Below are 144179 nucleotides of genomic sequence, written 5' to 3' on the forward strand. Positions count from 1 at the left end.
GGCTAGCAGAGTGGCAGGTAGGCCACCACAAGACGATTTTCCAGAAGAGATAGTTGATTGGTCTGTCAAGCCACTAAGGCTATCAAAAGCAATGGGGCCTAAAGGTTTTGGAGATTCATTGAAATAATTCAATGAATGGAGTGTGGATAGTGGTAGAGCGTCCATCTCATTGAACGAAAATGTCATTTTGCACAACTTTCTCCCTATTCTAACAGGCACGGATAATTCTCTACAAATTTAGTTAATAGTTGCAAGTAATTCTTTGTGTATAGGTACCATTTGGGAGACTACAAAAAATCCAAAGTTCAATGTGAGTAAAAACTCCCAAGTTTCAAACTACTCAAAGACGGTTGACTGGTTTGCAGCCCATGTTTGTGTCTCCTCGCCAAGCTAAGGTTGATGAAAGTGTCATTCTGTGTGAAGCAAGGCCAAGAAGCGTAGGCAGGACACCAAGGCCAAGAAGCGTAGGCAGGACACACTAATGTACGACCATGCCAATATGAATGGACGTGAGAGAATGTGGGAGCATGTTCAAGCAAAGATGAAGCAAGAATGCCATTTTCCTTGCGATGCAAGAACAGTCGATAGTTTGGAAGACCATATTACTGGTCCAGGATATCCCACATAGTCTGCAAATAAACAGTGGATGAATTCTGACACTGCACAAACAATTGTGCATATGAATGGATACAAATTAGAGGACAAGGTGATGGCTAGCAGAGTGGCAGGTAGGCCACCACAAGACGATTTTCCAGAAGAGATAGTTGATTGGTCTGTCAAGCCACTAAGGCTATCAAAAGCAATGGGGCCTAAAGGTTTTGGAGATTCATTGAAATAATTCAATGAATGGAGTGTGGATAGTGGTAGAGCGTCCATCTCATTGAACGAAAATGTCATTTTGCACAACTTTCTCCCTATTCTAACAGTCACGGATAATTCTCTACAAATTTAGTTAATAGTTGCAAGTAATTCTTTGTGTATAGGTACCATTTGGGAGACTACAAAAAATCCAAAGTTCAATGTGAGTAAAAACTCCCAAGTTTCAAACTACTCAAAGACGGTTGACTGGTTTGCAGCCCATGTTTGTGTCTCCTCGCCAAGCTAAGGTTGATGAAAGTGTCATTCTGTGTGAAGCAAAACATAGAGGTGAGCATCTATACAATGTCAATTTGAGAAAAAATGAATTAAGGATGTAGAGAATAGAGGAGAACTTTATCGATAGGACCAAATCAGATGATTTTGGTAATTATATTTTTGAGAATGATAAAATAAATATTGGTACTTGTGCCAAGGCTAGTTATATAGAAGCTTCCAACAAGGTACGGGGGATACAACAAAATAGTACTATTTTTATTATAATTTCCAAGTGCAAATTAGAAATAAGGAATGTTGAGAGTTCTTTTGTGAATAGAGGAATGTATTTTGAATATGCAGAATATGTTAATTTTTATAATGGATTAATAAATGAGTTTGTCATGTAGAAATTGGAAGAGAATATGTTCTTGATTCAGATCTGATTTGGAGTAGACTCATTCGGGGTGTGCTGGAACAGAGTCTAGCATTCTTGAGTTGAGATTGTCTCAAGGCATCATTCTTCTCTGAGATTTGAAATAGAAATGTAGGGAATGCCAATGCATGATTGGTCAGTTGGCCTTTAGGGAGGAGATTGTTGGAAATGTGAAGCCCAATGGTCGTGCGATTATTTGTATTCCCCTCTCTTCCTTGATAGTTTTATATGGGTCTATAAATAGATGTGCAATCCATGCACTGAATAAAAATTGGATATTGTTTAATATAAAGAATTCCCTGTTGGAGTGTGGATGTAGCCACAAGTTGTGGTGAACCACGATAAATACCTATGAATTGTGTTTCATCTTCTTTGTTCTTTGTTTTGTTTCATTTCTTTGCTTGTTTAAATATTTAGAGTAATTGGCTATTCCAATTTTTTGTAATTTGTCCTCTTCTTCTTTCCATTAACATTGTCGTTGACCTCTATGTATAGTGTTGGTTAGAGGCCTTAGACAATGGTTGTAAATTTGGGTTTATATAGTTATATTTGTATTTTGATGATATTATTTTCAGTTTAATATCTTAAATTTAAATATGGATTATAATATTATTGGTTAACATATTTTCTTCATAATCTTTCACTTTAACATGGATTAATATATTTATTATTTTTTTTTTTTGGCAAAAGTGGCAAGCCACTGATATATTAATAAATAACTCTTGTTCAAGGTTCATGAGGGAAAGAACCAGCAAGAAAACCCTCAATCCTTACCGAATACAAAAATTACATAGTTTAAAGATCATAGATGATCTTCCATAGAGTGGGAAGCAAGAGAGAGGAACAATAAGTATATCTAGAATACCCTTTTAGTATGAGCTACAATCATTGTCGCTAAACTCTTGTTGCCAATCTATCCAGTAGTCAAACAAAAGATGGCTTGTAATAAGTACTCAACAAAGCACCTAAGTTAAACTTATGGTACTATGCGAGCATGTCAAAGCGCACCTAAAGAGGTACACAGGGGCATTGAGACTCAATCAATTATAAAAATTAACATATTCTGCATATTCAAAATGCAAACCATGCCATGAACCTGATACAAAACCCACAACCAATAATCTCAAAACTGAATCGGTTGGCATAGTCAGACCTAGAGAGGTGTGAAGTCGAGTACCAGACAGATAACAAAGGGGAAGGAGAAAGTCACTAGAATCCACAGCAGGGAACCAAAAAGTAATACAATACAGCCAAACGTCCAATCAGACAACCCTGACATAGAGTGAACAAGTCGAAACATTCTTCAACAGCAAGACAGGGATTGTACTGGCATCACGACACGAAAACTACAAGATAAGTGCAAGAAACCTGTCGTTACAAACAAAAATCTTGCCAAGGCTAGTCTATTCTTCCATTGGAACCAGATGGCACCCATCCACAACCTCAACAATTTTCAGGTTGGAGAGAGTTGCAGTTAATTCATAAACAATATGTTGGTGGGAAGTCATCCTACCAACAAAGCCACCAGACTGGTGGGCCATCACAAAAGGGACAATTGTCGCACAAGGATGAGAGGAGCCATTGTCAGGAGCACAAGATTCAGGTGAATGGCCAGAGATGAATTTCATGACCAAGGATGATCAAAATGGTGTGGAGCTTGGAGAAACATGCCAAATGCATTTCAAAGGATAGAACCTGACCCACATTATGTAACGTGTACTGAAATGGATGGGTATGACAAGTTCAAATAGACCTTTTCAAGTTGTCCATGATAAGTTTGAACTCCCATTTAGTTTTCAGAGGGTCCCATGGAAAAATGGAAGCAACCAATTCACTTCCACACCAAAGATCATAGTGTTCATTAAGCTCTAACAAAGCTATGGAGGTCCTAATCTGAGGACACATTATGGTATTGATGATGAAATCAAGATCCTCCCAACATTGAACGAAGTCCATGATATGAGAGAAAGATTTAAGCCAGTTGAGTTGGGAAAATGAACTTTTTCTTTGACGGAGCAAGCTCTTCCTCCCAAATAATGCATTTTATAGCGCTGAATCAGAACGGCCACGAGCAGATAAACACCTGGGTCAGCTAGAAATCCGAGATGGCATCCTCGAATGGCCTTTCACACTCAACAAATTGTAGGTGTATTCTAAAATTCCTTAGACAGTATTCAATATTTGGGGCGAGGAAAAAGACACATGAGGATGGATAATACCCAGCAGGGATGGCTATAAATAGAAACTCACGGAAAGACTCTGGGAAATGTAGTGTGATGTGTCAAGAATGTACTTCAACGAGCAAGGTGCCATGTAGAGGTGAAAATCCATTACCCACATGCCAATACTCAACCATCTTCGAAAAATTACAGAGATATATTTGCTTAATGTGTACTTTGCATCTATGAGCAGGTTCGCATTAATGAAGGCCAAGCAAATAAAGTGATTTGAACCGAGCAACTCCACAAAAATCCCAATGTACATGTTGTAAGATATATAATAAATGTGTCATATGCAAGAAAATAATTAAGCTCATTAAATGCCCAAAGGTACGGAGACGGGATCATTCAATCTCCCACAAGTTGTCGATGGGGACTTCACTTGTAGAAAGTTTGGAGGCATCCATAGCCAGGTTATGGTGATAATGACCACCAGAGGCAGATAAGTGAAAACAACCAAACAACTAGCAGCAAAACAAAATAGCCAGTCACTGTTTCTAAAAGTGAAGCCAACCGGTTACAAAACCATAGTGAAATTAAACCAGTACCAAATCAAGAGGAACCCACACCGACCAAGCAAATAGCCACTTGATATCGAACTTGAGGCACGATCGATTGCAATGCACAATAGCTAGTCCCAAATCATAAAATGAAGTTAACCACTTATAGAACCAAAATGGGAGCAAACTGGTACCAGGCCAAGCGAGTCTCGCTCTGTCCAAGTTAATAGCAGCTTGAAGATGAGGATAGTTAAAACCAGTAGCACTTGAAGTTTTCGAATCTAGTGAAATTTTGTCGCATCCAAGTTTTGCAAGGGCATCCGCTAGAGTATTACCTTCGCAGAATGTATGAGAGAAAGACACTGTGATGAAAGAGTCAGTAAGAGCCCAAGCACGGTGAAGAATGGAGGCATTCTTGCAGCTACCAATTGACCTATTAATGCAAGCATTCAAAACTACATGTCAGTTGCCTTTAATGTGGAGATTCTCAATCTTAAATATCTTCGCCATAGATAAGCCCTGGAGCAGAGCCTGGGCTTCAGCCATGTTGTTTGTACCTGGTGGAATTGGTTGCGCCAAGACTGCAATTACCTCCCCTTATGATCCCTTAAAAACACCACGATTCCAGATATGCCAAGGTTACCATGAGAGCATCCATCAAAGTTTAGTTTAATGACATTTTCAACTAGCGGTGACCATTTTACACCCTTTCTATGCTTGACTGACTGTTAGATAGGCCTGTTGAGAAGGTTTGAAGGAGAAGGGAGACCTTCCCACCTATTGGCAAGATTAATTTCCCAAGTGGAGATAACAAGGTGCCTTGAAGTGTTTCTAGCATGGGAGGCAAAAACATCAGCAATTGAAGACTATACTTTGCAGGACCACTCCTAGTGGGGAAGAGACTTTCCTAAAAATTTGTTTATTTCTTTCCCACCGGATAGCCCAGACAACAGCAACGGGAGTTCATATTGAAATGCAAGGGTAGAAAGAACGGGGAAATGTCAGCCAACTATGGAATAAGTCCCATAATGTTGAAGGTAAAGGCATGCAAGTATTGAGTTTCTGAAGAATATGAAAACAACATTGTTGTCCAAATTCGCACTACAGGAGAAGACAATCTGAAGTTTCCAAAATTGAGTTGCAAAGAACACATTGAAAAGGTTGCACTATGTCCAATTTGGAGAGTTTGTCACTTGTTAGAATTCTTTTCTTTGGTGCTAACCAAGCAAAGCATTCATCTTTTGGCAGGACAAAAGCATTCCAGCAAAATTTGCATGCTCTGCGCTAGGGCCTAACATCTTTCCATTTCATGGCAGCCTTGTATCCCATCTTGATTGAGTGCCTTCCATCTTTCCTTGGAGCCCAAATAATAGAGTCATGTTGATTTGATAAGAAAACAATCCTATCTTTGACTAAGGATCGGGAAAAAGCTTTGCAGTCTTCAAATAGTGGAAGAGGTAAGTATCTCTCCAAACTACCTTCCCTGTATAGACGTCCACATGATCAATGTATTCTGCTAAAAAAAATCCCCAATAGGATCGAAAGATCTTGATGCACTCAATGTCCAGGAGGGAGGACGAAGAGATTGGAGGGAGACCAATCCAAGAGTCATCCCAGAACAATATTTTTCACCATCGTTAACTTGCCATGTGATGTATTTTGTAACTATTCCTCTTTAGGCAATCATGAAGTTCCATATAGCTGAACACCTTGGAGTATCCAAGGCAGTAAAGATCCTTGCAGGATCCAGTGAGTCAATATATTTTTGTTGGATAATTTGACACCATATTATAATTGGATTATCTATTTATTATAGTGTTTTATATATCGTATTATTATATTGATAAGATATTATAAATAACTCATATTAATAATATATCATATTGGTTCATTAATTTATTATATTTATCATTCAATTCTAGTCTAGATAGAGGATATCATGTCTCATTACTGAATAAGTGCAGGAAGGAAGGAAAGTAGGGCAATCATGACTTCCGCCATCTACTATAGGACAATGACAACCTGAAATTAAAATCAATGCATGATTAGATACATTTATTCCTTAAGGCACACACGAAATTGCAGATAGCTATCTCAAATATCAATGCAAGTCCACACAATTACGAAATAAAATATAAAGCATGAAGGCAATCTAGTACAGATTAACAAAACTGCTGGAAGTAACTTACATTGTTCCAGCTTCATGTTTCAGGTCTTAATTATAAACAAATTCTCTCCAAGTTGAAACAAATATTGCTAGCAATACCTCAGTTTTGTTTTAAGAATTAAACAAGATCATATGTTTAATTAGTAGAAATCAACTAAGACTTCAAACAATTGTACATTCTGATACACAACTAAAATTCTGCTAAACATTTCAATGTTCTGAAGGAAGACTAAGCAGTACAGATCATTCGTCACAGCACTCAAGATGCCCAACTGAAACATCTCATTCTTTTTGGTTGATGTCAAAAAGGAAGCAGCTCTAATACGTGGACATTTCCTTGGACAGAAAGTAGAACTTTCAACTTAACAGATGAATTTAAATCACTTAGAATCCTTCAAAGATAGCATTGCTCTAAGAACTTGTGGACTTATTACACCAGACAAACCACCTTTCTCTGAAAGTGATAAATTTTTATCCTTCACGTAGCTTTGTAATTTTTTCACATCAAAGTCCAATTTCTCCTGATCTGCATCCACCAACCATGAAAAAGATATGATAGAACCTCTTGTGTTTCACTTGCAAGCAATAATACTAATTTCAATAGATACAGTTGAATACAAAACAGAAAGTGTTTTTGTAGCTAGATCATGAACTCTAGTAATATTTAAACATTCAAATTGAACAGTTCTAAGTTTCCCACATCAGATTCACAAGCATACTTTACTTTTTCTAAGCATTTATGAAGAGACGTTGTGGGGATATGTTAGCCAAGGGATGATCAGTGTTTTGGGGGTCCTAACATGAACCTTGGGAAAGAAACAATGGTAGCTTTCTATTGGTCATTAGAGTGTGTGACAGTAGACTTCTTAATAACCATCAACAATAGGACCAGGACAGTTGACCGCCCTAAGGTTGTTGTCAATAGAAGAATTGTTGGGGTGAGCTTGTGAATGAATACAATAGACTTATAGGGCAATGGAGAGGAAAAATTAAGACACAAGAATAAAATCTGTAGATTCATTATATATATATATATTGAAAGATAGAAAGGTTGTGCCATACTAAATACAAAGAATTTCTTTATAAGTATAATCAGACATGGAAGTTTCTTTATAAGTATTTCAAAGGATTGTGAAATTGATTCGGAGGTGTAACTATCTATTTATGCTTCTAATTTCTTTACGTTTTCACCATTCAGGGATTGCTACAACATTATTTAATATTAGGACATAATCACAAAGATTTGAAAAGTTCTCGTCAACATCATAGTAATACAATGGACTTATAGGCGAGGGAGAAGAAAAATTAAAACACAAGAATAAAATCTGTAGATTCATTATATATATATATATATATATATTGAAAGATAGAAAGGTTGTGCCATACTAAATACAAAGAATTTCCATGTAGCTATGAGTAAAATCAGACATGGAAGTTTCTTTATAAATATTTCAAAGGATTGCGAAATTGATTTGGAAGTGTAACTATCTATTTATGCTTCTGATTTCTTTAAGTTTTCACCATTCAGGAATTGCTGCAACGTTATTTAATATTAGGACATAATCACAAAGATTTGAAAATTTCTCATCAACATCATAGTAACATTTACATGTAACTCTTATTTTCTTAAAGCTATTGATTTTCAAACAAGTGTGAAAGCTTCTATTCTGATTTATTATTAAATCATTAATAATCTTCTTTTTCTGATTTATAATTAGATTATTAAATTATTAATTTATTAAAACTTATTTCTTGTAAATTATTTTTTTTCATATTCGTAATCATTGTTCATTTGACTCTTATGATCTTATTAAATTTTGAGATTTTATTTGCCAACATGCTTGTTCTTTTACTGCAGACCTATTGTATAAATCATTATGTGTTAATAAAGATTCTTCTAGCCTTGGAGACATATCTTGTTAGCATGAATGCTGATGGTATTCTTTTGGGGGAGTATCCTAAGCATTGGAGGGACTGTTTATGATTGACATGTCGCATTCATGACTACATTGATGTCAACATAGTATTGTTTCTGTGAAGACTGACAAAGTAGCAGACAAAGAACAAAGTCGTACGGACTGAGTATTGATGATCAGGTCAAGCGCAGTTAAGAATGTGTTCTACACTATATCCTAATAAAGTGGTTACCTACGCAAGGAGAAAGTCGAAGACATGCATAAGTTATTCAAGATTTACAAAAGATAGTAAGCAAATAGAGTATCTGATAAGTGGTTTCTAATGATTGATTTGTATCTCTTAACTGAGCTAGAGTTGTGATGAGTGCAATTAGACAGTGACAATAGACAACCTAATGATGACATCAGCGAGTGTGCAAGGTCTGAGATCACACGTGTCAAAAGTTGCAATGAGTGTGAGCCGACAGTGACTTGTAATTGTGAAAAGATATAAAGTTTTGTAATATCTTAATGAGGTCCTATTAATATTTAATTGGGCAAGCCTCAAGGCTGACTCAAGGAATCATTTTGAAGATATAGTATAAAGGATGTAAGAATTTTGCCTTAGGGCAAAATCACCCAAAATCAAAGAACTCAAGCACAAGCACAACAATAGACCAACAAGGTATGATCAAAATAAAAATATCCAAAATTGATTTATTGTCATTCAATGTTCAATACATACACACTGGGAGTGCCTGAATATAAAGGCCTCTGGAATGCTTCTAGAATGCCTAGGAGTCAACACACTGATAAGTCTTACAACCAAGCACATGTCCACCAAGAGTAGATTATCCTCCATTAAGCACAAGAGTAAGTGCGATAATGAGAGGATAAGCCTACAAAGGTGTAGCACGTAAAATTATGTTGTAGACATCATGTGCTTACTTAAGAGTGCAAATAATTGTGTTGTCAACATGACAAGTAAGTTAATTAAGCAAACTCCAACGTTGTAGACACCATGTGTTGAATTAAAGTTGCTTACTCCTGTGTTGTCAACAAGACAACTCATAAGAGTACGCAAACTCCTAAGTGTCAAACTAATAAATAATAAAATAATGTATTGACCTAAGTAAACTTAAGTAAAGTGTAATAAGTAAATACTTCTTTACACCAACACCCCCCCTTAAGTGCAACTTAGGGGAATGCACTTAAGCTTACGAAAGCTAGGATGAAATGCATAATGGGTCCCAGCTACTAGGGCATGTTACGTAACCATGTACAAAATGCAATGCAATCTCCCATAAAGTGGAGAAAAAGCGAAAACCTCATGGGAAAAACCCTCCCCCAAAAAGAGAGATGAAAAAGCAAGATGCATAGATGGATGGAGTAATCAAGACCCCCCATTACGACATACATCAAGTATATACAAAAGAGAAGTATGAGAAGGACAAAACCCAATGAGAGGAAAAAGTCCCCCCATAAAAGAGGAGACAAGGTAGTCCCCCCCCCCCCAAATGTAGAGTGTCAATCAATGATAGCTGCTCCAATGTAGAAGTTGATCCATGACTACTGAATAATGTTCCTCCCCTTTGGAAGAAACAATGGCAGAGATACAGGTGAGATGCTTCCCCTAGGTGTAGAAAGAATCTCGACGATGAATGGCACCTCTGAAACTTGCTCAACTCTCCCTGTGTCGATACTGGCTGTCGCCCCTTCCAACATTGCTAAAAAGAACATGTGCAGATCTAGCAAGGATGGATGTAGAACCTGTCCCAAAGAACCATGTGTCTCCTCAAATGATAAAGAGACATCCTGCAACTATTGTACATAAGGATCCACAATCATATCAAACTGTGAAGACTGATCATGTAGAGAATGGACAAGAGGGTCAGAGTGAGCCCTCGCAACAACTGGAGAAGGATCTTCTTCAGCAAAGAGAAGATATATATCATCAATGTTTGTCTCCCAAATCTACTATGTGTGACTCCACGAACAAAACTGAAATATCTATCAAGAAGTCAGTGGCTGGAACTAGAAGACAAGGTCTACCCTGTTGTGCTAAAGTACATGAACCTATCACTGTGGCAATGGATGAAATAGTCGCCCCAACAAAGAGAAGGCGAATGCCATCGATGATGTCTCCCACATCTTCAATGTGAGACTCCATGAACAACTCTGCAATGTCTAGGAGGAAGTCGTCTCATGAAGCTGAAGTAGGAAGACATGGTGGTTCCTGTTGCACCGAATCATAAGCATCTGTGGCTAGAATTGGATCAGTAGCAGCAACAGGAGTATCAGGAGGTGTAATCTCATTTGGAGAGGATGTAGCTACAACTAGAGATAAAAGATCTTTTGGGAATGGAGGAATGTGTGGATCTCCATACATCTCCCGAAGATAGATCCAAATATCATACAAATCAATTGACTTCATGTCATCAAGTGAATTTATAACCTCCATATCCATACGTAGAAAGAGTACATGACAAATGATTGAAACTGTGTCACCACTGTATGAAAGTCCTTTGACATATGGCAATGCATTATGCTCACTAAGTTAAGTGAGAACCAATTCACTCCATTGCTTATAGTTTTGTGTTGTCAAGGTAATTAAATCTTCCTCATCCATGATGTACTAATCAATGTACCCCCAAAATGCAAAAAAATGAATCACCCCCACTAATGAATGATTTGGGCACTTCATAAGTAGTGCGTGTACAATAGGCCACTTGTCAAAATGTACAAAGTAGACTTCTGATTTTGCTGTTTACACTACCTTTTGATAGTCAAATCTATCACTAAGCAGTAGTACTATAGCTCAGATGTACAACAATTTTGAAAAATAATCAAAGCAATATAATGCAGAAAAGGCAAGTTTGAAAGTGATATTTTTGTCCACACAACCCTATAATCTAATTGCAGATCTGGAAAGTAGACAAAAAATTAAGCACTTTCAAAAAAAAGGAACCTGAAAATGTGTCCAGATGAGCCCATACGGAGCATTTCAAGTTGTAAAATGTAGGATTAGACAGGTACAGTTGCCAAAAGACGCAATTTCTAACAAATTCGTGCACCAAAACCAAAAAAAAATAGCACTACTGAAAAGTTCAAGAAATTCTACCTAAAATCAAAAAAATTGCACCTAATTTGGAGTCCAGATGACTAAGTCATGGCCTCCCAAAGTCGGACTCTCAAATCAAAACTGAATCTAGAGAGGGGTTTGGGCAGCAAAACACTGGGTTAAATTTGATGGTCAAACGATCGTCGCAATAGTTCTATTTTGCCTAGAAATGACGGTCAGATGGCCGTCAAATTTAGCATAGTGACCCGTTGACATCAAAAAAAAAGACCCTGGGGTGACGTCAACGTGACGTGGCAGTATGGAAATGTAAGGATTTTGCCAAGTGTCACCATATGGATTATGCGTCAGTGCTGATATGGACACCTACGGAATGTTGATGTGGTTATCTGAGTTGGCAGTCCGGACTGGCTGTGTGCTTCACACGTGGACCAAGTCGAAAAACACGTGGACGCAATGTGATTGGGTTCGGTTGCCGAAGGGTGTTGCCAGAGATTGAGCAGCAACGGCTGAAATGACAAAAATGGTGTCGTATCATCAGAAAACTGCCTTGCCAGGGGCTAATGCTTGCCGGAATATTCGTTGTCAGTGGTTGTGAGCGAAGCCGGAAGATGCTTATGCGGTAGCTGGGAATCGTTGAATAACATCGTTGAACGGAAAATGCTATAAAGGTCGTCGACGGGGGCCAGAGGTTGTGATCTAATTGCCGGCAATGGAGGATATTAGTCCCACATCGATGGGATTCGAAAATACTACGATGTATAAACACAAAGCCCAACGGTGTGTTGGTAGTTGCTAGGTTCCAGCCTCGGTGTCCATCGAAAATTTGAAAGTGATCAGCCGGATGGCTATGAAGACCGGTGCCGAATTGATGGCCGATGCCGAAAAATTTGGAATTAAATTGCCTGTGATTAATGAGAATGGAATATGCCAAAAATTGAAGAATATTCCATCTGCGAGGGTCGGGGTTTCACTGCACGGTTCCTACAAAAAAAAATTCTCCGCAGGCCTAGTGGCCAAAAAAAAATTCGAAAATTTGCAGAGAAAAAATAAAATACCAATCTGAATTAAAATAAATTGCAAATCTAATAGATCATACCGTAATTGCAAATCAGGCCTTCGGGTGTCAATTTGCAAAAAATAATTGCCTCATATTCGACTATGGCCTAGAGTAGGTGAATTTATAGTCAAATTTCACCGATTCGACGTTCCGAACGCAATGGCGAGGTCCGCTTTGGCTCTAGATGCTCCCAATGACTGCAATACTCTCAATGTAGGTCGAGTTCCTTCAAGAGGTGAGGCAACAAGATGGTCTCAAATGGCTATGTGAAGAGAATCTCCCTCAGCTCTAATACGATGTAAGAGTTTGCCTTAGGAAAAAATCACCCAAGATCAAAGAACTCAAGCACAAGCACAACAGTAGACCAACAACGTATGATCAGAATAACAATATCCAAAATTGATTTATTGATTTTCAGTGTTCAGTTGATAGACACTAGGAGTGCCTAAATATAAAGGCCTCTGGAATGCTTCTAGAATGTCTAAGAGTCAACACACTGATAAGTCTTACAACCAAGCACATGTCCACCAGGAGTGGATTATCCTCCATTAAGCACAGGAGTAAGTGAGATGATGAGAGGATAAGCCTACAAAGGTGTAACAGGTAAAATTATGTTGTAGACATCATGTGCTTAATTAAGAGTGCAAATAACTGTGTTGACAACATGACAACTCAGTTAATTAAGCAAACTCCAGTGTTGTGGACACCATGTGCTGAATTAGAGTTGCTTACTCCTGTGTTGTCAACAAGACAACTCATAAAAGTACGCAAACTCCTAGGTGTCAAACTAATAAATAATAAAATAATACATTGACCTAAGTAAACTTAAGTGTAATAAGTAAATACTTATTTACACCAACAAAGGAAGGTGATTTTCCTTGTGATTAAAAGTCTGGTCGATGTATGAAATGCAAATTGTGCAAGTAATATGCAAAGTTTGTAAATGCGTGTAAGCAATCCAAGGGATTATTTGGATGCAAGATTTGTGATCTGGTATTGAGATCAGAAGAGGAAAAGTTTGGTCAAGAGGACATAGGAGCTGAAGTTATTTCATTTCTATTATTCTGCAAGGAATAATACAGAGACTAGTTGGACAATGAATTTGGTGGTCCTGCCCCTAAAGCTGTTTGGACAATGGGTCCATTTCCCTCTATAACTCCTAACACGATTGGCACAACTCCTAATAGGGACTCAAAGTCTCCTAACAGAGACAAATATGTACTAAATGTATTTCATTGGCTCCTAGCAAAGTTCATCCTCTAACAAGGAACTTTTATATTAGTACATTATTTTGTAGGCACCATCCCCACCGAGGTTTTCCCTCTGATCAAGGGTTTCCCTAGTTAACATATCTGGTGTTATTGTGTATGTATATCTTCTCATGGTTGATGATTATATTGTTCACATGCTTAAGGAGTAATAAGGTTGATATGTGTTTTAATAGTTGGATAACTCATTCACCCCTCCCCCCCTCAGTTATCTTGGTGTACTTTACTTTCTAACAATTCGTATCAGAGCATCAGGTCCTTGAAGAAAAAGATTAACAATTTGGGAGATCAATGGTGGATTAGTTCAGAAAAGGAAGTCCTAAATTTGATGGAGTTAGCCATGACAGTTGGAAGGAGAAGATGAAGACTCATTTGTTATGTATGAGTCCAGGGTATTGGTTAATGACAAAGATAACGAAGAAGTTTGTAGAAGAAAGTAAACTTGAGGAATGCAGTGAAGCTAAAAGAGATCTGTTTATGTGTAATATGCTTGCCAAAGAAGTGTTATTGTCAGCTCTTCCTGAGAATGAATACAGTAAGGTAAAACCATTAGAGACATCTCATGAAATTTGGATAGCCTTAGAATCTACTTTTGAAAGTGATAAGCATGCTAAAAAAGTCGGACTATAGAATTGAATATGTTTGTTTCAAGATGCTAAAATGATAGAAGATGAATCTGTGAGAAGCTATATTGGTACAATATCAGAAATTGTTGCAGAAATCAAGTTGTGTCAAGGATCCAAAGAAGAAGATGAGATTATATGGAAGATTTTGAAAACTTTGACACCACCGTTCAAACAAACAGCACAGATGGTTGAGCAAGTGATACCTTGTACTGAGAAGTTTAGCAGAGAAACTTTACTTGGAAGATTAGAAGCAACAAAAGTGAGCTTAAAGCAATCTGTAGAATTATCCAGAATGGAAACAACTTTTAGTGCATTGAGTGTTCGTTCTTCTTTATCAAGAAGTGCAAGCACCAGTAGAGACTATGCTAGTAGCAGCAGATCCAGATCTGAGGGGGATAGAAGAATTGAGCAAGGAATTTCCCTGCTTGTAAGAAGAGAACCAAATGGTAACAAAAATTGTAAGTGTTGGACTTGTAATGAATTTGGTCATTACACTTCTAAGTGTCCTAAAAGACAGAAAAAGTATAAAAACAATTTCATGTCTAGAAGACCTAGAGAATGTTTGTATGCAAATGAAGATGATGAGCCCAAGGAAAGAGTTCGGAGTGAAAGTGATAATGAATTAGCGATTTGTGGCTATAAAAGAAGAAAATTCCCAAAAAGAAATTAGAGAAGAAAAAGCCTTAGTTTCACAAGTTGAGAAGAAATTTGATTGGATCATAGACAATGGATGTTCACACCATATGATTGGAGATATGAATAAGTTTGTTAAATTTAGAAATCAAGATGGAGGAAATGTTAGAGTTGGTAACAATGCAGCGTGTCATATCACAGGAATAGGATCTATCACACTTGATGGAAAGAGTAACACTAGTGATATTTATTTTGTTGATGGAATAAAGCATATCCTGTTAAGTGTTGGACAGTTGGTTGATCAAGATTATCAGTTGCAATTCATAGAGACATGCATTATCAAAGATAAAGATGGTGAGTTGATTGGAACTGGTACAAGATCTAGAGGTAATGTGTTTCAATTGAACCCTACGGAGATGACTTGTTTGGTTGCAAAAATGGATAACACTTGGCTATGGCATAAAAGATTGTCATATAAATTTTGATAACATTGTGAAGGCTAGTGGTACATTTGTTGTCAGAGATTACCTAGAATCATGAAGCCTACTAATATTGTTTGCAAGGAATGTATTATGGCTAAGCAAAAGAAAGTTTCTTTTCCTAGCAAGAAGTTCAATACCACAGCAAAATTGGAGATTGTTCATATAGATTTGAGTGGTCCTACCAAAGAAAGAGGATTCTATGGTGAAAGGTACTTTATGATTTTTGTTGATGATTTCACTAGAATGATGTGGGTAGCATTTCTTAAAGAAAAGTCTAAAGCATTTGAAAAGTTCAAGTTGTTCAAGAATGGAGTTGAGAATAAATATGGTGTGAAGATAAGATGTTTGAGATAAGATAGAGGTGGAGAGTTTACTTCTAGAGAATTTAATATCTTTGTGAATAAAATGGTATTAAGAGATAGCTATCAGCACCTAAGACGCCTAAGCAAAATGGGATTGCTAAAAGAATAAATAGGTTTGTAACTAGAGCGGCAAGAGCAATGTTGTATCCAAGACATTTTGGTGAGAAGCGGTCAACACAGCATTATAAATCATGAGCAGAGTACAAATCAGAAAAAGGTACTAACAAGACTCCCTATGAATTATGGTTTGGACATGCACCTTCAGTAAAATATTTCAGAATTTTTTTGGAAATAAGTGTTACATAAATAGAGATGACGATATTGGTAAGTTTGATGCAAGAAGCGATGAAGGTATGTTCCTTGGTTATTCATTAAAAAGAAAAGTTTATAGATGTTTTATTCAAAGAACTAAGACAATTGTTGAGTGTGCAAATGTGAAAGTGGATGAAAAAATTGGAGTTAAAAGAAGGAATGTTGGATTATATTTTTGATAAAGAAGAAGATAATATTAAACTTGTTAGAGAAAATATTGAAGTTTTCTTTGAGACTAACAATGACTTGCAGAATGATGTTCGAATTGTTCAACATAGAGAAAAACAAAGATTTGAACCAAGAGAAGAAGTAAGAGTTGAAATAGCAACTCCCACATCGAACAAAAATTTGACAAAGAAGCTCCCTGAGAATCAAATTATTGGAAGCAAAGACAAAAGAGTTATGACAAGAAATAGAGTTCATGAGGAATTATGTTTGATTTCTCAAGTTGAACCAAAGAATGCAAATGAGGTATGCAAAGATGATCATTGGATTCAAGCAATGAAGGAAGAACCAGATCAGATTGTGAAGAATGAAACATGAGAATTGGTTCTTAGACCTAAAGACAAGAATGTTATAGGAACTAAATGGGTATTCAAAAATAAGATGAATGAATAAGGTGAAGTTGTGAGGAATAAAGCAAGATTGGTATTCGAAGGATATTCACAGCACGAAGGCATAGATTATGAAGAGACATTTGCCCGTGTTGCCAGACTTGAATCAGTAAGAATGTTCTTGGCTTATGCAGCAAGTAATAAGTTCAAAGTGTAGATAGATGTAAAGTCAGCATTTCTGAATGGAGAACTTGAAGAAGTCTACATTGAGCAACCTGAAGGATTTCCATCGACAGATTAAATAGATATGATATGCAGGTTAAAGAAAGCATTGTATGGTCTAAAGCAAGCACCTAGAACCTCGTATGCAAGATTGGACAAATATTTGGCAAAATTGGGATTTGCTAAAGGTACAATAGATAGTAACTTGAAAGAAATTGAAAATGGATTGTTGATCATTGTACTATTTGTTGATGACATAATATTTGGAGATAATGATGAAGCAAGTGACAAATGTGCTAATGAAATTAAGAATGAATTTGAGATGAGTATGATTTGTGAGATGAAATTTTTCTCAGGTCTATAGATTGTACAAAACAGTGATGATATTTTCTTATTACAAGCAAAGTATTTAAAAGACTTATTGAAAAGATTTGTCTTAGAAAGTTGCAAGTCTGTTGGTACACCTATAATAACTAGTCAAAAGTTATGTAGCAAAGATGAGACACCTACAGTTGAGCAAAACAAATATAGATCTATAATTGGAGGTTTGCAATATCTGACTCACACCAGATTAGATATAGCAAATGCAATGGGGATAGTAGCAAGATCTAAAGCTAATCCAAAGGAATCACATTATGTAGAAGTAAAAAGAATATTCAAATATTTAAAGGATACACCTGATTTTGGACTATGGTATGACAGATCAAGTGATTTTTGTTACATCCCAAATTTTGCCATAATTTTAAAATTGTTCGTAACTGTTGGATTTAACGAATTATTCTTTCATGATCATGTGAAATAGATATTTATATATGTTGTATTAACTGTTGATGAAATGGTCAATAACCTATAACTGTTATTAGATGATTAGCAGTTGTTTGATTTAAAATAACGATTACTATGTTTTTTTTATGAATTACTATGGAATTATTATTATAGCGAAAGTGTTTTCATGGGTGATTGCAAGAGAAGATGAAGAGAGGGGAAGCATGGCTAAGTGGGATCATCAGAATGGGATGTTCGCTTAGTTCAATCATCAAGATCGACAGGTGTGACCTTAAACTTCCTTGGAAGGGATACGATGACTTGACCACAGGATACATTATGGGACCTGCATGAGCTATTAAGAAAACAATATAGGAAAAACATAAAATAATCTAAATTAAAATATAAGAATACCTTAAGAGATTTTTTAATTAATTTTCATCATATTATTATAATAAATACTTACATACATCACATAAATATAAAAATGAAATGGCACCAATAAATTATAATAACGTAATTTAATGATGTCACTCCATTAATATACTTACGTGAATGTATATAAGAACATATTATAATAATAAATAAAAATTATAATCTTTTCAATTCCTCTTTTCAACTTTTCCTTCTCTTTTCAAATTGAACTAATAATTGGAATTCGAATGGATTCTTTGAAACTGATGGAAGCCAAGAAGCCACGGCTAGTATCTTTTTATATAAGTTGTAATAGAAGTCGGGCAACACAACTCCCAGCCCTACTATCTTTCTGCTATCAATTTCGTATGCATGCTTTATAACCAAGCCGAGTTTTCCAAGATATCACAATATATTACTTGTATCCGCCGTACCCTACAAATGTCGTATCTAGCTTGATCAAATTTGTGTGTTTCTCCTAAGTCGTGATAGGAGTCGGATCTCAGACCCCGGCCTTCCTTTCTACTACGTTTACCAATTAATCTGTCTGCTTAAGCTAAGTTGCATATTGTTTCTTCTTATTTCTGCCAGACCCCTACGAATATCCAAACCAAGCAATAATCGAAATCGGGTGATATAACTAAGCCGAGCAAGAGTTCTAGCTAAAGGAGAGAAGGGTGCCAAGTTCAAGTCAATTTTCATTCGCATACATATCAAGTTACGAATGTCTTCTCCACCAAAATAAATATTTTCATCTTATTTGTATGTAAGTCCGACTACAGTCAGCTAGGCATAGACAACAAATATTAGAACTGAGATCATTATATAATGCTTTGCTGATGGCCTCTTGTGAATTCCATAGAGTTTCCTTTTTTTATCTTTTTTGTATTCAACAACCATCATTAAGAAGTCGAATAGTTGTTGTAGGAGTCTAGGTGATGATTGTATGAACCATCACCATTAATTCAGATATCAATGGCATTAATCATGTTGTCTTATTCCATGTTATAAACAACATAATGCTCATAATTTTCTAACACCTAGGATTCATCAGCAATGAAGTCATGAAATGGTGAAGAGGTGTAAATAAAAAGGTCAGAATGTTCGTAATCTTTTAGGCACCTAGGATTCACCAACAATGAAGCCATGAAATGGTGAGGAGGTGGAATGAACCTGCAAGAAAATAAGAAAAAAATCAGATATGAATATCTTAAATAATGAAATACTTAATAGCTCATGCTTATCCTTGTAATGGAATCCATTGTCAAGTCGAGTGGTGGTGATCGGGTCAATGTACCCACCAAAAATCCTTGGCCAAGGTAGTTCTTAGGCATATGTGTCATCCAATGATCACTTGATTGTCTGTAACATCAATTATATAGGTATAACTGAATGGGCACTCAAAACACCCAATAGCTCAGATGACTAAACTAAAAAACATACCAAGCCCAATCCCGAGGCAGGGAAGGCCATTCTAATATGTTAGGATGTGTGAGGATAAGTATGGTCCGAGGTTGAGAGGTTAAGCCTATGTTAATGCTTCTCCTCTCACCAATGCCAAGGCTTGCACAACCAGATAAAAGATCCTTTGATAATATTTGTATGTTTTCAATCCTCTTGCTTCTTACTTGTTAATCGTTTATCGTGGATTACATATATGTTAGATAGTCATTTTTATTTCAATTAGAATAGTTGATTGTCACTTAAATTGAATAGGAATATGTATATATTCAATTAAGCATGATAACAGTTTAGGTAGATAGTCATTACTCTATTTTCAGCTGAACGTGGTTACAGTTACGAATGGTTAAATTGTTTACATTGAATACATTTATGTTTATTCTCATGATAGGTAGTCGTTATTCTATTATTTTCAGCTGACCATGAAATAACAGTTAGATTAGTTAATAATCAATACTGAATATTAATACAATTACCTTCTGTTATTGTTAAAAGAAGTCATTGTCATGTGAAATGGAATCAGTTACTTTTATGATGGTTGGGGGTTGTTAGTCTTAGATTTAGTTATGAAAATCCTTTTGTTACAATTTTACTTTGTGTTTATACTGATGCGGATTGGGCAGGCAATATGGATGACAGAAAGAGCACTGGCAGTGGAGCATTTTTCCTTGGAGGAAGATTGGTTTCTTGGCTAAGCAAGAAACATGATTGTATTTCGCAGAGTACAACAAAAGCAGAATATGTAGCAACAACAAACAATTGTAATCAAATCATGTGGATGAAGCAGATGTTGAAGGATATTGGGATAGAGTTTTCAGAACCTGTTATCATACATTGTGATAGCACAAGTACAGTAAGTATGTCTAAGAATCCTATGTTGCATTCTAAGACTAAGCATATATCCATTAAGTATCATATTTTGAGAGAGAAAGTTGCAGAGAAAGAGATCAAATTAGAGTATGTAAGTACGAAAGAGAAGATTGCAAATATCTTTACGAAGCCCTTGCCTAAAGATACATTTGATTATTTGCGAGATATGCTTGGGGTTATGCCCCTGCCTACTTCTGAATAGATGATGCAAAGAATGCATCAGTCCAATGGTACCAGAACACTATTGTTTATCGAGACTGAATGATGATGCTTCATGTATGGGGGAGTATCTATGATGAGCAGAATCATCAAGGACTCTTTATAGTTGGTATAGAATAGTGTCTTTGGACACTTGAGCTGATTAAAGACTTGAAACAGATGATTGACATAATGAAGCCTTTTTCATTGATGTCAATGGGGGAGAGATTGCATGAAAAACATCTCTTATGTATGTAAGGGGGAGAAGTGTTATAATGATGGAGAAAGATAGTAACAATGGGGGAGATGCACCAATGAGAGTGATTGATGTCAATGGAGAAAAGTTGTGAACAATTGATTTCAATCCATGTAAGTTGTTTCTATGTGATAGAGTGTGAACAACCAATGTTGGTCCTAAGAATGAGAAAGCACAAGATAGAGAATTGTTTCAATGAGTTTTAGATTTGGTTGATGAAGAGGATTTGAAAAGAATAGAATAGCAGCAGCAGTAGTAAAGCTTGATTTGGTATTCTTGGAACTTCGAAATTCTTCATCTACGTTGCCATCAATGCCAAAGGGGAGATTGTTAGCATGAATGCTGATGGTATTCCTTTGGAGGAGTATCCTAAGTATTGGAGAGATTGTTTATGATTGACATGTTGCACTCATGACTATGTTTGTCATTGATGTCAACATAGTATTGTTTCTGCGAAGATTGGCAGAGTAGCAGATAGAGAACGAGGTTGTACGGACTAAGTGTTAATGATCAAGTCAAGCGCAGTGAAGGATGTGTTCTACACTGTATCCTGATAAAGTGGTTAAGTGCGCATGGAGAAAGTCGAAAACATGGAGAAGTTATTCAAGATTTACAGAAGACAGTAAGCAAATAGAGTATCTAATAAGTGGTTTCTAATGATTGATTTGTATCTCTTAACTGAGATAGAGTCATGATGAGCGCAGTTAGACAGTGATAGTAGACAGCCTAATGATGACACAACGAGTGTGCAAGGTCCGAGATCGCACATGTGAAAAGTTGCAAAGAGTGTGAGCCAACAGTGACTTGTAATTGTGAAAAGATGTAAAGCTATGTAATATCTTAATGAGGTCCTATTATAATTAATTGGGAAAGCCTCAAGGCTGACTCAAGGAATTATTTTAAGGATATGGTATAAAGCGAGATAATTTCCTTGTGATGAAAAGTGTGATTGATGTATGAAGTGTGAATTGTTCAAGTAATATGCGAAGTTTGTAAATGTGTAAGCGATCCAAGCGATTATTTGGATGCAAGATTTGTGATCTAGTATTGAGATCTAAAAAGGATAACTTCGATCAAGAGAACAAAGGAGCTGAAGTTATTTCATTTCTATTATTCTGCAACAAATAATACAGAGACCGGTTGGATAATGAGTTTAGTGGTCTTGAATCGTTGTTCGGACAGTGGGTTCATCTGCCTTCTACAACTCCTAACAAGGTTGGAATCTCCTAACAGGGATTCAAAGTCTCCTAACAGGGACTGATATGTACTGAATGTATTTCATTGGCTCCTAACAAAATCCATCCTCTAACAAAGAACTTTTATATTAGTACATCATTTTGTGGGTACCATCCCCACCAAAGTTTTCCCTTTGATCAAGGGTTTCCTTAGTTAACATATCCGATGTTATTGTGTATGTATATCTTCTTATGGTTGCTGATTATATTGTTCACATGCTTAAGGACTAATAAGGTTGATAAGTGTTTTAATAGTTGGATAACTAATTCACCCCCCACCCCTTCAGTTATCTTGGTGGATTTTACTTTCTAGCATATCTAGCCTTGGAGGCATTTAGAAGACTTTGGATAACATGACAGGGTAGATAATATAAGATAAATATATTAATGTCCAACAAGAGACCAAAAAGAGGATCTAGGGGACTGGAAAGAATACAAGAAGGCAACATCCAACAATGAGAACACCAAATGATGCCTGGGAAAGAACAAGCAAGGATGAAAAAGAACCGAACAAAGAAAGGCTAAATACTCCTCCCCAACAAGTAGACTAGAGCCGAAGGATATGATTTGGAGTGAGGGTGTGCCCTGGACCATCTCACGGAACCATAGGACCTCACGAAGCCTCTGCAAGGCCTCACAAACTTGGTGTATAAAGAGCTAGGAGGGTTGAGAGTTCACTTTGTGCCCTGGGTCAGACAAAAAAACATGAAGGTGATAAGCTAATCCAAAGTCTGTCTTGACGAGAACTAAAGCTGCAATGTGTGATCACAACACCATTTGGTCTCTTGGAGATAAAGTGCAAGGCACTACTAATTGGTGTATCTGAAAAATGAAGGAGACCTACACTCTTCCAACAGATCGTAAAACCTCCCTCGGATCTTGTAATAGATGAGGCCACAAAGTGTCTCTTTTTCTACCTCCCATAAAGGACAAGGGCAGCAGATCCGGTCCTCCTTGTTGGTTTGATAGTCCTTCTATATATGGATTTGGTGGGAGCCCACTTTGCAAGAACCCAAAGAAATGTGGATGACATGAGCTCAAAAACAAGCAAGCTATAGAGGATGCACAATAACCTTATCCTAAATGTCCATAAAGTTTTCAACATAAAAGGCAATCCTTAGAAGAAGCACCCCCGGGGATTTACTCCATGTCGAGATTATATAGTGTCTGTAGATGCCAAGCCTAACATGCTCATTTAGCTTCTGTTCAAAAGAAAGTAGGTGAGCGGGAGCATCTGGAGAGAATTGAAAGGGTGGAAGACAATCCATCTCAATCCCCGTTGAAACCAACAAACCAAAGGCCTGGGCATACCAACAACGAGCTCTGCTAGTGGGGTTGGAACCTGCAATAGGCTAGGTAAGAGTATTTATGACAACCCTCAGTCAAGATAGCAAAGCCCCAAAGTTGATGAAGGAACCAAACAAGATCGAAGATGGCTCCTAGCTTGAAACAATGGACCCCAAACTCAACCAAAATGACCCTGTGAGGAGTAGACAATGACACCTATTGATGCGTCACTGTAGAAGAGTTTGGACTCTCTTGACCGAAACCTAATCAAAGTCTAGGAGAGAAGGCCCCCACATAATAGAGTCATATAGCACAGTCAAACTAAGTAAGGAGCCCAAGAGAGACATATTGCATGAGGTGTCCTGAAAGTGATGCCTAAAGCATTGTCTATCCAAAAAAAGCCAGGGAACCTAGCCCCTTATTAACACGGAGTTGCATGGCAAGCCTCATACTAAAATAAGGTCCAAAGAACTTGACTCCTAGGTCAGTGCAAGAGGATGAAATCTCAATAATAGAAGTGGAGATGGGAGGTCTTCAAGCAGTTTACCCAAGTCTTGCCCAGGTTCATAACCAAATGTTGCAATTCACAAGAGGAAGCCAAACCATCAAGAAGTTGTTGAAGACCCTCCATGGAGGAGACCAAAAGAACCACATTACCGGCAAATAGTAAAATGGAGATCGAGACCTGGTGCATGTAACAACCATCATCTAGGAACGAGAAATCCCAAAGGAAGGCCTCAAGCTCATCTATGTAAATGTCAAATTAAATGGGACTTAAAGGTAGCCCTTCTTCAACCCAATGGTACTCTAAATAGTGTTCGAAATTTGGCTAACGGTAGTTGATATAGGGTTGTCGTTTATGGCAACATATCACTCATATTGACATAGCAAAAGTTTTGGTTAAGTTTGGTAATGGGATACTTAGAAAATTAACTAAGTATACAACAGGAAAACATGCTTCAGAGAACTTATTTTGTTCGGAAAGGTTCACTAGAAGCACATGAAGTTATGCAGGCTTAGAGAAAGGTAATATGAACACCATAGGTCATGTGTGCAAGACCACTAAAAGAATTGATAAGTTTTGGATGAGTTATGAGCAGTTTACCAAAGACAGGCTTGACATGACAGTACAGGGTAAATGACAAAGTAATGGTATTTCGGTTAAGGAATTATTTTGTCTTGCAAAATAGACATCCTAGATGTTAACCCAAAGGTGGCAAAATGTAACTTGAAGATTTGGCAAAGTATCAAGCAGCACAAGGCTAACTGGACTAAAAAATTTTGGTATAAAAGACTTATAACTATGTTTGGTGAAGTGTGGCATTGTATTGTAATGATATAATGTTTATATGCTCACTTTGTATGGATTGTATAGATGTGAATTCAATGTATTGACCAAAGTACAGCAATTACATGATTGTTTCGTGAAGAGGAACTACAAAGACCGATCGCATATTGAAGATATCAGCAAGCAGTCAAAGGTTTTTTTGTATCTACCTCTATTGATGGTTTTGTAAAATTGTATATGCATCTTTGGGCAGTGAGCTCATCTTGCATTTTGTATTGTAATGACAAATCCTAACAGGGTTGAGGCTTCTAACAAGGACTAATACACTATATAGATGCAATATACTCCTAATAGGGTCAATATCTTTCACAAGATATTTTTTATTAGTGGATCATTTTGTGAGTACCATCCCCACTAGAGTTTTCCCTTGGCTAGGGTTTTCCTAATTAACAAATAATAGTGTTATGAGTTTGATTGTGTTATGCTTACATTGTAATGGGCACCCCTGGATGTCCCAAAAACTAAACCAAATTGCTGAAAGGAATTATGTCAAACAGTTTGCATTCAACCTCTTATTTCTCCGTTTAATGTTTTAAACCCCTTATAACTCCAGAAATCAAATGTTTATTTGTTTGTTGTGTTTTGTGCATGGAATTGGTATCATACAACATAAACAAGAAAGAAACTACAATAATATGCAAAGTGGAAATGAACTACAACCAATAAAATGTTATTTTCAGAATTCATAAAATCAAATACATGGCAGATTTACCAACTTACTAATTACTTCAGCATTATTGACATAATACTCCAGCCCATGCTTTTGAACTTGCTACTACAGTACTTTGTCCTTCAATCAGTCCACTACCTTCGTAATATCGTTCCCTCAAAGCGACACAAGCGTCGGACAAGTAGTGAAGATATGAGCAAAATACCAAATCTGCCTGTAGCCGGAAATGCAACTAAACTGCCTGATAATGAAGCCGATAACAAAGAATTCCAAAGGCCAAATCCCAAGGGAATGACATCTAGAATGTTACAAAAGAGGATAAACGTCCTCAAATGCCAAAAACGGAGCTGCAACTCACACACCAATTTCTTCTCATATTCAACCTCTCTAATGAAGCCACAAATGCTTCCTTTTATTCTATTTCCAAGGGTCCGCTCAACTCATATGGGCGATGTGGGATAAAAGATGTGTAATATATAAAACATATATTAAAATACCCCTTATGTCTCCCTTGGGTACACATCACCATAAAATAAATATTAAAGTAACACTTTAATATTTTACAATTAAATTAGACGTTACTTTAATAAAACTTCAGGCATTAAAATGTATTAGCAATTGAACTCCAAATAATGCGAGTAATAGCTCATCGGAAAGCTCTCACCGAGGAGTATCGAATCCAATCACCAAAATTGACCTGCACTGTGTCCTGCCGACTTACTAAAAATAGTAAGTATCCCTGAAACTGAGTACAACTTCGTTTTGGCCCAAACTGGAAATGACTAGGCCAAAACACTCCAAAATCCCATTAAACCCTTCGTTAGCCCTCGGGACCATGTAGAACAAGGCTAACACACACACACTTGGTCAACTGCTAAAATGGGGACATTACAATCCGCCCCCCTTGAAATTGCTTGTCCTCAAGCAATCTCAGTCCAGCCTGCTGAATAACCTGCTCACTCTCCCATGTAGAATCTTCCTCCGGCAGGTCTTTCCATCTGACCAAATACTCCTTCACTATCCTATTTCTAAGCTTCCTCTCTCTGGTGTCCAGAATAGCCTCGGGTACTAACACAAGCTTTCCCTCCTCATCCAAAGGGGGTAAATCTGCAAAAGGCACTACACTCTGACCAATGGCTTTCTTAAGCCTAGACACATGAAACACATTGTGCACTCGATTGCCCTCTGGAAGCTCAAGCTCATAGGCGACTTTGCCCACTTTGTGAATCACCCTGTAGGGACCATAAAATCTAGGTTTCAACTTTTCAGCTCCCCGCTTCTTGAGCGATGACTGTCTATATGGTTGTAGCCTCAAGTAAACCATATCCCCTACCTCGAAGCTACGCTCTATTCGGTGCTGATCAGCATACAATTTCTGTTGATTCTGGGCCTATTGTATATTCTCTTTGAGCACTTTCAGGATGTCCTGACTATCCTGCAATAAGTTTTTGGCTTTGGGCACTCTATTGTCCCCCAAAACTAAATCCATGAAGCTAGGTGCTTCATAGCCATAGAGTGCCATGAAAGGAGTCATCTTGATGGACATATGATAAGTGGTGTTATAACAATACTCTCCCATATGCAACCATCTGATCCAAGCCTTTTGTTGTGCAGTTACATAGTTTCTCAAATATCCTTCCACCCATTTATTCACAATCTCTGTTTGCCCATCTATTTGTGGATGATAACTAGTGCTAGGTGTAAGATCTGTACCACACAACCTAAACAACTCTTGCCAAAAAACACTCATAAACTTACTATCCCGGTCGCTGACAATGAATCTGAGCAGCCCATGTAACCTGAATATCTCTCTAAAGAAAAGATCTACCACCTGTGCTGCTGTGTAAGTGGACGGAATAGCAAAGAAGTGAGCAAACTTCGCCAAGTGGTCCACCACCACATAGATGCAATCTCTTCCTTGCACTCGTGGTAAACCAGTGATGAAGTCCATCGAAATACTTTCCCATTTCCTATCAGGAATGGGCAAGGGTTGTAATAAACCTGCAGGAAATGTGTGCTCTCCCTTATTCTGTTGACAAACCACACACTCCCTGACATACCTCTGAACATCATCCTTGAGCCCTTTCCATGAAAACCGCTCTCGGATCTGCCTGTAGGTCTTGAAGACCCCCGGATGTCCAGCTGTGGGTGCATCATGAAATGCCTTCAGTATCGCCTCTCTCAAATGTGATGACGGAATCAAATAAACCCTGTCCTGAACTCTGATCAATCCATCTATCACCTCATAGTGATCATCCTATATGGTACCTGAAATCAATCTAGAAGCGCAAGCATCTCCGACATACTCTGCTATAATCCGATCTCTCCAATCTCCTGAAATCTCTGCCAGAGCACATAAGTGAGGTCTCCGAGATAAGGCATCAGCCACCACATTTTTCTTACCTTTGACAAACTCTATGTCAAAGTCATAAGCCTGCAATTTAGTCACCCATTTTTGTTGCCGGTCATTAAGATCACGCTGGCTCATGAAGTATTTAATACTGTTGTGATCAGTCTTGATCACAAAACGTCCACCTACCAAATATGATCGAAATTTGGCCAATGCATGCATTATGGCCAACATCTCCCGGTCATAGACAGAATAACTCTTCTCAACTCCCCGGAGCTTCCTACTCTCGAATGCAATGGGATGCTTCTCCTGCATCAATACTGCTCCAATCCCATCACCTGATGCATCACAATGAAACTCAAAAGGCTTCGTGAAATCCGGTAGAGCTAGAACTGGACATGAAGACATTACCTGCTTGAAACACTCAAAACACCTCTGTGCTGCCCCTGTCCACACGAAGGCTCCTTTCCTGGTAAGATTTGTCAAGGGTGTAGCAATCTGTGAGAATCCCTTAACAAACCTCCTATAAAAACCACATAAACCAAAGAATCCCTTAAGTTGTGTAAGGTTTGTGGGAGTAGGCCACTCTACAATAGCTCTAATCTTTTCGAGATCAACCCGAATGCCATCTGCACTAATGATATGCCCAAGGTAAAGGAGCTCAATCATACCAAACTCACATTTAGATTCCTTGGCATACAATGACTCTATCTCCAGAATCGATAACACCTCCTCCAGATGATGTAAGTGCTCCTCCCAAGTCTTACTGAAGACCAAGATGTCATCAAAGAAGATCAAGACAAATCTCCTCAGCTGCTTCCTGAATACCTGGTTCATACAACTTTGAAATGTAGCGAGTGCATTGGTTAGACCAAATGGCATAACCATGAACTCAAAGTGGCCATAGTGACATCGGAAGGCTGTTTTCTCAATGTCCTTTGCTCTCATCCTGATCTAATGGTATCCGGATTGCAAATCAATTTTGGTGAAGAAGCATGCCCCACGCAACTCATCAATCAGCTCATCAATCCTAAGAATGGGATACCTGTTTTTAATTATTTTCTTATTCAGTGCCCTGTAATCGATGCACATGTGCATCGTCCCATCCTTCTTCTTTACCAATACTACTGCTGAAGCAAAAGGGCTCTTACTGGGCCTAATATGCCCCATCTCCAACAAATCCTTAATTGCCTTTTCTATCTCATCCTTGTGTTTCTTGTGATGACGATAGGGAGTAATGATAACTAGTTTGGCTCCCTCCTCGAGCTCAATAACATGTTCAATCCCTCTGTCAGGAGGAACCCCATGAGGAATATCGCTAAATACTTTAGCGTGTCTATCAAGTATCTTCTGGATATCTGGTGGATGACTCTTTTCTTGTGGCTCTGGTGAAGTTGGCATAATGTAGCACTCCGCCGCCCACTCTATGTCATCATGACGAAAAAGTCTCTGCATTCTCCTCAAGGACACTACTCTGCAACCTCCATCTGAAAGTCCTCTAAGTACCACAGTTCTGCCCTCATGCTGGAATCTCATCTCCAATTTCGCTAGGTTGAGTGTGAACTCAACTAGTGAAGCCATCCATGTCATGCCGAGGATGACATCATAATCTCCCATGTCCACAACATAGAACTCATCCCCCAACTCGTAGCCATCTCCAAACCTGATGCGAAGATTAGATATCTTCTGAGTGCATAATAACTTATCACCGTTAGCCACCATGACTCTAAACCCATCATGCTCCTCTGTCTGTAACCCTCTCCTGGCTACCAACTGTGCATCTATGAAGTTATGTGTAGCCCCAGTGTCAATAAGAGATATCACTTTTTGCCCCTGGATAGTACCCCTGATCTTAAATGTGATTGCCTTTTGGGCCCCTGTCAAGCGTGCCAACGATCTATCATCCTTAGGAATGCTGCTCTCCTCTATAGTGTTACCCTCATCTAAATCGGAGTGCTGATCCTCCCCCTCTAACTCTGAATCTTCTTCTGAAAAATACTCCATTTGATTTGCCTTAGCCTTGAGAGAACATTTATGAGATAAGTCCCAAGGCTCTCTAAAATGGAAGCACAGCTTCTTCTTTCGAAGTTCATTCAAGGTTTAATTGTCTAGTCCTTTTGATCCTTCTTTGGGTTTGCTATACTCTTTCTGGAACGGTTTTTTATCTTTGTCCTTGCGGTAGGAAGAATCTGTTGAATGGTTTTTTCCTTTGTATACCGAAGGGGCTAAATCTCGTGCCTTTTTAGTTGCTTCAGCTAAAGTGAGTGGATCATGTCCCTTCACCCAACCTCGTAATGGATCAGCAAGACCATCACAAAATAACACCACCAATCTCCTAGGAGAGATATCAGTAACAAGTACAGACAAGCGCTAAAACTCGGCAATGTAAGCATCCACAGAACCTGACTGTTTTAACTGTGCTAGTTCCTTGAAATGTAACTCGGGATCCCTAGTGTCAAATCTCTCAATCAATGTTTCGGTGAATTCCTCATAGGATGTAATCTGATTATGCCCCAAAGTCACCATGCCATGATGCCACCATTCATGTGCAACGCCATCCAAGTGCATAACCGCATACTTGATAGCCTCCTCCTCAAGCATAGGATTTAGCTGCAAGTATGTATCTACCTTCTGCACCCAAGCTCTTGCAGTCATCTTCCCTGAAGCATCATAATAAGGTAAGGAAAGTTTTCCAACTTTCTTTCTCAGCTCAAAGTTTTGATTCCTCCCTCCTGCTCTAGGCATGTGTCTCATCCTCAAGTCCATATAATCTCTGAGGGAAATATCTGCCTGAAACTCCGGTCCACTAGCCTCCCAGTCCCTCCTGAACTGATCCTATAACTCTGTAATCTGCGGTTCGTTTACTGGTTGAACCGGATCTCTGGGTGGGAAGGTGGGTAGAAGAGGTCTCGAGCTCGTAGTCCGCGCTGGGCGTGCAACGTGTCTGAAGTTATCAGCCTCATTCCCATTATTGTCGTGTCCATTATTACCATTAATGTTATTCTCAGGACCATTGTTGTTGCCTTGGCCTCCATGGTTATTGTTTCCCACATTGTTATTGTTTCCCTCATTGTTATTGTTTCTGTTGTTGGCATCACCTGGATTAATATTGACACCCATCTGTCTAGCCATGAGCTGCAACATCATGTCCATTCGCCTAGTCTGCTCCTGCTGCATACGCTGCCCCTGCTCTAATGTATCCAGTAATTGTCTGAACAGTACCTCCCCCTGATTTGGACCAGCATTTCCGCCTCCGCCTAATCCTGTATTCCTGTCATCTCGATCACCCATATTATTGTCCTGATCAAAGAATATCTCCTCTGTGTCTGTATGGCTGGATTCAATGTCCCCCTGCACGGATGTACTAGGCTGTTTGCTTTGCAAGTCTGAAATCCTATTTTGTCTTGCTCTGGTATCGCGGAAATTATAAGGCCCCTGTCGCATGCTCAAACATAAATGCTTAGCCTATGTTTTTTTTTTTTTCTGATTTTAGTGTTTTGACATTACGTCAAACACTTTCCCTCTATCTGGCTGTTCCAAATTCCCTATAAGACCTCCACAAGATGGCAGGACTTATAGCTCTGATATCACTGTAATGGGCACCCCTGGATGTCCCAAAAACTAAACCAAATTGCTGAAAGGAATTATGTCAAACAGTTTGCATTCAACCTCTTATTTCTCCGTTTAATGTTTTAAACCCCTTATAACTCCAGAAATCAAATGTTTATTTGTTTGTTGTGTTTTGTGCATGGAATTGGTATCATACAACATAAACAAGAAAGAAACTACAATAATATGCAAAGTGGAAATGAACTACAGCCAATAAAATGTTATTTTCAGAATTCATAAAACCAAATACATGGCAGATTTACCAACTCACTAATTACTTCAGCATTATTGACATAATACTCCAGCGCATGCTTTCGAACTTGCTGCTACAGTACTTTGTCCTTCAATCAGTCCACTACCTTCGTAATATCGTTCCCTCAAAGCGGCACAAGCATCAGACAAGTAGTGAAGAAGATATGAGCAAAATACAAAATCTGCCTGTAGCCGGAAATGCAACTAAACTGCCTGATAATGAAGCCGATAACAAAGAATTCCAAAGGCCAAACCCCAAGGGAATGACATCTAGAATGTTACAAAAGAGGATAAACGTCCTCAAATGCCAAGAAGGGAGCTGCAACTCACACACCAATTTCTTCTCATATTCAACCTCTCTAATGAAGCCACAAATGCTTCCTTTTATTCTATTTCCAAGGGTCCGCTCAACTCATATGGGCGATGTGGGATAAAAGATGTGTAATATATAAAACATATATTAAAATACCCCTTATGTCTCCCTTGGGTACACATCACCATAAAATAAATATTAAAGTAACACTTTAATATTTTACAATTAAATTATACATTACTTTAATAAAACTTCAGGCATTAAAATGTATTAGCAATCGAACTCCGAATAATGTGAGTAATAGCTCATCGGAAAGCTCTCACCGAGGAGTATCGAATCCAATCACCAAAATTGACCTGCACTGTGTCCTGCCGACTTACTAAAAATAGTAAGTATGCCTGAAACTGAGTACATCAACTTCGTTTTGGCCCAAACTGGAAATGACTAGGCCAAAACACTCCAAGATCCCATTAAACCCTTCGTTAGCCCTCGGAACCATGTAGAACAAGGCTAACGCACACACACTTGGTCAACTGCTAAAATGGGGACATTACATACATTAACTTTTCAGTTTGATCATCTATGTAAGTTTAAAGATTGTTAATGTTATCCATAAATGGGCAAAAGTTTGTGAAACATTGATTCGCCCCCTCTGGGCCGGCGTCTCAGTATTCCTTATTCCTAACAATTGGTATTAAAGCTTAGTTACTGAGGGAAGGCTTAACAACTTGAGTGAGATCACTATGGATTTGGAACAATTGCAAAAGAATCTTGAAGAAGCTCTTGAGGAACTTGATACAGTTATTGATGAAAGAAATAAACTGAAGATCCATTTAGAAACTAAAAGAACAGATTGAGTACTAAAGATAAAAAGTAGGAGTTGCATGATCAGATCAAGGATTGTGAATCAGCTTCAAGGCTTAAGAAGGGAAATGAGATTTTGAAACATGAATTTGGAATTACAAATTTGAAGATGATTATGATGGAAAATGAGAAGAAAAGTCAATCAGATTTGAGATCTGAGAATGTAGATTTGAAATCTCAACTTACTAAGGTGACATCTGAACTTGAAACTACAAAGTTATAGTTTTTAGAACTTGAGAAGTACAACATTATTGTTAAAGGAGAACTTACACAAACCAAGCAACATCTTGACAAGTTATATTCTAGCACTGGAAACTTGATGAGAAAATCATTACACAAAGACATGTTGGAGACAAAACAGGGATTGGATATATTGAAGGAGAATCATCTGAAGGATCTAAAGGTGGTAAAAAACACAATTTTGTGAACCAAAAACCTAATCATCAAGAAGATCTGAGCAAAGAAGTACCTATTTAACCTGCACAACCTAAAGATACAAGGAGACAATTCAATGGAAGATGTTTTGCATGTAATGAACTTGGACACGTGAATGACTACACAGATAAGTATTCTAAACCATTTTCAGGTTATTGTTACAATTGTTTTATTTATGGTCATAGATCTAATGAATGCAAGAAAACTAGATTCAATAATGGTATGCATGAAAGGATTAACCTTGCAACTTGTAAACCATTGAGAGCAACAAATGTTATAAAAAATGGAGTTATGTGTTATACGTGTAACAATTTTGGACATATTCTAGAGATTGCAGACTACAGACTGATCAGTTTGGTTCTAGATATGGACACAAAGTTATAACATGACAAATTTGCAACAACTTGGGTTATACAACAAGATTTTGCAAATTGAATATGAGAACACCTAATATGAGATCACAAAACATGAGAGCACCAAATCCTAGAAAAAATATGAACAATGCAAGAAGGAATGAAGATATGAAAGGAAAACAAGTAGAAAGTCTCGATAGAACTTTTGTTAAGGAACAGCTAGAAATGCTCAAGTATGGGTTGAAAAGACAAATGATAGATCTGAGAGCAATGTGGGAACAATACCAAGTACTGAACCCTCTGCATCAACTTGAACAATCATTTTACAAGCTTAAAACAGGGGATATTGCACCAGATAATCATTAGACCCCTTGATGGTGGAATTAGTTACGCGCAGTTAGAGATAGCTTGGAAGCGAGGTATTCAGGTTATGATTAAGTTTGCTAAAAATGTTATGGTCATACATGAGATTGCAGAAGAATTGAAGCTTATTGGATTGGATGTCATCTTTTTGAGCATACATACTTGTGCAATTAAAGAAGATCCAATTTTGCAAAGACTTAGCAAAGCTATTCAAAGAATAATTGAAGTGTTTGAAAGTGATTTGGAAGGATTTTTCCATGCAAGCCCTAAATTGTGAGTGGTATTTAATCATTCTGCGAGGTTATTATTTGCTTTGAATTTGGATTTAAATTGTAGCAATGGCAACTCCTGGTGTGTGTGATGTAAGAGAGAGACCTAGGTATAAGTTTAAAAAACATCCTTCATGACTCTTGGAGATGATCCGACAGGAGCATTTTCTCAAATTCCGAATAAGGTTTTGTGTGTAAAGGATGTCTGTGCATATATTCACTGTAAGTTTGAATCAAATGACATACATGAGGACATGAGCAAGGTTTATAACAATGATTTGTCATTCAAGCAAGGGTTTGAACGTTTGAGTCAATTAAACATAACAAAGCATATATTTTATGAATAATTTGATCAACCTGAGTGGACTAGGGTTATTATGAGTAGAATTCATGAGGGAATGTTTTGGATAGATGATATGCCTGTAATAATCACTAATGAATTGATCCATAAGTTGATACGTTTAAGTAATAAGGGTAGTGTACCTATAAATGAAAAGAGAGTCAAGAACTTGGTTGAGATGAACACAAGCAACTTGGGATGGTAGAGGCATGAGAGTAAACCAGATTAAACAGACACATGTAAGATTGATCAGCAAGATAATTAGGTGTAAAATGAACTACAATTCTAGACCTAATTTTGTATCAGCTGGATTTATCCATGTTGCTTACAAGATGACTACTGAGAAGGAGAAAGTTAACATGTGTAAAATTCTGAGACAACAACTAGTAGATAATCTTGAGAGGATATAGAAGGGAAAATACACACCTTTTAGGTTTGAGTCATTGATAATTCACCTATTCTTTCAATTTTTGGGAAGATTCCCTAGTATGCCTAACTTTGAATGGAATTCTGATAAATGCACAATGGAATAGATTACTCACTGTTTTAGAAAGTAACCTACTGAGAGAGTGACAAATGACATAACTAAAATGATAAAATCTTTTAAATTAGAGATGAAAAAGAGATTCAAAATACCTGCTTCAGTTGTGGAGAAATATAAGGACGGAATTTTATTTATGGTTAACATAGATTTTACATGTATGAAGGCAGTACAACCTAAAGTTAAATACATTGATCCTATGGGTTATGAAGTTACAGAACAAATGGATGGAGGATATGCAAAGTCAATTCTTGAGTTAGATAGAGATGAAGAGTGCCCTAGATGGGGAACTTATGAAGAGAAGTATGGTGAGGTAAGAGATCAGCTCTACAACAAGGATATCAAGAAGAAAGTGGACAAGAAAGTAGATCAGATACTTAAGGATGCTGGAATGACGGGAGGAATTTGAGAGGCCAAGCAGACAACATTTCAGATGAGGAACTGTGGGCAATCAGAGATTCTATTTGTTAAGCCACTTGCTATTGATGCTACACCTAGCACCCCTGCAGCACTAGTAACACCCACAGTAATAGCAGAACGGTCACCAACAAAGGAGAAAGAGAAAACAACAAGTGTATAGTTAGCACCATCAACACCTACTAGAAGGTAACGACTTCTACAGAGAAGCCACCAGTGGTATTGAAAACAAAGATAAAGAAATAGAAAGAAGAACATAAAAGATCTAAGAGGGTGAAAGAAATGGTAGTTGGACTTGGACCTAAGAAGAAGCCAAAGATTGAAGTTGTCTATAAAGGAAGGAAGAGTCAGAGTGAGGAGAAAGATGCTTCGGCAGAGATACCAAAAATGAGAGGGCAGATATCCAAGCCCCAAGATCAACCAAAACAAAATCAGCCTGATCCAAGAAGCAGTGGCAAAAAGAAATGGAAACCTAAGGTTGGAAAGATGAATGAGATGATTATGAGAGATGGTAATCTAGAAAAATTGAAGAACGTTTATGACAACTATGATCCTAATCAAAAGAGGAATCTAGATATACCTGTTATAAAATACATGATAAAGTTTAGAAGGACTCTTATCATTCTTCATAGTACTTTACCAGAAGAAATGTATGAAAGATTAAACAACTCAATACTCAGGGCAGTGGAAGAAGTTAAAAAACTCAGTGAGCTAGTCATCCATAAATGTTGTATGATTGAAAGTGATGAACAGTTAGATAGAATTAAACAGAAGTTGCATCCAATCCTAGGAGATAAAATGAGAGCTATCAAGTTCATGGGAGGACTTTATGAAGAAGTTAAAACTGAGACAAAAAAGGCAGTTTACCAAGTGTTGAGTGAACCTGGTATCTTGCAATCCATAACAGCAGAACGGCAAGTAGATGATGATACTACCGTGGTGTCTATAGAGGATAACGCTATTCCTGCAGATCAGACAGATAATACTTCTATGTTTATAGATGGAGTTCAGATTATAGTTGACACTGCTGAAGACCCATTTAAAGATCAGTCAGAATTTATTGTTGGTAATTTGGTCAATGGAGATGCAGAAGATTATTCCAGTGAAGTGGAAGAAGGAAAAGATAAGGAGAAGGAAAGAGTAGGTCATCAGGACCCAAGTATTCAACAGAGTGAGGAGGCTTCAAAGGGACTATTTTTGACTTGCCCATATCCAAGTTTGTCAGTATTTGCACCTAGTATTGCGGGGCAGACACCAGATTGCAAGGACAAGTACAAGAGCTAACTGATTCATCAGTGCAACCAGAGGCACAAATAGAGAAGAAGGATGAGGAAGAAGAAAAAGAAAAACCGAAGGAACAGGAAGAGGAAGATACAATAGATGAGCAGCCATCTCAAACCATCGATGAGCAAAGTCAAGCACCAACACAAAGGACAGAGATTTCAGTAGAATTCAGCAAAGATACACAGATCACAGTGTTGGAGACACCTAAAGAAACTGACAAGAATTTAGGCAGTACTTTAAAATCACCATTTGAAGGGCTAATTTCAAATTTGCCAGAAGATGTTACCAAGATATTTACTGCAAGTATGGACATTCAAAAGTACATTCAATTATCATCTTTTGCTAATGGAAAGATAGCAGAGGAATAAGGTAAAATGAGCAAGAATGCACAGAGATTGCTTGAGTTGACAATTGAGAAATTGCAAAGTTCTTTACCTTTTCTTGTACAATTGACTGAGCAAAATATTGAGAAGAGGGCAAAAAGGTAACAGAAGAATTTGATAACTATTATTCTAATCTTGAAGAGGTAGTGAAGATTAAAGTGTAGGCAGATCATGATGCCAGACTTTTTAATACAATATGTGATAATATTAAGAATGACATGACAGTATTGGACACTTGTATTAAAGAAATGAGAAGATGCATTTCAAAAGGGAAGAATTTGTATGTTGGTTGTGCTTCAGCATATAAGCACACCTTTGCAACCATAAAAGCTATCAAAGATAAAGAGCATGAAATTGAAAAGATGATTCAAGATCTGAAGAATAATGATATGAAATTCATTGAGTTAGATCAGAAGATTGGGAAAGCAAGTGATGAACTCAGAATGTTAGAGCATGATAAGGATAGAGTATTGAAAAAATTCAATCTACTCAAAGATCACCTGACTCCTAAGCTAGAATTGATTCAAAGACAGTTAGATACACTTTTGGAAGATAAATCATCTTATAAGAATGTTGCTCATACTAATCTTGAAGCAGCTGACTAGGCAGCCTATGGATTATGTGGAGTCATCAGCATTGCAGAGACACTGAAAACTTCTTTGGATGAAGAATTCAAGCATCTAAAGACAAACTTTCTGATTGTATAAGTCTTTTGGGGAATAAATCAGCTTGAGGGCAGAAGAAGAAGGCACCAGAAATTTGTCAAATACATAATTTTTGACTCACCTTTGCCATTGAAGTCGAAGGGGGAGTGATGGGTAAGAAAATTTGTTAAGTATATTGTACATATGCATTATATTGTAAGAGGGAGTCATAAGTTAGATAAAATGTAATCTAAGGGGGAGCTTAGATATGAAAGCATGTAAATACGGGAGCAAAGTATATGTCTAAGTGATGCTATAAATTTTAGAAGATCCACAGTTTTGAAAATTTTCATAAGGCCATTAATTTTTTTAATTTTAAAGATTTTGCATACTTAGCCAGTTTTTCATGTTGTCATCAATGCCCAAGGGGGAGATTGTTGACAATTTGGCTAAGGGTAGTTGATAGGGTTGTCATTTATGGCAACATGTCACTCGTATTGACATAATAAGAGTTTCGGTTAAGCTTGGTAAAGGAATAGTTGAAAAATAAAGCAGGAAAATAAACTATAAGAATCTTATTTTGTTCAGTGAGCTTCACTAGAAGCACATGAAGTTATGCGGGCTTAGAGGAGAGTAGTACAAACACCAAAGAGCACGTGTGCAAGACCACTAAAACAATTGATAAATTTTGGATGAGTTATGGGCAGTTTACAAAAGACAGGCTTGACAGGACAGAACAGGGTAAACAACAAAGTAATGGTATTTTGGTTAAGGAATTATTTTGTTTTGAAAAATAATTACTTAACAAGGTTGGGATGACATCCTAGATGTTAACCCACAGGTGGCAAAATGTAACTTGAAGATTTGGCAAAGTATCAAGCAACACAAGGCCGATTGGACTAAAGTTTTTGGTATAAAGGACTTACGATTATGTTTGGTGAAGTGTGGCATTGTATTGTAATGATATAATGTTTATATGCCCACTTTGTATGGATGGTATAGATGCGAATTTGATGTATAGATCAGAATACAGCAGTTACATTGTTTTGTGAAGAGGAACTACAAAGACTGATCAGATATTGAAGATATCAGCAAGCAGTCAAAGATTTTTGAATCTATCTCTATTGATAGTTTTGTACAGTTGTATATTTAGGTTTGGGTAGTGAGCTCAGCTTGCACTTTGTGTTGTAATAACAACTCGTAGCAAGGATGAGGCTTCTAACAAGGACCGATACACTATAGGGATGTAATAGACTCCTAACAGGGTCAATATCTTTCACAAGATATTTTTGATTGGTGGATCCACTGGAGTTTTCCCTTGGCTAGGAAATGGGTTTCCCTGGTTAACAAATAATGGTATTATGAGTTTAATTGTGTTATGCTTACATTTACTTTTCAATTTGATCATCTATGCAAGTTTAAATATTGTTAATGTTATCCATAGTTGGGCAAAAGTTTGTGGAACACTGATTCACCCCCCCTCTCAATATCTCTATTTCTAACAAGTAGTGCCCGAGATACCCTGCAGAGTCCTAGACCTGCCCCACACAAACTCATATAACCTCATAATAGTCATCAGTGGAGTCTTTGAAATCCCAATGTCTCTAAGTCCCTGAAAAAGATGTTGACATTCGAAGATAATTAGGAGATTGTTGGCATTACCTACTGGTGCCAATACTCAAGGAGTTTGAATGAGTAAAGTATTATATGGTTGTCATTGATGGCAATCCATAGCAATTCATATGGCAATCCATGGCATTAATTGGTAATAGCTAAATTAGTTCACCACAACAGGTTAATCGGTAAAGGCAAAGGATAATCAATAAAGGCAGAACACAAGTAATGATCAATGAGCATAAGAGAGGATCATTGACTATAGCAGAAAGGTTGGAAATGTTAAGAGAAATCATAACCAATCATGAAAGAAGTCACATATTGAGATGGGATCACATTAGATAGTGCGTTACTACAGAGTGAAGGATACGAGATGTTTACATTGGTATGAGTTGGATCATTGGATCAGTATAAGGAAAAGGTGCAAGGATACGTCGGGAAAGATAATACATATTGATCAATCCAAGAAGTAGATAGGTAAATCCAGTTGAAGGCCGACAGGATGAAGAAAAAATATGATAAAACTTCGAGATATGTGAGAAGCTTAAAGTGAGTGAGCAGAAAGCTTAAAGTTTGAATGCATGGACAGGATAAGAGGCAAAAGAGAACACATATACACAAATGGTACTGTAATGGAACAAGCATTGTGTGGAAGAAAGTGTGAACAAGCAGTGAAGGAGGCAAAGAAGAAAGGAGATCAAGAGTTCACACAGGGATCTAGGAGTTGTGATCAAGACATTGAGCAAAGAAGTGCATTCTATAGTGGTAGCAGATCATAGAACTAATTGCATCTGACAGACAAAGAGTGACACACCCAGATCAGTGATTTAGTTGTTTCCTAATGTTACAAAAGGTAAATCCCTGAATCGGGTGAACCTTAACAGGTACTAGTTGTAACTACCCTAATAGAGTAAACTCTAAAAAGAGTTTTGTAAATCCTTTGGCAATGTAGATCCCAGCAGATCTGTTTGTACTTCTAACAAGGTACAAAGTCACTACTAATAGGGTGGAGTCCCAGAAAAGAGTAACTGTATGCTCTGAACAGGGCAACTCATTTTCTGCAATACTGAGCTACCTTCTAATAAAGGTTTCTACGATAGCAAAACCACTGTGTAATGTGTGATGAGAGTATGGTGGCTTGATATTGCTATGCTTTACTTACTGGTACTGGTCATATGTTTTACAATTTGGAAGTTGCCAAATGAATTTTCCATATCAGTGGTTAAAGTTTTAAATTACCTGTGTCCATTTAGTCTTATTACTTCGTGTCTTTATTGACTTCAAACGTTCCCTCTTGATTTCCTTCTTGACTTTGTGACATATTCCAAGATACATATCATTATTCCTTTGACATTGATATATTTATAGTTTTGTTCATGCTGATGGATTCCTTTGACATCAATGACTATTTCCATCAACAACAATAGAGCATGATGAACATCCCACTTTGTATGAAAATCTATGTTCTAAATTCCAAATGCATGTGTTTTCTTGGTGCATGTAGATTATACAGAGGATTAAGAAACTTTCAGGCAAATGCTTGTAAACATGCATGCAAAATGCTAAACGCCAGCCATGGTACACAAATTGTTTGACAGAATGTCATCTCAACGAACAAAAATTAATAGTTATAGTTTGCACACCAAGATAGGAGCTTCAAAATGGTTATAAGAACATACAAAGATTTCACCACATATATGCATACAAAACATAGAAGATCAAAGAATGCACCTCAATTATTTGACAAAATGCCTAAAAGAAATGACCCATCACATTGAGTGAAATGAACACAAGAGAGGATTAAATAGATATGTTTGTGGAGAATTTGGAGACTTCTTGGGAAACACATTAACAAAAAAGTTTGCATGCTTGGGAGGGCATGCATAAAAGCTATGGAAGTTTATCAAAGGAGGATTCGTTCTTTTATGTTTTGCAGGAAAAAAAAAAAAATTTGACGAGGCTTTGGAAGCTATCAAGCAAATGCACTTGGCTAGTCTTATGCTGAGATCCTTACCTTTGTTCATTCACAACCTATGGAGGCACATAAAAGGCAATTGTTTCTCAGTGTGTTCAAAATTAATTTGCTCAAAGTTCAAACAAAGAAAATCATTGCATGGATGCCTAAATCCCACATATGTGCTAGAATCCACCAAGCTATGTCAAAATAGAGGCATTGCGATAAGGTATTGACTTCATCAAAGCATAAGCAGGAGATTTTTGACAGATATTATAGCTGAAAATGCTCTGGGAGACGTGCAGAAAAGGAAAAATCATGGACAGAGTTGGAAGTATTCGACAAAATGCCTAAAGAAAATGGTGAATGGATAATGATGGTTGCACGAAATGCACATGACAGAACTGTTGAAAAATCTTTAAATCTTTCACGTAAATGCAAGTGAGAAGAACAAAATCAAATTCCACAATATTTACCAGCATCCTCCTGCTGTGCCTGTGTAAAATGGAGAGTAAAGAAAATGGTTTTGGACATTCATCAAAGCATGTTGCTGGAGATTTCTATTCCATATAAGTTGGAGATGTTCATGGAGAAACTTCAGAATATAAAATTACAGACAGTGCACAATAGTCATTAAACAAAATGTCTCAAAGCAGTGGGCTCATATTTTGTGCCATTAGTGCAGAAAATACAAAGTAGCAAAATGCTTGATAAAATGTGGTCTCACGAGATACCTAATTGTAGGGCACGTAAAAATCTCAAGTGTGATGGTAGAAATTGCATGCAAAATGTGTAATCATAAGAAAAGCACCTGAACTATTTGACTGATTCCTCAAAATAATTGTGGTTTCAGCCAGCGCTATGATTGGCATGCAACAATGCATGTGAATTGTCACACAGAATGTCTAAAAGATATGTTGTCTCATGAAATGTATGATTGTATTATCAACACAGTGTATTCCTTGAGAAGCCAAGAGAAACTTTAATAAAAATGCAACTCAGCGCTGTCAAACCATTGCTCTTCTACTTGCACCAGAATAGCAGTCTTGGGACAGCCTATATACATCACCAAAACAATACAAATGAATGCTCAAGAAGACAGCACTAGCAAGGGAGAAGGCTTTTGAGACAAGAATGAAAGGAGGGCTGATAAGAATCAGTTCAGGTTATAAATAAGTTATTTGTTTAGCTTCCAAGAGATGTCATCTCAGGGAATGAAATGAAAGAATTTCAAAATGTGCACACAAATTGGGGAAACTCAAGAGAATTTTGTAGAAAACTTTTGAGAACTTTAATGTTCACTCTTTGTATCTAAGGGCTTTTGAACTTGTATATTTTCAAAAAAATAATAAGGAATGTATTGTATTTGTATGTTTTGAATTTGTTTTTGATGTTGTTTTTATCAATTTATCGTATGTCAAATAGATATTCTCTTTGTGGACTTGTGTGATCTATTAATCTTTAATTCAACTGATGATGAAACACATTCATACCTTGGCATCTTGGTTTGACGATGTTGAGGTGACTTTTTCTCCGTATGCAGAATTATGTTTCCCTACTTTCATCACCATTACATATCCAAATTTAATCTTGTTCCTAAACCCTTGCTGTAACTGTCATCGGTCATGAAATTGTGTCTGGCACTCATATGCCTGCCAATAAGATTTCCATTACCTAGTCACTTTTAGTGTTATCTTTCTCCTTTTTGTACTTTCAAGTGAAAAGTACACAAAAATACAAATACCCACATTATATGAGGGAGCTGCCCCTGTCGAATGCAGTGGAATATTGAAACCTGGTTGTGATCAGATTGTGATCTGATTGCAATCTCTCCAACTATTGGCACTGTTGTCACTGCTCACAGGGCAAACAAGGTCATTTTCGAAGAAGCACTTGGAGTGACAAATCTGTTTATCGTGGAAGGGTAAAGAGAGCAATTTAATAGAGTCCATACAGCTGGTATAATTTGCACAGGCTGGACATGCAGTGATGATCCTACAAGTTGCATTGACCTTCCTTTGGGTCTTGTCTGTGAAGTTTTCTGCAGTGACCTACATAGACTTTTCTTTGACAGAATGGAGCAGAAAAGACTACTTTGTTGAAATAAAGTATTTTGAGGACTCAATAAGACAAATGGAAGAAGGTATCACTGACCTGGCTACTAAAAACTCTTTGCAAGTAGATTACATCCTTGCTTAAGGATGGAGATAATATGAGTCTATACATGTATAAACATTTGGTAAATTCTTCTTGTTAAGAATCAAAAATTCATTGAGTGCCCTTTCAGTTATGTACCTTTCTCTAAGCTGATATGTACCTTTCTCTAAGCTGACATGAACTGCATGAAACGGTAAGTGTGAAAAACTATCTCCTCCAGCAAACATCATCCATGTATTCTCACTTGAATCATGGTCCCCACAACTTCTGCAAATTTCCTTGACTTTAGCATCATTTCTCCCCATTTGTTTCAGGAGTGATTCATATGGAGAAGGAACACTACTTTTTGAAGTGTGAGCTTGCTTTCGTAATGCTGTTAGAGCCTCTCGGTTGCTATTCCTGGACCTGTCACACTCTACCAGCTGTTTCCAACTTGAGATAGATGATTAAGATGTGATAGAGACACATTTCAAATAACCACATAGAAAAGTTTCATAACATTGAGATTTCAGATGTTTCTTTTTTTGAAATAACTCTACAAAATTTCATTACACTGACATTGAGAGATCTAAAATCTTAAGTATCAATCTTATGAACTTATTTTCCATAGTTACTTAAAATGGATGATTTTCTAGACAGTTATTTCAAAAGAGGGATCTAGAATTATCAATGTTATGAATTTTTTCTACACAGTTATTCAGAAGCCTCACAATTGTACATGATTCAAAACCAAGCAATTTTCAATGGCAAACATATCAGTCACCTGTTGTTTTGCCAAGAGAAGATGCTCAGCCTCAATTTCAACCTCAACAAGTCCTTGTTGCAGGCATTTAACTTCCTCATCCATTTCCACGCTGCAACAAACTATAAATAACATTTCCTAAGTTCTCCAAAATCTGGGTTGTAAGAAAGCATTGTTAAAGGTATTGTTTAAGCTAAGAAATAATATAAGTCAGTTTATCCACAACAAAAGTAACTATGTGGAAAAAAAATTAAAATAATTGCCTGGCTTCATATGGTTGCATTGGTACAACTTTATTTTTTTGAAAGATCAAATATGCTATTAAATAGTAGAAGTGTTATCCGGAAAAAAGCACACTCATATGGGGCCAAATTAAGAATATAAAGTGGTAAAACTCCAAAAAAACATGTTATCCAGAGTATATAAGAAACCTAACAAACAGTGGGGCATTAATAGTTTTCAATATAAGAAACAAACATAATGTTATCACCCTCCTCCTGAGAAGCTGATAGATGCTAGATAGATTAGCAAGAGAGTAACCTTTTAAGCAGCAACAAAAAGAAATAGTGAGGGCAGGGAAGATGGTAGACATTTTCAGTGAGCACTAATGCATTGAAACTTAAAGTACTACAATAATTTAACAAGCAAACAATTGGAAGAATTTTAGTGTCTCTATAACTATGCAGCTCTAATTGAAGATTTTAGATGCCAAATATATCAGATAGTAGCCCCATTGTGATTCAAACCAGGTCTCTCAACCAATTCCATTGACAGTGCGGGACCAGAGCTGTTAGGGTGGTATGTTGGGTCATCCCAATCAATAACTTGGGATAGGGTGGTATTCAAGCTTCAAATAAAGGGATTTTCACACAAGAGAAGAAGATAACTTGAAAATATCATGATATTTCAGATCTCAGATGCCTGGACAATACTTTCTTCAAAATCTTTAAAACATTTTGAAAACGCTGACAGCCATTTTCACTGGTTGCTTGACTGATATTGGCAATATATAGCAATATCAATATCAAGATACTCTCCTAATAAATCATTTTTCCTTCCATAAAGGCTGTAAACTGCAATTTGTTTGCACATTTTCACTTTATTCTCCACTGGCTTTTCCTGCAAGAAGACATACTGGTCTTTAGGGCTTCCCAACCATGGTTTTCAGCATACATTCAAGGATTCCTCTTGGATTTGACTGCACATTAATCAGATCAGCATGTTTGAAGTTGGTACATAAACCCTCAAAATCTAGTTAAGGGTTAACATCATTTTATTGATTCTCTTTTTCCCATATTCATTTTTATAATTAATTAAACATAAAATAATGTTTTATTATATTTTTATTCACAAACCCTATCCCTAAACTCTAAGATTTGTCTTCAGTATTTAGGATTAGCATCATTTTCTCAGTTGCCAGTTTGGGTTCATAACCAGTTTGCCAGTACAGCAAATTTTGAAATTGGGTTTGGGTTCCTTAGTACAAAAACATACATACATACACATATATGTGCGTAGCAGCCTAGAAGCATGTATTAAGATTAGAATGTCGCATAGTATCACGAAAACAACAAAAACACCATGGTCTTGTGATCGGAGCATCATTCCAAAATCAAAATATTAAAATAATAATATTGAGTTCAAGTATCATTTTTTTGACTCTCAACAATTGGAACTTTATACTAAGTTTCAATCATCTAATGTATTATCCTAATCTTCATCTTCTTCCTCTTCTTCATCGAAGGCATTAGTTGATTCCAAAACAGTACCAACGCCAATAGGATCGGCTGCACCAATAACATTCTCCATTTCCATGTCCTCAAGTACTTATTACTTTTTCACTATACATAGATTTTGTTTGTAATTAACATCCTACTTGAAAAATATTAAAAAGTAGCTTGCAATTCCCTTCACCTATTGAAGATATTGTTTAATGTTTTGGATATTATGTATCACTATAGAGAGCTTGTAATTAATCAAACAGGTCATGAAAATTTCACAGGAAGAAATTTTGAGAGATTGTTTAATTTGATGTCATAAATATCTGAACTTCAACAAATTTTGTTTTGTAATGTTAAAGATATTATTCAAATTTTGAAATATTTGTTTTCCACACTAAATTATAGAATGTTTCTCAATGGAAACTTACCCAGTTCGCCATTGGTCTGCCCCAGTTCAACTTGGGTTCGGCCCAGACAAAACAAACTATCTGTATTCGAACACTATCTGAACTAACAGTTGAACCAAACCTCAAACAAGAACTGGATCGAACCCTGGCTGAACCAAGGTCCAAAGTAGGCAAACCAGACTTTATAGGGTATTTTTAAAAGTAAAATGTTGTTTTGTGTTTTTGTGCCTAACAATAACACTAACCACATTTCAAGCTTTAGGATAACAATTAGGCTTGTTTAATAACAATATGCTCTTTGTGGGATTTTCTTTATATCACAATTTTGTCTTTTTTCCAACCCCTTGTTAATGTTTTATAGCATCAATCGGATAAAAGATATAGTGTTAACCTAAAGGACATCTCCTTGATTAAATGTTATCACAGATATAACAATATAGATCTATGAAATATATATTAATATATATAGATTGCATAGATACAAATATTAACTATTGGTTTCATGTTGATAGGTTGTATTTAATGAGATGTGCCCCTTGGTAAAGGTTATGTTCATATCCCCCTTCAAATTTATTTATAGGAGTAAGAACCCGCCTTTGAAACACACATAATATCAAAGTGCTATTATAAAGTGGGGTTCTAAGTGTAAGGTTTTAATTCATACAAAAATCTAAATTTATAAATCTAATCAAACTTTAACACGGTATCAGAGCTGGTCTAAGAGATGATTCAGATTAGATTTATTTAATCAGTGCGCTCAAACATTATTAAACCCTACTTATCAAAATGATAAGCGGAATGAGGATTGAAGATAGACTCAAAGGTGCTTCAAATTTTGAAGCATGGAAATTGTGTATAACGGTGATACTAAGAAAACAAAAGTTAACAATGATTGTGGAAAATCCTCCAAAAAATAAGAAGACTGATGAATGGGAAATTGACAACACCAAAGCAATGGAATTATTAGTAGATGGAGTAAAAGATCATCTACTACCTATTATCACAAAATTAGAATCTGCATATGATATGTTCAAAGCTCTAGAAGACATGTTTGAGATCAACAACACTAGCAGGATTCTCACTTTGAAAAATCAACTCAATAATATAAAAATGAAGAACAGAAAGTCCATCACATCATACTTTATGAGGATAACAGAGTTAAGAAACCAACTATTAACAGTTGATCACAACTATGATAGCAAAGAGTTAATTATGGTATCATTAAATGGGCTGCCTTTTTCATGGGAAAACTTTAGACAAGGAATAGGTGCTCGTCCTGAACCCCCAAAATTCAATCGACTAAAAGCTGATTGCATTCAAGAAGAGTGTAATCGAAAAACTAGAGGAATTGACACAGAGTCCACAAATGAAGACATTCAGGCTCACACCACAAACTTAAAAAGGAAAAAGGGAAAGAATGATAAACAACCATTCAAGAAACAAAAAGATCTTTCTCATGTACAATGTTTTAGATGTGACAAGTATGGTCACACTGCAGTGAGATGTCTAGACAAAATCAAACATCAAGCTTCTCTCGCTGAAATCAGAAATTCAAACTTGGATTCAAAGAATCTTGCATTCTAAAAGAACCTCAAAGATTTTGTAAAATTCTAGATTAAGAGGAAGCTCTTTATTATCTGCACCAAGCCTCTAGCAAAATAAAATTGGATCACTTCCGAAGTAAACTTGGTATGCTGAAATTAATGAGAAGAGTCTCAGGATATTTATTGTACTATTGAATTACTTATTAATAAAAGTTATTTCGTATGGACCCTATGTACATCATGAGGAAGTGAAGACTTCCAAATGATTATCACTTGTATTTGTAGGAGTTATTGAAAGGTGACGATCTTACAATAACTTAATTTTCTATTATGATGGATGTCTTACGATGTCTATGCAGATCATGATAGATTATGGTGAATGTTTATATGGTACACATTATGAGAATGTGTGTGCACATACCTTATAAACATTTTTTACTACTTGGTGAATGTTATGCAAATTGATGTTCAGGAGGCCATTACTCATAGTACTTGGTGAATATCTTGCAAACTTGACGTTCAGAGGTCATTACTCAAAGGCACCTAGTGAATATCAAATGAGTTGACATTTGCCAAATGAGTCGACATTCAAATATCAAATGAGTTGATATTTAAAGTCAAATGAGTTGACTTTAAAATGTCAAATGAGTTGACATTTGCCAAATGAGTCGACATTCAAATATCAAATGAGTTGATATTTAAAGTCAAATGAGTTGACTTTAAAATGTCAAATGAGTTGACTTTAAAATGTCAAATGAGTTGACATTTGCCAAATGAGTTGGCATTCAATAAACTGGGAAGTTAAATGAGTTGACATTCCAGAAACCATTTTAACATTAAGGTCATATGTTATTCATATTGTGTATGAATCGTGTTCATCCTCCATAGCTAAGAGGGAGTGTTAATGTTTTATAGCGTCAATCGGATAAAAGATATAGTGTTAACCTAAAGGACATCTCCTTGATTAAATGTTATCAAAAATATAACAATATAGATCTATGAAATATATATATATATATATATATTGCATAGATACATATATTAACTATTGGTTTCATGTTGATAGGTTGTATTTAATGAGATGTGCCCCTTGGCAAAGGTTATGTTCATATGCCCCTTTAAATATATTTATAGGAGTAAGAACCTGCCTTTGAAATACACATAATATCAAAGGGCTATTACAAAGTGGGGTTCTAAGTGTAAGGTTTTAGTTCATACAAAAATCTAATCAAACTTTAACCCCCCTAAACCCTGATAAATGTGGAATATGAAAGCATCATTATCAATTGCTAATCCTAACTAAATACTATTTTTTTAAGCAATTTAAGATTGGGAACAAAAAAAGTTGTCTTAATATAATATGCCCTAATAGTAACCATAAAACTTATTTTTTTACGATTTATGATTACGGTTTTAAATATTAATATTTAGCATGTTTAGATGTATATTTTCTTGAAAAACAGTAAAATAAAATCATAGGGTTACCAAAATACCAAATTGGAAATTGAACCCCTCTATCATGTACCAAACACGACATTTAATAAAATTACCATCTAGTATCCTAGGAAGTCATTGTAAGTGATAGAAAAGAGCATTAATAAGCTAGGTTTGTGCTTATCATTCATAGGGTTTTCCTAATCGGCTAGTGCCTTTGGAAGTACTCATCTTTGTATAAAGGCCCTCAAACCTTGAATAAACCTAAATGACATAGTTTTGAAACCCTTCGTTTGCATTTGTCTAAAAACTCATTTATATTTGTCCATGCGCTTTTGTTCTAATTTTGAAGTGACTTGCAAGCACCTATAGCATATCACTTAAGTGAAGTTTCCAACATGCAAAAGTTATTGGGCATCAGCTCTTTGTTTTAGCATACTTACCATAGGTAGTTGCATATCTTATTACTCCATACAAAAAAAAGGCATAAGCAAACAAGCACTTTTGATTAAATCATCTTACCTTGGGTTGTTGATCATGTGTTGGTCAACATGTGTCATTCGATTTTTGGTCAAATGAAACAAAGGATAATGGTGGTTCATTCAAGTCAAATCTAACATTTATTTAACATAGTTTTTGATCCCAATAGTGAACATGCGGGCACCCACATAGGCTCACATCTTATGGAATGAATAAGGATAGGCTAAGTGGATCAATGCACCTCTATGGTGGGTCCAAGCTTTCATTTATTAATTTTTTAAGGAAATGTATACTTTCAACTTTTCTTTGTGAAAGAACAATTAGGTTTTGACTAGTTTTAGTCCCTCTATTTTGCAATTGATTTCTCAATCAATGTGTGTTGTTTGATCTTAGGATATTTACAACTACGTGGCATACACCTAGCTTGATGTGTCTCATTTCTACTAAAAAATGTAACGAATATAATTATTTATACAGGTCCATAGCTTCAAGGACAAATAAAATATTGCCACATTTCAAACAAGGGCATGTCATCAATGTAATTCTCTAATGTACCTATGATGATTGGGATAGAGATGACATATCCTAACGCCACTTAATGAATTTTAATTGGCAACATGTCATTTTCTAGGTAAAGAAGCAAAAGGTAAAAGCATGCAACTTTGTTTTCCCTAATTTACCCCACACCTTTGATCATTTTTCAATCAATACATATCCATGTGATCTTTTAATCACATCAAAAGTTTCCAGATCCTTAGGCAATATGACATTTTTAAACATTCTAAACAAAAAGAGAGCTGAAGCATTATTGGAGGTTGCCATTAATAGCAATTACTATGCACATACAAGTGCCAAGTAATAAAAGAAAATACTCTGCCCTAATTCTTCTCATCCTAAAATTGAATTGTTAAAACCAGAAGTGGAGGAAAGATACTCAACTAGACATTGTAACAAGGGCATTCCAAGAGTTAATTTCATTGGGGAATATTTAGAGCTTTCAAACATTGAATAGTTTTACTGAAAAAATAGAGAAATCATTGTTACTAAAGGAACTGAAAGATATGTTGTATAGGGGAAAGTTAGGGCGCATATATTTGAGCTTCAAATTTGTTTGCGCCATGGCTATGGAAGATTTTTAAGATTTAAATAAACTCCAATGGAAATTTTGGAAACATTCGTGTGCCCCAACTTGAAATACCAAGTATATAGTACTCCCTCAACCAATGAATGTACATCTATCTGTATTAAAATTTTCAAAATGGCTCATCAAAGAATTGTGACTCAAAAGACTTTAGAATTCATCCCCAGGGCTGAAAAAAGGTACAATGGGCTCAATAGGGAAAAAACAAAAAGAATGGTATCAAGAAACCTGTAATTCAAATACCAGGAGGATGATTGTTTAAAATCTTCTATGACAAAGGGGCCAAGCCACCTCCTATTACAATCCACGGGCACTTGATTTAGTGAGAGCAATAGCACCCAACCATTTACCAACTCTGAAAAAATTTAGGGACCTACAATTGCTATAATGCGAATTGGAACACCATACCATGTGGGATGCAACTAGGCAAATAACTTTTCATCTCGAGAAGGCTACTATCCAAAAGGCTTTTCAACTAGTCCATGTAGCTAGGAACCATTGGACCCAGAAAGATTAACTTTTTCCTATAAGAAAGATAAAAATGTTTACAAAGAATACATTGATGTGATTTTTGTTCCACTACAACACATAGAATTGCCACATGTGCGAGAGAATTATGTTGCATGGTGCACTACAGTTTGATATAATTATCCTGACCATTGGAACAGGACCTCCTTTCCAATAACTATTAAAGGTCAAGAGTCCATAAATATTAAGCAAAGTTATATACAGTTTAATAATTGAACATAACTAATTTATTCAAATTAAATAAATTAAATATTAGTAATTAGAATTTACCTTGAACAACTCCAATTTGGAGAATGAATCGATTGTGACATGTGATGGATCATCACAAACATTTGTATCTCCTCTCCCATTTGGTAAAATCCTTCACCTAATTTATTTAAGTGCCAATTTGTTGCATGACCTAGTTGAGGGAGTGTACGACACATATTGTCCAAAAAAATATGGTCATATCAGCCCTCAAACAAAGCACTTGCACCCCTACAATTTTTGGCAGTCTGTAACCACCCGGACCACATTTTCACTATCCACCATCTCTATGGCCTCAATGAGAATTTTGGAAATGAATTCTAATCTTTTTACCCTTCACAATTAACTACCTTCAAAAACATTGCCCCTGTGGGTGACACTGCAATCACATTATCAATGGTAAATTTTTCATATCTTTCCATCCATTCGAAACAATAGTAACACTTGAAGTTTTCCATGAATTTCTAATTGATTAAATAGCTTTCTCTACACAAACCTTCTCTTTTTGCAATAGAGTAGTACACACCTTTCATACCTGGGACTTGTGTAATCAGTTGGTGCTTTATTTATGGCTGCCACCATTTCCTTCCAATATGGTGATCTCACCAAGTTGAAAGTAAGACCATTGGCATGGATGCAACGTGCAATATCTTGATCAGCAATCTCTCTTGCCTCCATTTTAAATATGGTGTCCAATGGACCTCTTTTGCGGGCAATAGTTTCTACTTCTTCCTCCTCCACTCCCGATACAAGTACTTGCAAGAATGGATGTTTGGAGCATACAATCGGTTGTGGGTAATTGCAGTGTTTTCTTTTCGGATGGAGGTTGATAAAAACTTGTTTTTATCTTTTACCCAAATTATCAGCAGCTTCTTATTGTTTTAAATATGAAGCTATTTGTACATTACACATCCCTTTCCCATTTGCATCTTTGCACATTGTCACTCCTTGACCAGAAGGGCCCATAAAATGAAGTTTGACCTGGGAATAAGAGCTATTGAATGGTTTGCATTTGTTACTTTGACCAAAAATACACTTCCAAAGATATGAGCCACCTCCGGAAACCTATGAGATTCTTGGGGTATGTCTCCAAAAGAAGATCACACATCAATTTGAAATTATCAGCTCCTTGCTCTCCCACTGAACTTTGACTAACAATGGCAGCCATTCTTGCACAATACAATCTAAAATAAATTTAAATTAGAAAAAAGCTATGAATATCAAGCATACAAATGCAAAAAAGTGATACAAAACTACTCAATTAGATAGCTAAAATTGTTTCTTTTTTTTTAATTAAAAAAAACTTGAAAATTTTATTACAAACGTGAAAAAAAATATCAACATCTCAATAAAAATCATTACAGGACTCAAGAATGGGACAAAATGCTTACCTTAGATGCTTTAAACTCCTTTGTGGAAGCTATCTCTTGCCCTACAAATGATCCTCTTTGAAAATAATTGCCATGCCTTCAAAATGCCAAAATGGAGACCTAATGAGAAGAGAGTCTAGTTGTGAACAAAATGAGATGAAAAATGGTTGAATGGCCTCCTCTTTTAGGGTCATTTTAGGATTTAGAAGGAAAAGAAAGATTAAAAACTCTTATTTGCATGTGCTAATATAAAGTTTAAGTGGCAGAAAGTCCTTAAGAAAAAAAAAAATTGGTCCTAGGCCCATTGAGGCGTCTGGAAGCACTCGGATGTGCCTTGTGAGTGCTAGTCAAAAGCATCCTCCTAACATCATGATGCACATGGATGCTTCTAGGAGGCATCCCTGTGCATGTAGGTGCCTAGGGGGTGCATCCAACAGGCACACGCCTCTGGGATCCACTCCCACATGCATCTGGATCTGTCTCCAGTGCCAGGATGCCTGCATTGGTAGCTAAGAGAGAAATGTTTATAAGCCTTGAAAATGATTTAATGCAAATGGACTTGTTTTGCGATTTGTGTGCAAATTCGTCCAAATTAATAGAGTTGACATAAGAACTGCAGACAAACATTTATAATGTTTATTGGACAAATAATCTTCATAAAATAATTTCTACCGCATGCCAATGATGACATGAATGAAGTTTTTGAATTTGTCAGGTTTCAGATATTTTTCAATAATATGTGTCAGGCTGTTTTGACAGGTGGAAGACCATTTATTTATCAGACAAATGATTGTATATTTGTCTGATGATCTCAAGATAAAGTAGCAATAAAAACAGCAGTGTCTTTGAATTCATTTGCTGAAACTTCTGATGTTGGGTTCTATCATGTCGCCTGCATATGGTTGTTCTTTCTGAGTCAGCTGCTTGCCTTCTTGTCAACCCGATGAGATTTATGTTGAGCAAAAGAATATTATTCTTATGTGACCATCAACACAGCATGAGCAGTTTGGAAGTTGCATGTAGAACATGTGGATGTGGGAAAAAGACAAATATCGAATCCCATTGTACAAGAAGCAGCAGCTATGTAAATGAGTTTGAATAAACTTAAAATAAATCATTGGGGCCATGGTTTGGATAAACAATCATTTCATTGCAAGGTTTAGTTGGTCTTGAACAATTCCAACCACAGTCCACATGGCATAAACAGACAAATCAGTTTGGTGAGATGACCAAAAGCAAATAACAATTAGCGTATATGTTTGACTGATAACAATCAGTAATGAGCAGTGGTTGGAGAATTAGTTTTAACTTATTCAACTCGTCTCAACAGATCAATCCTCTATATGTGTGTGCAAAGATATTGAAAATAATGAGATGTATGGTGACAACTATTTTTAGCAAGATAAAGACAGTGCTCTAAGACGCACATGAAAATAATTGAGAGGGAGGACAGCACTGACGAGTTAAACCATATTTGTGTTGAGAAAGTTCAGCGGTTGATGTAACTCAAGTTTCTGAAAGTACAAATTGACAGATGGAAAATACAGCAACTTTATAAAACAATGTTATGTGCCATGCGTATTTTCCTAGATAAAAGAGATGACCAAAACTAGAATGTGTTAGGTATGAAGGCGGAGGCGACTCACAGTATTAAGAGATGAAGTAAGACTTGTCACAGGTCAGAGATGATATTAACAGACTCTTCTGCATAGAAAGGTAAATAAATTTGTATATCAGAACCAAACACTTGTGTTGCATTATGTAACTTAGATTATGATTAAATTTTATCTGCAGTAAGAACAAATAATAATCCAATCCAGTATGTTTCAGAATCTCTGATATCAGCAAAATGTTTGATAGTTGGGTTACAGATTCTCAGTTTGCAGAGAGATATTGTTTATTATGTAATTGAAATTATATTGCAATACTTATACTAGATTTTAAACATTGTTGTTTAAGAACATAAGTGATTTGGAAGAAAAGAAAATGTTTTGTTGTGTCCGATACAGTTGTTCATATATTCAGTTATCATTTGTAACATCAGAGGTTTTGGTTGACAGTATTGATCATTCCAATTTACAAATTACCTTCCTCAATCTTATATGTATGTTTTACAGATTGAAGGCTTGTATTGAATTTGACAATCATTTCACTGTAGCAATTAACAAATTGAGAAGTTGTATGGGTTGGAGCCCTGAATATTGTAGGGTTGATTCTCATATAAAGTTGTTGAGTAAGTGTTCAGATTGTATAGGTCGGTGCTTATGTTGGGTTTCCGCATCATATTCGTGTTTTGTCTCTTGGACTCATGTTCTTCTCTTATATTCTTCATTTGACATTTGAGTTTTACAATGCAATCGAAAGTAAATACATGAATTTTAAGGTGCTTTCCTTTCTTCTTGGTTCAACAAATCTGCAACCTCCAAGTATTTTCTATATTTCCTTTTCTCCTCCCAAGCAATTGAGTGCAAAGTAGCTACAATTTGATCTTAAAGTGTTCCCCAAGTTGCTCTAGGCTATTGTGATCTAGGAAGAACCATTTTTCACCATTTTCAACTTTGACAAATTCTTGAGAAAACTTCAATCAAGGCCCTCCTTCTAGCACCTATTTCAATTGATGTGAGTATTGTTCCACTACAACATACAGAATCAAACACCTAAAGTCTCAAAATGAAACACTAAATACCTAATCCTCTCTTGAATAAAGTCACATCTTATGCTAAGATTGCAAAGAAAGATCACAAGGTGACTTAAAGATTCCTTCTATTGTGGATACTCGCTCAGCTGAAATGATGTGATTTGTTGGATCACTAAGGGGACTTGCACTGTATATCAATACATATCGACTTGACTCTAAAGATTTGGTTTCACAATTTTCAACTCTTGAACTTCAATTTAAACATACTATCTTCTAATACTTCCACTTCTACTTCTACCTATCGAAGCAAGAAAGTATGAATAAACTTGTACTCTGCTAGATGCAATCTTGTTAGTGACTCCACCCACCTAGTGCATGCTTCTAAGCTATATCGAAATGATTTTCAAATCAATATTTCCTCTCCAATCCCATCAATGGATGCAAACTAAAAATTAAGTATCAACTAACCATGCACGACACACTAACAATTTGATGCAGGAGCATCCTGGGTGTAAGAGCAATCTTGCATCAACCAAAAATATTTCATTTCAATTGTTTGAATAAGGGTTGTCTTAATGCAGAGTTGTTGTTTGTGGAGGCTTGCTACTTAGTAAGTCAATCATATGAGCTCAGAATGTCCTAATTTCAGAGGTGGATGTTTATCTTGGATATATCAACCTACCAATTGAGGCTCAGTGTCATATCATGTGTATTCATGGATTTATTGCGGATTTTTGGTGTGCAATTTTGGTATAAAAACTTCTAGCTCACCATTGAAGGCCTAAATTTGCTCGGATGATGCTCGAAAACTTGACTAATGGGCACTTGCACGGATCCGAGCCAATAGATCAAAAGCTGAGGATTCCAAAAAGTGGTTATAATAGCCAATCGAAGCAACAGTTCGAGAGTTATGGCCTTCCAAAGTTGGGCTCACCAAAACTTCCAAAATAAATGTCAAAAATGTATTTGGCTAACTATATATGTATTGTTAGGGTCTATCGGCCCTAGGTATTAAGTTTGAGTGTCTAGAACCTTCCTGAGCGGCATATAATTGCCTATTTAAGAAATGTCGGAATATTGTCTACAACAGCTTTGGGTGATAGTTCACAGCTTTGTCTTGCAGATTAATGTAATGAAGGTGCCCATGTGGGTTAGCATATTGCAATTCTGGATTCTATAATTCCGCATTTGCGGCGATAATAAGAAACCCATATTTTGTTCTCCCAAATTGTTGTTACTTCTTTGTTCCTGTTATGTGTTTAAGGTATTGAGGGGAGCACCCTTCGTCACAATTAAGCTTGGTCTATGTTCAAGTCAAGCAAGTAAGCATTCACAATTACTCTTACCCAAGCTTGTTACTTAAAGTTTTATCATAACAACTCGAATTCAAATCTATTCCGAGTGAGGAAACATGACAATGAAAACTACGCGAATCAAAGTAAGTGGTGAATAAAATTCGAGGAGCTGGAGCAGACATATATGATGAAACTGTGATAAGCAAGGTATTGAGAACTTTACTTCTTATCTATCCAATTAGAGTATTTGCAATACAAGAACTGAGATGTACACCTGGTAATGATCTGACCTTGGATAGTCTAATTGGTAGACTCACTGCATTTGAATTGTCAAATGTTGATAATTATACACTTTCTACTGTTGAATGTGCTTTCAAATCTCAACTAACCCTTGGTGGACCTAAAAGAAAGAAAAGTTCAAAAAGTAAGCCTGTGGACAATGATACCGAATCAAATGATGATCTTGATGATATAGAAGCATTATTGGCAAGGTGGCTACTAAGAGGAAAAGGCAAATACAAATGTAAACTTCATATAATATGTTTTACATGTAACCAAGTTGGTCATATTGCTGCAAGGTATCCTTACAGACATGAAAAGGAGGAAAGAAAAGACAACAAATACTGAGGAAGAAGAGACAACTGAGGTAATAGAGACTACAACGAAAAAGGTAAGAAATCTTGTTACATTGCTAAAAAAGATGGTTCTGAAAGTGATTCTGATGAATATGCTGAAGAAGTTTATGTTGCAATGAAAGATGAATCTGATGAAGGTGAAAACTTGAGAAAACTACTCTAATCGCACATGTGAGTTAGAATGATAAATGAATAATTGATAGTGGTTGCTCATATCATATGACTGGTGATACAAGTTTGGATCAGATGTGACAATGCATATTAAGTTACTAGACTGAAATATAATTTGTTTAGTGTGGCACAGTTGAATAGTTCAGGCTACCGAGCTGAATTCAAAAACAAGAAGGCAAAGACCTATGATGATACTAGTGAACTGATCGGAAGTGGAGAGCAAACAAGAGGCAACTTGTTCCATCTAGACCTATCTGAAGATGCATGTCTATTTGCACACTTTGAAGATGTTTGGTTATGGCATAAGAGGCTATGTCATGTGAATTTTGATAATTTGGTAAGCATTAGTAAGATGGAAAGAGTAAGTGGATTACCAAGATTGAGAAAACCTGATAAAGTGATGTGCCAAAAATGTCAAATGGGAAAAATAACAAAGTCTAGTTTCAAGAGCAAGGCCTATTCTTCTGATGATATTTTGAGAGTTGTTTCATAATGATTTACGTGGTCTTATTGCAGTGCAAAGCTATTAGGATTAGGGTGACAAGTACTTTATTATATTCGTTAATGATTTCTCTAGAATGATGAGTATGATGTTTCTAAAAGAAAAATTTGATGCTTTTCAAAAGTTTAAGTGGTATTTGGCTAGAGTTGAAAAGGAAACAGGTAAGAGTCTGAAATGCTTGGGATCAGATAGAGGAGGTGAATTTGTATTTGAGGAGTTTGATGCATTCCGCAATGACTAAGAAATCAAAAGACAAATGTCAGCACCAAGAACTCCATTACAAAATGGGATAGTTGAAAGAAGAAATGGATCAATCATGGACTGTGCAAGAACACTGATGATGGAAAAGAATGTTTCACAAAAATATTGGAGAGAAGCTATAAGTACTATTGTCTATAAATTGAACCAAGTTCAAGTCAAGAAAGGTACAAACAAAACCCCTTTTGAATTATGGTATAGTTATGCACCTAATGTCAAATATTTCAAAGTTTTTGGAAGCAAGTATTACTTATTGAAAGATGCAAGGAAAGGAAAACTTGATACAAAAAGTGATGAAGGTATATTCTTAGGGTATTGATGAAGGTATACTCTTAGGATATTCCACTAAAAGCAAGGCATACAAGTGTTTGAATTCTAACACTAACAAAATTGTGGAAGTGCAAATGTTAGAGTTGAAAAATTTGCAGAAAAGAATGAAGAATGCAAGAAGAAACCTAAAGATTACAAAAACTTTGTATACATCTATGAAGGAAAACCAAGTACTTTACCTAAACCAGAGAAATAGATTGTCGAGCATCAACAGACAAGCTTGGTCGAGCGTCAACAAGCTGTCGAACATTAGGTTGTAAGAGTTGAGTCACAGAGTGAGGAGACAAACATCAAACAAAGGAAGCCGAGTTACAGCAGAAGATATCTGGAGAAGATGAGCAAGCTGAACTAAGTGAACAACCACAAGGAGAAAGAAGATTTGAACCTATCTTAGCAAAATATGTGAGAAGACACCATACACTAGATCATATCATTGGAGGCAAAGTTTCAGGAGTCATGACAAGAAACAAGTTGAAGAATGATACATGTTTACTATGTGAGTTCGAGCCAAGAACAGTTAAAGATGCACTTGAGAATGAAGATTGGATAAAAGCAACAGATGGGGAGATTGATCAAATAGAGAAAAACAAAACATGGACATTGGTACTAAGGCTAAAGGACAAGAATGTGATTGGGTATTCAAAAATATGTTGAATGAAAAAGGTGAAATCACAAGGAACAAGATTGGTTTGTAAGGGATATGCACAAGAGCAAGGAATTGACTATGGAGAGACATTTGCCCCAGTTGCAAGGTTGGAAGGAGTAAGAACATTACTTGCTTATGCTGCTTACAAAGGATTCAAGGTATATCAAATGGATGCGAAATTTGCATTTCAAAATGAAATCTTAGAGGAAGAAGTTAGCATTGAACAACCTAAAGGATTTGTTGACCCTAGCAAGAGGAACATAGTATGTAAGTTGCACAAAGCATTGTGTGGTTTGAAACAAGCTCCTGTAGCATGGTATGAAAGGTTATATACTTATTTGATGAAAATTGATTTTGCAAGAACTAATGACGATAGCAATTTGTACTTGAAAAAAGAATCTAAAAGCAAGATATTGCTAGCTGAAATGTTTGTTGATGATATCATATTTGGAGGACATGGTTTATTGTGCAAATCGCTTGCTAATGAGATAAAGAAAGAATTTGAGATGTCAATGTTTGGAGAGATTGAATTCTTTGTTGGTTTGCAAGTCTATCAAATAAAATGAGGTATATACATTACATAATCAAAGTATATCAAGGAGACATTAAAGACCTTTGGAATGGAAGATTCAAGACCAATTGGAACACATATGGCTACTGGACATAAACTTTCAAAGAATGATAATTCTGCTAAAGTAAATCAGACATTGTATAGATCAATGATTGACAAATTGCAATATGTTGTTCATAGCAAACCTAACATTGCATTAGTTGTTAGTATTGTTGCAAGATTTTCTACTAATCCTAAGGAGAATCACATGATGGATGTGAAAAGGATATTGAGAAATTTGAAAGGGACAGAAGACTATGGTTTATGGTATAAGAAGAATGACAAGTTTGAGCTGAAGTTTACGCAAATTTTGACTGGGCTGGAAACATTGATGATAGAAAGAGTACAAGTGGGGGCACTTTCTTTCTAGTCAAGAAATTGATTTCATGGACAAGCAAGAAGCAAAACTATATTTCTCAATCCACAACAGAAGCTGAGTATGTTCTTGCAACAGTTAATTGTTCAAACATTGTGTAGATCAAACAATTGTTGGAACGAATGAAAGAAGAGATTACTAAACATATGGTGATTTATTGTGATAACAAAAGTGCTATAAACATATCCAAGAATCCTGTGATGCACACAAAGACCAAGCATATTTCAATTAAGTATCATTACTTGAGGGAATTAGTGCAAGACAAAGGAGTTAGACTAGAATTTGTGAACACAAAGGAGCCGATAGCTGATATATTCACTAAGGCATTACCTAAGGATGCATTTGTGTATCTAAGAGGTAAGTGATGCAAGAGCATCCTAGGCTTGCTTACAATCCTGCATGGTTGGAAGTATTTTGTCTAAGTGTTGTGGACTCAGTCATCAAACAGTGGTGCTTGGTCGCTGAAGGGTGTAGTTGTGGCCGAGGAGCTCAGTCATTGAAGGAGGCTCGGTCGTTGTTGGAGCTCGGTGTCTTCTGTGTGCTCGGCATGTATTGGCTGCTAGGCATATGTTGGTCTCTCGGCAGATACTGTGCTCAACATGCACTGGTTGTTCGGCATGCACTGGGAGATTGACAATGCTTGGGAGTTTGCCGATGCTCGGTCTGGTCTTGGTTCCTGTAGGTGTCTAGTTGTCTGTGAGCCGACTTTGGGTATTTAACTTGTGTTGTGAGCCGACTTTGGGTATTTAATTTGTGTTGTAGCTGACTTGTGGCTCAACAATATATTTAATGTATGGGTATTAATTTAATTTGTAATGAACTAGGCTGACTTGTGGCTTAGTTGGGTATAAGTAGGGGTTTTGTGGAGTCTTTAGGCATTATGATCATCCAGCTTGGAGAAGAGGAGGCAAACTTTGACGAGCTAGTAGCTGCGGCTTGAAAATTAGGAGATTGTTTGGTGGGCTTGTGAGCACAAGTTAAAATTTCCTTGGTAGTTTTCTTCCAAAGTATAGATTTGGGCTAGCTGGGAGTAGTGTTTGAGTTGGATCCTGTTGGATCTTGCAGAACTGTTTTTGTAATTGCTATTGTATTTGGCCCTTACCCAGAAGGCCTTACAGCCAGGCATATTGCATGTAATCAGTTATACCTATGAATAAAGTCTTGTGATTTAGTATCAAATCTTGCATTGTTGTTGTGTCTCCGCTGTGTGGTTATTTGTTGGGGGCTTAGACATCTCCTTTGAGAATTTTCCTGCCTTGTACTGCATCAGTAAGTGCCCGTTTGGTTGCAGGCATAGGAATTGGGAATTAGAAGGGAAAATTTGAATGGGAATGGAAATGGGGAATGAGAATAGGAAATTACAATCCAATCCCATTTATCTCTTGTTTGGTTGCACAAACTTGAATTGAAGATTGAAGGTTCGAACCCCATCAAATTTTATGAATGAAAAAGAAAAAGCTGTAGTATTGACCGAGCGCAGTGAAGACCGAGCTACATAGTGATGAATGGGTGTCAGCAAAATAATAGTTTGTGAAAGAATCGAGATTTGAGGCCAACACAGCTGAATTTACAAATTGATCAAAACACGTTAAGCGTTAAGGATTGATGAGCTGGCGTATTTAATGCATGAATTGAGTTTGTTAAGTGATCTAAGGTGAGGATTCGAAGAGAAGTTTGCAGAAGTTTCAAGAAAGGACAAAATGATGAACAAATTCAATGAATCTAATCAAATCCTAAGATCTATAGTTATGTTTAAGCAGTAAAAAATCAAAGCTGCCTATTTAAGGAGGCACGAGAGATGTTTTATGGTTGTTGGACTGGCAAATTTGTGGAGAACCTTTGAAGAACAAAGTAGCAGAGGAAAAGTGAGAAGTTGGTGAAGAGTGATTGCTTAAAAAGTTGCCAAGTGGATCAGAGCTGGAGCATGTGATGAGATCAAGTCAATCAACCATGAATGAGCTAAATGGAGATTTGAATTTGCAAAGTGAGTTGTATTTTATCAGATCAAACCTAGATGTTACTTTTTAACCATTGTGGTAGTAAAATCCTCTAATCAAGGTTGACCTAACAGTCATATTGTAAATCATTTAATCAAGGTGACATTCTAATGGAATGATCTAAAGACCTCCAACAAGACCACTCCTAACAGGGTGATTAAATACTTTAACAAGGTCACACCTAACAGTGTGTTTTGTAACCTTTAACAAGGTTTGCTCTTAATTGAGCTCACTTCAGAAGATTGAAAAGTGGTAGCATGTTATTTGGTGGTTTTTCCCAAGTGGGTTTCCACTTTAAATCCTGGTGTTATATTTGTGTGAATGTTGTTTTGATGATGCATGCCGTTTACTGTTATATATTTTCAGTTATGTTCGGTCCACCATGTACAGAGAAAAAAGCCCTAGATAAAACCACAGAACTAACGTCTTCATTTTAATATAACAACAGCATTGCTTCAGAAAGATTTAAACGCAACAAAATATGATCCAGCCGCGTGCAGATTACCAAAAAAGACTCGGTGAAACTAAGGCGAGTTAACACAAGATTCTGCACAAATTGTGTCGCACTGTCAAAGATGTCAATGACAAAAATGCGCAGAGTTTGCATGAATTTTATTACAAAACCTTACCAAAGCACAAATTTGATTAAAAGGAGACGAGCTAAGAACCAATTTACCTGCTTCAATCTATTCTCTGCAAACGCTATGTAGTTTGGATATCAGGAGCTTTTCACAGGCGTCCAACGGTTTTGTCAGCCTCATTTAAAGAGAACACCCGCCGAAGGAACAGGTGGTCACACCCTGTCCTCGTAATTTTCCTTATGCACAAGAAATTTTTGTATGCATATGGAAACATCATTCTCTTCTTTATCGTAGATAGGAAGTGGTTTTTCGTAGATGGGCTGAGATGCCTCGTCTTCCCTGACAGATACCAGCAGCAATAGAAGCTAATGTTGCTCGGGAAGTCCCAAATACGAATACCAGCAGCAACATTTGCGCTCTTCTGTTGCGTTGATACTCAGCAGCGTCTCTTGCGGGTAGAAAATTTCGTATACAGATCAGAGAACATTTTGGGCGGAACGCTGCTGTTGGGGTACACTAGAAGAATATTGGCGTTTGAAATGACGCATGCTGTTTGAAATAACAAGAAACAGCGTGGGCGCTTCTGTAAGAAACAGTGGGACCAAGGCAGCAGACACAATACCAGACAGGGTTCAGATCTTAGGTAGGCCCGTTTCCAAGGGTAAAACGAAGACTGGGGCCAGCCCACAGCAAGATAGTGGCAGGCCTTAAGCCAGGGGTTTCAAGGTGCACTTTTTGGTTTTGTTTTATATATTTGCTCTTGTTAGCTTTTGTTTCGCCCTTCTTTCTTTTGATCAATGGAAAAACAAATTGAGGATACACAAATGAGAAAACAAACGGTGGATATACAAACCATGGAAAAACAAACCATCTCATTGGTAAAAAACGGTCAAGAAATTATGGTACACTTTGAAACTAACCATTTAGGGCAAGTCAAAATGGCATCACTTGGCAAGACAGGAAAATATATCTGGGTCAATGTTAAACAGTTCAAGGGCATTTTAAAACGTAGACTTGCTCGTATGAAAGGGTCACAGGACAAGCAAAAACACGGGCAGAGATTGCATAAACAAGTCAAAATATGCCCTCCTCCACACTTAAGTGGTGACAGTCATCTGTATGGTAGTAATAACTTCGATGAGTCTGTCAGTTACAGCCCTACCTCCACACCTCTCGCTTGGTGCCCAGATCTTTATGTGCAAGAACTTTTGAGGGCCAAGAGGAGGTTGGAGCTCCTAGAGGCTAAGGAGCAAGAAAGTTACCGCAATATACAGGTGCTAATTGCAACAAATAAAACTCTTGCAGATGATAACAACACTTTAAAAGCTCAAATCTCAACGTTGCAAGAAACACTTTTAGCCGGGAAGCTTGAATGGCAGAATATGAAAGATGAATGGAAAAACCTGAATGTGACATTGGAAACAAACAAGGTCACAGCAAATACCGAGTCATCTCATAATAAGGAGAAAACGATTCTTCACACTAGTTTGCTAGGAAAGGCAGATGGTGAAGAGAAGAGAAGGAGTTTTGCAGAAGTCACCAAAACTTGGGACAAAAACAGCAAACACCCTGATATGGCAAGAGAAGAGGCAAAGATTCGTGTGAACACGCAAGACAAAGAGGTCAAGGAAAGGCAGCTTAGGGCATCCAATATAATTATCAAGGGGATAAAAGACTATGGGGAAGGCGAACATACCCTTGACCTAACGAGGGATTTCCTACAAGATGTGCTATTGTGGCAAGGACAAATCTGCCAAGCTTGGAGGGTTGGCAAACCACACGCTGAGAGAAATAGGCCAATCAAGGTAGTCATGCTCAGCATTAGCGACAAACAAAATCTACTTAACAAAAAACAGCTTTTGTGGGGTTCTTGCTTCGTTTTAGAGGAGGATTTAACTATGAGACAGCAAGTAGAAAGAAGGATGGAAATCAAAAAAATCAGAACAGCTAGAAATGAAGGCAAAAGAGCTTGGATGTTCAAGGGAAAAGCAGTTATTGCTCATTTTGGCCACCGCTACAATGAAGGGCAGCAAGAAGGCAACAAAGGTGCAACAGCAAACACCTTAACAAGCAGCGATACAACAAGATCCATAATCACACCTAGCGATAATAACTCAACTTTGAGTCTTTCGCATCAAAATAAATAGCAATCAAGCTTAACCCAGGCGTCCTTAAGTTTAGTTTGTTGGAATTGTAGAGGTTATCCGTGGAGACGTGGGCCTGGGTTAGGGCCTATTGCGGAAGGCAAAGACATTATTTGTCTCATAGAGACACATGAACATGAGGGATGTAAGACCCCATTGTTTGAAGGCTACTGGAAGATGGCAGTGTGGAATGAGGCAGCGGGAAATGGTAAAGGTTATGGAGGTATAATGGTTCTAGTAAAAGAAAAAGAAGGTCGTGTCATTCAGCTGGAAAAGACTGATTCTAATAAACAATTTATATGGCTCAAAATCGTGGAAAATAACACTCTTCTCAGGATTGCAGCTTGTTACTTTGCTCCACAAGTATCTAAAATTTATAAAAAGTGTGGTTTAGATCACAATGACCCTTATGCTACGTTAAAGAAAGATGTTGTTGTTTTTTCACAACGTGGGGATGTCCTTCTCGTTGGAGATTTCAATGCTAGGACAGAAAATTGGCAAGCAAGTATTTTCAGCTCCGAAGTAAATGATAACCCTATTTGGCTCACAGAAGAGAGAAATCATCCATGGGATAGAATATCCGAAGATGCTAAAGGCTGCAATCATTTTGGGGAAGAATTGATCACTTTGTGTGGCACATTTGATCTAATAATCTGTAATGGTTTGGCTAGATGGGCTAAGTCAGGCAATTTCACTTGCAACACATACAACGGGGCAAGTGTGGTAGACTATGTAATTTGTTCGCAGCATTTGTATAACAATATTGAAGAAGTTGAAATTGGAGAGCACATTTGGGATCTCAAATCAGATCATAGACCACTGTACGTAAATTTGTATTGGGCAAAGGATAGACGGATTGGGGCAAAAATCCAAGGCCCTCAACACCCACCTTCTCAGGGCAGAATTTTGTTAACTTCAGAAAATAGTAACACTTTCAGGGCTGCTCTTGAGGAACTTTGTATGGGACACCCTATGTATAAGCATGGTGTTAATAGTCATGATTTATCAAATCTGATTCACAAGGCTCTTTCAAAATGCAAGAGAGCAAAAAATAGAAAATCTGAAACTAATTGTTTTCCAGCCAATGCATGGTTTGATAAGGAATGCAAGAGGGCTAGGAGAAATCTAAGGGAGTCAAATAAAACTAACCTTGACATTAAGACCTACAAACAGATCCTAAAGAAGAAAAAAATCGATTTTATGTCCACAAGGAGAGAGGAGCTAATTTTCTTAGGCAGAAATAACCCCAAACGTTTTTGGAAAGAACTCCAACCAAGGAGGAAGCAAACTGAAAATAATATTACTGCCACCCAATGGTTTGATTATGCTAAGAAACTTTATGAACAAGAGGGTGGAGTGGGACAGCCACCTTTGGTCAATGATACCACAAATATTTTTACTGTGCAAGAGATAGAGACAGGGATTAAGAAGTTGGGTGGAGGCAAAGCAAAAGACCTTGTTGCGCTTCAAGCTGAATATTTGAAGTGGGGTATGAAAACTCTTGCACCGCACATCACTGAAATCTTCAACAAAATCTGCCAGGAAGGGTTTCCGAAAGATTGGACAATCAGCCTTGCAATACCACTTTTTAAGAGTGGTGATGTTAACAATCCCTCCAACTACAGGACTATAATGATCAATCCCCTCTTTGCTAAACTTTTTGGCAGTATGATAGAAACTAGGATCAGCAAATGGGCAGAAGAAAATCATAAACGTACTAAAGGGCAAGCTGGTTTTAGGCCAAAGCACTCGACAGTGGATCACTGTGTCACTCTGAGACACATTATTGAAAAAGAGTGGGAGAAAAAAAAAGAGGTTTTTTGTTGCTTTGTTGACTTCAAAAAGGCTTTTGATACCGTTCCAAGAGACAAGCTTTGGTTGAGGATGGAAGAATTGGGGATTCCTAGGCATCTCAGAGCTGCTGCTCATAGAATGTACGAAGAGGTGAAAGTCAAAATCAGAACTTCAGATGGCATTTCAGAATGTTTTAGGAGCGATATCGGGGTCAAACAGGGCTGCCCTTTATCCCCTACTTTATTTGGTTTATATATTGACAAACTGGAAGAGTGGTTAAACACGCAAGAGCGTGAAGGCATTCAGCTAGGGGAATTTGTTATAAAGCTACTCCTATATGCAGACGACCTCATTTTAATTGCCAAATCTGCTTGTGGTTTGCAAGACCATCTATCTTCTCTTGAGCGCTTTTGTAGAATGGTGGGGATGCAAGTCAATATCAGCAAAACCAAGGTTATGATTTTCTCTGATAATAAAAAACAGCATCAACATGAATTTTATTACAATGGAAGTGTTCTCGAAGAAGTTGCGGAATATAAATACCTTGGCATCGATTTCAACAAAAAACTAAGCTGGTCTAGCTGCAGGTATAAAAGGACATTAGGTGGATGGAAGGCTTTCTACGCTCTTCAGAATAGGTGTCGTGAAGCGGAGTTATGGGATTGGAAAACTATTCAAACCTTGTTTGGTCTTCTTGTGCTGCCAGTTGTTCTTTATGGGTGTGAATTATGGGCCAACAGCACTACTATAGCACAATGGAAACAAATCGAAGGAATCCAAAAGCGCTTGATTACAAGCAAGTTTAAAATTAAAAGCACTGTTCCATATGACATCATGCTAAGTGAAATGGGGGCTGCGCCTATTGAGGCACTTGCTATGGTTCGCCTTTTAAGCTATCTAAAAAGAATCGAAAAAATGGAAGAGGATAGATGGCCGAAAGTTGTCTTTAGTGACACACTATGTAAGCGAAAAAGGACATGGATGCAACAAAACATCAAGTGGATGAGTAAATGGAATATTCATTTCAATATGTGCCCCACAAGTAATAAAGAAATAAAGGTCTTTGTTATGGAGAAATTCTACAAGAGAAATTGGGGAAGCGAGATTGGGAGGAAGAAACTATATTATATAAATGAGTTCAACCCCACTTGTGATCAACTCGAAAAAGTGTACATAGGAGCCAACATTTCTTGGAGAGCTAAAATTCTTATTGCTCAGCTGAGAACCAACTCTCACCAACTTCGTTGTGAGACCGGGCGTTGGAAGAGGCCAAAGGAGGCTTGGGAAGAGAGAATTTGCAAATTTTGCAATTCTGGGAAAGTGGAAACTGAACAGCACTTTATTCTAGAATGTGAGGCCTACAAGGATAGCAGGGATAAGTTTGCGGATACTATATGTGACAGTTCTTGGCATAACCTGTTCAACGAAGAGTACATTGAGCAATTGGGGGGGCTCATCATTAGTCTACACAAGAGGCGAACAGCGCTACTTAAGTCTGCTTGAGTTGTCTTGCTGTCCCATAGGCTATTTTTGGCCTCGTGGATGTTAAAATTTTATCTATCTATCTATCTTTGAGTTAACCTCACTTTTGGCGTGAAAAAATTCTATTACTGGCATCAGAAATTACTCTTGTTGGGAGACATAAGCGTTTCATAGGCGTAGAGTGGGCAGATTTGGTTTGGTCGGCAGTCTTGGCAACCAGTGGGCCCAGCCATCCAGTGATAAAGGCTTTGTTATTACTAGTGGGTCCATATTTGCGGGCTTCCAGAGGTAAATCTCAAGTATGTCTTTTTCCTTATTTTTACTTCTTACATTTCAGTGTACACCTGTTTGGGCTTCTTTTATTATTGCTCCTAGCTTTGGTAAATTTACAATGGTAAAACAACATAGAGAATATATATCAAGGCACCAGTGTGCCCCCATGGAAGGAACAAATGAGGAAATCACAGAAACACCTGCAGAGAAGATACTTGTACAAGTATCATTGATTGACCAACCAAAGATAATAGAGACACAACTAGAACTAGGTGGGTCCACCTTGCAAACCACAGGATCTGTCAATAACAGGGTGGCAGAGAATCTGATAGTTAGGGCACCTGTAACAGCAGAACAACAAACTAATCTGGGAGAAACTACGAAACACAATGACATTTCTGATAACAATGGCTTGGTCCTGACATACGGGGATAGTTTAATGCACAACAGCATCATCAAGTGAAATCAAGGGAGTTTCCTCATTCTTCCAGGACCCTCAGCCGGACACGCAAGTTCATTCAATCTTGGAGGGACAAATGGTAATTTATCCACAAACACTTTGAGCTTCTCACAAGCTAGTGGACCACCCACAGGAGGAAACTACACCTATGTGAATGCCAAGCAATATAAAAGAATAATTAGGCGGAGAAAGATACGAAAGTTTAAAAATGCAAAAAGAGGGAAGTTAGCAGCTTCACTTCCGAAACCGATTCCACATACCTCAGACAGCTCAAGGGAGGCAGAAATAAATTTGAGGCTGACTGAAATCTCTGAAACAATTAAGCAGTTTGATAATATTAAAGATATTAACGGTAAAGAGAAGACAGATAATTCTCAGGTGATAGACACAGTGGAAGATGGGCTACCAAATAATTACAGCCCGACAAGGACACCTATGACATGGTATCCAGACATCTTTGTAAACGATTTGGTAGCTATGAAGGAGAGGGTGTGGGCGCTTGAAGAGAGGAGCCAGATAGAAAGTATCACAATGAAAAGAGTTACTGAGGATAACTGGAAATTGGCAGCGGAGGTCAAATCACTTAGAGAAAAAATTCAAAAATTGCAATTTAATATGGAAAAAGGAGAGTATGAATTAATATTGTTAAAGAAAGAAGTAGGAGAAAAGAGGACAGCAGCAAGTACTTTAGGAGAAGGAGAGGCTACGAAAAAAATGAAACTCCGCAAATGAAAAATATACAAGATGCCATGGCCAATATGGAAATAAAAGAGAATCAACTCAGAGAACAAATTGAAGAAGTTAGATCATGGGCTAACATAGTAAAGGGACCAACAAACACTTCTATTGACAACATAGAAAAGCAAGTTCGGAGACAGATTAGAGAGGAAAAAGAAAGAAATGAGAAAGCAGCAAATATTATCATCAAAGGACTACGAGACTATGGAGAACAGGAGAAAACAAAGGATTTAGTTAAAGACTTCTTTAAAGATCAATTAGACTAGCATGGAACAACCATACAAGCACAAAGAATCGGAAAATGGATTAGAGGAGGCAAAGACAGACATGTTAGAGTGACAATGACGAATACAGGAGATAAAAACAACATTTTCAGCAAGAGGAAGTTTCTTAAAGGCACACACATATATCTTGATGATGACCTCACCGTAACTCAGCAAGAAGAAAGGAGGAAGGAATGGAAAAAAGTGAAAACAGTGAGAGAAAATGGCAAGTGGGCGTGGCTACAAAATGGCAAAGCCCAAATTAATGACAAAATCACAAACAATAAATAGGAACTCGAGCCCACCTAGGAACATTTAACTATAGTTAGTTGGAACTGCAGAGGTTATCCTTGGAGAAGAGGACCTGGGTTAGGGTCGATAGCTAAAGATAATGACATTATTATGCTTACCGAGACACATGAGCATGATGGATGTAGGGTTCCAAATTTTGAAGGGTATAAAAAGGTATCACTGTGGAATGAGAAGATAGATAATCGTAAGGGGCATGGAGGCATCACCGTTCTAATAAAAGAAACTTGGAGCAGATTTGTAAACTTAGAGAAAGAAGATGTAAACAAGTAGTATATTTGGATTAAAATAATGGAGAATCAGATTACTATGAGGGTGGTTGTCTGTTACTTCGCCCCAAAAGGCTCAAAAATGTATAAAAAGCATAGATTGGATCGAGAAGACCCTTTTGCTGCACTCAAAAAAGACATAGCAACCTTTAGCTCTCTAGGGGAAATAATGATAATAGGGGATTTCAATGCTAGAACAGGAAACAACCAAACTCTCAATCTTAAGGAGAGTTACAGTGAAAACAGAAACCTAGTTTGGCTTGAAGAAGAAGGGACACAAAAATGGGAAAGATCTTTGCAGGATAGCATGGGAAAGATTAATCATTTTGGTGCTAAATTACTAAGTTTATGTTGCCTATATAACATGGTCATATGTAACGGTTTGGAAAAGTGGCCTAAATCAGGTGGAATCACATGCAAAAGATACAATGGACAAAGTGTTGTTGACTATGTAATATGCTCGCAAGAATATGTCCCAAAGATAATTAACTTTGAGATAGAGGACTGCCCCATGGAGCTAAAATCTGATCATAACCCCATTTTGATAAGGGTGGCCACTCAGTTTAAAGATCAACATATTGTCCCAAAACCTTTACAAAAGAGGAAGAGGATTCCAATTGGCAAAGTTTTAATGACACACGAAAATCGTGCTACTTTCCAAAACTCTCTTTTGCGACTGTCTAGAGTTCTGGAACACCATCCCGAGTCTGATAAACAACATTTCATGGACAAAGATAATCTTGTTCTTACTATCATTAAAGCATTGGAGGAGTGTAAAAGATCTAAGGCCACTAGAGAAGCCAAGAACACTTTTCCGGCTAATCTGTGGTTTGATGAAGAATGCAAAACAGCAAAAAGAAATTGGAAAAAGAACATAAATAAAGAGAGTAGAAAGGAGTATGATCAACTGATTAAAAAGAAGAAAGGAGAGTATGTAAATAAGAGAAGAATCGAGTTGATTAATCTTGGTAAAAACAACCCTAGAAAGTTTTGGAAAGAACTTCAACAGAGAAAAACTCAGTTAGAGAACAACATAACAGGAACCAAATGGCTGGAATATGCCAAGACTCTCTACAAGTGTGATCTAGGAGAACGTAGAACCATGGAAACAGGGCCTATAGCGGAGTTATTCAGCGAAAATGATATTATCCAAGGCATAAGGAGGTTAGCTGCCGGTAAAGCGCAAGATATAGATGGGCTTCAAGCTGAATATTTAAAATGGGGTGTTGAAACTTTCACACCACACATCACTAAAATTTTCAACAGTGTCAATAGATAAGGTTTCCCTGTAAAATGGACAACAAGTGTGGTGATCCCACTCCACAAAAGTGGAGATATAAATAATCCTTCTAATTACCGAACCATCATGATCAATCCACTTTTTGGCAAGTTATTTGGCAGCTTGGTAGAACAAAAAATTAGCAACTAGGCTGAAATAGAAGGCAAACGGGCAATAGGGCAAGTAGGCTTTAAACCGAAGCACTCTACTATAGATCATGGCATCACTCTTAGATACTTGATTGAGAAAGTTTGGGACACTCCGGGGAACGAGGCTTTTTGTTGTTTCATGGACTTTAAAAAAGCATTCGACACAGTGCTACGTAATAAATTATGGGATAGAATGGAAGAGTTGGAAGTTCCTAAAAAACTTAGGTCAGCAGTTTACAGATTAAATGAGCAGGTCAAAGCTAAAATCAGAACGACAGAAGGGCTATCAGAAAACTTTGACAGCAACATCGGGGTTAAGCAAGGGTGTCCACTATCTCCAACTTTATTCGGGCTCTATATTGAAAAATTAGAAGAGTGGATAAACAAGACCAATGGCGAGGGAGTGCAGCTAGCCCACTTTGTGATAAGATTGCTCTTATATGCGGATGATCTCATAATTCTTGCTAGAACAGCTAAAAGTTTGAAAGAGCACTTGACAGCACTAGAAAATTTTTGTCATGAAGTTGGAATGCAAGTTAACACTAGTAAAACCAAAATTATGATCTTCTCGTTGAAGAAGAATAGAGGCATACAAGACGAGTTTCTATTGGAAAATAGCCCACTTGAGATTGTGGAAGAGTACAAATACTTGGGCATCGATTTTCATAACAAACTCAATTGGGATACTTGCAGATCAAAAAGAATCCAAGGGGGATGGAAGGCGTTATACTCTTTACAAAACAAGTGCAGGAACGCAGAATTATGGGATTGGACGACTATGAAAACTTTTTTTGGTTCGCTGGTCACTCCAGTTATTTTATACGGATGTGAAGTGTGGGGAGGTAGTATGTCCGAACAAAAATGGCAGCAAGTAGAAAGAATTCAAAAACACTTCATCACATGCAATCTTAAAGTCAAGACCACAGTTCTGTATGAGATCTTTTTGGTGGAGGTGGGTTCCTATCCATTAGAAGCTGTTGCTTTGGTCCGAATGATAAGCTACTTAAAGAAAACCCAAGGTCTGGAAACATCGTTGGCCCAAGTTGATCCTAGAGGAAAAACTTGTGAGGCAGAAAAGCAAATGGATGTGAAAATGGGATATCAACATCCAAACTTGCCCAGATATCACAATATTTTGTGGACAAGACGCATAGGGCGGAAAAAATACTATTACATTAAAGAATTTAATCTCACTTATAGTTATGATGAAAAGGCCTATATAAGAGCACCTATTAACTGGAAAGCAAAAATGTTGATGGCACAACTTAAAACTAGTTCACATCAGTTGTGATGTGAAACTGGTAGGTGGCAAGTTCCAAAAGAAGAGTGGGCAGACAGAACATGTTTATTTTGTAATATGAGAATAGTTGAGACAGAGCAGCACTTTGTCAAGGACTGTCTGACTTACAATGACATCGGATCTGGTTATACAAAAATATTGCAGAACAAGGACTTCAAATATTTATTCAAGGAAGATCAAGTGAAGAGAGCAGCGGATTTGATTACCAAACTTCAAAGAAGGAGAGACAAGTTATCCAAAACTGTAGTGCCTGCCCCTAGTTCACATTTCTGTTATCATTGTCAAATTCTTTTAGGTTGATTTTATGCATTGATTAGTTTTAGAGATACTAGATTTGTAATATTATGATATTATTTCATGACTTTGATCACAAATGTATCAGTTATTGTTGCTTAGTTGATTTCATTCATGTGTTGTTAATGACATTTTAATGATTCCTAGTTAGTAAATGTGGTTTCTTTTGTAACAATGTTAACATGATGTCTTTAATGATGATTATGTTGTATTGATAGAGATGCATTATTATATGTACGCATTTGATGTTAGACTTGTGATTTTTACAATACTTACTCCATACTTGCATGTGTATGGTGTGCGTGTGTATTTTATCTTACTGTCTGACGTGTTTGATGTGGTTAAGGGAGGGAGTCGTAGTCACCTGCTAGTCAAGATCTACACGATGAACCACTCCCCGCAATTGTCTGTTTAGTTTAGATATATTATATACATGTACATGCTCGTCTTTTATGTAGGATGTAGGTACCGGGCATCGACTTCCCTGAATTGCCAGGATGAGCGTGCCCTATTACAAATACTCAAATGGTGACAATGGAAAGATAATGATCAGGTCCAATCCTAGCCATAACCTAAAATACTTGTCCTGCAAGGAGGACTCGTAACAGACTGTCTACCCTTTTTAAACCCGTGAGTATTTTGTGCGTATGTTGTTTTGTGAGTCTTTGATGAATTTCTATTAATTAAGTCTAATTAATAGATTAAATTAATAATTTAATTTAATGAAAAATTATTATGATATTTTGAATATTTAATTATATTTAATTAATTGAGAAATTAATTAAATATAAAGAATTAAATTGAAGATAAAAGTTTTAAGATTAAATTTAGAACATGATAATATTTTTTTAATTTAATAATAATATATTTAGAATTCATTTTTAAATAAATGTTCAATATTATTGTTATTTAAGTTAATAAATATTGTATCAATTAAGTTTCTAAAAAAAAATGAAATTAAAAGTGAAAAGATATTTAATTATCATAAAGATTATAGTTCGCATGATTTATGCATGAGTTGAAAATAAAAGAAATTAATTTAAAAGATAAAAAACATGTGAACTCCAATAAAGATATTTTAATAATGTGCACATGAGATTTAAAAAGTTATAAATTGATTTAAAATAGAAGTTGAGTGGAAGTTAAATAAAGAAATTTAATAATTCACTTAAAGTGCATGAAGGAATAATAAAAGAATATTTTAATTAAAAGAAAATTAATTATGCATGAATTAATTAATTAAATAAAGTAATTATTATTTTAGAGCTGTGGAGATAGAAACCCTAAAGGGTAATTAGATTCTATATTAGAGGGTTTTGGGGTCATTATTTGAGGGAAGTTTTTCAGACACAGGTTTCAGGGAACACACTTTTGGAAGGGGAACAAAGAAATCTTTGAAAGTTTTGAAGGGTTTGGATTAGCAAAGGTTTCAACAAGTTGTTAGCATCAGATCAAGGTAGGGTTTGTGAACCATTGTAGAAATATTTTCGGATCTTTGTTTTCTTCGTGCTTGTTGAAAATTGTTTTTCTCAAATTTCGTTGTATGAATTTTGCCACCTTCCGTTCTAAATCTTTTGCTATTCGATTTCATTTGTGAATCTACATTGAAAAAAACTATTTAGAAAACCTCGTTCTACAATTGAAAAAAATTAGTATTAAATCAAGATCTGGGTTTGAATTAAAATGGAATTGAGAAATTTAATCTGAGTAGCGTTTTGAAAGAAAAGAAAATTCTAAAATGTGAAATTTGATTGGTTGATAGTATTCTCTCTATCAGATTATATTTGTTAATATTTTTTTTTAAAGTAATAAAATAAAGTAAAGAAAAATTATTTATTTATTTAAAATATTATTATTATAGAAATTTAAAATAAAATAAAACACATTTTTTTTTTAATAGAGGGGAATTTGTTTAAAAGTTTTTGTAGTAAATAAAATTTAAAATAATAAAATAGTATATATATCTTTTTACATACTATGGGGGAGGATTGTTTAATGTTTTAATTAAAAATAAATAAAATTAAAAAAAATTAAAATATATATATATTACAAACTTACCCCCCCCCCTTACCCTTTTTGTTGGGCGGCATAACTGCTGCCGCAGCAAGGACTGCTGCGGCAGCAGCCTACTACGGCAGAGTTGCCGCCGGCCCAGCAAAGGCTGCGGCCAAAAGCCGGTGGGCTTTAAACGTCTCTTTTAATTTATGCATTTTTCTTTTTTAATTGTAATTTAATTATAATTTAATAAATTTAAATTGTGTTAGATTTTTTTTAAGTTATTAAATTTTAAATTATATAAAACTTTAATTATTAAATTTTAAAATTATATTATCATTAATTTGTATTAATAACTAAATTAATTATTAATAACTGAGAGATATTTTTAAAAAAATAATTAATAATTGACTTAATTAAATTGGATCTAATTAAGGATTATTAATGAGTCGGACATAGTAAATGAGTATTAATTAAGCTAATTTAATTTTGATTTAATTAGGAATGATTAATACGAAAATTATATAACAATGTATAATTTTATTAAATGTGTAAATTTAATAAGATTGTAATGATGTTATTAAATTTAGCAATTGTTATTTTTATAACTTAAATAAATAATCGATTATCTTCAGATAATGCTTTTGGGAAAATGACTATTATTATGAAGGTCATTTTACATATTTAAGTCAAATAAATAAATGGGGGTAATTTTATAGAGTTGACTTGTGGAATAAACTGAGAATTCATTCACTTGAAACATACATTGAACACAAAACTGAAACTTTACTTTTTACCTTATTGTGTATTATTGTAAATCAAACGCAAACTATGAAACTATACTGTTTTGCTTATACTGTCTATGCTTTGGGATTTTGGTGTTGATTAGGTGTTGACCAGTCTAGGATGTACAACAGAGGTTTTGTGAGATTTCTTGTATACTATTTATGGGACTAGATGTCATGATGTGTTATGTGATTCAAATTGAGATTGTATTTGTGAGATTTACTTGTGGAGCATTTATGTGTACTTGGGTGTGAGAACCATCCTATTATCAGGTTGCCTGTTAAGGAACCGAGTTTGATCTTTATGGGTGTTGTGATATGGGACACAACTGTGTTTTTTATGTGCTTAGGAGAAGTTGTCTAGGTACATGACTTGGGAGTGGCTTGCATAGGGGTCCGGGACCCAAAGTGGTCAGTACCAGGGTAACCTAATGCAAGTTATGTAATAAGTGATAATCTAGTAATTAAAATTTATGGGGGGAAATGCACTAAAAAGATAAGTTAGAGATTTTTGATCTACCCATGCCTTGAGTGCTTGTATAGACTAAGGATGGGAATGAGATGAGTGCCTCGTCTTCTTGAGAGGGCTTTCTAGTTTCCATATGTGTGATGTTGAGGGTCCGGGGTTCAGAGTAACCAGTCCAGGGTAACTCAACGCTTGAGGGTCCGGGGTCTATTAAGAGATCAGTCCAGGGTAACTCAAACAGCCATGTGATGACACTCCCTAGTATGTAGCCTGAGTCTCCTCTGTAGATTTTGTGTATATCTGGTGGTGTACTTATTGTTGGATGTGGTGTATCTATTGTTGAATGTGTTTATTATGGCTATTTACTTTCATTGATGATGATTGGTGATTCATGGATGATGTACTTTTGACATGTGGCTTTTGACTTGAGATGATTATCTTTCGTTGACTTTATCTTATGATCTTGGTATTTGGTTTATACTTGGTTCGTGTATGATGTTTGGTTATGTGGTGTCAGTATTGGATTGAGTGTTCTTACTTTTGGATTATTTTATCTTCTTGAGTAGTATGTGTTACCTTTGAGATAGTTTTGGCTAGTAGGTATTCCTTGCCTAGGAATGTTTTATGTTTGATAGCCGTATGTGGATCGTTCATTATCTTCCCTGCACGGTGGGAGTGGAAGCCTGACTAGGTAACCACGCGGTCGGGAGGTAGTGCCTTCTTACCATTTGGGTCCCCCTTCACATTGTCAGCTGTTGGATGTTCGTTGCAGAAGATGTACCTTTATCATTCTTATTTCTTATCTCAGAGACTTCTTTTCAGATGATGTATATATGTTATCATGTATTCTGATGTATTGTATCTTTTCTCACATACCCTGCGACATGTGCAGTGGATGTTATTGATTGGATGTACTTTCATTGTATTGTTTATACTTATGCATTTGCTTATGCGATTATGTATCTATTATTCCTTTATGATCTTGAGACATTGTACTTGGAACTTAAACTAATTAATTTAAAACTATTAAATGTGACTCAACGTAAAGGAATCTTTGAGGAATTGAAACTATATCTGTAATTGCAAATGTGTATTTGATGTGTATGTTCATATTGCTTCCACATTAATGTTATCTTGATGTTGTTTAAACTTTAAAAAAAAAAAAAAATAGTTCAGTAAACTTTGTCACATATTAGGTTTATTTCTCTTGGGTTCCCGAGCGGGGCATTACAAAAACTTTACAACTGACTAGTTCCGCTCCTGACTCGGGAGGGTGATTGCATGGGTCCCATAGACTACTTTAGTCTTGTGGACGTCATTAAAATCTATCATATCATATCATCAGTCACTTTTTAGATCATAACGGTTCCACTAAAGACGCTAAAGAGTTGCGTAGCAGATGGTGGTTTATTTGAGCTGGAGTTGATTACCTTTTTACGAAATTTTATAAAATTGTGTGGTAAAAAATATATCGAAGATGATTTTTTATTTTATTTTTGGAGGTTTTAAAGACTTTTTAAAATTAAATAATTGGTAGATCAAAAAGAAATGTACAATATCAAAAGAGGGGAGGCAAACCTCAACCTCCTAGTTTAACTGGTAATCCATGATCAGTCAACTAGCACAATATGTAATAGTTTCAGCGAGATTACAAAAAGAGAAATTAGATAAGCTAATCCAGAATATCATCACGATCATCAATCCACGTAGTCCATCCCAGCTCTCCTTCCACCCAAACAACTTTCTTCCACTCAAGAATATGAGCAAAGAACTCAAGTCTATCAGAAAAAGGGCCTCTAGTATCTCGCATCTCCTTAATCAGTGGCTTAAGGGCTTCTTCAAAAGCAGCCCAGTCATCAATAATGCTAGCTCGTTCCAGCCCATGTTTCATTTTGTAGATGAACATAGTAGCGTGCCCATCATGAAGAAATCTTTTTAGCTTGTCCTTCTCAAGTTTCATAATGTAGCACACCTGCGAGATAATCTTAAAGCATATGAGTTTCAATTGAAACAAAGTAAGGGATCTATCAACATCTTGGAATTTGTCCTCATTTCTACTTTTCCAAATAAACCAAAGAATATGAGAAGAGAGAATATTTCAAAAAAAGTTAGCATCCTTCTTGAGACCAGATATGTTTCCAAGAATAGTATCTAGCACAGAGACATGATCAGTTATAGATATTCCAAAAAAAATCCATATAATCCTAGCAAAATGACAAGTAAAGAAGATATGTCTTAAATTTTCAGGAACCCTGCAAATAGAACAAGAGTCAGTATTACCAGCCTGATTTTTAATGGGAAGTCTATCAAGAAGAAGCTGCCATTTAAAATGTAAGATTTTGGGAGGAATATGAGACATCCAAAAATTTTCAAGGATTTTGTGCCATTCAAGAGAGTCCAAATTCATATACTAGGTGGTATTCAGGTGTGATAAGATAGAGTGATCTTTATTAAGCACCTTATACATATCTTTGGCTTTGATTTTATGTAAGATGGATCCATCATCCCAACGAAAATATAAGAATCTATGGGAATCCACATCACATCTACGAGGAAGATTGAGGGGGTGACAGGGATTAACTATCATATTATAGGTACGTTTATGAGAGTCAGGAAGGTTAAACTTAAGCCTAATATCCTGCCAACTTGCAAGGTTGTCCTTCTCCAAAATATCAATAAAGCTCTTGATACCAAAGTTGTTCCAATGTTTTGCAGAACACCCTTGATTCAAGGCAAGAGGCTTGCCATTATGTTGCAGATTCCACCAGATAGAGTGTTCACCATGGATAGAATTATTGCTATCGAAGTTAGAATTATAGATAAAGCCCCTCACCAACTCCCAAGCCTTCTAGATAGACTTAAAAACCATGGAGCCTTGAACAGTAACAGGGAATGTCCCAGCAACAAGGTCAGCAAAGGGAAGGTTCTTCCAATATTTGGCTTGCTTAGGAAATCCAGATTGAATATTGTTTCTAAGAAGAATTTTCCAAGGCTCATAACCATCAAGAGCCTAAAAAATCCACTTAGCAGCAAGAGAGACCCCTTGAATCCTAAGGTCTTTAAGGCCTAAACCACCTGACTTCTTATCAATGTGACACCAGCTCCATCTAATAGCATGTTTCTTCCTATTACCTTTACCATCAGACCAAAGGAATCTCCTAATAGCCTTCTGAATTTCAAACAGTTGGTAATTACTAAACATCCAAATAGAAGAATAGTATATACTATAGGAAGACAAGATTTTTTGGCACACCTGCACTCTACCAGCAAGTGAAAGCACCCTATTATCCCACTTGTAGAGTTTCTTAATAATTTTATCCTTAACCCAAATCCACATGTCTTTGAGTGATAGGGAGATGGAAAAAGGAACCCCCAAATATCTAACAATCTTATGAGGTCGACCCCATGAGTAACCAAATTGGAGAAACCAATTTGGAGGTTCCTCTTTCCATCCAAGCATGATAGATTTGGACTTAGATATACGAGTACTAGAGATGGTTTCAAACAGCTCGAGTTTCAGATTAAGATGCTCCATATTAAGACAAGATAGTTCAAGGAAGAGAGAGGTATCATCAACAAATTGGATATTAAGAAGCTCAGAATTGTTAGGCAAGGAAATCCCATTAACTTTGGGAGAGATAGTATCATCTCTGAGGATATAGTACAAGGCATCAGAAGCAATAACAAAAAGAGCAGGAGTAAGAGGACATCCTTGTCAAATAGATTGAGACAAGGGTATAGGATTAGATAAAAATCCATTGATTTCAATTCTAGCAGAGGAATCCTTAAGCAGCACTTGAATATATCTAACAAATTCATCAGGGAATCCAAAGGCCTGAAGGATAGAAGGGATGAAATCCCATTCAATCCGGTCATAAGCTTTCTCAAAATCTAAAAGAAACATAGTAGAATTCTGATTCGAGGACTTGGCCCACTCCATTGACTCCCAACTGGTGACAAGGTTTTCTAAAATATATCGTCCCTTGATGAAACCAGTCTGGGTAGAACAAATGAAGTTGGGTAGAATATTAACAAGCCGAGAGGCCAAGGCTTTGGCCAGAATTTTGTATGAAACGTTGAGCAAGGTAATCGGCCGCCAATTCTTGATGAGAGATTTGTCTCCATCTTTAGGGATGAGCTTAATAATCCCCATATTGATAGAATTACCCAGAGTGCCACGATCATAAGCTTCTGAATATAAATCAAATAGATCCTTAGTAATCCAATCAATGTTAGATTTGTAAAATTCAGCAGGAAGGCCATTCGGCCCAGGTGCTTTATCCTTCTTAAGAGCATATATAGCATCAGAGATTTCCTGAATAGAAATCCTAGCCCTAAGGTTGGAGACATCACCCTCAACAATTTTTTTAGGAATGAACTCCTTGCATTTATTCCTAAGATCTTTGGCATTACTACTGTCTTCAGAATTGAAAAGAGCTTTGTAAAATTCCTCAAAGGCAGCAGCAATGTCATTGATATCAGTAAGCTCCTGATTATTGATAATAATTCTATCAATTTTCTCTTTACTCTATTTTTGCTTAAGATAATTAAAAAAGAATTTGGAGCCTTTATCCCCATATTTCAACCATTTTTGACGGCTTCTAACAGAGGCTCCAATGGTTTTAATATGTTGATGCCTCCTTAGAGAATCTCTGGCAACAGAGACACATTCAAGATGAGATAAAGAGGAGGGATTAGCTTGGGCATCTAATTCAGCAGATTGAAGGCGATCATTCAATTCATTTTCCACTCTTCTGTAGTTTTTGGCTTTTCTTTGACCTAAGGTTTGAAATATTTTCTTCCATGAGGAGACATTTCTATTCCATCTATCAACTTGAGAAAGGAAATGTTTAATAAGATTGAATTACCTAACCATCTTAACTACAATATCAATATCCTGATCATTAAGCAAGGATGTGTTAAGAATAAATTTATCACTATGATGAGCACTAGGAGCCAGAGCATTCCTTATGTTGATGAGAGAAACTATAGGAAGATGATCAGAGAGAGTAGAGGAAGAAGCAAAAACAGGATATTGTTGTTGATTAGGAGAAAATGAAAAAAAGTCAAAGTTGACATAAAATCTATCAAGCCTTGAGTAAATCCTTCTAGACCCCTGCTGAAAGTTACACCATGTGAACCACAAGTTGGTAGTATCCCTTCTACGCCCTTCCATAGGATCAAATAGATTAAGTTTATGTTTACAACGATCCCAATAGAACTTCTCTTGATGTTTCCAAGCAAAAGGAAGACCACCAGACTTATCATCTTGATTCTCAACCATGTTAAAGTCTTCGGCCAGAATCCAGGGTATGTTGGCTAGATTATGAAGCCAATCCCAAAGAATGATCCTATCTTTAGCCTCATTGGGAGCATGTATGGAGCAAACTCCAAAAGAAGTGCCATTGAAATCAATCATGACCCAAGCCACACGATTACAAGGGGAGCTTCCAGCGGAGGTTTTAAAGACTTGTTCATTAGAGTGCTATATTAACAAGTGTCAAGTAGTTGACAAATATTTCTATTCAAGTTATGTAATTATTTGTATAGATTATTGTAAATTTTTTAATATCATATTATAATTATATTTAGAGTTTAATTGAAATTTATGTAATATATGATTATAATTAATGGTTGTGTATTTTTCTATGTACAATAATGATTCAATAGGAATTTTTAATTTCATATATGCTAAAAAGATAAAAAAAAGATTCTCCAATAATTTTCAGTGATATTTGAAATCAAGTAGCCCAATACCACATTTGGGTGACAAATCGATGTGACCCTCGTAGAACTAAAGACAAAATAGAGGTTGTTAATGAATTTGAGCAATAATAAAGATAAATGAAATTGCTCAATTCAGTTATAAACGGGAACATATACTCAACGAGTAAAATGTAAAAACTATTTCTGGAGTAATATACTATAAATCATAGCAGAAAAGAAGCAAGAAATATTTCATTTTCTATAATGTGCATCCAGATTTATCTCCTTAAAAAGCAAACTAATGCAAGTAGTACTAGCTTCACATGTTATGATTCTTTAGTGCCCCATCTGTTTGATGTGACATATGCATATTTGACCACCATTCACATCATTACATTAAGATATAAACTTTAGAGCTTTTTTACAAAATCATATAACTAAAAATAAAAGGCTAAAATAAAATAGAAACCAAAAATTTATTAATTTCTGATTGAAAATATACACATGTTATTTTAAGTTGATTTGTGTTTAGATAATAAGATACACAACTCCTATGATGTATGCTCGAGATTCAATATTGAATACTAAAAACTATCTAAATTGTAAGAGTTTGCTACAACAGATGAATATCGGAAGCATGATAAATCTAGGAAGAATATATGTTGTTTGTTAAGGGTCAACACATTTATAATATGAACAACTCTTATTGTTTGGGTTTTATAATAGAACAACAAATTTTTGTAGGAAATAACAAGCAAACATATTTTGATTCTTAAGCTTTATGGTTCTATATCCAAACAAGGATTACATACAGGAATCAAAGTAACAAATCCAAGAGAGAATTTTTTTCTTGTTATATATAAACTTTAATTTTTTTGCCTAAACAACACAAATAAATATGAAGCCATAATGCATGGATTACATTTTGCAATTAGGAAAGAAGTAAAAAATATTACATTACTTAGTGACTATGGAATTTTTCATCAATCAAGGAATCAATATACATGTTATGTTTTTAACCGTCATATAGACACAAAGTATGAAACTTAATCAAAGAATTTGATGTCTTCAATATTTTAACTTATTTCAAAGACAAATAGAAAAACTATTGATGTTACTTATTTCAGTAATGTAAAAGATTATTTAAGTATTCCTAATATAGAAGTGGATTATAGAATGTAATCCAAGAATTTGATGCCTTCAATATTTAATTTATTTTATAGACAAGTAAATTATTCAACTTATATACATGATTAGATCCTCCTATTACACCAAATCAAAAATCTTCTAAAATACATAATAGATAATGGATATTCTAAATCTATGATAGAGCTTAAAGGAATCCAAGCAATTCATTATTAGAAAAATTTATGTACTTCGAAGAGGATAGCGAGAGTAAGGGCAAATGAAGAGAGGTGAACCTATCACGCTAGCATTTCCTCAATCTTGAGGTGGACATCTCATGTGGGTATAATTTCCCCTGAAAAATATTAGGGTAATACTTATTAAGCCACCATATATAAGGTATTTGGCTACTAACAAAGAAACTCTATTTTTTAAACTTGAATTAAAGTCATGAGAGGATACTCATGAAGGTTGGTTTGTTGTAATACGAGTCAAGTTTTTTATAGCATACCAACATCCTCCTTTTGACCCTTTATCCTCCAATTCATTCCACTCACAAAGCTCCTCTGAAGAATAGGGTACATATTTGTTATCTTTTTGTTCCCATCTACATCCCCATGTCTACAATAATGTATGAATTCCCTCCATGTGAAATATTACTACCAATAGTTACCGATTATAGTACTTTGACTCCTTTGGTGGTGGAAGGGTTATAAAATGGCAAAAACGTGTTTTTTCACCCTCTAATGGTTCGCTTTGTGCTCTCATCCTCATGAACACTGACAACCTTATAGATGATTATATGAGTAATAGAAATCAAAGTTAAAAATTCTTTCTGAAACAAAAGTCTCATGTTAAACTCATTCTGAAATAATGGTATAGCATCTCAAATGCCCAAATAGTAGGAGATAGAACAAAATGCATCACATAGACAACACGTCTAAAAACATGCAATAAGACACTTAGCCTAGATTCAACTCCTCTTAGAAGAGCAACGAAAATAGAAAATATTGAAATAATTTTAAAAGGCAAATCCAAAACCATCAATAACAATAATCTAAATCACAGCCAGTGAACCAAGAACAAAGGTATCTACAATTGGTTCAATAACAGAAAAAACTTAAATCCTAGTTCTACAAATGTGAAACTATAAAAATATATAAGCAATATATGAGTAACTGAATGAAAATTGAATTACAATCTGATGATCCAAGAAAATTAAAATGTATTCAATATAATAAATAATTTGTTTTTATAAACAAAGGCAAAAGAATCCATAAGTTTACTTGAGCTAAAAAGTAGAGACAACAATCAAAATTAGAAGCTCTTGGATAGTTTCCATAGTTAAAAAATGAGATATGAACAACTAATTCTTATCCAAAAAAGAAATGTGAGAAGGGCTCACAACTTGTTCATTTGGATGCTATGTAGTTGACTAATATTTATATTCTAGTTTTAAGATATGCAATTAGTTATAGCTTTAATTATATATTGTATATATAAAAAATTTAAATAGATTTAAAAAAATTCTAAAATAATATTATAGTTTTTGTTTTTAATTTTTTTATCGATAAACAATTGAAGCCTTATATATTGTATTAAAATAAATAATATTACATGTATCTCCTTTCAAATGGGAACTAGTAGGAAAGAATTTAGAAGAAAAACTTCAGTTTAGCCCGAGACCTAAGTCCTATACCAAATACAAAAATAAAAGGGGCATACCCTAATTTCATATCATTATGAAGGACATACCCTTCTTTACTGCTTTGTCCATTTCATACTTAGCTAAATATGTGTTCTAATTGAATTTTGAGAACATCTACCCTAATTATAGTTGATGTCAGTGGAAGGTGTTCCTTCCTTTTCATCTTTGGTTATACCATTGGAAGAAGCTCTTTTGGGGTTTTAAAACATAACCATATGTGGAATCCCTTGTCACTTTAAAATGAGTTTGGCTTTTGTGATGAATCTTCCTTCATCTTAAGGACACTTCAAACTTACATTTACCCGTTAGTCCTTAGAATTCTATTATCTAGGAGTCTTATCCCTTCTTTAAGAAAAAAATAGGTATTTGTCATGTATGATTAATAATTTGATAATACATCTTTTATTTTAACTTGTAACTTATGCATAAGATTTGAAACCAATTTAAAGTATGTTCTTAGGATTCATTTTGGTCTAATGTATAAGTTAGAAGTAAAAAGGAATAATGGTTTTTTAAATAAGTTTTAATTTATTCCCATATGAGCGATAAGTGTAAATGAAATAATTATATTTTAATTCTTTTAAATCTGAATAAGACTTTGATTTTGTTTTTCCATAATGCTTTAAAATTAGACATCATTATATAATGCAAGAAGTGAAAAGGTAATAGGAAAAGGGAGCACAAAAAAGATATTGTTAGAATTACTACAAAAATGGTAGAAGGCAGTAAAAATTAGCGGGAGCCATTTAGTGTTCAAACTAAAACATAGTCCAATGTTTTTCTGATAAAGAACTTCCCATTTGATCCTTTATTAGTTGGATTTTATACTGCCTAATTCCTTACCTTATATATGTGTTGAACTCTAATTAATGGTCCATTTTGGGTTGGTTCGCTTACTATTAGTATTTATCCTAAACTAGAATAATCTTACACTCTACTTTTACTGATACTTAAGAATGAATGTAATCTAAGAAGCTTGAAGTATGGTGTCCTCGCCATCTACTCCCCTATTTGCTAGTTGATCTGCTTCCTTATTCCTTTCTTGGTATATATGTTGGATCCTAATTTCCTCAAACTTATCTACAAGAGTTAGAACATTTTTGAGCTTAGAGTTGATAATCCAGTTTAGGGTGGTTTGTTTTCTTAATGCATTTAGAATGATCTGAGAATCCCCTTTAGTAACTAGTTTTTTAATACCCAAATCTAGAGTTAAAATGAGTCCCTCCATTAGAGCTTCTAATTCTGCTATGTTATTCAAAGTCGTACCTAATGGTTTAGTTCACTTGACAATTTAGTCTCTAGTTTTCAAATAGATGATAGAACCTCTTCTAGCCTTACCCAAATTTCCTTGAGTTGCTTTTTCAAAATTTAATTTAGTCCATCCTACTGGTGACGAATCCCATCTACGATCCTTGTGTGCTTGCTTTTTTTTATTTAGGTGAACCAGGGGTGGATTTATAATATTGGTCCAACTTTTTCATATATCAACATCCCAATATGAGAATGACCCTTCTTGTTTTATTGTTCCTCTTAGATTATTGTTCATTACTTTTGTAGTGCAAGCTTCTACTTTATTAATGAATGAAGGGAGATTCATTTTAGAGTCATAAATAACGTTTTGTTTCTTTCCTTCCATATTTCCCACATGAGAATATATGGGGGAAATATTCCATAGTTTTCTATAAATTTTAGAGTTTTCGTTATTAGGCCAACTAGTTAGGTGATTATCCAGGTTTTTAGAGAAAGGTGGCGTCCAACTTAATTTATGACACAACCAATACCAAATTTCCCTTGTATAGGGGAAATGGTATAATAAGTGATTTGTTGTCTCTGATTTTTCTTTACATAAAATACATCTTGATAGATCCTCAAAACCCAGTTTATTGAATCTATCTATCCTTAATATTCTCTTCTGAATTGTAGCCCATAAAAATATTATGGCCTTAGGTAGATTGGCTAAATCCCAACAAAGTTTAAGAGGAATTTTTATTTTCTCCCATCTTTGAGAATTGATTATTAGTTTGTAGCCTTCCTTTACACTATACTTCCCATCTTGAGATGCACCCCATATTATTTTATCTTTTCTAGTTTTATGGTTAGTATGTCTTTGGTTAAGAAAGTTTGTGAAGATCTCTTTTTCTTATGTTGATAGGCTAGTTCCTTCTAGTGATTTTCATATCTAATATTATTTCCCATATTCCTTTATAACTTTTTTATAATTGTTTCCTGGTTTACCCCATAGAGGGACTAATGTGTTTTTAATGTTCACCGGGTGATTGAAGTTGTTTGGAGGGGGAAGGCCATCCCATGAATCTTCCCAAAATAAAGCTTCATCTTCTTTCCCTATGTCCCATTTAACATAATCACTAATGATGGAATGACATTGCAACATGAAATTCCATGAATCAGACCCTTTTGGGGGATTCCTAGTTTTGAATAGGGATGATGGATTTGCATAGTCCAAGCACTTATGATAAAGTTTTTTTGCCCATTTTCTATCTCTCTCCTAATACATACGCTAGACTAGTTTTGCTCATAGAGCTCCATTTTGCCAACTAAATTTTTTAATTCCTAATCCTCCAAACTCTTTGGGTTTGCATATATTTTCCCACTTGATTAGTACTAGTTTCTTCTTTTCTTCTAACCCTTTCCAAAACAAAATTATGAGTTTGCTTTATAATTTTTTATCAACTCCTTTAGGTAATGGGAGACAAGGCATTTGATAAGTTGGAATGGCTAATAATACAACCTTATTTTTTGTTGATTTACTTGCCTTGGTAAGACTTTTCCCTTTCCAATGATCTATTTTCTTGTTTACTATTTCTAAGATAGGATCCCATATTTTGGGCTTCTTGGCATGTTTCTCTAAATGGATACCTAGATACTTACAAGGAAATGAGCCTTTCCTAAATCCCATAATATTACAAATATCATATTCCATATTTGGGGAGGTATTGAGAAAAAAAGATTTCTTATTTTTCAGCATTGACCTTTTTCCCTGATGCTTCTATATATGCCTGTAAAATTTGTTTAAACTTTAGGGCTTCATCTAGCATGTTCTTTCACTAGGTAGAATGGTGTCATCTACGAATTATTGGCGACTAACATCGAGATGTTTTCTGCCACAGTGATCCCTTTGATTTTTCCTTCTTCTTGGGCTTTTTTAATAGCTCTCCCAAATGGTTCATCCATGATTATAAAATGGAATGGTGAAATGGGATCTCCTAGTTTGATTCCTCTAGATATATTAAAGAATCCTTCTAGGACAACATTAATGATAAGAGATATTTTGGGTGTTGCTATGCATGTAAAGATTAGATGTATCCACTGGTGTGAGAAGCCAAATGCTTCTAAGGTTTTGCAGAGAAATATCCAATCTACCATGTCATATGCATTTAGGATATTGGGCTTCATAAGCATGCACGTGTCTTTATTGTTTTGAGATGAGTGGATGGTTTCTTGGATGAGGATGATTCCATCTAAAATGGATCTACCAAGGACAAAACTAGTTTGTTCTTCTAATATAAGTTTAGGAAGGACACTTTTAAGTTTGAGGGCTAATGCCTTCAATAAAATTTTGTATATTGTGTTACATAATGCTATTGGTCTAAAATCACCAAGTTTTTCATAATTCATTTTTTTGGGGATGAGGGTTAAAAAGAGTGATTAATCTCAATCAATAATGAACCATCATTTCTAGATGCTTCTATTGCCTCCCAAAGATTGACCCTATGATGTCCAAGCACTTTTGAAAGAAGAAGGCTTGGAACCCATCTGGACTTGGAGATTTATCTAAGTTCATTTTTGAATTAAAAAAAATTATTTCCTCTATAGAAAAGGGTTTGTTTAACAATGTATTGTCTAGTTCGGCTGTGACCAATTTGAAATTTTCATTTAACATTTTCTTTTATGTTGTCTGGTTAGAACTATCGAAATTGTTTAAGATATTCTTATAATAGTCTACGAAGACCTCCGCTATTTTGATGAGATCTTCTTCTAGGTTTCTTTCTTTGTTTCTAATTTTGGTAGTTCTATTAATATTCCTATTGTTTATTGTGCTAATATGAAAAACTTTGTATTACAGTTCCCTTCAGATAACCATTTCTCCCTCGATTTATGTTTCCAAAATATTTCTTCTTTTGCTAATATATTTTCTTGTTTTGCTAATAAAATAATATTATAATTAAATTTATAGTTCAATCTAAATTTATGTAATATATAATTATAATTGATTTTATAATTGATTTAGAGATAAAATTAAAAATGTTTTTAGAATGTTTTCATTTAACATTAGTTTTTTTAATTTAAAGTTATTGTGTGAGATCAAAAAAATTAACACACATTTATTTACAATCTTAATTAAATTACTTCAATAAAATTAGTTGATAATGATATGTGGCTAGAATAATGGATATGTTTTAAAAAGTTCCAAAAGAATTGTTCCCATATAACACTCGAAATCTATTCAGCCAATCACATGATGAATAAATCAAATTTACAATGTATTAAGTTAAAAATATATTATTTTTAAAACAAAAAGCAACAAAACCTGTATATATGTATATGCATAAGCATATGCATGTGCATATGTATATGTATATGTATATGTATATGTACATACACACAAATATATTAAAACAAGTGCCACTAGTTATTACTATTAACAAGTTGTTTTGATTTATATTGTAGTAAAAGAAAAATGTATTGTATATTATATAATTGTATTAAATAATTTAAGATATATTGTAATGCATATTTAATTCTATTTTATAATATTGAGTTATAATATTATATTATAGGTTTTTATTGATTGTGTGTAATTTTTTATATCAATATATATATTGGATCAAATTTCATGATATATTATAGGAATGGTCCATCATCAAAATCAAACTTCAATATTTTCTATCTATTATGATGAGTAGCAAAATACATCTTAAGTTTTTTAATCTAACGAGTCTTTTAACCTTGTAATAATGGTTATGAGGTTATTAGGTTGTAGTTATTGTTTAGTGTGATAGTCCATCTTTATCGATCTTGCCAAACCAAACATATCCAGAAAAATAGAGCTTCAATCTATACAATCATGTTCTAAGTTAATGATATCGAAACTCTAAAATTTATAATGATTAAAAAATACAATTTATTTTTAATCCTTCCTAAAATATTACTTTTGGTTATTGAAATAGCCATGTGATGATGCAGTGCAAAAGATAATTCAAAAAGTTGCAGAGTTTTGAATAGTTTACATTATTTGTTAGAGTTTGCATTCCAAAAAGCTTGGGTTTGAGATCAAGTAAGGAGTTAGGAATACTTTTCAAAAGTAATCGTAAATATGGCTAATAGTGAGAATCCTTAGGGTGTCTACCAATAAGATATATTTTGAAAAGAATATTTTTTAATAATGGGTCTCCTATTCTCTTTTTTTTTTGGTTATCACACCAATTCAATTTCTATAAAATTAAATGGAATTTTGTAGGTTGTGAATTGTTCCCATTCTTATAGATTTATAACATTTTGTCCATAAAAAGAAATTTATAAAGCTATATTTGGTTCATTAATTAAAAAATGTATCATCAAAGGATTATTTTCAAAATTAATAGTACATTGAAGTGCAATTTTTTAGATTAAATTGATGTTTTGAATCTTCCAAATAGACCCTCACTGGCCCTTACTGACCCTTAGGGACACTTCGCTTTGGTATGCTCAAGAACATTAAAAGGATTGTGTCCAAAATGAGATTAGTATCAATGTTTACCCAACCAAATGAAGCTAATAGAGAAGATGATTCAATCGAAGGATGAATCATTTGAAAGGTATCCAACCTTTCTCTTTTAAACCAAGAAATACTGCAACTTTCGACATTAAGCCAAAAGGGTTTTTCCAAATCAAAATGAAGCCAAATCTCATTAAACTGAGATATGTTATTATAGGTCTCGACTACATGATCATGTAGCACTTGACCATTCATTAATACCTCACACAATCTCTGAGTTATGTCCACTCAAAGATCACTGCCAATGTTGCTTAGTAACCCTTAGGGACTTTTCCGTCCAATGTGCTTGAGAATGTTTGAGGGACTCCATGGCTGAAATGAGGTTGGAATAACATTTACCTAGTCAATTAAAGCTAACAGAGAAGACAATTTGATCCCAAGATGAATGGTTTGAAAGCTATCCAACCTTTTTTATTGGAACTAAGCAACACTACAACTTTTGACATTAAGAAATGGATGCCAAATCAAAATGAAGCCAAATATTCCAAAATGTGCAGGCCTTGACAATGCAATCCTGTAGTACCTAACCATTTGTTGATACCTTGCACGAGAGCCGAGATATTTTTGCTCAAAGATTGCTACCCAATGTTGCTTAGTGACCCTTAGGGACACTTTCATTTAGTGTACTCAAGAATGTTTGAGGGACTCAGTGGTTGGAACAAGGTCGGAACTAGTGTTTACTCAACCAACTACAGCTAACCAAGAAGACAATTTGATCCCAGGATGAACAATTTGAAAGATATGGACAACCTTGCTCATTTGAACTAAGAAACACTATAACTTTTGGCATTAAGAGAGAAAGGGATGCCAAATCAAAATAAAATTGAATCTCCCAAAACTAAGATAGGTTATTGTATGCCTTGATAATGTAATCTTGTAGCACCTAACCATTTGTCAATACCTCACACGAGTTCTAAGATGTGCACGCTCAAATATCATTGCCCAATGTTGATTGGTGACCCTTAGGGACTCTTCCATCTAGTTTTCTAAAGAGTGTTCAAGGGAATCTGTGGATAAAATAAGGTTGACACTAGAATTTACCTCTTTAACTTGAGCTAATAGAGAAGACAATTTGATTCCATGATGACTAGTTTGAAAGGCATCTAGAACCTTTCTCATTTGAACTGAGAAATATTATAATTTTTGACATTAAGCATGAAATGGATGCCAAAATAAAAAAAAGCTAGATCTCCTAAAATAGATATAAAAATGATCATGTAGTACCTGACCATTCATTGATACCTCACACGAGCTCTAAGATATGCCTGCTCAAATATTGCTACCCAATGTTTCTTAGTGACCCTTAGGGATAATTTTGCCTAGTGTAATAAAGAATGATTGAGGGATTCCATAGCTAAAATGAGGTTGAAACTAGTATTTAACCAACTAAATAGTGCTAGTAGAGAAGATGATTTGATCCTAGGATGAATAGTTGGAATGATATCCAACCTTGTTCATTTCAATTGAGCAATAGTACAACTTCTACAATTGAGCGAGAAAAGGATGCCACATCAAAATGAATCCAAATCTCCCAAAAATGAGATAGGTTATTGTGGGACTCAAAAACATAGTCTTGTAGTACCTAACCATTTGGTGATACCTCACATGATCTCTGAGATATTCCCACTCAAAGATCATTGCCCAATATTGCTTAGTAACACTAAAAAACACTTCTATCTAGTGTGCTTGAGAATGTTCAAGGGACTCCATATTAAAATCAAGGTTGGAACTAGTATTTAACTAACCAACCTAAGATAATGGATAAGACAATTTCACCCCAAGATGAACAGTTTGAAAGATATCCAACCTTACTCATTTGAACTGAGCAACATTACAACTTTTGGCATTAATCAAGAAAGGGATGTCAAATAAAAATGAAGTAAAATCTCCCAAAATAGAGATATATTATTGTATGCCTCAATAATGCAATCCTATAACACTTGACCATTCATCAATACCTCGCACCACTGAGATAGGTCAACTCAAAGATCATAACCCATTGTTGCTTTGTGGCCCTTAGAAAATAGTGATTAGCTAAGTCATTTCACATTCTTCTCATTGTTGGAATGAACTTACACTATCACCATGTCCAATTAGGTAGTTTTTCCCTAGGCATGGTCTCTCTTTTCCTCTAGCCACCCCAAAATTCTTGCTAACATACCTTACTGACAATGTCTCTTATGTTCTCTAAGGGGAAAAAAGTAAAACTTTGACATACTATTTCTTGCAAACTAGGGAACCTATATAGGATCTATTTGAACCTATGGGGCCATGTTAGGCCCCTCTACAATATTCTATCTCAATTTTTAAATATTAGAAGTCATTTTTACAGGGAGTCAACTTTTCTATTGATGTAAAACTTGTTCGATGCACTGAGTAAATAGTGATCAGATAAGTCATTTCATATTCTTCTCATCGGAGGCATCAACTACCACTTACACCATTTCCAATTAGGAAGATTTACCCCATGCATAGTCCCTATTTTCCTCTAGCCACCCTAGAATTCTTGTTGACACACCTAGTTGACAAATTGGGGCACTTGTACATGATCAGTTTGCATCTATGGAAGCAAAAATATAAATTTTTTTTGCACTATGGGTGTAGGAGCACTCAAAAAGGTGATTGAAGACATAAATTATCAGAGCATGATGAAATATTTGAAAGCATCTCAAAAGATCAATTGGCACATTTTTTGGCATATAATGGTAAATTATAATAATGTAATGGGCAAATGTCCTAAGGGTCCTGGTAAGGACACTAGGACCAAAATGTTGTAAAATGGGCCAGTAACACCCTAAGAGGACAAAATTATGATGTGAGGTCCAAATTGTACTTAATGGACCCTAGGATACCTAAGAGTCACAATTTGATAGGTTGGAGTCTTTAGAGATTAAGAAAACAAAGAGTTTGCAATTCAATTTTTTAAATCCCAATAATCAAGAGTGTTTAAGCGGGAAAATTGGTTTAGAAGTATAAATACATTTTTGAAGGTTAGTAATTGATTAGGATAATTTGGATAGTTAAGGGGAAGTTCATAAAATCCAAGGAGGCCAAGGTGAAAGTCATTGTAAGGGAATATCCTACTCTGTATGGACTAGATCACAAATCAAGCAATAAAAAGTCTAATTTTTGCAATTTTCTATGTAATAATGCATGCAATCTTGAGTTACTTTATTTGGCTATACATTCTTATTATTTTGGAAGGTCATTAAAGTCTATAGGTATTCTATGCATGATCTAAAGACATTCAAAAGGTCATAACCTTCATTTCTAACATCAATAGACTCTGGAATTTCTTTATTTTTACTAACAATCTGATTGTCTAATGAGTATTTGAACCATTCCATGATTACCAAAGAGATTTATGCTCATGAAATGACCATAAACTAACATGAAATATGAATCTAACATAAAATATGTAGAAGAAAAGTAATTGTGGGTGATCTCTAAGTAATTTGGAAGAGAGACTTGTGAAATGGGTTTTGTAGTTATTGTAGTAGAAGATCTACTTATTCATAAAAATATCTTTTTAGGCTTGAACCTATTAGACATGCCTATCTAAAGATGAATCAACTCTCAAATTGAATAAATGTCATTTGGAGGGTGCTTAACTAGGAATCCCTAGGTTTTAAGCCATTTTTTACAAGGGTTTAATAAAATAAGCACGTAGGAGGGGTGGCTAATCAAATGAATGGTAAAATATGTGGTTTTGAAGCATTTGAAGACTCTATACAAAATTTCTTAGCAAGGGATAAAAATTAAGGGTAGGTGATTTGTCAATTTGGACTAATTAGGCCTCTTTATAGCATAGACGACAATTGTTGAGGAACTTGATCTAAAATACATGTTGGAAACTATAATTGGAACAATTGTTATGTTGTCATTTATGTCAAACCTTATTGGTGAGATATTTTATACTTGAGTAGAGTGTGATATCAAGATGACTGATGAAGAGGATTTGAGAAGAAGAGATAACACGAGGACATAGTGGAAAGGTTGAGTTATGTGGAATTACAATGGACACTTGATCAGTTGGACCTTGAAAAGATAATGTGTTGTTCAATCATAACACTCGGTGAACAAGTTGCTATATTAAAGCCTAAAAAAGATGATCAATGAAGAAAAAATACATAGGTTTAATCAAGCATCAAAGTAGAAGGTTAAAGAACTTATATTTAAAGGTGAGTTGTGCTAGTGTTGACTGAGTAAAAAGTAAAAGGTGATGAAATTTAGTGTCAACTGAGCACCAATAAATATAAAGTAATAGAAAAGTTGGACCGAGTGTCAGTAAATGGATAGAGTGAAGATAATGTAAGCTAAACAAGCAAAGATAGTATTGACCAAGTAATTTAGTGAAGACCAAGGCCAAGGAACACATTTTTGGTTGAGTGTTAACATTTATTATTTTGTGAAGGAATTGAGATTCTTGGCTGACGTAGTTGAATTCTTGAAGTATGTAAAGCATGTTTAAGATAAGAATTGATGAGCTGGAATATTTAATGCAAGGGATACTATGTTTGAGTGTTTCTATGCATGAATTCAAAGAGTAGTTTCTAGAAGGTAAAGAAGGAAATAAAAAGATGGAAGCATTTGGTGAATCTTATGACCTAAACCTCAAATTAATGGTGGTGTTTAAGAGGAAAAAGATCAAGCTACCTATTTAAGGAGGCATAAGGTTTAACCTGAAGAGGTTAGCAGACCTGAAAATGTTGGAGTAGTTGTTAATTTTGTTGACTGGCAAACTTGAGAAGAAGGTTGAACTATTGGAAGCATGAATGTTGATGATATTCCTATGGGGAAGTATTGTAGATATATTACTATGATGATATGTTATGTTCATGACTGAGTTTTTCATTGATGTCAACATAGCAGTTTTATGTGGTATCTGACAGAAGAACAATGGAAAGATCAAGTTGGTACATAGAGCTAGTTGACTATTCTAACCATCCAAGGTTATGGGAGATACTTTTGAGTGTCTAATATGTGTAGTTAACATTGAAAGAAGAAAGGATAAGTCTAGAAGAAGTTATGTAAGTTTTGGTGATGTCTATTTTGAGATAGAGTTTACAGAGGCATGTTCTAGTAAACTTCTTATATCTCTCAATAGAGTCAATATTCTGAGGATCGAAGTTGAGGATGTGAAGAAGACATGTTGATGATGAAGTAGCTAAGTTTTATACTCATGATATTGTGTGTATGGAAAGTTATTCAAGTTGCAAGGTGGAAGATTTATGTTATTGCTAAATATAACATGTTCTTATTGTGGTCCTATAATAATTAATTGAGAATGTCTAACAACTTACTTAGGAAATTATTTTGAGGAATCGATATAAAGGAAGGACATTTTCCTTTATCATGGTATGGTTTTTATAATTGATAATAAGCAACAACAAGAGTGGAATGCAAAATTGAGCAGAGTAGTGCGAAAGTGAAGTAAACTTCATTAGCAAGGTTTTGTTGAGTGATCCAAGGTTTGATATTTGAATTTGAGGTTTATGACCTAGTCTACAAGGTCTGATAATGATTGGTTCAGTTGATAGAACAAAGGAAAGAAAAAAAAATAGTAAACTGCATGTTTGAGCAGTGAGCTCTTCTTGTAGTTGAAATTGCATGTTAGGATAGTGGGCTCATCTTGCATACATTGTACTACAACTCCTAATAGGGTTGGAATCTCCTAACAAGAATTAAAAGTCTCCTAACAGGGACTCTATGTGCTAAATGTTGTAATAGACTCCTAACAAGGTCCATCCTCTAACAAGGAATATTTGTATTAGTACATCATCTTGTGGGCATTGTATATGAGCAATGTTAGTATGCTAATAGAAACCAAATTTAAATAAAGCTTCTACAAACTAAACAAAATTCATAAACTTCAAGATAGACTAAGATGAGCTGTAAATTGAGAATATGAGCCATTAATGGGCTCTCTCAATAAGAATCTCTCTTGTTGAGTGGCTTTGTCTAAATATATAGGATGTATGCTCAAGCTTATGCTTCAAAAAGGGCTTCAAATGGAGTTGGAATTTGGGTGTGAGTGTATGGTTTTGATGTAAAATGGCTTCTTAAAATGGTATTATGACTTTACTTCATGGATTGTGTTGTTTTGCAAAGGAGACAGATCCAATTTATAGGCAAGAGGCTTGAGGGATTGAGGGCTAAGATGCAAGGATGGGGAAAAGCTCATGGAGGGCTCAGATTGCATGAGAGGAGAGCACATGGATTGTGCTTCCTTACATCCAATTAGGGAGTGACACATGTCATAGAGTAAGAGGATGGAGGAAAGGAGAAGGATGAGTCAACAAGGGAGGCTCAAGGGATAAAATCTTCATAAAGACCCTCATAATGGCTTGTAAGAGCAATGAAAGGGCTTGGAAGAGTCATTTATGGCCTAGTGGGCTTCATAAAGTTTTATGGTTGGGATATTTTGAGGGAGATGAGAGAAATTTTGACTTAGGCTTGATTAGGAAGGTTTTAAGCTTGCTTAGGATTGTGTAAATGATTAGAGGATGGATTAGGATGGTTTAGGATTAGCTTAGGGATAGGCAAGTGGATGGCATTTAATGAGGGTGGGTGAAGGAGGAGATATTTGTTAACTTTGGCTTGGGTTAGTAAGTCTTAACCCATGTTTAGGGAATGTGACAAGGTTAGGAGGGGATTAGGATTAGGTTTAAAGACATCTTCTAGAAGAGTCTAGACTTTGGATGAGGATAAAGACTTTCTAGAATAGTCTAGAACTTCCTAGGATGAGGATGAAGACTTTCTAGAAGAGTCTAGAACTTCTTAGGATGAGGATAAATTAGATTTTAGGAAATAAATAAAGTTTTATTTATTTCAAGGGTTTGGGTTGAGGAGATATTTATTAAAATTTTTTTTAATAAACATGAGGATTAACATTTAATCTTAATTAAATATTTTGAGTTGGGATTAGGGGTAAGAAATGATGAGATTAGCCTTTAATCAAAATTAAAGAAGGATTAGAAGATTTTGGAAGAGGTTAGTGGTCTTAAAGAAATTGGCCAAGTTTTGGGCAAAAAATAATTTTTAAATTTATTTTGGGTTTTTTGGTCAATTTATTAATTAAATAATTAATAAATAAGGAAATAATGTTTAAATAAGATTTAAACATTTTTGGGAGGGATTCCTTAATTAAATATTTTTAATTAAGATAAAGAGATTTAATGGCATAAAAATAAATAAATAAATAAAATAAATAAATAATTAATAAGTGATGATGTCGTCAGGAATTTTTAAGAAAATAAAAATACTTTATTTTCTAAAGGATTTAGGTGTCTACATTTTGCCCCTCTTTGATGTGATGCCGCAAGTGGCATGGCATCAAAGATAAGAAAATAAGATGCTCGAGGTAGAGCAGAAGAGGAGAGAATGGATTGTGAGATGCCCCCTCAAGAAGGTGGCAGGGAGAGAAAGCAAGGCTCGACGGCTTTTTGAAAAGTACAAGAATCTGAGATGAGCAAGGAGAATCAGAGGCACAAGAGGAAGCAAGCTTAAAATCTCAGGGATTGCAGAGGATGAAGGAGCGAAGCGCTATAAAAAGGAATCTAGGATAGGGAGATGGATGATGGGATGATAAAGCTGATGCAACAAGATTTCAAAGAGTCAGATTGGCGGAAGATGGGTTTCGGAGATCCCTAGGACTAGGATTGTGGAGCTCGAAAGATGAGGTTTGGTGGATTGATTGGATTGGTGGATCCCTAAGACTAGGATTGTGGATCCCTAAAGCTAAAAGTGTAGATTGATTCAAAGAGATACTGATGCATAAGCTAGGGTAGGAGAGATAGATGCTAGATATGGATAGGGGATAATGGAGATGAAGGGAAACCATTGAAACTTTTTTTTTTTAGCAGGGGGATACTTCAAAGAGAAGTACCACCATGTAGTTGAGCACTAGATTTTCTATAGGACTGTTGGTTAATTGCCAAAGTTACCAAGAACATCAAGGTCTTTTCACCAACTGTCCAAAGGACTGACGGACTGACTCAAAAAAAACACGCAAGGATTGCCCCAGCATCACACATGAATCTGAGAGGAAGTAGTGTGGAACTGACACTAGGTAACCCACAAGTAGAAAAGAAAAACAAATAAAAGACCTGATCAAGACCTTACGCTCAGATTGTCCCATTCAGGGTATACCATGATATGGAAGATCGTGGCAACCTTGAGGAGGGAACAAAAAGATTGTTTGGAAAAGATACTTCAAGACCCAAAAGGGAAGATTCCAAATCAAAAGAAAGTGAAAATCCAAAAGAGAACTGTTTGCCAACGAGATGGGTGGGACGAGGTACTAACAGACCAAGATTAGACATGAGGAAAGCTATATCCTACAAGGATCTATTGGAGAGCACCTAAGCTGATGGATTTGGATGAGTGATGCATCTGGCAAGCTGAACTAAGAAAGATAACACTTTGGTGACAGGAGATCTAGCTAAAGGATGCATTGGAATAGCTAACCAAGGGTTCTGTGATGTGTGCAAGATGTTGATCAAGGAGGAACTGACACGAAAGCTGGATAGATACAATGGTACTAAGCTAAAGAGGATGTACAAGCTGACGGACCAAGATATGGTAAAAATGTACAAGGTTTGTTCATGTTTTGGTTTTTATGAGATGGAAATGTTTGTGAAGGGTGGGATGTCTGCAATAGTCGATAGGCAGATAGGTAGATGGTTTGCGAAAAGCTTAAGAAAAATGGGATTCTTTGTGTGCATGTGATAGGATACAAGCTAGGATACAAGATTTGGCATATAATACAAGCTGGAATATGGTACAAGCTTTGGACAAGATTTGGATATACAAGCTATGATACAAGATTTACAAGCTGGGGTACAAGATTTACAAGCTGAGGTACAAGATTTACAAGCTGTACAAGAGGTATTTACAAGCTTCATTAGATTTTGGATATTTGGTTGGAACACCAAGGGAACAAGCAGGTGTGTTATGGGATGGTGGGTGAATGGATGAGGGATAGGATAGTGATAGATAATGGATTAGTCTTAGTACACAAGGTGCATGAATTACCAAGTTTTCACCAAAGTACCTATTCAAGGCATTTGAATTGCCAAGTTTTCACCATTGGACGCTTATTTCTCTTTACTATTTTTTTGTATTTTTCAAAAGCTGGGTATACCAAGGATCTTCAAGCATAGAACTTCTTGAGATGAATGATGTTAGTAGGATCATTCAAGAGTTCTCCTTCTAGTGTAGATAGCTGATAGGCTTCGGAGCCAAAGGATGCAGTGACAACATAAGGACCAAGCCATGTAGGTTCAAACTTGCCTTTCTTTTCTCGATCAGCTTGGACTTTCATATTTTCTTTGAGGACCATGTCGCCTAGCTAAAAGTGTCGTGGAAGCACCTTCTTGTTGAAATTCCTTTTGAGACGAGTTTGATAGACTGTGAGATTATCATAGGCTTGTTGTCGCTTCTCGTCTAAGAGATCTAGCTGGGTGAACCGAGCTACTATGTATCCTTCATCTGATATTTGCCCCTGCAAAGATATGCACAAGGAGGGAAGTTCAACCTCTATGGGTAGTACTACTTCGACACCATAGATGAGAGAGTATGGAGTTGTTCCTGTGGATGTATGGAAGGAGGTTCGATAGGCCCATAGGGCTGGATTTATTTGTAGGTGCCAATCACGGTTGGAATCATTGATAACTTTCTTTAGGATTTTGAGGAGGGTTTTGTTAGTTGCCTCTGCTTGACCATTACCCTATGGGAAATATGGGCTAGAAAAGCGGTGATGGATGCGGAGGGAAGTGCATAATTCTTCCATGTTGAGATTTTCAAAGTTACCTCCATGGTAGGTGAAGGTGGTGGATGGGATGCCGAAGCGAAAAATAATGTGGTACAAGATGAACTTGGAGACTTGAACTCCTGTAGTTGAGACTAGGGGGATTGCTTCCACCCACTTAGAGAAATAGTCAGTAGCTGTTATTATCCATTTATGTCCATCAGATGAGAGAGGTGTGATAGTTCCAACTAGATCAAGGCCCCAACAAGCGAAAGGCCAAGGTGGTGCAATAGGCTATAGATCCTGTGTTGGAGCGTGCATGAGATTTGTGTGCTGCTGACATGGGAGACACTTTCTAACAAAGTCACAAGAGCCTTCTTCAATGGTAGGCCAATAGTAGCTTGCTCTAAGGATTTGTCATGCTAGGAAAATACCACTTGTGTGGGCACCACAAAGTCTAGAATGTACTTCTTTTAATGCCATCGTGGCCTCATTTTGATCTAAACATCGAGAGAGAGTATCGTGATAACCCCGACGATATAGGGTATTGGCTATGATAACATAGTGGGATGGTTTTTAGATGAGGTTTTAGCGTTGGGTACATGTGAGGTGAGGGGATATGATACCATTATTAAGGTAATCGTGAATCTCATGGTACCAAGGGGATTGGGGACCAACCAAGATACAAACACGGTTTGAATCCTCATTCGCATAGGCGGGTGTGAGGAGCTGCTCGACTAAAAACTCATACTATGTAGCTGCTTGGGGAATTTACAAGAGTGAGCCTATAGTAGCCATAACATCTGCTACTTTGTTCTGTATTTGAGGCACTTGTGTAAACTGAAGCCTTGTAAAATGCTATGTTAGCTGATCAACTAGCTCTTTGTAGGGTAATAGCTTTTCATCTTTGGTTTGATATTCATTTAGGGCTTGCTTGATGATGAGCTAAGAATCACCAAAGATTTGTAACTCAGTAATGTTCCATTCTGCAGCTATCTTTAATCCTGCTATGAGAGCCTCATATTCAGCTATTTTATTGGTGCTAGGGAATTGTAGCTTGAAGGCTTTTGGAATGTAATCTCCTTGAGGTGTGACCAACAATATTCCTGCCCCTGATCCATGAGATGTGTATGAGCCATCAAAATAAAGTTTCCATGGGGGTTGTTCTTCAATTAGATAGATATGCTCATTTGGAAATTCTGTGATCAAAGGATATGCATCTATTAGAGGTGCATCAGCGAGGTGATCTACTATAGCTTTCCCTTTGATTGCCTTTTTGTCCACATACTGGATGTCAAATTCGCTAAGGAGCATAACCCATTTGGCCAAGCGGCCCGTAAGTGCTATTTTAGAGAGCATATACTTGAGAGGGTCAATCTTGAAGACTAGTTGGATGGTATGACTTAGTATGTAGTGGCGAAGCTTTTGAGTTGAGAAAACAACTGCAAAACAAGCTTTTTCCTTAGGAGTATAATTGAGTTTGTAACCAACTAGGGTTCTACTGATGTAGTAGATGGCTCTTTCTCTGCCGTAGTCATTGAGCTGTGCTAGAAATGCCCCTAGAGCAGTAGGCGTTGCTGATATGTACAAGATCAAGGGATGACCAAGAATTGGTGGAACCAAGATAGGGGGATTGGTGAGATACTGCTTGAGCTGATCGAAGCTGCGTTGACATAAAGGATCCCACTTGAAGTTTTCATCCTTCTTCAGTAAATGTGAAAATAGTGTACACTTATCTACAAGTTGGGAGATGAAGCGCCAGATGGATTGAAGCTTTCTTTGAAAGGAGCGAAGCTGTCACAGTGTCTGGGGAGGAGGCATGTCTAAGATAGCCTTGACCTTCTTGGGGTTGATCTTTATACCTCGCTTAGAAACTATAAAGCCTAGAAGCTTGCCAGATGTGGCCCCAAAAACACATTTCTTGGGATTCAACATGAGATGATATTTGGCTAACCTATGAAAGACTTTCTCCAAGTCAACAAGATGATCCATGAAGGTGTGAGATTTAACCAAGATATCATCCACATAATCCTCCAAAATGCTATGAATGAGATTATGAAAAATGGTTGTCATAGCTCTTTGATAGGTAGCCCTAGCATTCTTTAGGCCAAAAGGCATCATGTTGTAACAAAAGATTCCCCAAGGGGTAGTGAATGCTGTCTTATGCTGATCCTCTTCTGCAATCTTGATTTGATTGTACCCAAAAAATCCACTCATGAGGGAAAAAATTTCATGTCCAGCTGTAAGATCTACAATCATATCTATGTTGGGCAAGGGAAAATCATCTTTTGGACAAGGTTTGTTAAGATCTCTAAAACAAGTGCAGATTATGATGTCACCATAAGGTTTAGTGATGGGGACCATGTTGGAGATCCACTCTGAGTAGTCGATAGGTCGGATAACCTTAGCAGCTAACATTCTTTCTAATTCAGCTTTGACCATCGATGCCACCTTGGGGTGCATTTTTCTAAGCTTTTGTCTGATGGGTTTGATCTTTGGATCAACTGCAAGATGATGAACTACAAGCTTTAGATCCAGTCCTGGCATGTCCTGATATGACCATGCAAATTGGCCAATGTTCTCTCGTAAGACCTCAAAGAGGAGATCAACTTGGTCTTGTGATAGGAGTGTAGCAATGCGAACAAGTCTGGGGATCTCTGAAGAACCAATGTTGACTTCTCTAGTATCCTTAATTAGAATAGAAGACACCTCTGGTCGATTATCTTGAGGAGGCAATGCTAAATCCTCATTTTTTGCTTGTGACTCTGAATTTTCTTGCTAAGGGGCTCTCTTCGCTGCCTTAGCTAGTCCCAGTTTTACCCTAGTTCCAGTTTTGGGTGTATTAGAACTAGGTTGGGGATTTTCTCCAAAATACCCCTTGAGATCTAGCTTATAGATATATGCTGAGTCTGGCTTTGTTTGCTTGTGAGTTGTTTTAGCTCCCATGAATCTCAAAAGTGCTTCCTCTGATGTGAACTCATCAATGTGTATGACACTTGGTTGGTCCCAATCTATGAGTTATGGATGGGCGAGTGGTAGGTCAATGAAATGGATGGATAGTTCTTGGAGAACAGAGTCTCCAAGGGAGATTTGGTCTAGGATATCGTCGTAGGCTCTCTTTTCAACTTCCTTAGGAATGTCTTTGATTTCGACAAGGTTGTGGTGAATGTTTGAAAAAGCATGACCATTTTCATTGGTGACCCCAGTTGTGGGTATGCCAAAGCCAAGACTTGACTTCGTTTCCCACTGGTGTGCTTCGATGGGGCACTGCATGCCTCTTTCTTCTGGTCCTAGACCACCACCTTGATAGTTCCATTTGTCAGTGATGAGCTTATGTTCTTGGGGATACTTTTGGCTGAAGTGATCAAGGTGTGCTTGATTTCTTGGAGGTGCATCCTTATGTAACCAATTGTTGATATTTGGAGTGAGCTCCTCATGAAGAGGGATTTTTGAGGATACAAAGGTTGTTGGGCCAAACTGTTTGTAACGAGGAGGTGGAATCTCTGTAGCTTTGTGATATGTCAGTCACCCATGAGCGTGTGGATCAAGTGAGAGTGCCCCAACAACAAATGCATCTGACAGACTATACTCTCCACAACCTTTGTTATTGATCTTCACGGTAGATAGGGTGGAGGCGAGGATAGTTTCTAGGTCATTACAAGTGTGGGATGAGCTGGCGATGGCTGTGCCAATATCAATTCCAGGGAAATGGTTTGTATATGAGGCTTCAACCACATTACAGTAAGCAAAGGGTTCTAGATCGGCATGGATGGTTACCTCAGTGTCCTGATGCAAAAATTTGACGCACTGATGGTAAGTGGATGGAACAGCTTTCATGGCATGAATCCATGGGCGCCCAAGGAGGATGTTGAATGGTAGGTTTAGATCAATAACATGGCAAAGTGTTTCTTGGATGACTGGCCTAACCTTGATTGGCAGCAAAATAGTTCATTTTATGGTTCTTTCCAAGTTGTCATAAGCTTTGATGGTGATAACCTCACTGATGATATCTGCCTCAGTATACCCAACTTGTTTTATGAATTTTAGGGTACAAATATTCAAGGTTGATCCATTATCTATCATTACTCTTTTTACGACAAAATTGGATACCATAATGGCTATGCGGAGTGGAAGGGTGTGATCTGGCTCGACCATGGGTATGTCGGTGGGTTTGAATGATAGGGCACATGAGGATGAAAGGTGTCCAACAAGATTATGAAAATCAGTAGCGTTGATATCTGAAGGGACACAAGATTCTATGAGAGCACTATCAAGGATGTTCTTGTATACAGGACTAGTGCGAAGAAGGTCTAAAATGGAGATTTGGGCTGGCATGTTCCCAAGGTGTTCCAAGATATTGTACTAGCTTTTTGATGGAGCTGATGGTGTAGGTGAAACTGGTGGGCTTGCGATGTTAAATCGCACTCTTTGAGTGGTGACTGCACACTCATTGTTTGGTCCTTGGATATTGATAACATTGATAGAAGGCTCTTTCTCAGATATACAACCTATGAGGCTACCATAATCTATATAGGATGAAGTGTGGTCATTGTTCTTCCCATGCTATTGGTTTGGCTGGCGGTTGTTGGTGTTGTTGTTGTTGGTTTGGATAGGTGCTTTTCCAGGATTTTGGTTGTTGTGAGGAGGAAAAGCATTTTGATAGATCTATAAGCTTGCATTGGGAGAGGTTTGGGCACCAACAGTGATTTCTTTTCGATCAATGAGGTCCTGCACATAATATTTCAGTTTCATGCATCTGAGGGTAGTGTGACCTTTTACCCTATGAAATTTGTAGTACTCATTATCTTTGTACCATGTAGCTTTGGATTGGCTTGCGTCAATTTGCTAGGTAGGAGGAAATTTGATGAGGTTTTCCTTAGTCAATTTCTCAAAAATGACATCCAATGGCTCACCAAGGGGTGTATAGTTTCTAGGTGCAGGTTGGAATCTGGGCTTTTGCCCTGCAGCTACATTGATGGCATTAGCTTGATTGTTAGACCTTTGAAAGTTGGATCTTGGATTGTGGCTTTGATAGCTTTGGTGATTCTACTGTTGGTAGTTGATAGCTTGTTGATTGTTTGGTTAATAAGGTGGGTTGGATTGATTTTGGGAAGGACCAACAATATTTACATGTCTCGTATTAGTAACCCCATCTGTTGCAACGTGCTTGTTTTTGTTCCAATACCTAGACTTGTCATTTGAGTGTGTTTGATTTTGGTTAGCTTCTTTGTAAATCTTGACCACACCATCTTTAATGAGTCCTTGCTCAAGGATCATTCCTTTCTCTTTGATATCTTTGTAGGTCTGCAAACAGTTCATGGTTATGTGGTGAGCCAAGCTGGGATGGGCATTATCAATAAACATTTTCACCAAATGACGCTCTGGCAAGGTGCAAGATATGTGAGTGGTAAGGGTTTTCCATCTTTGCAAATATTTGGGAAGGCTTTCTCCACCTTTTTGTTTAGTGTGGACAAGATCCACTACTGATAGCTCTGTTTCAACAAGATGGGCATATTGGGCTACAAATGCCTCAAACAATTTAACAAAGTTTTTATTGTGCCATATGGTATTCTATAAAACCATTCAAGAGCTGGTCTGGCCAAGCTTTTGGGAAAGAGACACAAGAGGAAGATGTCATTGTATGCCACTTCTTGGCAGTGCATGTAAAATTCTTTGATATGTGTGACAGGGTCTCATTTTCCTCTAAATTTGTCAAACTTGGGTGGTGTCTCAAAATGCTTGGGGAATGGAGTCATAGTAATGGCTCTGTCAAATGGGTAAGGACACACATTCTCAAATTTGAAGGTTTTTGGATCATTTCCCTCTTGGATGTTCTTCAGAGCTATCTTCATGGCTTCCCATTCTAAATCAATGGGTGATGGCTGGGGTGCCCCCAATGTAGGAGTGCCCTGAGGTAGGTATGTGCTAGATGGGGCAATGGAATATGGATGGCTTTGAGGTATGGGCTAGTAGGGATTGTACATGGCTTGGGCAACTGAATGGTGGATGATGGGTTGCTGTGGTGGAAGTGGCACATATTGCTGCATGTGTTGTGAGGCTTGCTGTTGATAGTGGATTTGAGGTTGGGATTGAGGAACATAAGTTGGCTATGGTATAAATGGATTGCTTTATGGAGGTAAGGTATAAGATGGTTGTGAAGCTTGGGGAAAGGATCGGGGAGCTTGTGGAACTTGACTTTGGATTTGAGGAGTTTGACCAATATATGTGGGTCGTGCCCCCATTTGGGAAGGTATCTGCATGGCAAAAGAGGCCATGTAATTGGTAGTTGGTGGTGGTGGATTTCCTCCTAGAAGTGGCATAGAAAAATAGTTGGTAATAGGAGGTAATGGATTAGTTGGTGGTGGAGGTGGTGGGAATTGAAAGCTTGGAAATGGAACTGATGGGATTTGATAGCTTGGTGGCTGGATTTGAAAGCTTGGTAGAGGGGTGGCAGGAGCTTGGGTCACTTGAGAGCTTGGCAGACCATTGGTAGTAGCTTGTGGGGTTTGATAGCTTTGTGGAGTGAGGGTAGTAGCTTGTGGATTTGTGGCTGATGGTATTGAGCTCCAAGGACCTAGTAGAAATGATGGAATTGTGTTCTGAGCTGAGGTAAAAAAGCTGGGGGTGATGAAAGGTTGATTACTTGACCCCATGGGTGGCATCCTGGTTGTATATTGTTGAGGTTGGCCAAAGATACTAGCACTGATTTGGGAGATGGGTGGATTTGGAAGGTTGGGTTGGAGAGTAGCAGCAACAATAGTGAAGGGAGTGAATGATGAGGTGTTTTGGGTGAAGGGGGTTTGGGATGGAGTGGTATGGACCAATGGTGGAGTGGTGGTGGCTGGATTGGCTTGCGGAAGGGAGATTTCAACTTGGGTGGAGGCTAGTATGTTAAGGTCTGTTGGATGATATGGGGTGGGTTGAGGCTCTTCTTTTGGCACATATTAAGGATAATTCGAATCATAAGAGCCTATGGGTGGTGGGAGTTGTCCAAACAATGGGTGAGATGGCTCTGATAAGGGAGGATGTCTTCCAAAGTCGAAGGCTCCTATATTGTCCCTTCGAAAGTTAGCCATGATTGTTTCTTTATTTTTGTCTATAATGGCATTCACCAATACTACATTTCCTGGTTGGTTCAAGAAAGCTTCGATATCAGTAGGTGATGGTATAGTGTTCTCTAGGCTGAAGGATGGTTGACTGCTCAAGGGGAGCGAAGCTGTTTGATCCAAATGATAGGGCTCCATTGTTTCCTTCTTCTTCTTGCCTAAGCGAGTGATGGGTGGCATGAAAATGCAAAATGTTCCTAGGGATGAGATGCAACAATGTTGATGGATGCAAAAGGGGAATGCTTTTCTATGCGAGTGATTTCCTAGGTTGAGGCAAAGCTATATGACAAAACCTAAGGAGGATTGGGTTGGGAATTCTGACTTCAAAGATACGTTGCCAAAGCATGAAAGGTCTGCTTTCCTATGTGCAAGCTTGGTGGTGATTGTGTCAACTTAAGGATACACTGATGATCCTTTAGGAAGAACACGAGATTGACCACTTGTGGATCCCAACCTTTAGCTCAAGGTGATGAGGGATAACAAGTGACAAAGCCAGATTACCCTAGACAAAGCTCTGTCAAAGGGATAACCTTGGTGAGATTGGTGGATTTGGAAGATGTTAGGAATGGAAAACTTTTGGCAAAGTGACAACAATTTTGAAGGCTTGGATGTGAAGATTTTGGATTGCTGGCTAGATGGTTTGGTTCTAAATGAGATGGATGAGCTAAAATGCTTAAGGGGAGGACTAAAGATGGTTGGCTTACCTACAAGGATGACTCTAAAGTGAAGCTTATGCAAGAAGATGTGGAGAAACAAGGGGGTCTCATCATAGAAATCATGCCTAGTTGGTAATGCATAAGTAGGGTTAACTCCTAGATGTTGGTTAAGTTGGATAGTGTGATCTAACCAGGCATCTTGAAGGGCTTCGTCGGCAGCTTTGTCCTCTACTTTGTGGAGTTTGGAAATTCGAGGGCTTGGTGTTATTTCCTTTCTCTTGGCTGAAAGTTCTTGGTATGCCTAAGATGGCTTGAGTTTGACTTTGTGAAACTTCTATTTGGGTTTGGGTTGTTCTGACATAAATTTCTGAATGTTCTTGTCTTAGAGAGATTTTGGTTGTTTTGCTTCAACTCGTTCAACTTCTGGAACAGGCAGTGACTACGCTAAGTGTGCCCTAAGCTAGGATTGACCAAGTTTTGCAAACATTCATTCAACAAGTAAAAAATCAAGCAATAGATAGGAACAACCAGATAGAAGTTTGTGATTCTCAGAATGTGATACTTGCGCCATGGAGTGTGTATATTCTACAAATGTTTTGATCAGTCATTTCAAACACATTAACATCTTAGATGGTTGTCTACAAGGCTGAAAGTTGGTTTAGCTAGGGAGTCCTTGATATACCCAAGGTACGTGAGACCCAAATTCATAGATGAAATCAAAACAATGTCACACAACCGAGAGGAGTGGTAACCCACTTCTCCTCTTTCACTTCTCAAGGGTATAAAGTTCCTTGAGGCTTAGCCCAAGTGACAAAATCTTGATTCCAAGAGAGGTGTCTTTGGATTCACCTCCCGATCTTTATACTCCACTGGAACACTGGAGTTGAGGTCATCCCAAGGGGTGATGAAATCTCCAAGCAGGCCTCCTAAAACTTAAATAAGATTTTGCATCCTAATCTTATGCACCTAAGATGGCCTCGAAAGATGACAAGGGGAGAGAAGAATTGGATGATCTTGGGCTAAAAGACATAATTCTTTTCCAATTGACATTTAAGTTTTCTAATCTAGACCTTGCAAACACACATGTTTAGGATGCAAATGTTCAATTTCAACTTGAAATATTAACAAAAGTAAAATCGATTGAAGAATGAATACACCAAGAAGATTTAGGGTCAACAAAAGTAAACTCGCGCACCCGGAGGCCCTCCATGTCAAGTATCGATTGATTTTTCTTTAAGGCATTCAATATTGAGTGTGAGTTTGTTTTAAGCCCAAAACAAAGATGTGTGAAATTCGATTTCAAGCGTGCGCCCGGAGGCCCTCCACGTCAAGATTTGTTCAATTTTTTTAATGCCCAAATGAAGTGTTAGCGAGACTAATGTGCATTCAAGAAATTTTCTATCGTAGAAAAACCAATAAAAACTTAAGTGACTGGAATTTGAATTTTGTGGAGCACTTAACACCTTCTTAGATAGACCCATCCCCATATATGGCGCTGATATTGCAACCAGTGGTTAGAATGATGGGTGATTAAAAAGGGTGAGTCCAACAACAAATTTTCTCAAAGTGTCTTTATTTGCTTTTATAACTTAGAAAGTTTTTAAAATGTAGATTCTTTTTATGCCCCAAAAGATGAAGTGTGAGATATTGTAATGATTAATTGACCTTTTCCATTCAAGATTGGATTTGTTATTTTAATCATGCATTCATAAAAAAAACAAACTTGATTTTAATCCATGGCACTCAAGAGTGATTTTAGCAACATGCATTCAAAGACAAGTTATTAAACATTCAAGTTTTTTTTTCCTTTGAGCATTCAAGATTGAGATTTTGTGTGTTGTTTTAAGAACTTTGAAGTGCTTTGTTTTAACCTTAGATCATTCAAGATTATTTTGGACTCAAAAGTGAAAATGTCTCTTTGGACTTTGCTTTTCATTCAAGATTTTGTGTTCTAGTTTGCATGTTTTAAGCCCAAAAATGATATTCCTAGATTGTTTTGATGCATGAAAAACCTAAGAAACATTGAAGATTTTGCAACAAGACATTTGTTTGGAACAAATAAAAAAGCTTTTAGGACAATTTTGGCAACCATTTAGGACTCTTAGTTTTCATGAGATTTTGAAAAAAAATTTAAAATATTTGCAAATGAGGTTCATTTTATCCTTGATTGATGCTTTGAGTTTGATTTAGATTTTAGTGTGCACTTAGTGTTGATTTTGAACCTTTTGAAATGGAAACTTGAAGTTCTTTTTAAATTTTCAAAAATGAAGTGTTCCTAACTTTGCATGAATGCATCTAAAACCTTGATGTTGCAAGGATGCAAATGATTGGATTGGTTTAGTTTCACTTGTTAAAATATTTTTTTTTTTGCAAATTTTTAGTTTTTAATGGATTTAAGTATGATTTGGGGGTTCATTTTAAGCACTAAAAAAAAGTGTGTATGATTTTGCTTCCTTAAAAAAAAAAATGGCCAAGATCTCCCACAAGAAGAAAAAGAAGAAGTAGATGGAATAAGAAGAATATAGACAAGAAGAGGAAGAAGAATTCCAAGTGCTTTGTCCACCTATAAGCTTGAAAAATCTGCAAACACTATGAGATAGACTATGAGTTCCTTTGTCTTCTTCATGCTCATGTGGACCTACAAAAACAATTTATACAATCCTACCAATCACAAAAACAAGCAAAATTAGCCAAAATTAGCAAATGACATACAAAACTTGACTAAAAAAGCTAATAAAGATGACCCATACGGGGACCCACCGAGCGTGCAAAAATGTATATGAGCAATGTTATTATGCTAGTAGAAATCAAATTTAAATAAAGCTTCTACAAACTAAAAAAAATTCATAAACTTCAAGATAGACTAAGATGAGCTCTCAATTGAGAATATGAGCTATTAATGGGCTCTCTCAATAAGAAGCTCTCTTGTTAAGTGGCTTTGTCTAAATAGATAGGATGTATGCTCGAGCTTATGCTTCAAAAAGGGCTTCAAATGGAGTTGGAATTTGGGTGTGAGTGTATGGTTTTGATGTAAAATGGCTTCTTAAAATGGCATTATGACTTTACGTCATGGATTGTGTTGTTTTGCAAAGGAGAAGGATCCAATTTATAGGCAAGAGGTTTGAGGGATTGAGGGCTAAGATGCAAGGATGGGGAAAAGCTCATGGAGGGCTCAGATTGCATGAGAGGAGAGCACATGGATCGTGCTTCCTTACAGCCAATCAGGGAGTGACACATGTCATAGGGTGAGAGGATGGAGGAAAAGGGAAGGATGAGTCAACAAAGGAGGCTCAAGGGATAAAATCTTCATAAAGACCCTCATAATAGCTTGTAAGAGCAATGAAAGGGCTTGGAAGAGTCATTTATGGCCTAGTGGGCTTCATAAAGTTTTATGGTTGGGATATTTTGAGGGAGATGAGAGGAATTTCGACTTGGGCTTGATTAGGAAGGTTTTAAGCTTGCTTAGGATTGTGCAAATGATTAGAGGATGGATTAGGATGGTTTAGGATTAGCTTAGGGATAGGCAAGTGGATGTCATTTAATGAGGGTGGGTGAAGGAGGAGATATTTGTTAACTTTGGCTTGGGTTAGTAAGTCTTAACCCATGTTTAGGGAATGTGACAAGGTTAGGAGGAGATTAGGATTAGTTTTAAAGACATCTTCTAGAAGAGTCTAGACTTTGGATGAGGATAAAGACTTTCTAGAATAGTCTAGAACTTCCTAGGATGAGGATGAAGACTTTCTAGAAGAGTCTAGAACTTCTTAGGATGAGGATAAATTAGATTTTAGGAAATAAATTAAGTTTTATTTATTTCAAGGGTTTGGGTTGAGGAGATATTTATTAAAACTTTTTTAATAAACATGAGGATTAATATTTAATCTTAATTAAATATTTTGAGTTGGGATTAGGGGTAAGAAATGATGGGATTAGCCTTTAATAAAAATTAAAGAATGATTAGAAGATTTTGGAAGAGGTTAGTGATCTTAAAGAAATTGGCCAAGTTTTGGGCAAACAAATTTTTTTAAAATTTATTTTGAGTTTTTTGGTCAATTTATTAATTAAATAATTAATAAATAAAGAAATAATGTTTAAATATGATTTAAACATTTTTGGGAGGGATTCCTTAATTAAATATTTTTAATTAAGATAAAGGGATTTAATGGCATAAAAATAAATAAATAAATAAAATAAATAAATAATTAATAAATGATGATGTCATCAAGAATTTTTTCAAAAAATAAAAATACTTTATTTTCTAAAAGATTTAGGTGTCTACAAGCATCATTCCCACTAGGGTTTTTCCTCTAATCAAGAGTTTCCCTAGTCAACATATCTAGTGTAATTGTTTATGTGCATTTTATTATGGTTATCATTTACTTTGGTTGAATGGTTAAGTTTGTTTAAAGAAGATAAATATTTTAATTATTAGATAACTGATTCACTCCCCCACCCACCTCTCAGTTATCTTAGTGGACTATTATTTCTAACAATTGGTGTCAAAGCATCAAGTCCTTGAAAATAAAGTTTAACAAATTTGGGAGATCCATGAAAATGTTTAGGAAAGATAGTTTGAAGTTTGATGGAACAAATTATGACAATTGGAAAGAAAAAATGAAGACACATTTGTTGTGTATGGGTCCAAGATATTGGATCTTGAAAAAATCAAAGAAGACAATCATTACTGAAAAGGATTTGGAAATTTGCACCAAGGTAGAAAGAGATATTTTTATGTGCGACATGAGAGCTAGAGAAGAATTATTGACTGCACTTCCTAAAATTGAGTATAATCAGGTAAAATCACTTGCTACTTCACATTTGATTTGGAAAGCTTTGGAAAATAGTTTTGAAGGAGATGCACAATCTAAGAAGTTGAGACTACAAAGTTGGATTTGTGCATTTGAAGATGCTAAAATAATGGAAGATGAATCTATAAGAACATATATAGGCAAGATATTAGAAATTACTATGCGCAGGTATCAAAGCTCAAGGAGGAACCAAAGAAGATGATGAGGTTATATGGAAGTTATTGAAGACTCTATCACCACCATTTAAGTCAGCAATTTAGATGATACAATTGTTGATATCTTGTACCAAAGATTTCACAAAGGAGTCATTTCTTGGAAGACTTGAAAACTTGATGAGGTTGAGAAAAAGTATAATGGAAATTACAATCCTATAAAAGATAGAGAGTGTTTGTGCGCAAATGAAGATAATGAATATGATGAACAAGCATTAAGTGCTAGTGATGATGAAATTGGATTTGTGGAAGAAGAAAGTCTAGAAAATGTAGCTTTGGTGTCACAAGTTGAGAATAAATCTAATTGGATAATTGATAGTGTTTGTTCACATCATATGACTGGTGACATGAACAAGTTTTTTGACTTCAAAAGTCAAGATGGAGGAATTGTCAGAGTTGGAAACAATGCATCATACCGAGTTAAAGGTATTGGATCTATAACTCTTGATGGTAAAAGTAACACTGAGGATATCTACTTTGTTCATGGTTTAAAGCACAATCTTTTGAGTGTTAGACAATTAGTAGACTAAGGTTATCAGTTGCAATTCACAGAAAAGACATGCATGATCAAAGACAAAGATGGAAAGGTAATTAGAATAGGAACTAGATCTAGAGGTAATGTATTTTAGTTAAATCCTAGTGAAATAACATGTTTGGTTGCAAAGGTAGATGATAGTTGGTTATGGCATAAGAGATTTTTCATATAGACTTTGACAGTATTGTGAAGACTAGTAGAATGTTTGCAATTAGAGATTTGCTAAAGATTGTAAAGCCTACTAACACAATTTGCAAGGAGTGTGTTTTGGCAAATCATAACATAACTTCTTTTCCCAGCAAAAATTTTACCACTATAGTGAAGTTGGAGATTGTACACATAGATCTTAGTAGTCCTATAAAGACTAAAGGATTCTATGGTGAAAGGTATTTTATGATTCTAGTTGATGATTTTTCTAGAATGATGTGGGTTGCATTTCTTAAAGAGAAATCTAAGGCATTTGATAAGTTTAAGATATTCATGAATAGGGTTGAGAATGAATATGGTATGAAGATTAAATGTTTAAGATCACATAGAGGAGGAGAATTTACTTCAAATGAGTTTAACATGTTTTGTGAAGAAAATGGAATTAAAAGACAGTTATCAGCTCTAAGAACCCTTGAACAAAATAACATTATAGAGAGAAGGAACAAGTCAATTATAGAAGCTGCAAGACCTATGTTAGCAGATAATGATGTATCCAAAATGTTTTGGAGAGGAGCTATGAATACAACAGTCTACACTATGAATAGAGTACAAGTCATGAAAGACACAAAGAAGACCCCTTATGAACTATGATTTGGTCACTTACCTACAGTTAAGTATTTCAAAATTTTTGGGAGTAAGTGTTGTATCAAAAGAGATGATGATATTGGTAAGTTTGATGCTAGAAGTGATGAAGGTATATTTCTAGGTTATTCATTGAAAAGAAAGGCTTATAGATGTTATAATTAGAGAACTAAGACTATTATAGAAAGTGCAAATGTGAGAATTGATGAGAAATTCAAAATACAAGACAGAATAGTTGATTACAATTCAGATGATGATGTTGTTACTAAGCCAAGGAATGATGAGGTATTTCTTGAGACTAACAATGATTTGTAGAATGAAGGAGAGTCAAGGCAGGAACAAATCTTAGAACCTTCAATAGAGCCAAGACTTGAGATAGCAACTCCTACTTCAGGAAAAAATATGACAAAGAATCACCCATCTGAGCAGATCATCAGAAGCAAAGACAAAGGTGTGAGGACAATAAGTAGAGTAAATGAAGAACTATGCTTGATATCTCAAGTTAAGCCTAAGAATGCATATGAAGCATGTAAAGATGATTATTGGAAACAAGCCATGAAAGTGGAATAAGATCAAATAGTAAAGCATGAGACATGGGCATTGGTTCCCAAACCAACAGCCAGGAATGTGATAGGAACTAAATGGGTATTCAAAAAAAAAAAGAATGAACAAGGTGAAGTTGTAAGAAACAAAGCAAGATTGGTATGTAAAGGTTACTCCCAACAAGAAGGGATAGCTTATGAGAAGACTTATGCTCTAGTGGCTAGAATAGAAGCAATAAGATTATTCTTAGCCTATGCAACATAGAAGAAATTCAAAGTGTATCAGATGGATGGCAAGTTAGCATTTCTGAATGGAGAACTTGAAGAAGAATTATACATTGAGTAGCCTAAAGGATGTCCTTTGAAATAGGACAAGGACATAATATGTAGATTAAGGAAAGCATTGTATGGTTTGAAGCAAGCACCCCAAACCCAGTATGCAAGGTTGGACAAAAATTTGACAAAGCTTGGATATAACAAAGGTATGGCAAAAAGTAATCTGTATTGGAAAGAAATTGATGATGGCTTGATGATTTTGGTAATATTTATTAATGATATCATATTTGGAGGAAATGATGAAGAAAGTGAGAATTTTGCTACAGAGATGAAGAAAGAATTTGAAATGAGTAATGATAGGAGAGATGAAATATTTCTTAGGATTGCAGATTGTATAGAATAAAGAAGGAATCTTTATTTCTTAGACTAAGTACTTAAAGGATTTATTAAAAAGGTTTGGTTTGGAAACATGCAAACCCATTGGAACACCTATGCTAACTAGACACAAGTTATCTAAAAAGGATGAGACACCTACTATTGAGCATAAGAAGTACAAATCTATGATTAGAGGATTACAATATCTGACTCACACAAGGCTAGATATAGAAAATGTAGTTCAAATTGTTGCAAGATTCCAAGCTGATCCCAAAGAAGCACATTATGCAATAGTTAAAAGGATATTTAGACATTTGAAGGGAACATCTGAGTTTGGATTGTAGTATCAAAGATCTAATGATTTCACTTTAAGTGCTTATTCTAATGTTGATTGGGCAGGTAGTATGGATGATAGAAAAAGCACCAGTGGTGGAGCCTTCTTTCTTGGAGGAAGATTGGTTTCTTGGTTAAGAAAGAAGTAGGATTGTACATCACAAAGCACAATGAAAGTAGAGTATGTTGCAGCAACAATAATTGTAATCAAGTCATTTGGATGAAGCAGATGCTAAAGGATATAAGGATAGAAATCAATGAACCTGTTGTTGTACATTGTGACAACACAAGCACAGTAAATATGTCTAAGAATCCAGTGTTGCATTCTAAGACCAAGAACATTTCTATTAAGTATCATATGTTAAGAGAGAAAGTTGCAGAAAAGGAAATCATATTGGAGTATGCAAGCACTAAAGAGAAGATTGCAGATATATCCACTAAGCCTCTTCCCAAAGAGATTTTTGAGTATTTCAGAGGTATGCTTGGGGTTATGCCCCTTCCTACATCATAATAGAAGATGCAAGAGTGCAACAGTCTAGTGTAATAGAGTGTCATTGTTGTCTGGACCGAATGTTGATGCTTCCTATATGGGGGAGTATTTGTGATGGATAGAGTCATCTAGGACTCTTGTTGGATGTTGTTTTGAATAGTGTCTTTTGACACTTGAGCAAAGAAAGAATCAATTATTGCAAATTTTGATTGAGTAAAAGTTGGTTGCTGAAACCTTTGACATTGATGTCAATGGGGGAGATGTTTGGGATGAAAAATAGCATGGTAAAGCAGTATGCATGATAGTTGGAGAAGTTTGGCATGGGTATAGTATGCTCGATATAAGTATAGGATGGAATGACAGTTTGATAGAAAGCACATTGAGGTATATCAATGGGGAAGAATGATTGATGAAGAGGATTTGAAAAGATGAACAATCTTTTGTTGGTATTCTTGGAACTAGATGTTTTTCATCTATGTTACCATTAATGCCAAAGGGGGAGATTGGTGGAAGCATGAATGCTGATGATATTCCTATGGGAGAGTATTGTAGATATGTTACTATGATGATATGTTACATTCATGACTGAGTTTGTCATTGATGTCAACATAGTAGTTTTATGTGGTATTTAACAGAAGAAAAGTGGAAAGATCAAGTTGGTATGGATGGCTAGTTGAGTATTCTAACCATCCAAGGTTATGGGAGATAATTTTGAGTATCTAGTATATGTAGTTAATGTCAAAAGAAGAAAGGATAAGTCTAGAAGAAGTTATGTAAGTTTTGGTGATGCCTGTTTTGAGATAGAGTTTACAAAGGCATGTTCTGGTAAACTTGTTATATCTCATAGCAGAGTTGATATTCTAAGGATCAAGGTTGAGGACATGAAGGAGACATGTTGATGATGATGTAGGTAAGTTTTCTAGTCATAATATTGCATGTATGAAAAGTTATTCAACTTGCAAGGCGAAAGATTTATGTTATCACCAAATATAACATGTTCTTATTGTGGTCCTATAATAATTAATTGAGAAGGTCTAACAGCCAAGTTAGGAAATTTTTTTGAGGACTCAGTATAAAGGAAGGACATTTTCCTTTATCATGTTATGATTTTTATAATTGATAATAAGCAACAACAAGAGTAGAATGTGAAATTGAGCAAAATAGTGCGAAGGTGAAGGAAACTTCATTGCCAAGGTTTTGCTGAGTGATCTGAGGTTCGTGACCTGGTCTACATGGTTTGATAGTGATTGGTTTGGTTGAAAAAACAAAGGAAAGAAGAAAATAATAGTAAACTACATGTTTGACTAGTGAGCTCTTCTTGTAGTTGAAATTGCATGTTTAGGTAGTGGGCTCATCTTGCATACATTATACTACAACTTCTAACGAGGTTGGAATCTCCTAACAGGGATTCAAAGTCTCCTAATATAGACTCTATTTAATAAATGTTGTAATAGACTCATAATAGGGTCCATCCTCTAACAAGAAATATTTATATTTATATTAGTACATCATCTTGTGGGCATTATTCCCACCGGGGTTTTCCCTTTGATCAAGGATTTTCCTAGTCAACATATCTGGTGTAATTGTCTATGTGCATTTTATTATGGTTGTTGTTTACTTTTGTTGAATGGATAAGTTTTCTTAAAGAAGATAAATGTTTTAATTGTCAAATAACTGATTCAGCACCACCCCCCCCCCACTCTCAGTTATCTTGGTGGACTATTATTTCTAACATGAACAATGAAGAGTTGAGGTGAAGAGTTATTGCTTGAAGGGTTACCAAGAAAATTAGTGATGAAGATGATAATGCATGCCAGTTAATGAATTAACTATTGAATGAAATTTTGATATGTATTTGCAAAGTGTGTTGTATTTATTTAGACCAACCTATTGTTACTTTCTAACCATTATATCAGTTAAAATCCTTTAATCAAGGTTGACCTAATAGTCATTTGTAAATCCTTTAATCAAGGTGACATTCTAATGAAATGTTCTTAAGTCCTCTAACAAGGTCACTTCTAACAGGGTGATTAAATCTTTTAATAGGGTCACACCTAACAGTTTATATTGTAATCTTTAACATGGTGGCTCCTAGAGCTCACTTCATAAGAGTGAAAAATTGGTGACATTTTGTTGGTGATTTTTCCCAAATTGGGCTTGTTGGAAATTTTTTCAACACTGCCCTCGAAATTCATGACAAGGGTTTAACTACCTCCTATGTACTATAAGTTGAGTGGTTATATCAAGCATTGATAGATTGGTCTTTTGGTGCAATGACAACCCCAATCTAACACGTGGTATCAGAGCTTGGTCATAGGTTTGAATTCTTAGACCCTCAGGTAATGTTGAGGGGGAGATTGTTGGAAATTTTTTTAGCACTCCCCTCAAGATTCATGACAAAGGTTTAACCATCTCCTGTGTACTATAAGTTGATTGGTTGTATCAGGCATTGACGAATCAATCTTTTAGTGCAATGACAACCCCACTCTAACAGGGCTTCCCCGTTAAACTCTAGTGTCTTACTTGTGTGGATGTTATTTAAGATGTTTCACTGTTAATATTTTATGTTCTGCAAGTTAGTTAATATTGGGATAATAGATTGAATGTTTATGTTACCGATAAGATGCTATAGAGACCAAGCTTCTTAATCATTAAATCTAAGTTGTTTGATGAGTTGAAAAGTTGAATCGGTACATCTAGACCTAAGGATAACTGATTCACCCCCCCACCCAGTTATTCTAAATCATTCTAACAATTGGTATAAGAGAATTTGGTGCTTGTAGAGAAAATTTTGAAGGAACTTAAAGCTAAAGATCAAGATGTATAGAAAGGAGATACCCAAGTTGAACAAGAACTTCCCTAACTTCCCTACATGGAAAAGTCTGATGAAGTTGCACATTGTTGGAATTGTAGATTCAATAGGATTCTACTTGGAGAATAACTATGTAACTACACTTGCATCTTTGATAGCTCATCAAATAAAGGAGAAATAAGAACACAAGCATGCAATGCTGGAGATTGCATCTGCCCTAAGCTATTTAGAGTTTGATGATATAAAGGACTATGTTACTCAAAAGAAAATGTGGGAAAAGTTGGAAAAGATCCATGTAGGAGATAAGAATGTACTTAGAGCCAAATTAGAAAGCTTGAGAGGAAAGTTTGATGACACAAAGATAATGGAAGGTGAGAACATTACTCAATATGTTGGAAGAATCAAAGAAGTTGTGAATGCTATCAAAGGAGTTGATGGAAAGATAAGTGATGAAACTATGATCAACAAGGTATTGAGAACTTTACTTCCTATTTATGCTATTAGATTCTCTGCAATACAAGAATTGAGATGTACTCCTGGTAATGACCTAACCTTGGATAGTCTAGTTGGTAGACTCATTGCTTTTGAATTTCAAATTTTGATAATTTTAATGCCCTTGCTATTGAAACTGCTTTCAAGTCACAATTGGTGTTACATAAGTCTAAGAAGAAGAAAGGAAAGTATGAGGCTAGTGAGAGTTAATCTTCTAATGATGATCTTGAGGATCTTGAAGCATTAATTTCTAGGAGATTTCCAAGAGGCAAAGAAAAATTCAAAGGTAAACTCCCCATAATCTATTTTTCATGCAATAAAGTTGGTCATATTACTACAAGATGTCCTGACAGAGATGACAATGATGAAAGAAAACACATCACGTTCAAAGGAAGAAGAGATGGAAAAGACAATAAAGGATAAAATGACTAAAAAGGAAAAGGTAAGAAGTCTTGTTACATTGCTGAAGAAGATATTGATGATGAATATGACAATAATGATGAACAAGTTGTTTATGTTACTATGAAAGATGATTCCAATCAAGATGATAAAATTGTACTTATTTCATATATGAGTAGTGATAGATGGATTATTGATAGTGGTTGCTCACATCACATGACTAGTGATAAAATTAAGTTTGAAAACCTTGAACATTATAATGGAGGTAGTAATAAGTTTGGTAATGATGCACCATGTCTTGTGAAAGGGAAAGGACCAATAAAATTAACTAATAAGATCAGATGTGATAATTCTTATTAGGTTGAAGGACTTAACTAAAAAAATTTGAGTGTGGCATAATTGAATAATTTAGGTTACAAAGTTTAATTTGAGAATGAGAAGACCAAAATCTACAATGGTTCAGGATAATTGATTGGAAGTGGAGAACAAACCAGAGGTAATTTGTTCTATCTAGACCTATCTGATGATACTTGTTTATTTTTACAATTTGATGATAAATGGCTATGACATAAGAGGCTATTTCATGTGAACCTTGACAATTTGGTAAGCATTAGTAAGATGAAGAAAGTAAGAGGCTTACCAAAATTCAAGAAAACTAATAATGTGATGTATAAACAATGTCAGTTGGAAAATATGACAAATTCTAGTTTCAAAAGTAAGACCTATACTTGTAATGTTATTTTAGAGTTGGTTCATATTGACCTTTATGACCCTATTGGTGTGAAAAGCTACTTTGGTGACAAATATTTTAGTTTATTTGTTGATGACTACTATAGAAGGATGACTTTGATGTTTCTTAAAGAAAAGTCTGATGCATTTCAAATGTTTAAGCAATATTTGGCTAGAGTTGAGAAAGAAATAGGTAAAATCTTATAAAGTGTCTGAGATCTGATAGATGAGGTGAATTCATATATGGAGAATTCAATACATTCTACAATGAAAAAGGAATCAAGAGACATGTGTTTGCACCAAGGACCCTCCACATAATGGTATAGCTAAAAGGAGGAATATATCAAGCATGGACTCTACTCGGACATTGATGATGGAGAAGATGTTGCACCAAACTATTGGAGAGAAGCTATAAGTATAGTTGTTTATTCCTTAAACACAATATAAGTCAAGAAAGGTACTAGTGTTACACCTTTTGAGTTATGGTATGGTTATGCACCTAAGGTGAAATATTTCAAAATTTTTGGAAGAAAATGTTATACATTGAAAGATAATAGAAATGGAAAACTTGATGCAAAAAGTGATGAAGCCACATTCTTAGGCTATTCTACTAAGAGAAAAGCATATAAGTGTTTGAACTCTGACACTAAAAAAGTTGTGGAAAGTGTAAATGTGAAAGTTGATGAATATGTAGAAAAGAATGAAGTTGAATGTAAGAAAGAACCTAAAGACTACAAGAGTTTCATATACATTGATGAAGGTGAGCCTAACACCTTACCTGAACCTAAGAAGAAAGTTATCAAGAAAAAATGACTAATACATGTCAAGTTACAACAAAAGTGTGTCAAGAATTAAGAAGTGCATGTCGAGCGTCATGCAAAGGATGCTAAGCATTAGGCAAAGCATGTTGAGAAACATCAAGTGATTGCCAAATAGTTAGAAGAACAAATAGAAATACAATAAGTTCTACCTAAAGTAAATCCACAAGATGAACCTGAAGTAGAAGAAAAAAGGGAAGAGCCTACATTAGCAAAGTATGTGAGAAGACATCATGCACCTGATCAAATAATTGGAGGAAAAGATTTAAGAGTTATGACAAGGAAAAGCCTAAGGAGTGACACATGTTTACTGAGTGAATTTGATCCCAAATTGGTGAAAGATACTTTAGATAATGAACATTAGATCCAAGCAATGAATGAAGAGATTCAGAAGATAGAGAAGAATAAAACATGGTCACTGGTAGCTAGACCAAAGGACAATAATGTTATTAGAACAAAGTAGGTATTTAGAAACAAGCTAAATGAGAAAGGCGAAGTCACAAGAAATAAAGCAGGGCTAGTTTGTAAGGGATATGCACAAGAAGAAGGTATTCACTATGGGGAGACATTTTCCCCTCTTGCAAGATTGGAAGGAGTGAGAACATTACTTGCATATGCTACTTACAAAGGATTCAAAGTATACCAGATGGATATAAAGTTTTCATTTTTGAATGGAATTCTAGAAGAAGTCTATATTGAACAACCGAAAGAATTTGTTGACCCAAACAACAGAGATATGGTATGTAAGTTGCACAAAGCTTTGTATGGATTGAAACCAGCCCCCCAAGAATGGTATGAAAGATTGCATACATATTTGGTGAAGATCGATTTTGCAAGGACAAATGATAATGAAAACCTATACTATAAGACTGAGTTTGACAAAGAGATAATATTAGCTGAAGTATTTGTTGATGACATCATATTTGGAGGAAAGGATGCATTGTCATTAAGTCATTTGCAAATAAAATGAGACAACAGTTTTAGATGTCTATGTTTGGAGAGATCAAATTCTTTGTAGGCTTGCAAGTGTATGAAACAAAGAAAGGTATGTACATCACACAATCAAAATATATCAAGGAGATACTAAAAATTTTTGGTATGGAAGACACAAGACTAGTTGGAACACCTATGGCTACTCGACATAAAATTTGAAAGAATGATGATGCTATTGATGTGAATCAAACCTTGTATAGATCAACGACTGACAATTTGCAATATGTTGTTTATCGCAAACCAGATGTTGCACTAGAAGTTGGGATTGTTGCTAGATTTTTTGAAAATCCTAAGGAGAATCACATGATGGCTATGAAAAGAATAATGAGATATTTGAAAGGCGTAGAGGACTATGGACTCTATTGCAAGAAGAATGACAAGTTTGAGCTGAAAGTGTATACTGATGCAGATTGGGTTGGTAATGTTGATGACATAAAGATTACAAGCAATACAACTTTTTTTTCTAGGAAAGAGATTAGTCTCATGGACAAGGAAGAAGCAAAATTGCATCTCCCAATCTACAACTAAAGATGAATATGTAGTTGTAGTAGTTAATTGATCTAACATAGTGTGGATTAAGAAATTGTTGAAAGGAATGAAGGAAGAGATCATTGAACCTATTGTTATATTACGTGATAACACAAGTGCTATAAATATATATAAAAATCATGTGATGTATACTAAGACCAAGGGAATTTCTATCAAGTATCATTACTTGAGAGAGTTGTTTCAAGACAAGGAAGTGAGATTTGAGTATGTGAATAGAAAGGAACATATTGTTGATATATTCACAAAAACTTTACCTAAGGATGTACATGAATATCCAAGAGGTAAATTGGGGGTGATTCCCCTAAATGAGGTTACTTAAGCTAAGATGGAGCTCTACATCAAATGTGTTGATTAGAATATCTTACAAGTTGATGCAAAAGGTCACACTTTAGGACCTACCTAAAGTTGTGAAGGGAGAAGCACAAGATGTTGAATCAATCATAAGCAAGATGATAGAAGAACCTAGTTCAGAGAACTGACCAAGAAGATAGCTACATGTTGAAGATGATAAAGTATCTTTAGCATTGCTATCAAAGAGGGAGATGATATATAGTTACCATGGACACATGAGAAAAGAGGGAGATGTTCAGTGATCTACATGAGGGAGAAAATTGTAAGACACATGGGTAAAGAGAGAGAGATTATCTAATCAACAAGAGGGAAAGATTATAGAAGTCATACATGTAAGATGTAAGAGGGAGTAGTTCAAGAGTTAGCTATGCAATAATTAGAGAATGAGGTGTTTCCATCAAAAGAGATTGTGAAAAAGTTTAGATAATGTATATTAAAGAGGGAGACTATGTTTAGATATGATATAGGGAGATATTTCTATGTTAATAGAGGTGTTGCATATAAGAGCTACGTGAATGTGAATTAGAATGAAACTAAAAGATGACATCAAAGAGATTGTTGGATGCTGAAATGAGAATTTGAATAAACTAAGGATATTAATTAAGATCTAATACTAAACATAGAGAGTGTTGATTGAAGAAAGTCAAGAGCTTTTGGATTGCATGGTATCTAGAGGTGTTGCTATCAATGCCAAAGAGGGAGATTGTTGGAAACTATAATTGGAATAATTGTTATATTATCATTGATGTCAAACCTTATTGGTGAGATAGTCGCTACCTAAGTAAAGTGCCATATCAAGATGATTGATGAAGAGGATTTGAGAAGAAGAGATACCAATAGGACCTAGTGGAAAGGATGAGTTATGTGGAATAACAATAGGCACTTGATTAGTTGGACATTGACAAAATAATGTGTTGTTTAATCATAACACTTAGTGAAGGAGTTAGTTGTATTAAATCCTAGAAGAGATGATCAATGAAGAACAAATACATAGGCTTAATTGGGATTCAAAGTAGAAGATTAAGGAACTTATAGTTGAAGCTAAGTTGTGTTAGTGTCGACCAAGTAAATAGTATAAGCCATGAAAATTTAGTGTCAACCAAGCACCAATAAAGATAAAGTAATAGAAAAGTTGGACTAAGTGCCAGTAAATAGATTGAGTGAAGACAATGTAAGCCAAGCAAGGAAAGATAATTTTGACCAAGTAATCTAGTGATGACTGGGGCCGAGGAACATAGTTTTGGCCGAGTGTCATCATTTGTTGTTTTGTGAAGTAATTGAGATTCATGGCCGATATAGTTGAGTTCTTGAAGTATGTAAAGTGTGTTAAAGATAATAATTGATGAGCTAGGACATTTAATGCAAGGGAAACTGTGTTTGAGCATATTTATGCATGGATTTAAAGAAAAGTTTGGAGAAGTTTCTAGAAGGTAAAGAAGGAAACAAAAAGATGGAAGGATTCGATGAATCTAACCTAAACCTAAGATCAACGGTGGTGTTTAAGAGGAAAAAGATCAAGCTACCTATTTAAGGAGGCATAAGATTTAACCTGAAGAGGTTAGAAGACCTAAAAATGTTGGAGAAGTTGTTGATTCTCTTGATTGGTGAACTTGAGCAGAAGGTTGAATAGTGAAGAGTGATAGCTTGAAGGGTTGCCAAGAAAATTAGTGATGGAGATGAGAATGCATGCTATTCAATGAATCAACTGTTGAACCAAATTGTGGTCTGTATTTGCAAATTGAGTTGTATTTATTTAGATCAACCTATTGTTACTTTCTAACCATTGTATTAATTAAAATCCTTAATCAAGGTTGACCTAACAATGATTTGCAAATCCTTCAATCAAGGCAACATTCTAATGGAATGTTCTTATGTCATCTAAAAAGACCACTTCTAACAGGGTGATTAAATCCTTTAATAGTGCCACACCTAATAGTGTGTATTGTAACCTTTAACAAGGTTGGCTCTTAATAGAGCTCACTTCAGAAGAGTGAAAAATTAGTGACATGTTGCTGGTGGTTTTTCCCAAATACGGTTTCCATGTTAAATCTTGGTGTCTTACTTGTGTGGATGTTATTTAAGATGTTCTATTATTAATGTTTTACATTCTACAAGTTAGTTATTATTAGGACAATGGATTGCAAGTTTATGTTACTAGTAAGATTCTATAAAGACTAGGCTACTTAATGATTAGATCGAAGTTGTTTGATGATTTGAAAAGTTGAATTGGTACATATGGACCTAAGGATAACTGATTCACCACCCCACCTATCAATTATTCTAAACCATTCTAATGATACCAACACTTAAGGTTGGGATATGTTGTTACCTAGCTAAATGGTTATAATAATATGTGATTGAATCTGAGAAAATTTTGGAAAGTTTGAGAGAATAGAATCAACTTTATTCATTGGAGACCTAATAGAAATAGAGGCCTAAAGGTAAAAAGATCTAGTTTGTTGGCATAATGAACACCTAAAACTTGGAAAGTGATTAGTTTAGGTTGGTTTGAATAAGAAGCCAAAATAACCCTTGTTTATCATTATAAAGTAGAGATTAATGTTTTTGGTTGCTTGAGCCAATAGGTTCCAAAAGACATCATAACAAGATTGGAACATTTTATTGCAAATTTGATCTAGAACCTAAAAAATATAAGATCTCTGCATCACCTATGAATTTAATCAAAATATTTTTATACAAAATTTGGCATCTAAACTATTGATCCCTAAGTTATGTTGTCTACTAGTGTCAAACACTTAGTCATTCACAAGGTAGGATTTGCTGATATCAGATTGGAATGTTTCAATCATTGTTTTATCATTGATGTCAAACCTGCTGCTTCCTAGTAAGATAACTGCCTAGTTGATTTGAGTACTATCATTCATTTGATTAATGAGGATTTTTTTTATCAAATATGATAACAAAAACACCTAGAGGAAAGGTTGAGTTATGGTATGAAAAAGGAGTACAAAGATGAGTTAAGATAGTGATGACATAGTGTATTGATTATCTACTAAGGCTACAAAGGATGGATACACTAATTAAGTCTAGAAGAACAAGTAAGAAGAATTGAGTCTGCCAAGCTTGACCGGGTGGATAGTAGGTGCTGAGAAAAGTTAGTGCCAACTGAGTAGGAAATTAGTTGGATTCGAGCAAAGTGAAGATTTAGTGTATGCTAAGTGAACTTAGTGTAAGCTGAGTACAATTTAGTTGATGTCGAGCACCAGTAAACTTTAGTGTTTGCCAATTTATCTAGTGGAAGACAAGTGGAAGATCAATATGGAAGCTGAGTGACAACATATTGATGTTGAGTGCCAATATTCATGTTAAATCATATATATGACAAATCTGAGCTGACTATTTTGTTTTCTTGAATTGTATGAAGCATGTGGAAGATAACTATGATGAGCTGGTGGCATAGAATTCAAGGTAATCTATTTTGAGGTGAATTCAAAGAGGGTTGAGGGAGAAGTTTCTAGAGGAACCAAATGGAAAAGTGGGTAGATTGATTGAATCCTACCTAATCCTACCTAACCCTAAAATGGACAATTGATGTTGAATGAAAAAAGATCTTAAATCTCTATTTATAGAGAGAGTTGGTCAAAAGAAAAGGTTGTCATGTGCAAGAACCTAAGGAAGACATGGAGTCTAGGGTAATACTTCATTTAGTAGCCAAATATAAGAGACTACTATTGAAAAGTAAAGCAAGAAGGCTTAAGAGTATGAATTCTTGAAGGGTGAACAAGCTATCAAAGCTAAAGTGTGTGAAAACCAAACAAAATGGAGGCCTGGAACATAGATCTGTAATCTGCAAGTGAGTTGTAAATTTTTATCAAATCAAGCCTTACTGGTACTTTCTAATCATTGTATCAATCTAGGGTAAATCCTTTAGATTAAGGTTGACCTAACAATCATTTGTGAATTCTTTAATCAGGTGACATTCCAAGTGAATGGTCTAAAGTCCTCTAACAAGGCTAACTCCTAATAAGGTGATTGAAATCCTCTAACCAAGTCACATTTAATAGTGTGTATTGTAACCTTTATTAGGTTTGGCCTTTCATAGGGCATCACTTTAGAAGAGTGAGAATTAGCAACATGTTACTAGTGGTTTTTCCCAAATTGGGTTTCCACATAAAATTCATGTATCAAATGTGTTATTGAATCTGTTATGTTTCATGTTTACATTTCTGCAAAGTCATTTTGACCCAGGACGGTAATCTAAAAAGTTTAAGCATTGTATGATCTAATAGATGCATGAATATTAAGTTTTTATGGATATGGGTTCACTAAGCTATGAAAAGTTTTATTTGTACATATAGACCTTGGATAAATAATTTACCCTCCTCTTAGTTATTCTTAATAATTCCAATAGGATTATCTAGTTATCGTTGCAATCGAGCTATCCTACTTAGGGGTAGCAAATGAATGAAGACTTGTATGTAATTCAATTGAAGCTAAGTAGTAGTAACTACCAAGAAAGTCTATGGTTGTTGAGTACTCTAATACATGTTGAGTTATCCAAAAGATATTTTACACTGAGCATATAGATGATGAGTCATACCGTATCAACCAACCAGATAGAGGCCAAGCGAGAACATGAAAATTATACATGATTGAGCATCACAATGATTGAGTGGTGAGTAAACCAATTCTGATATATTTGTTTAAAATGGCACAAAAAATGAGGTAAACCATTTTTTTTGACTTAAATTCATGTTTAAATGATTGATGAGTAAAGCATGGAGGTGATTATGCATTTGTTAAAGATCATTAATCCCTATAAAAATGTGATTAGCCAATTAGAAAAATGGAAGGACTAAGGGACAAAAGAGATGGATCTAGATCATTAATTTTGATATGGAAGCTTCTATAGATGGTTATAAGAAGAGGATCCAAACCCTAAATTCATAATTTGTGCTAAAGAGCTTGAAAGTTTAGATGCTAGAAGTAAAGTTTGAAGGTGAACCAATGAGAGCGACTAAGTAGAGTAGTAAAGGGCATAATACATATATATCAAATTAGAGACTAGATCAGAGATTGTAAAGAGGAGATCTGTTTTCAACATTTGAAGTACAAACTGAAGGACCAGGTATTGATACATTCTAGCAAGTGTAATTTGGGTAAATCTCTTAATAGAGTGCTCCTAACATACCTTTGTAAATCTCTTAATAGAGTGCTTACTTAGTTGCAAGTTTAAATCCTTTAATCAAGGTAGACTATATAAGTCTTATAAGGTCTTAACAAGGCACGATCCTCATAGGGTAGATCATTAGAAGTGATTAAAATTTGTAGCCTTAATAAGTGAACTTTACTACTACAGTAGTGGAGATTTGTGGGTGTGATGCCCACTGTAGTTTTACCTTCACCTTGGAGGTTTTTTGGGTAACCAAAATATTTGTAGTATGTGTTGATCATTTTCTTACATGGTTCATGGATGTGATTATTTTTTATATCTAATACATCATAACAGTAAATGTTTATTTGATTTATGATATTGCTAAGATAAGGATAAGAGGTGAAATTATTAGATTTAACATTTGTTTGAAAGGGTCAAAGTATTATAGATCTAGATTCATCCCCCCTCCCCCAGTATCTAACTTTCCCATTAGACTTCTAAAAATTGGTATCAAAGCTTTGTTCTCTTAGCATAAGTCTAACCACTTGAGAGTTGAGATCTTGGAGATGGAGGCCTATAAGTTGGGAAAAATCATTGAGAATCAGAAGCTTGATATATAGCTTGCACTATAATAACTTGAAACAACAAGAGAAGAATCAAAGAAATCCTTAAAGAGAAGGAAGGAAATGACAATCCAATAGAATGATACACAATATCAGGAGGAAGACATTGAAGGTCTATTTGATGATGGAAATTATAGTGGAAGTGATGGAGAAATAACATACCTATTGGAGAGGAACAAAATATTTATTGAAGAGATAAGAGGACTAAAGAAAGAAAATGAGATCTAATTAGTAGGTATGTGTAAAGTGACTAAACAGATAAAGAGAATTGAAGAAGATAAGACAATGGTTGATGAAGACAAGAGAAAAATAGATACAAGACTTGATGATAGGACATATAATGTGCAAAAATACACACACAAGAAATTTGATATGCTTAACCAACTACTAAGTGTAAACTACGAGCTAAATAGGAAAGATGTGGAGATTGAAAATCTAAGATCAAAGAATGATCAACTAAAGAATTAGTTAAGATTTGAAAATGAATTCATTGAAAGGATGAATAAACCCAAAGAATCTATAAGATACTTTAAGAAATTGATGAGAACACAAATAAGATCCAATGAAACCTCTAAAGTAGGCTATACTGAGCACCAATCATCTAATGAGGAAGTAGAATCATAAAAGATTGGAGAATAGAGGAATATAAAGCCAAAAAATAACAAACCTATATGTTATCATTGTGGAAGGCTAGGGCATACAAAAAAGTCTATAGAAGCAAGATTGGTAAGTCAAATCCTAAACCCAAAAATCAATGGATATTGGTTTAATTGTAACAAACATGGACATCAAGAACACGAGTGTAGATCAAATGTTAGCAATACACCAGTTGCACCTAGATTTGAAGGATATTGCTATAATTGTTAGAAGTATGGTCATAGAGCACAAGATTTTAGACCTAAGGAAAAACCTAATTGGACACCCAAAGGACAAGAAAATGTACCTAAGAAAGGTAACACAATGAATTGGGATTACAAGACATGGTACAATTATCAGTTATGTTGTGAATATGGTCATATAACAACACATTGTATTAGGACACATTTCAGAGGTAAATCCAAGAGTTGGTTGAATGATAATTTAATTTGTTATAGTTGTCACAAGATCGGTCATTTGAGTAGAAATTGTAGGACCTAAGCTCTAGAACCTAACAATGAATACAACAAAGGCAAAACAGATATGAATTTTGAAAAAGAGAGAAACCATATGATCAATCATGGAGAAAGAAGGAGGAAGGTAACAATAATATAGCTAATGATGTTGAGATCACCCAATCTAATGGATTAGGTGATGATGCTATCTCAAACTAAGTAAGAAGGTATGTAAGGAATTGTATTTGAAATGATATATTATACATCAGTGCCTAACATATGATGGAGTGAAGTCTATAACTACATGAGATGAGATGCAATAGGATAGATCTAAAGTATGAAATGAGAAAATAATACATATATTGAGTTGGTGAATAGTTGGTGCCAAGTGGAAGTATTGGTTACCTAGTAGTGACCAAGTTATAGTATCAAACGAGATGATGTGTTGCCCGAGCTAGTAAAGTGGAGTGTATGAGCCGAGTTGTGCAACTGATTGAGTGAAGTAATAGGTATGTGTGTCGAGTTTTACAAAGCAAGCCAAGACAACTGTCATGCACTTTGTCTTTACCTACTTAGGGTATAGAGCATTAAATGGAAGATCATTTTGACTGTTTGAAGGTATATAAACAATTTTTGAGTTATTTTAACTCACCAAGCTATCAAACTCTTAGAGAAAAGAACCTATGCAATTTCAAGGAACGATTTGTGTGAGTTACATAAAGATTTCAAGTGTATGCCAATTGCCAAAAGTGTAAGTTTTTAAATTTGTTTGAATCAAGTTGTTAATTTATGGAGTTGTTTAAAGGTTTTAAACCCCAGTTTTCAAAATGGCATCATCTACATTTGCAAGTGAGAAGAGAGAAGCATTGAAGGATATCAATGCTCAATTTTTTTACAATGATGCATCTCTTCCTCCAAAATTTAAGGCATATCCAAAGGATTGCATTGACATGAGACTCTTTTGAAGTGTTATTTGGAATACCTCCTTGTGTGATCTCATGGTGCACAATGTAAGGTCATGGTACATTTGCAAAATTGGCGAGATAGGATATTTTGAATTGATAAATGCATTTGATAATTTGTGTGAAAATGGGGCATTAAAGGATGAAAATGAAGTTGTGGCTGAGAAAGGGTTAACTTGTGGCCTAACATTCCCCAAAGTGTTTAAGGTTGAACGGATTAAGATAGTCTTAAGTAGGGTACATGATATGAAGTTATAGATGGAGAACATGCCGTTAAGATTACAAAGTCCATCATACATCATGTAACTGGTTACCCAATTCTAGATCGAGTAAAGGTTGTTCATCATCAGTCAAGAGATGTGATTGAAGACCTCACAAAGGAAAAGTGGAATGAATGAGGTATGTTTATCAACTCAATTGAAGATCCAGTTATAATTTTGTAGTTCATGTGATTACACACAAGTTCTATTAGTTGAGTCGACTGAATAATGTGCCATGTGTAGCTATTGACATGGGATATAAAATTGTCAAGAAGGGCTACAACTATGACTTGGCCGAGCTACAATTGATTCAACTTGTAGAGAACCTTGGATCAATAAGGAAAGCTAAGAATACCTCATGTAAGTTTGGTTCTCTCACAAGTTATATTATTTTCTATGTACATAATTATTTTCCCATAGTTAGAGATGTTGTTTGGGATAAGACAAGGCATGTTACTGAGTAGATATGAGTATATTGAAAAAATAGGTGAAAATTTTGAAACCATTATGGATGTTTATTTTGAAGACTTTAAGAGAAAGATGAAGAATAGGTCAAGGATACCTAAGTCAGTAGTTGATAAATATTATGATCACATATATTTTCTAGTTGATATAGACTATACATATGCTTAGGAAATAATACCAAGGGTGGCATGGCTAAGGCCTATGCACTATGAAGTGAATGCAGATGAAGTGTTTGCTAATATTACAATGTTGTTGGTAGAAGAATTTTAAAAGAATGCCGAGCCATTTGACACATATAAGATTGCCAAGATAAAAATGATGATGCTAACAAAAGTCCCTAAGTTGGATAGGAAAAGGAAGAATATGATCCAAGCCTTGGAAGGAAAGCTTGTATAGTCACCATTGTAGATAACATAAGGCAAAGGAGAAGACCTCAACAATGAAGGTGACAATGATTGAGAAGATGAAGGAAAAGGACTTTTTATTGCCAAGCCTCACGCAACTAAGGGAAATTTTATTTTTTTGTAGTTGATCCTAAGGTGAAAAAGATATTAAAGAGAGTGGTAATCGAAGCCACTTGTGCACCATAGAGGATCACCAGAAAAAGGACCAAGGTGGAAAGCCTTGCAACTACTAAGACAACAAGGAAAGGAATAGTGAAAATCACAAGGTCAGTCAAGGGAAAATTTACAAGGAAGAGACTATTAGAGGCTGAGCAAGGCCAGCAAAAGAAGAGCCCTAGGAGAAAATTAGTAGTCAAACCTTATGAAAAGATGATGAATTTGAAAGGATTGAATTTGATGACTTGATCAAGCTTCAAATAGTACTAAGGAGAGAACCTAAAGGCATAGATAATGTATGTGAAGATATAAGGAGATTAGCTAATTTAACTAGTTTTAAGTGTGTCAAGTATGAAAATTTAGAGAAAGTAGATAAAGAAAAAGTAGAGCAGGTTGTTGTAGATATGGTGCAGGAGCACCTTGGGGAAGGGAAAATCCCTAAAGAAATTTTGGCTTGTAAATGGTCTAGCTAACCATTTGATGAATAAGGACTAATTATGAAGTCGCAAGGTATTTTTCAAAGGTATGGATAAGTACGATCTAAGCTTTGAATCTTGTTTTTAGTAATTGGGTCCTAATGAGCCTAGAAATGCAAAAACTGCTCGAAAAGGGCAAAATATGGAAAAATTCCTTAGAGAGAGAAAGAAGTGTTTAAGAAGGGTCCTTAGATGTTATAGGATCATTTTATAAGGATTGAAGACAAAGTGGGCAAGTTTGGAGGGCCCAAATGCAAAATTGTCAAAAGTTGTTAGAGTTGCTCATTGATAACTTTGCATTTTTTTGCAAAGTTGCAATGACTACTTTTTTCTCTTTGGTGAAAAAGACATAATGTGAACCTAACATTCAACCTAAGGGTTAGGGTGGTTAGGGAAGGTTATATAAACAAAAGATAGTTCCTTCAAAGGGGTTGGTTATGTCATTTGTACATGCAATTAATGTAAAGAGGAGTAGTTGCTAACATAAAACATGGTTTTTGAAGGATTGATTAAAGATCTTGATTTTTCTACTTACTTTTTTTGGATGTAATAGATGCTTGTGGTAAATTAATAACTTTATACAATCATATTTTTTTCATTAGCATACATTTCATTAGGTTTTAAAATTTATTTAGTTTCATCATTCCTACTGGTTAGACTTGGCAGGGCTGCACTAAAATGGCTAAAACTTGAGTTCCCATGGTTGAAAACCTATGGCCTTTGGGAATCAAGTAATAGCCTATATATATTATGTAAATATAAATTTTTGAGGTTGATGAATATGGTTTACTATTTTTGCAAGCAAGCCCTAAGTAAGTTGGTAGGAGCTTGGCAAGGTACAAATATGCTTGCAGGAGAGAAGTGAAAGGAGAATTGGATTGGTGTGTGTTAATCAAGGTTGGGAAATGATAGAGAAAGGTGACTAGTGTCCTTGGACAATAGGAAGAGGTTTGGAGTGGAGTTTTATTTTCTCTATTAGTGAAGTTGTTGTCATTGCCTTGGAATTTTTTGGAATAGTACTGTACAGACACTTTGAGAACCTAAGACCTAGAAAATCCTTAAGTCCAAGTCGATATGAGACAATGTATAGTAGAAATATATAGGCCTTGTTAAGAGGATTTACAAGTTATTTAAGAAACCTTGTTTCTAGGAGGGCTAATAGGGGCTCATAGGGCTACAAGGACAAACATAGCAAGAATGGGTTGTGGGTGTGTGAAACCTAACAAGATGGTGCATAATGACTTCAAATGTGTCAAGAACCTCAAGAGGAAGGCCTAAAATTGAGTTTTCCCTACTAGGTAGCATTTGGTGGGGTTAGCAAAAAGGTGCATAGATGGGGTTTTGGAGTTAGAAGAGTGGAATTTTGAATTGATAGGAGAGTTTCTTGGTGGAAGGGGATTAGGAGAGAATCCTCTAGGTTAAGGTTATAGAAGAGACTCTAAGGAGGCTAGGAAATAGTCTTTATAGAGAAAAAGAGTTCTAAGAAGAAGAAGCTACCCATCAAAGTCATATTAGAGCCATAAGATTAAGACTCGTAGTGGTATATTGTTTCCTACTAAATCAAGTGGGTCTACAAAGATGGTGACCAATGTAGAATTGGCTAAGGAGGTAGATGAGTAGAAGAAGATCATGGATGAGAAAACTAGGCTTCTAGATGAGGCTATAGAAGAGATGAAGGAAAAATTGAAGGAAATTCAAGAGGTAGGTCTAGTAAAGGAAGATGAAGACACTAGAACTTGTAAAGGAAAGAAGAAGGTAGACTTGGCAGATGAGATCCTTGAACCTAATCCTCCACTTGGTGAGAAAGAACCATTCCTCAAGGCCCTCAAAGAATTTGGAGGGAAGACTCTTGAGAATATCCCAATGTACTATGAGAAGATGGATGCAAAAGTGGTCCTAGAATGGATTGAAAATATTGAGAATTGTCTTGAATGTGAAGGAGTAATAGAGGCTCAAAAGGCAAGGGTGAAAAAATCTAAATTGAAAGGAAATGCATTGACTTGGTGGAAGTTTGTGCAAGAGGAAAGAGAGGGTGAAGGATAGAAACCAATAGCCAACTTGAAGGCTATGGTAGCAAGGATAAAGGAGACCTATTTACAAGAGGACTATGTGACCCAACTTCACAAGAAAAGGCATAACCTCAAGCAAAGGGATCTTGATGTGGCTTATTATATTAAAGAGTTCCAAAAGCTAGCTTTGAGGTCAAGGGCACAAGAGGCAAAAAGCATCAGGGTAGCAAGATATCTAAATGACCTTAAGTGGTCCATACGTGATGAACTAAGTTTGTTTAGTCTCACTACCTTGCATAGTTGTTTCCAAATGGCTCTAAAGGTGGAAGACAAGTTGAGGAAGAAGAATGTCTCAAACTCTAAAGGCAAAGGCCAGGGTAAAGATTTCAGAGGCAACTCAAGGGGTGGTTCTAGTGAAAGGACCAATGATCAAAAGAATTATGGAGAGTCCAAATGGGCTGAGCAAACCAGTGAGACCAATCAAATAGGATACTACAATAGGGGAAGAGGTTCTGATAATGGTGACTAAGGAAGATATGGGAATAGTAGTAGGGGATCACATTTCAATAACATGAAGTGTTACCAATGTGCGAAGCTAGGGCATCCTTCCTATAGGTGCCCATAGAAGGCATCAACATCTTATGGAGAGAAGAAAATTACTTATGTACAAGAAGGTGACAGTAAGAAGAAAAGTGAGGTGTACCTTGAATTATAGAAGGGTGAGAGTCTAATATTAAGGAGAGTTCTAGTCAAAGAACTAGTGAAGGAAGAAGCTAAGCAAAGCAGGGCACTTTTCAGGACTACATGTAAAATACTTGGAAATGTGTGCAAGGTAATCATAGATTTAGGGTCTATTGATAATGTAATATAAGAGGAGGCAGTACAAAAAATTGGTTTAACAAAGATCCCCTATGTGTGTCCTTACAATGTGACATGGTTGAACAAAGGGCACAACATCTTGGTGAATGAACAAGTATGGGTGGACATCACCATTGGAAAGTATGAAGACAAGATCTTATGTGATGTACTTCCAATGGATGCTTGCCATTTTCTACTAGGAAGGCCTTGGTAGTATAATAGGGAGGGAGTGCATCATGGTAAGGAAAAAAAATATTCCTTCAAGAAAGATGGAGTCACCTATAGAATATAGTCCTTGTTAGAGGAAGACAAAGTGGAAAAGACTATTGCTAATATAATGTTGATGAGTGGGAAATAATTCCTCAAAGACCTAAAGGAAGGTGAAGGAGAAGGGTATGCTATCATGGTGAAGCCAAAGGAGGAGAAGCCATCAAAACAACCACCTATACCTGCAAAAGTACAAGAACTACTAGATTAGTTCAAGGACATCATATGTGGTGGAGCACCATGAACCTTGCCTCCAAAGAGAGTTATAAGTCATCAAATTGACTTCATACTAAGTGCATCTTTACCAAATAAGGCTGCATACAAGATAACACCAGAAAAGAATAAGAATAACAAGGAAAGTCCAAGAATTGCTTGACCAGGGGCTGATTAGGAAGAGCATTAGTCCAAGTGTAGCCCCAGTTGTCCTAGCCCCTAAAAAGGGAGGTAAGTGGAGAATGTGTATAGACTCTAGGAAAATCAATAGAATTATAATTAAATATAGATTCCCTATTCCTAGGACAAAGGATCTAATGGACTGTCTTGGTGGAGCTAGATACTTTTCTAAAATTGATCTTAAGAGTGCCTATTATAAAATAAGGATGAAGGAGGGAGATGAATGGAAGTCTACATTTAAAACTACTAAGGGTCTTTATGAGTGGTTGGTAATGCCATTTTCTCTTACCAATGCACCAAGCACCTTCATGAGAGTTATGAATGAAGCCTTAAAGGACTGTATAGGAGTGTTTTCAATTGTGTGCCTAGATGACATCCTCATCTTTAGTAAGACAAAATAGGAGCCCATGAAGCACTTAGAAATGGTGCTGAGGAAACTCCAATAGGAGAAGTTAACAATGAATCTTGAAAAGAGTAAATTCATGAAAGAAGAACTAGTGTACTTGAGCTTTGTAGTTTCCCAAGGAAGTCTAAAAATGGATAAGAGTAAGGTAGAGGCAATCTTGAGTTGGCCTACTCCTAGATTTGCTACTGTGTTCAAAAGTTTCTATGGCCTAGCACAATTCTATAAGAAGTTTGTGAGGAAGTTTAGTGAAATTTGTGCACCTATGAATGATACCATCAAGGGAGGCATGGAAACAAAATTCACATGGACCAAAGCTGCAGATGAGAGTTTTGAAAGGCTAAAGAAGGAGGTGGAAACCCAACTAGTATTGGTCTTTCCAAGGTTTGAGAAACCATTTGTGGTAGAGTGTGATGCTAGTAACATAGTAGTTAGGGTAGTATTAAGCCAAGAGGGGAGGCTTGTGGCATTTTTTAGTGAGAGACTTGATGAGACCAAAACAAGGTATTTAGCCTATGACTTGGAGTTATATTCCTTAGTCCAAGCCCTTAAGAAATAGAGACATTAATTACTACCCAAGGAGTTTGTTGTCTTTTCTGATAACCAAGCATTAAGATTTATAAAATTAAAGGAGAAGCTCAACCTTAGACACATAAAATGGATGTAATTCTTGCAATTCTATACTTTTACCATCAAACACAAGCAAGAAAAAAACAACAAGGTGGCATATGCTTTGAGAAGAAAATTTCTAACTGTGCAAGAGGTCAAGTTGCTAAGTGTTGGGCTTGAAGGATTCAAGGACCTATATGGTAAAGACATTGATTTCTTAGAGGCATACATGGTATGTACTAATTTTGAAAATCATTTTCATAGTTATCTTTTTGAATATACATTGCAGAATGGTTTTTTGTTTAAGGGTCAATAATTATGTATCCCAAGGGGATCCATGAGGGAGAATCACATTTAGGAAAAACATAATGGAAGCATGAGTGGGCATTTTGGCCTTAACAAGACCCTAGACTTAGTAGAAAGGTTTTACTATTGCTCCAAGATGCAAAGAGATGTAAGGAGATATGTAGAGCAATGTAGCATATGTCAGAAGGCAAAGGTTACATCATCTAATGTAGGTTTTTATCAAGCACTACCCATTCCTAATAGGCCTTGGGAGTGCATAAGCATGAATTTCATAGTGGGCTTACCTAGGACTAAGATAGAGTTAGACAATGTGTTTGTGGTAGTTGATAGGTTCATCAAGATGAGCCATTTAATACCATTCTAAACAACTCATGATGCTAGCAATCTAGCTAATTTATTCTTCAAGGAGATGGTCAAAATTCATGGGCTACCAATGAGTATTGTGATTGATAGAGATGAAAAGTTTATGGGACATTTTTGGAAGACCTTATGGAAGAGATTAGGTACACATTTGGCTCATGGTTCTACCTACCACCCCCAAATAAATGGGAATATAGAGGTCATTAATAGGGCCCTAGGAAACCTATTAAGATGTCTTACTAAAGATTATGGGTAGAGTTGGGAACAAGTCATCCCTTAAGGAGAGTTTTCCTATAATGATATCAAGAATAGAACAACTAAATTGAGTCCCTTTCAAATAGTGTATGGGTCACATCCAAGGGGGATAATGGAGTTTAGAGAACTACTAGCACATGAAACCATTAGTAGACATGCAGAGGATTTTTTTTGGTCCATGAAGGAGATACATGATCAGGTTAAGAAGATCTTAATGGAGGCAAATCAGAGGTTAAAGGAAAAGAAGGATGAAGGAAGGAGAGAACTCCAATTATAGGTAGGAGATTTGGTCATGGTCTATTTAGATAAAGCTAGACTATAGAAGGGCATCCCAAGAAAATTTAAAATGAAGAGTATTGGGCCATACAAGGTGGTAAAAAAGTATGGTTCCAATGCTTATAAAATTGACTTACCAAAAGGCATGTCCACATCTCCCATTTTCAATGTTAAAGATTTGATACCTTACAAGGGTCCAGATATTGATGAAAAGTAGTATTAGATAGAGATAAACCAAGACATATAAGAGTTACAAGTACCTAAAAGGAACCAACCACAAGTGGAGAAGATATTGGACTCTAGGGTGAAAAAGAGTTCAAGGAACAAAGTTTACAAAGAAAATCCGGTGAAATGGAAAGATAAGACTGAAGTTGAGTCAACTTGGATTTTTGAGATTGACTTCAATAAGAATGGCATTGGTAAGGCATTCCTCTCACCATAGGTATCTTAGGCTTCTTCTTGTAGGGGGAGTATGGTGCAGGAGCACCTTGGGGAAGGGCAAACCCCTAAAGTAATTTTGGCTTGTAAATGGTCTAGCCAACAGTTTTATGAATAAGGAATAATGATAAAGTAACAAGGAATTTTTATAAGGTATGGATAAGTAGGATCTAAGGTTAGAGTCATGTTTTTTGTAATTGGGTCCTGATGAGCCTAGCAATGCAAACATTGCTCCAAAAGGGAAAAATATGGAAAAATTCCTTAGAGGGAGAAAGGAGTGTTTAAGAAGGGTCCTTAGATGTTATAGGATAATTTTATAAGGGTTGAAACCAAACTAGGCAAGTTTCTAGGGCTCAAATGCCAAATTGTCAAAAATTGTCAAAGTTGCTCATTGACAACTTTGCATCTTTTTTTGCAAAGTTGTAATGACAATTTTTTGCTCTTTAGTGAAAAGAGATAATGTGAACCTAAAATTTTACCTAAGGTTTAGGGTGGTTAGGAAAGGCTATTTAAACATAATATAACTCCTTAGAAGGGGTTGGTTATGTCATTTGTATAGACAGTTGATGTAAGGAGGAGTAGTTGCTGATAGAAAACGTGGTTTTTTAAGGATTAATTAAAGATCTTGATTGTTTTGTTTTATTTTTTTGGGATGGAATAGATTCTTGTGGTCATGTAATAACTCTAATATTTATCATAAATTTCATTAGGTTTTAAAAATTATTTAGCTCCATCATTGTTGCTAGTCAAACTTGGCAAGGCTGCACTAAAATGGCTAAAACTTGAGTTCCCATTGTTGAAAACCTATGGAATTTGGGAATAAAGTAATAGCCTATATGTAGACACCTAAACGCCTTTAGAAAATAAAGTATTTTTTTTTTTGAAAAATTCTTGATGACATCATCATTTATTAATTTAATTAATTATTTAATTAATTAATTTATTTTTATGCCATTAAATCCCTTTATCTTAATTAAAAATATTTAATTAAGGAATCCCTCCCAAAAATGTTTAAATCTTATTTAAACATTATTTCCTTATTTATTAATTATTTAATTAATAAATTGACCAAAAAACCCAAAATAAATAAAAAATTTATTTTTTGCCCAAAACTTGGCCAATTTCCTTAAGACCACTAACCTCTTCCAAAATCTTCTAATCCTTCTTTAATTTTGATTAAAGGCTAATCCCATCATTTCCTACCCCTAATTCCAACTCAAAATATTTAATTAAGATTAAATATTAATCCTCATGTTTATTAAAAAAGTTTTAATAAATATCTCCTCAACCCAAACCCTTGAAATAAATAAAACTTTATTTATTTCCTAAAAATCTAATTTATCCTCATCCTAAGAAGTTCTAGACTCTTCTAGAAAGTCTTCATCCTCATCCTAGGAAATTCTAGACTATTCTAGAAAGTCTTTATCCTCATCCAAAGTCTAGACTCTTCTAGAAGATGTCTTTAAACCTAATCCTAATCCCCTCCTAACCTTGTCACATTCCCTAAACATGGGTTAAGACTTACTAACCCAAGCCAAAGTTAACAAATATCTCCTCCTTCACCCACCCTCATTAAATGCCATCCACTTGCCTATCCCTAAGCTCATCCTAAACCATCCTAATCCATCCTCTAATCATTTGCACAATCTTAAGCAAGCTTAAAACCCTCCTAATCAAGCCCAAGTAGAAATTGCTCTCATCTCCCTCAAAATATTTCAACCATAAAACTTTATGAAGCCCACTAGGCCATAAATGACTCTTCCAAGCCCTTTTATTGCTCTTACAAGCCATTATGAGGGTCTTTATGAAGATTTTATCCCTTGAGCCTCCTTTGTTGACTCATCCTTCCCCTTTCCTCCATCCTCTCACCCTGTGACATGTGTCACTCCCTGATTGGCTGTAAGGAAGCACAATCCATGTGCTCTCCTCTCATGCAATCTGAGCCCTCCATGAGCTTTTTCCCATCCTTGCATCTTAGCCCTCAATCCCTCAAGCCTCTTGCCTATAAATTGGATCCTTCCCCTTTGCAAAATAACACAATCCATGAAGTAAAGTCATAATGCCATTTTAAGAAGCCATTTTACATCAAAACCATACACTCACACCCAAATTCCAACTCCATTTGAAGCCCTTTTTGAAGCATAAAGCTTGAGCATACATCCTATCTATTTAGACAAAGCTACTCAACAAGAGAGCTTCTCATTGAGAGAGCCCATTAATGGCTCATATTCTCAATTGAGAGCTCATCTTAGTCTATCTTGAAGTTTATGAATTTTGTTTGGTTTGTAGAAGCTTTATTTAAATTTGGTTTCTATTAGCATACTAACATTGCTCATATACATTTTGGCACGCTCGGTGGGATCCCACATGGGTCATCTTCATTAGTTTTTTTAGTCAAGTTTTGTATGTCATTCGCTAATTTTGGCTAATTTTGCTTGTTTTTTGTGATTGGTAGGATTGTATAAATTGGTTTTGTAGGTCCACATGAGCATGAAAAAGACAAAGGAACTCATAGTCTATCTCATAGTGTTTGCAGATTTTTCAAGCTTGTAGGTGGACAAAGCACTTGGAATTCTTCTTCCTCTTCTTGTCTATATTCTTCTTATTCCATCTACTTCTTCTTCTTCTTCTTGTGGGAGATCTTGGCCATTTTTTTTTTAAGGAAGCAAAATCATACACACTTCTTTTTAGTGCTTAAAATGAACCCCCAAATCATACTTAAATCCATTAAAAATTAAAAATTTGGAAAAAAAATAAAATTCTTTTAACAAGTGAAACTAAACCAATCCAATCATTTGCATCCTTGCAACATCAAGGTTTTAGATGCATTCATGCAAAGTTAGGAACACTTCATTGTTGAGAATTTAAAAAGAACTTCAAGTTTTCATTTCAAAAGGTTCAAAATCAACACTAAGTGCACACTAAAATCTAAATCAAACTCAAAGCATCAATCAAGGATAAAATGAACCTCATTTGCAAATATTTTAAAGTTCTTTTAAAAATCTCATGAAAACTAAGAGTCCTAAATGGTTGCCAAAAATTGTCCTAAAAGCTTTTTTATTTGTTCCAAACAAATGTCTTGTTGCAAAATCTTGAATGTTTCTTAGGTTTTTCATGCATCAAAACAATCTATGAATATCATTTTTGGGCTTAAAATATGCAAACTAGAACACAAAATCTTGAATGAAAACCAAAGGCCAAAGAGTCATTTTCACTTTTGAGTCCAAAAAAATCTTGAATGATCTAAGGTTAAAACAAAGCACTTCAAAGTTCTTAAAACAACACACAAAATCTCAATCTTGAATGCTCAAAGGAAAAAACTTGAATGTTTAATCACTTGTCTTTGAATGCATGTTGCTAAAATCACTCTTGAGTGCCATGGATTAAAATCAAGTTTTTTTATTTTATGAATGCATGATTAAAAAAACAAATCCAATCTTGAATGCCATAGATCAAATAATCATCTTTTGGGGCATAAAAAGAATCCAAATTTTTGAAATCTTCTAAGTTATAAAAACTAATAAAGACGCTTTGAGTAAGTTTGTAGTTGGACTCACCCTCTTTAATCACCCATCAATTTAACCATTGGTTGCAATCTCAGCGCCATCTATGGGGATGGGTGTACCTAAGAGGGTGTTAAGTGCTCCACAAAGATCAAACTCCACTCACTTGGGTCTTTAGTAGTTTTTCTAAGTTAGAAAATTCCTTGAATGTGCATTAATCTCGCTCACACTTCATTTGGGCATAAAAATTGGACAAATCTTGACGTGGAGGGCCTCCGAGCGCGCGCTTGGCAATCAAGTTTCACACATCTTTGTTTTGGGCTTAAAACAAACTCATGCTCAATCTTGAATGCTTAACAATCAATGAACATTACATGGTTTGGATGCATTTTCAATGATGCTCACATTTCTTATGTTGACGATCTCTCGACTTTCAT

At 35.8% G+C, this 144179-nt stretch overlaps 1 protein-coding gene across 9 annotated transcripts; it reads right to left on the reverse strand.

The window, feature by feature from the left end:
- Positions 1-6388: 6388 nt before the first annotated feature.
- On the reverse strand, positions 6389-63389 carry LOC149569560 (uncharacterized). Of its 9 annotated transcripts, none has more exons than XR_016362770.1 (6): positions 63280-63389; positions 53167-53242; positions 44296-44396; positions 43693-43937; positions 42869-43229; positions 6785-6919 (listed from the first exon to the last, which is right to left on the reverse strand). XR_016362770.1 is itself a non-coding variant. In XM_089822234.1 (4 exons), exons 2-4 carry the CDS (start codon positions 44377-44379, stop codon positions 6774-6776), a joined length of 492 nt encoding a protein of 163 aa, XP_089678360.1. In that variant the 5' UTR covers positions 44380-44396; positions 63280-63389; the 3' UTR covers positions 6389-6773. The 9 variants fall into 9 exon arrangements, 1 of the variants encoding a protein (XP_089678360.1); XR_016362767.1 differs by having other exon boundaries at positions 43693-43954; XR_016362768.1 differs by lacking the exon at positions 53167-53242 and having other exon boundaries at positions 43693-43954; positions 44296-44386.
- Positions 63390-144179: the final 80790 nt, after the last annotated feature.

Source organism: Cupressus sempervirens, chromosome 3 (genome assembly GCF_028749045.1).
Source record: "Cupressus sempervirens isolate cs-2001-9-10 chromosome 3, ASM2874904v1, whole genome shotgun sequence".
NCBI classification, from domain to species: domain Eukaryota; kingdom Viridiplantae; phylum Streptophyta; class Pinopsida; order Cupressales; family Cupressaceae; genus Cupressus; species Cupressus sempervirens.

Excerpts from the sequence above, each read along its gene's own strand:
- LOC149569560 (XM_089822234.1), bottom strand. The coding sequence starts at position 44,379 with ATGGATGAGGAAGTTAAATGCCTGCAACAAGGACTTGTTGAGGTTGAA. Across the intron at positions 43,955-44,295 it reads TTCTCTTGGCAAAACAACAG|CTGGTAGAGTGTGACAGGTC; the intron begins GTGACTGATATG and ends AGTTGGAAACAG. Across the intron at positions 6,920-43,692 it reads TCATGTCAGCTTAGAGAAAG|ATCAGGAGAAATTGGACTTT; the intron begins GTACATATCAGC and ends TGGTGGATGCAG.